Here is a 144,179-nt window from a genome sequence, read left to right on the forward strand (position 1 = left end):
GGGGAGTATTGTCATCTTTATTATATTCGCTCGGCCTATCTAAGAGCACTGAATGTCTTTCCAATTATTTAAATCTGACTTTATTTTTGTGGCAAGTGTTTCGTAATTTTTCTCATATAATTCCTGACTATTCTTTGGTAGATGGATTCCCAAATACTTTATACTCTCAACATTTGTTTGGAATGGAATTTCTCTTTGTATCTCTTGCTGTTGCATTTTGTTTCTCCTTTACTTCTCAAAGAGTTCAGTATGTGATTTTTAAGCTTACTTTCCATTTCAATTCCTGATTTTGTACTGAGACTTCAACATAAATGCTTATGTTCCCGAAAAGACCTTAACCTTTCAGTTTCTTAATGTATTTAAATCCAATAACCTTTTTCACTCTATCTCAAACTACTCACAGAAATGGTCACACTCCTGATCTTGCCAATACTCACAACTATTTCATTTCCAGTATCAAGAATTTTAAAATTCCTTTATCAGACCATAACTTCCTTAACACTCCTAAAACTATTCTTCAGTCTAATTTCTTCTTCTTCTAATTTCTATCTTTTAGTACTTTTCTGGGTGATCATCTCTCTTCTGGCTTGGCTTTGCTCCCTTCTCACTCTCTTTCAGTTAAGTAGTTCAACTTCATTCTTCTTTTGCTCTAATTCTTTGCCTCTTGTTCTCATGCTGGATTACTTTCCTCTTCCACCCACTTACCCCTCTACATGTGGTACTTAATGGAGTTGGAAGAAGTCTTGCAATCCTCATGATTCGATCCACTTCATGCAATTTAATCTCAACTGGACTCTCAATGAAGCAAGACAATTGTTGTCTCCTCTCTGGGTTTTCATAATATTATTCTTTCTCCTGGTTCTTCCCTTATCTATTTCATCACTGCTTCTGTTTCCTTTGCCAGATCATCATCTTCCCCAGGGGTTTTTCTAAAGTGTAGATTTGACAGTGCTTTCCTCTACTTAACAAATCCTAGGGGCTTCCTACTACTTCTAGGATAAAACACGAAATTCTCTGCTTGCTGTTTAAAGCCCTTTATAGCTGGACCCCTTCTACTCTTCTAGATTTATTACACATTACTTCACTTTGTACACTATATGAAGTGGTCAAATCAGTCTTTTAACATCCCTTGTATAATCAGGGATGTTGTAGAGGGAATTCCTATATCAGGTTTAAAATTAGATTAAATGATCTCTAAATTCACCCTGCCTCCCATCTCCATTGGCTGCTGCTTATGTCTGCCCTCTCTGCTCACTTCACCTTCTAGGAATCTGTAATTTCCTTCAAAGTTCTGTTAAAATAATGCTTTCTTCATGAAGTGTTTCCTGATCCTCTTTTCCCTGAAGCTAGAGATCAGTAACTTCCCTCAAAATTATTTTGTATTGAATCTATTTTGAACACATACTTGAACACATCTCTCCTTGCTGAATTGTAAGCTTCTCATGGTCAATGACTCACATTTGCTTTTGTATTTCTAGCATCTTGCATAGATCTGATACATAATAGATGTTTAATTAATGTATGTTGATTTTCTCCTCCTTCATTCCTATTTCTGGAACACCTACCTTGAATTAGTCTTGTTCAATCATTTCACTGATATCTTACCTCATTTGGAATTTACTTTACATTTTATAAATGAGGAAATAGAGGCAGAGTTAAGGAATTTGTTCAATGTCACACAGTGTTTGAGACCTGATTTGAACTCAGGACTTCTTTACTCCAGGCTTGGCTCTCTATCCACTGTGTTACCGCTAGCCTTGAGTTAATACTAGTAATAAAAACATTACCCTTCCCTAAGGTTTTTGGTTTCCTAGTCCCTAGGAGTGATTTATAAGTTCCTAGCTGTAGTATCATTTGTCCCTATGGAAATCAGAAGAAGTGAATATTAGTTATCTGTTTTGACAAATTTCAGAAAATCCTCTGTCATGTTTCAGATGTAATTGAGAGAAAGCAGAATATATGTTCAAGTAGTTCAATCAGATAAGTATCTAACTGCTTCTTTATCTCTCAGCAATCTCTGTGCCCTCATTAAATGATTTTCTAGCTTGGCCATGTAGTTAACTTCAAATATCTTATCCAACTGCCTCTGTCTCCCTTTTCATTCCCAGAGATAAAGACTTAAAGTTGGGAAGCATTATATGATTATAAGAAAGAACAGAGGAAGAGTTGTTAAGGAAAGATCTCAACTTTTTATTGCTTTCACTTTCATTGCTATCAGAAATTTCCTATGAAAATTGGATGCGGATTGAACACTGGAGATGAGTATTTGGATTTATTACACAAATATCCACTTCCTACAACAAATCTTATCTGGTTGGAGCCACCTGGCAGTTGCCAAGAAAGATCCATTCTCCCTCCCAATTGCTAAATGGAATTCAAAAATAGAGCAGACTTCAACAATGAGATGATTCAAACCAGTTCCAATTCTTCAGTAATGAAGCGAGCCATCTACATCCAGAGAGAGGACTATGGGAAATGAGTGAAGAACACAACATAGCATTTCCACTCTTTCTGTTATTGTTTGCTTGCATCTCAAGTTTTTTCTTTTTTTTCTAGATCCTATTCTTCTTGTGCAGCAAGATAACTGTTTAAATATGTATATATAGGATTTAACATCTACTTTAACATATTTAACATGTATTGGACTACCTGCCATCTAGGGGAGGAGGTGGAGGGAAGGAGGGGAAAATTTCAGTGTTGAAAAATTATCCATGCATGTTTTGTAAATAAAAAATCTATAATAATAATAAGAAAAAGGAAAAGAAAAGTAGATCAGATTTGAAATATCAAAAATAGTTCATTTTGAGATAGACAACAAATCACTGTTTATTAATTATCTCTAGCAGTCCTAACTCAGTGTTTTACTATGATATGGAAGAGATCACAAGTTTTCAAAGAGTATGAATTGCAAAGTTTAGCAGGTTCTATCAAGCTGGAAAGGCTTCAAGGCCAGGCTAGGTGATCAACTCTATCTTCTAATTGCTAGTCAAAGGACTAACCTGGCTCAAAACAGAGGGGCTTATCACAAAGTACCCAGTCACCAGCTAGAATATTTTCAGCTTCAGTCCGAGGAGTGCACTTGACTCATAGACTATTCTTACTCTGTTGTTTCAGATTTGATATTGGTGCAAAATGAAACACTTGTAGGTTATTCAACAGTTAACAAAAAAAGGTTTACTTAACTATAGCATAGAAAGGATATTTAACAAGGATCTTGCAGCACTTAATTTGAATACATATAGCATCCCTTGTTTCCATATGAAATTGCATCTAGTCAGCAGGACAGGATGTGGTGACTCAGAGTCCTGGGACATTTATCAGGCCTGCAGGGCTCAGCTCTTTATGGGTGGGCTTTTTTCATACACATGGATCAGGCTTTTATGCATTTCAATTACTAGAAAACCCTGTCAAAATGGCTAGAAGCTACCAAGAAGCTATGCTAGGGGAGTTGCAGCTTAAGTCTTGGTCCCTGTGCTAATTAAATCCTGGGCATGATTCCATCACCTGTTTAGGAAAAACTTAAAGTGCACAGAGGAAGGGTTTGGGATATCGATCCCACGACACATTGCAGCTTATTAAGACAATACACTAAGGTGGAATTTAACTAGGAGAATGACACGTGGAATCATAAAATGTTGAGAATGGAAGCCACCTGCAAAATCCATGAAAATAAGTATTGAAAATCCCCAAAGCAAGGATTTACATGTCATAGCACTAAAAGCAAAAAGCAAATGTTATATTTCTTAATTAAGAAAATCTTAGCCATAGTACAAAAGATAGGGGAAAATTATTAAAATTGGTGATATGTTTGCTCAGGAAGGATAACAACAACAGTACAACTACACTGATGGAAGAGAGATAGAAAATAGAGAAATTCTCAGAAAGTGAATGCTTTCTTTAAAAAATGTCCTGGAGAGACTGATCCTCAATAAATTTCCACTGGCTTAACAAATAATGAAGAAAAAGAGGCAAGAATCTTGGTATAGAGAAATAGGCCTGGGAATTAGAGATACTAGACGAGGTCAAATGCTATCTGTGCCATTTGGTGCCCCTTCACTTTTGGACATTGGTTTTTTCACCTATAATGCAAAGGGGGTGGGATGGATAATTTTAAAAGTTATTTCTAATTCTGACATTCTATTAAATAATGGAATCATGGAGTCTGAAAGGAGCTTTGAAGTCATTTAGTTCAACCTCAACCCAATATAGGAATCCTCTCCATAACATTCTTGACAGGTGGACAAGGATAGTCTCTGCCTAAATATTTCCAGTGATGGGAAACTTATCACTTCAAACCTATGGTGACTCTTTGATGACTGTTGACCTTTTATCAAAAGTCAACTTAACATTTTATTAGAAAGAGTTGTTCTTTAGGTAATGGCAACTCTCCCAGATGAGGAATTCTTTTCCTTTTTCTGTTGATATGATGCCCAGATTCCTCTGGTTTTCCTGGAATTTCTGTGAAGGATTCCAGATGTCCCAGAAACCATCCTCAAATGTCATGATTTGCAGAAAATGACTGCATGGAAAATTCATTTCCTAGGGACATAGGAAAAAACTACCTTTCAGTGACTCAAATTACTTACAAATAACTGAACCAACAAGTTCATAAAGAAAACATTACCAATGCTTAATCTTTTAAGAACTGTTTTTCTAGCTTGTGATAGCTCAGGATGTTCCCCTTCTCTAATTTCTTTTCCTCTTAAGCTCATTGATACTTTTACTAGAAGACAGGAAAGGGAAAAGGAAGAATGGAAAAACACATCCGGCTATTCTGTTGTCTACAAGCAGCTCTTAGTTATGTTGAGTCAGGGGATGGAGAGGAAGATTTTTCTCCATATGATCCATTCATTTATTCTTGCTGGTCCTCTCATTACACACACACACACACACACACACACACACACACACACACACACACACACCCTATACTACCACCATCACCACCACCACCACCAATCCTACATTTGAGCATTTGTCCCTGTATCTCATCTTTTTCTGTGACTCAAATTACTCTAATGCCTTGACATTCTGGCAGACATTGCAGAATCACAAATTTAGAACTAGAAAAAGCCTTATGTATCATTGAACCCAACTTCCTTTTTTTTAAATTATTAATTTTATAATTATAACTTTTTTGATAGTACATATGCATGAATAATTTTTTACCACATTATCCCTTGCACTCACTTCTGTTCCAAATTTTCCCCTCCTTCCCTCCACTCCCTCCCCTAGATGGCAGGCTTTCCCATATCCAACTTCCTTTTTTATAAGTGAGGAAACTGATATTCAGAAAATTCAAATAAATCTCCCAAGGCCACAAAGATAATGACAGAACCAGAAATTAAACTGAGATCCTCTGACCTTGAATTTGGTGTTCTTTCCTCTGTACCCACTATTGAGCCCGATGTACAGGAGAGACAAGTTGCTCCTTTTTAATTGTAAAAAGCAGGCTCTTTAAATGGGTTTCCTGATGGTATGCTCAATAAGAACAAACTTCTCTACTTTCAAGGACATTATTGATAAATGATGACTTTGAATTACATTTCCTATGTCTTAAAGGGCAAGAACTCACTGGTGGTGGGCTGCAAACCAGGCTTTAAGTGCACCTGGAGGTCAGTCAGGAATTTTTTCTAAGCACACACATCATAGCATAGACTAATAGATGTGAATCAAGTTAAGGAAAAGGAGCATGCAGGCAGAGGAGATCCTTAGAAATCCACCCTTGATAAAAGATCCAAGTGCTCTCAAAGCCTTTTAAAAAGCAATTAATACATACAAGGAGGTCAGGAGAAAAATGCTTGTTAAGTCTCATAGGTCTAGCAGCAAGGCTGCCAACTGTTTGCCCTCTGGCCCTCACACTAATGAAGTGTAGGTGGCTCTGTGCATCCATGAAACCCAAGATGGGCCAAAAGCACAAAATCAGCATAAATCATGTTGTGCAAAAACAGGTGCCAGTCACTTGGAACGGGCTGATAAAGGGAAAGATGTTCTGATCATTTCAAAGAATCTTTTCTAATATAGGGAGAGGAGAAAGAGAGGTCAGGGAATCTTTCAGCCAGAATTAATTTCACTGGGTCAGAGGGCATAGTCTGAGAGAAGCCAATCTTAGAATCCTAGAATCTCAAAAGAGAAACAGTCTTCAGAGGCAACCTTATCTACTCTCTGCCTAACAAGAATCCTTTCCTATGGCATTCCCAACAATTAGTCATCTAGTTTCCACTTGAATTCTTCCAGTGATGGGGGACTCCTCCCATGCAGCCCAATCTATTTTGGAAAGATGCCAACTGTTTTTTTTTGTCTTTTCCTGCAGAGTTTAAGTTTTAATGAACAAAAAAAAGGTATGGGATGGATGGAAGGAATGGGATGAGATGGAGCCAAAGGGAAATGTCTCATTCCTCTTCTGTTTTCTCCATTGTTAGCTGTAACAAAATCCCTCATGTGACTTTCGAAGGGTTGTGTGTTTGGTTAATGGAGAACTGAGGATGGTGAGAAGTAAATTAATCAATTCATTTATTAAGCACCTGCTATGTGCTAGTCCTTATGCTAAGTGCTTTATAGATATTATTTTATTTGATTCCCATAATAACCTAGCAGGTAGATACTATAATTGTTCCCATTTTACAGTTGAGAAAACAGGCAAACAGAGGTTAAATGACTTGCCCAGGATCACACCGCTACTAAATGTCTAAGCCTGAATTTGAACTCAGGTTTTCCTGATTCCAGGTCAAACACTCTATATACTATAATACCCAGTTGTCTTTAGCTGGATAGGAGAGAATGACACTATTTTATTGCATCAGGAATGAAAAAAGAGAAATCCAGAAGTAAGAAATAGTAGTAGTATACAAAGAATAAGTTCGTAGAATAGAATCATATAATTTTTAAAACTGGAAGAATACTTAGATATTATACAGTTCTGCATTGAAAAAAGAAAAAAGGATGATGAGATCTGGTCTACAGTAATAAATTTCCCTTGAAGTTTACATCTGTAGGAGGCCCTATTTCTTCCCAGCTTCTCATACTCTATCTAATTCCTTTCCCATCCCACCTGACCACTACACTCCCAGGTTAAACTATAGGAAGTACTACTGGTGACTTGGAAGTAGGAAAGATTCTACTCTCCAAAACCTAGAAGATCAGGTGGGGAAAAGGAATGGAATACTCAATTTGATTGTAGAGGGAGAAGATTATTTATGCTAATCCAAGCTATAATTCTAGAAACATTGCTGTACATCCTAACCCAATGCCTTGCCCACTGTGAGCCATTAAAATATTTTGTTTAAATAATCATAATTCATATTTATCGAGTGTTTAAAGTCTGCAAAGGAATTTTACATATGTTATTCCATTTGTTTTGAAAAAAAGCGTTGATTCTGGCTTCATTTGATCACTTACAATTGTTAGTTAAGCCATAGTCCATTTATGTCAGTGTATTCCTAAACTATAGAACTGGCTTTCAAAACATGTCATGTTAGCCATTTGGCTTAGTCATTTAGAAACCAAGAAGCTTCATAGTAACTGGGGACTAACCAAAGTGTTACCAGCTTAACACAGAAAGTCTAATTCCAAACTTTTAGTTATATAAATATTTGTGAGGTAGCATAGTATGGTGGATAGAGTTGGCCTTTAAGTAAAGAAGACTTAGTTTTAAATCCCACTTTTAACATATACTGACTATGAGCCAGGGTTTCAATGCTTGCCCTCAAAAACTCCCCAAGACTACAATGCAGAACAGGTGTCATTACATATTGATAAATAGAGTTTCCATGGTGGAAAGTCCTGGAACTATACAGATGAAATCTCAGATTCAGTTCAAAAATTATATATTTATAGATTTATTATTTTGCTCATTTATGTGTTCAACTTTTATTCTTATTTTGGGAATAAAGCAAAAAGTATAAGAACAAGTGAAATGAATTTATTAAGACTTTGACCAATTCTATTAAATATGTGTACTTTTGTGGTTTTACTGGCAGCTCCACTTGCCCAGGAGTACACTTTAAGAAGAAATAGAATTTACTTTGGCAGAAAGTGAATTCAACAGGATTACATTAAGAGTTACTATTAGGCTCCTGTGATAGAATTTAAGGCAAAGGAATAAAGGGCAAATTTTGTCTTGGAATTTTCCAACAAATGTAACTTTGTAGAGGGAATGCATAAAGTAAAGTCTGTAATGAAGAAAACAATATTATTCTATAGGGAATCTGCCTCGTACCTTGGGAAGGAATTTTATATCCTCTCTAGAGGTAGCCAATGTTGACCAAGGATGGTAAAAAGGGCTTTATGATACAGCTCACTATTGGATAATGTGGTATCCAATGGAATTATAAACTCCTTGAAGGCAGGGATTTGATTGTGCTTTGTTTTTGTGTATCTATCATCTAGAACATAATAGATGTTTAATAAATGCTGATTGAATTTAATCCCTTCCTTACTTAGATTTATTTTTTCAAGTAATACAGTATTTTTCCCTCTAGGAATTTACTCTCTCTCTAGTTCCTAGAGCCTCCTTCTAGTCTTGCCTCATCTGCATTGCTAGTCTGTCCTACTTCTGTCCCCAAACTTAAGCTTATAGCATCATTTACTGAACTTCCTTAGATGAAAAGAATCTTATCTAGGCCTCCAGTCCATCTTCTTTGGTTTTATGACTCACTGACAGTCATCTACTCTCACAGCTGTTCATTGGAGGCCTTTTTTGATTCCTGAGTATCCTCTTTCCAAATCAGTTACCCTGAACAGCCTCAACCAGCACAAGATGGATTTCCTCTAGTTCTAAGTCTTTCTTCTTTTCTCCCCACTCTAGGTTTTTTGTATTTTTCTAAATTCTAGGGATATTAACACATGCAAACAAGACAATTCCTGCCTTCAAGAAGCTTACATTCCAATGGAGGAAGATAATATATAAAGAATAACTGAAAGGAAGCAGAGGGTTGAGGGTTGGGAGGAGTCTTTCTGAGTGAAAGGCAAGCTTGCTAGAGAAGTCCAGAGAGTGAGTTGAGCCAGAAATAAAGTGAGCATGGAAAGGGACCCTTATGAAATGGTGGCTAGGAACCTACCTCAATCTGCTCTCCCCATTATTTCTCTGTGTGAAAAATGGTAGCATGTTTCTTCATGACTTCTTTAGCATTGTGTTGATCAGAGTACCTAAATTTTCCAAGGTTGCTTGTCTTTACAATATTGTTATTACTGTATAGATTGTTCTTCTAGTTTTGCTCACTTCACTTTGCATGAGTTCATTCAAGACTTCCCAAGTTTTTCTGAAACTATCCCCTTCACCATTTCTTATAGCAAAACAGTATTTTCTTGCAGGATCCATCAGTTTATCATGTGTTCTTATCTCTTTAAGAGTGTTAAGCTCTTCTTGTTCTTGTTCTTGTTCTCTTCCTCTTCCTTCTCCTCTTCCTCTTGCTCTTCTTCATCCCTCTTCCTCCTCCTCCTGCTCCATATTTCAATAAATCTTACTCATGGGAACATGATCTCCCATCAGCTGTTTTGCTGGAATATTATGCCTTGTCTTGGATAATGTGAAATCTCATCATCATGAAGACTAATTCAGCTTTGTTACTCAACATTTTTTGGAATATTTACTTTGTCTCTCCTCTCTGATTAGAGAGTTGGAGGGTGGAGCAATAAACTCCTCTCCAAGCCTCCCTTTATATTCCAGCTAATTCTTCATTTGCTATAAGTTGATGCAAAATATCATAAATCCACTCAGACTCCTCTGTCTTCCAGTCTTTCAGCTTCCTTGTTTACTGTCTTCCCCCATTTTTCTTTTTTATTCATATTCCCAGTGCTTAGCACAATAATAAATGTTTATTGACAGTTGATATGGTAAAAATGGATTTAGCCAGACAATTATGATTACTGTGTACAGTATTTCTACTCATTACCAAAAATTATTAGAAAGAATAAAGTCAAATAAATATTTAAAAAACTAAAATATCTCTGGGTATACATCTATTCTTGGAGACAGATGAGCCATAAATAGTCCATAGGCACAATCCAAAAAGTTTAACAACATTCCAATAGTTCCTTCCCCTAGAAATGAACAATATCCCCAAATGCTATAGACTAGAAAAATCAGAGTCCAATAAGTTGAGGGAACTTGTGATTCACCTGTGGCCTTCTTTTTATGATATAAACCTACAATTTGGATTCAGACACAGAGCCCTCCTCTATTTTCCATTGCTGGCTGCTCTGCTCTCCTCACTACTCTGCTTGGTTACTGGGTCCTACCTGCCCAAAAGCAACTCATCCTCTTAACAGAAAATTGTTGGTAGGGACAAGACAGACTATCTTCATTTCCATCCTGCCTTGTATTTATACTTATGTCCTTGAAAATTTCATTACATTTTCCCTCTTTGTTGCCACATCCTAGGATTTCATTTCTGAGGGTTTTTTTCCATAATGATAAAGCTTCGTGGATATGGATCATTCTCAGAAGTTTTGAGAGGACAATAAATTCAAATCACAGAGTCTTCGCTCATAAACCTAAGTATAAATATAATGAGGCATAAATGCTTTAACTACAAATTGGTGGATATGGAATGGACTTGAATAAAGAGAAAATGGAGAGATTCTCCCCAATGAGTCATATTACCACAGAGAATCTTTTCTTCTGGGAGTTCCAGAAAATAATGCATACTATCTTTTCATAGGGGGCTCACTCTTAAATAGCTATCTCACCAGGAGAGGTTATACTTGTATTTGTAACTTTAAAAGCCTTTATCAAATTTGAGTGCCTCCATTTAAAAAACCCCACAAACTTCTACGGGACAGTTTGGCTCCATAGTGTCATCTTCATAGATAAAGATTCTTCATGTGGAAATAAGGGCACCTGCTTTTTCTAGATCCCTGGTCATCTGCTAGTGAGTCAGTGCTCTTTGTCCAGTCCCTCTTCCAGTGCCTACATGGTGGTTATCCTTTTCTTGTAATTCCATTAAATGTTTTTGCTTTCCATTTAGTGTGTCTTCTTAATCCTACATCTGAGGGGGCTTATGAACTTTGGTTTCTGAAATGTGGATCCATAAAATACTTTAAATCCAGTAGTAGATAGTTTCCAAGAAATTCACCTGTGATTTGTTGAGGTCCTTTCGGATACTATATCTGTATTTCACAGAAACTAGGAAATTCATATCAAGTTAATTGATTATTTTAGACCTCTAGCCTCCATTTGCCAGAGTATTTTCAATGGTAACTCAACATATTCTCCTATTTTCTTCTGCTATAAAGATCTGGCAATGACTAATAAATATTTTAGGAAGAGGACAAACTTCCTTCAGGAGAAGAAAGCAGAGAAAAAATAGTATACCTTAAGGTCTTTATCCAATCCTCCACAGATTAGTGGTTGAATTTCTGGCAACATTAAGGTGGTCTTGTTCCACTCTATAGCAGTGAGGAAACAACAGCTAACTCCATCCATCTGTGAAATGGGAATTAATAATAGCACTTATTTCAAAGCACTGTTGTGAGGACAGAGTGAGATAATATATGAAAAGTGCTTTGTAAATATTTGCAAAAAACATTACAGGGTGATCTGGTCTCCTTTATCTAAATATCATGAAATGTTTTCTTTTCCTCCTCATTAAACCCATATCTTCCTTTTCCTCCTTACTCCATTCCTTTTGACAATGCCTGAAATGGCAGCTCCTTTCAAACTTAGATTATTAAAGTCACCCAAATCTGATAGGATTCAACCGCTCAGTTCTGGATGGCCCCAGGGCCTTGGACAACTCATTCTACAGCCAGATCAACCCAATATTTGGGGAATGGATGATGAAACACAGCTATTACACATCAAGAAAAAAAAAACTGGCTTAACTTGCAAGTTTTATGCCCTGAATGAGTCTTCTGATTTATCTTCTGCTTACATAAATAAGGTTGTATCAGAAGTATTCAGAATAAAAGTCCATCCAGTCACAAAGCACAGGCAGAACTAGCTGTGAGACCATGGGAAGTGGTTATATCTTTCAGGTTCACAGTTGGTGTAATTATAGAAGGAGGGACTTATTTTAAATTATCTTTAAAATTCTTGCAAACTCTAAAATTCTATGAATCTCTTATTATGTGAAGGTTAAAAAATGAATAAAACATGAACTATTTTAGGTGAAAATGTTTTTGTTTAGAATTTTCATAGCATGAACCCACACTTAACACTGTATAACAAGATAAGATGAAAATGGGTCCAAGATTTAGGCATAAAAAAACGAGATCATAAATAAATTAGAGGAACATAGGATAGTTTACCTCTCAGACTTGTAGAGGAGGAAGGAATTTGTGACCAAAGGAGAACTAGAGATCATTATTTGATTGATCACAAAATAGAAAATTTTGATTACATCAAATTAAAAGGCCTTTGTACAAACAAAACAAATGCAAACAAGATTAGAAGGAAAGCAACAAACTGGGAAAACAGTTTTACAGTTAAAGGTTCTGATAAAGGCCTCATTTCCAAAATATATAGAGAATTGACTCTAATTTATAAAAAATCAAGCCATTCTCCAATTGATAGATGATCAAAGGATTTGAGCAGACAATTTTCAGATGATGAAATTGAAACTATTTCTACTCATATGAAAGAATGTTCCAAATCACTATTGATCAGAGAAATGCAAATTAAGACAACTTTGAGATACTGCTACACACCTGTCAGATTGGCTAAGATGACAGGAACAAATAATGATGAATGTTGGAGGGAATGTGGGAAAACTGGGACACTGATGCATTATTGGTGGAGTTGTGAATGAATCCAACCATTCTCGAGAGCAATCTGGAATTATGCCCCAAAAGTTATCAAACTATGTATACCCTTTGATCCATCAGTGCTACTATTGGACTTCTATCCAAAAGAGATACTAGAGAAGGGAAAGGGACCTGTATGTGCCAAAATGTTTGTGGCAGCCCTTTTTGTAGTGGCTCGAAACTGGAACATGAATGGATGCCCATCAGTTGGAGAATGGTTGGGTAAATTATGGTATATGAATGTTATGGACTATTATTGTTCTGTAAGAAATGACCAACAGGATGAATACAGGCTTGGAGAGACTTACATGAACTGATGCTGAGTGAAAGGAGCAGAACCAGGAGATCATTATACACTTCAACAATGATACTGTATGAGGATGTATTCTGATGGAAGAGGATATCTTTAACAAAGAGAAGATTTAATTTAGTTCCAATTGATGGACAGAATCAGCTACACCCAGAGAAGGAACACTGGGAAATGAATGTAAACTGTTTACATTCTTGTTTTTCTTCCCAGGTTATTTTTTACCTTCTGAATCCAATTCTTCCTGTGCAACAAGAGAACTGTTCGGTTCTGCACACATATTATATTTAGGATATACTGTAACATATTTAACATGTATAAGACTACCTGCCATCTAGAGGAGGGAGTGGCGGGAGGGAAGGGAAAAGTCGGAACAGAAGTGAGTGTAAGGGATAATGTAGTAAAAAATTACCCATGCATATGTACTGTCAATAAAACATTATAATAATAATAAAAAAGAAAGTCCAAAAAAAAAAAGAATTTTCCTGCACGAACAAGCACCATCTAGGTTAATGTTTTAAATTTTTTTGTGTGTGGTATATATATCTGCATTTGATTTTGCCTTCACATCCGTTTCTTACAGAAAAAGAGACAGCATAGTCTTAAGAAAAGACTCAAGAAAATGAATTTCTGGTGTGCTCAATCTCCTTCTGTGTCATTTCTTTGCGTGACATCATGGAAAGGGGCAGGAATTTTGAACAAGAAGCCTTGGATTTGGGATAACTTAAACTCCATTTCTATCTGTGTGACTGTGAGTAAGTCACTCTATCCTATACAAACACAAATGACTTCTTTTAAAAATATGATCATACCTGCACTACTTTTTCATGGAGATATTAAAAAACACATTGTAAACATGGTATATCTTTGTAAAATCCCAAAGTAATAAAACCTTGAAATTGGTAGGAACCTTAGGGATTGAGGAGTTATAACTTCAATTGTCATATAGGAATTCCTTCAATAGCTTCCCTGACAGATAATTTTTCATCCTTTACTGCAGTGGGTTTCAGGGGTTTTTTGCTCACAACTCTGTATTCTTTGCCATGAGGATCTGAGGCAAATTGCATATTGCACTTAGATTAGCCACACCAGTTGTACATGAATAAAATGATTAGGTGGTGTAGTGAATAGGTCTGGGCCAGGAGCCAAGAAGATCTGAGTTCAAATTTAGCCTCAGATGCTTATTAGCTCTGTGACTTTGGACATATTTAACTTTTCTGTCTGCCTCAGTTTTCTCAACTGTGAAATCGGTAAAATAGAGCAACAATCTCCCAAGGTTGTTTCAAGGATTGAATGAGATAACATCTATAATGCACTTGCATAAAATAAATGCTTAATAAAATTTTTTCATTCCTTCCCTTCACTGAAAAGAACCATTTTGTGGAATGCTTTGAGAGTTCAAGTTCTGACATGTTTTAAAGTTAATTTGTATATGTAAAAATATAATGCATTCATTTTTCAAATACTACCATATCATAGTATGTTTTCTAGAAAAGTAAAATATATGTTAGACAAAAAAATCCATGCATTTTCTTTTCTCAATGACAAAATAACCTCCAAAATGTCACAGCATATCTTGTGATGCTCTGTTATAGTCATTTACTCTCAATTTTTATTTTCTATTTACTTTCTCTATTTACTTTCAATCACAGGGAACTCATGTGACAATTATTATAATTTGAAACAGATTGTACTGTTAGAAAGTTCTATTGGGCCAAAATTCATACCTTTATGTTGTTGTTCTTTATGTCTGACCGGGATTTTCTTGGCAAAAGTACTAAAATAGTTTGTCATTTCTTTCTGCATCTCATTTTACAGATGAAGAAAGTGAGGCAAAGAAAGCTAAGTGATCTGCTCAGGGTCACATTGCTAGTGTTTGAAGCCAGATTTGAACTCATGATTCTTCCTGATGAATCTTCATGATTCCAAGTCCAGCAATCTGTCCATTGCATCACCTACTTAGCCTTTGCTCCTTTAAAGCCTCCCACAATTAATTTTACTACTATTATCTGGAAAACAGACAAATAAGTTAAAGTTTTTCTATATGACAGGCTTCAAATACTTGAAGACCATTGTCATGTCCGCTTTAGTATTCCTATCTCTAGGCTAAACGATCTCAATTTCCTGAACTCTTCCTCATTTAATCCATCCTGTTGTTTTCCTTGGGGTGGACTCTGATTTGTTAGTGTTTCTCCCAAAATGAACCATCCAGAACTGACAGAATATATTCAAAGTGATTTGATTAGGGCAGAGTACATAAGGAGTACATAACTTTACTTTTTCTGCTCATAGTTCTTTTAATAATACAAGGTGACATTGGATTGAGAGGCAGCTGTATTATGGTGGATAGAGAAATTAATTTCTGAGTCAATTCAAGTTCAATCATTCATCTAACTACATTATCTTCAAAAGTCTATTTTCCTTTCTTTTCTATTAGGAATCATAAGAGACTTTGAAAAGTGCTTTATTGAATAAAGATATATTATATACATTATATATATCTATAGCATTCCCTTGACCTTTGAATCTAAGAGCTTTATTTAAAAAAAAAAGGAAATTAGGTTAGTTCAGTGTAACTTGTTCTTAGTGGATCCATTCTGTCTCTATCTGTTGGGGGAATATTGTTTAGAAAGACAAGACTAATACAGCTTAAAAAATAGATAATAATAATAAGTATAGAATCATAGGATTTAGAGGTGAAAGTCACCTTAAAAATTGCCTATCTTTTCTTAGATGAGGAAGTTGAGGTTAAATGACTTTCTGGAGGTCACATAGCTAGTTAAATGAAAGAACTGGATTTCAAAGGCAGGTCCTCTATGTCTGCATTCACTGCTTTTTCTGCTAATTCATATTTTCCTTTCCAGGTTAGACATACCATGTTTCCTTCAACTATTATTGAATACCTACCATAAGCACATTTAGTTTATGTTAAACGCTATAGAAACTACAAAATCAAGTCCCAGATTCTTACAATCTAGCTGGAGAGATAAAATGAATGCATATGGAAAAAAAGAGAAAACAATGGGGCAGTATAAATCAAGGCTTAGATGATATGATCCATAGAGGCCTTAAGCACAATAGAAATTCAGAAATAAAGTAATCACTCAAGATTTAAAGAATACAGATTGAGGTTTAATGGGAGGCATGGGATTTGATCTTGGAGAAAGTTAAATTTAAATAGATGGAAGGGAGGGGAGAACAGAGAAGTCCTAAACAGAGCCAATAAAGAAATTAGAATTAACAGAAATTAGTGATAAGAGATATCAAGACAGCATCTTATCCCACACAATGCAACATCTTTGTGTAATATAGATTAGTCATGCTGTATGAAATATTGCTTGGGTATCAAAGCTTTAATTAAGCCCTTTTGAGTACTCTTCATGGAACAAATTTGATTATAAGAATTTGTGCCTTTCATTATCCTCTACTGTCCCTTTCTGAAAGTAAGACATGTTGGGAAAGCACGGCCAATTAAAAGGAAGCCAGGCTCATATGTCAGCATTTCTCTTCCCTGGGAGTTTCTAAACACCCAAGTAAAGCAAAGTTTCCCCTGCAGAGCCAAAATAGCTTAGGTTTCCGGTATAAACTCAGAAGATTCTCATTATGAAATTTGTTCCCAATTTTTTTTGTATTTCATATTGGAATGTTGATATTAAGCAACTGCCTTCTCCACAAAAATATACAGGGCATCTTTTAACACAATATCTCTTTTATTTCGCTTGGCGTGGTAAAAAGCGAACTGTGCAAAACAGGCAATTTAGAACTTGTGAACTGAATCTTGGTTGAGGCTATTTGAATTGGAAAAACCAGCTTATTACTATTTCCCATCTTCTTCTAGTAGAAGCTTGACTGCTCACATGGCTTGAGTGAGATGGGAGTCATGAACTTTGTTCCTTTTGGTGAGACAGAAGACCACCAAGATTTATTTCCTGCCATACAATTGCTTCCCAAGGTCTTTTATGCCTTACAATTTGTTCTATCTCCATACATTTTCTACCTCTGGTACTGTCATCTGGATTCTGGCAGAACCTTGGGCCTTGTTAACTGTCCTGCTTTAGTACTCTTATACTCTTTGGGCCTTTCTGTTCATCCTGTAGCTGAACTTTCTTTTAAATGTATCATCTCCTCAATTATAGCATAAGTTCTTAGAAAGTACAGAGATCATCCTGAGTTTCAGTGTGTTTATCTCCAGCACTAAGCACAATGGCTTTTCATATAGTAAGAATTTAATAATAAATACCTTTTCACTAACCTGTTCATAGAAAAGGGACCTAAACAATAGGTTTATTCATCACTCTTATTGTCTTTCCTTAATGTCTCTTTATGGCATGTGTCCAAATGACCCTGGATTCTTGAAGGCTATGACAGTAGAGCATACGATCAGATAGGTCTTTTTAATTTGAAAAGCCTTGGGGCATGAGCCTAGCAATTGGCTAAAGTATGAAAAGGCCATTATTGAACTGGCAGCAGAGGGAGGAATTTTTCAGCCATAACAACTTCAAAAAATATCTAAGTTGTCAAGGATCTGACGACTTTATCATTGGTGGGAAACTATACACTGATGAGGCTGCCGATCCCTGAAGAATTGATGTATTTTTTTCAAGGATTGTAGTAGCAAAATGTTCTTTTCTTGTAAGATAAGGGCGCCCTCAAGTGGTAAGTCCTTTCTTGTCATTCTAAACAAGAAGAATTTTGTCTTTTCTGGGGGTATTTGGAGAAAAAGGGTTTGTTGTGGTTGTAGGTTGGAATTTGGGGGAAATAGACACCATTGCTTAGCAACATCTTTGGTTTTGGAGGCATATGTGTGTGTGTGTGTGTGTGTGTGTGTGTGTGTGTGTGTGTGTGTGTGCTTAATATAATAAGTCAACAGAGTCCTATCTAGCTTACTTGACCTTGATAACTAAGCTGGAGATTCATTCCTGGTTCAGTCTTTCAGCCCCTACTACTATAGAATGAAGAAAATCAATTAACCCCCAATCATTGAGGTCAAGGAGATTGATTCATGGCTTATCTGTCTGCTTCATTTACCACAGGAAAAGGAGAGCTTCCTCACAGAATTAGTGACCTCAGCAGAGATGACATTTCTTCATAAGTATAAATTAATGAGGAAAGATGGATACTTATCTCTGGAACTCCTCCATGCAGTGTGAAGAAGGTAAGATGATGATCTGTGCTACATTATGTGGCAAAGGATGCTGATTTCAGTAATCTTAATTCATTTTGTTTTCCTCCCACAATATGATACATAGCTAGTGGTCCACTTTCACTAGAATGTAGAATACTTATATAGTCTCTCTTTATAGGGAGAAGTATGAAAAAGGTAGAATATATAGCTTGGGAGACCTACTTTGGAAGATTTTGAATGACTGGCCAGGAAATTTCCATTTTATCATATAGGATACTGAGAATTACAGGAGTAATGTCAGCATAAAAATCTATTAATTTCAACAGCAAGATCATACGATGACCAATTCTGATGGATGTGACTCTCTTCAACAGTGAGATGTTACAGGCCAGATCCAATGGACTTGTGATGAAGAGAGCCATCTGCATCCAGAGAGAGGACTGTGGGAACAGAGGATCACAACATACCATTTTCACTTCTTTTGTTGTTGTTTGCTTGCATTTTGTTTTCTTTCTCATTTGCTTTCTTTTTTATCTGATTTTTCTTGTGCAACATGATAATTGTGGAAATACGTATAGAAGAATTGAACATGTTTAATATATATTGAATTATTTGCCATTTAGGGGAGGGGGTGGAGGAAAGGAAGGAAAAATTTGGAACATAAGGTTTTGCAAGGGTTAATGTTTAAAATTATCTATGTATTTGTTTTGAAAAGAAAAAGTTTTAACAAAAAAAAGTTTAAAAAGAAGTTAATTGCCAATTACAAAAAGAATAGATTAGAGGAAGAAAATCTGGGAGAATAGAATTTATGAGGCTTTTGCAATAGTCCATAGGGAGAGATGATGAGGGTCTGAAGTAAGGTGGTAACAGTGAGAGAGGAGACCATAGATTAACTAAGTTTGATTCCCAATGAGGTAGAATTGACAGGATTTGGCAGCTGATTAGATGTGGTGAGTTAACGATGCAGGAGGTCAAAGATGACTCTGAAGTTCCAAGCTTATGATACCCGTAGGATAAAGATAGCATTTATCACATACAATAGTATATTATTGGTGAAGCCAAGAATGAATCACAAATTTAGTCCTGCTCAAACCACTGCCTTAACACTTGGTTTATCTGCTGAGTATATTATCTAGATGCACGTTTGAGTAATAACAATTCTTGTGTTTGGGTGTTTAGAACAAGAGTCAGAAAGCCTGGCTTTACTGTTTTTCCAATGTCTTGAAAATTGGGAGTATTTCATTTCAATGGCCATAGTAATGTTGTCATAGTGCTTTTGGTAAGATTGATTCAGTGCCTTGTTTAATGTACCAGGGAAGGATCCCTTTGCTTCTTGGTTAAATGTCATTCTTGTTTCTTCAGGATAAGAATAAAGAACAGTTGGATTATTTTACAGGAGCTACAGGTGTATAAAAAAACAGAAGTCTGGATTTTTTCATTCAATAATTAGCTAAGGAATGACTGTTTGACTCTGAAATGGAGGTTAGAGAACTCAGGGAATGTTTGGGGTAGTTGGAAGTGTGCCTGTCTCCATGTGTTTGAAGGTTTAAAATTTCCTAACAATTAGGGCTGCACAGAAGTGGAATAGCCGGCCTTTGAAAGCTAGAAGCTCCAGTAGAAATCTTCAAAAGAATTCTGGAAAACTTGATACTAAGATGAAACATGAATTCTCCTTATTGTCCCCCAAAGACACTTGGCAGAGTACTACCTATATAGTATAATTAAAGAAACAGCAAGGTCGACTCTGTAAGAATTAAAACTGATAATGGAAACTGCCACAAGAGGGTGCCCCCGGACAGTCAGTTATTTCTTAGTCCAAGATCTGAAACCAGTTCTCTCATGTCAGTTTAGATCTTGTCTTCTTCATTCATTCTAATCTTTAGTTTCCCCATGTCCAAGAGCCTACTGTTAAATTCTGGTAATGGAAAATCCCCAGCATTTAGTGCTGTATCTCTACGCAACAGGTACAAAATAAAGTCTTGATTACTTCTTCATTAAATACTCACCAAAATTGCAAGTGTATTTGATCCTTCCAGTCAAAGATCTTTTAGGGAGAGGGAAAGAGGGAGCTGATTTAATAAAACTTAGAAATTTAAATCATCAATATTAATTTGAGGTTAGATTTGTAAGTTTCACAGATTTCCAAGCATCAAGAGCAGAAGAAACAGATTAAATGATCAGAGGGCTTGCTACTTTCTAGTTTGAAAAATGTTTGTTCATATGAACTTTTGCCAATTGTTTGGCAATTGTTAACTTGTTAGAAACTTTATTTCAGAAAATTTCTGGCTTTTTTCAGTTTTTAACCCCCTTCTACTCTGCTCTATGGATTTGTCTGTTGTTTACAAATTTTCCTTCATCCTAAATTTCTTCCTCTCATATGCCTCATGTCTTCTGCCAAATGATGAAACCCAACTTAGAAATAAACATTTAGAAATAACATGTACGTTCTTGATTCCTGGCCCCCTAAGCAAGATTATAAAGAAAACCAGAAAGCAAAACCCAGTCTTTACTTCCCTTTCTGCACATTTTCTCCTCCTTTTGGACTGTTCCACTTCTCATCACTTCTCGAGTAATGCTGCAGAGGAAATAGACTAATTCATACTATGGTGTTAATGAGTTGCTCCCTCTAAAAGACATTTTTTAAAAGTAGAGTTAATGAGAATGGAAGAGAAGACAATGAATAAATCAAAGAAATGTAAATTTAATATTTAAATGTATTTTAAATATCAAGCACTCTCATGGAAAAATAATGCACAGAACTGAACCATTGCTGCTCAATTGAAATCAAAATGGTGAATCAATTTAGTCTGGACCAGCAGGAGGTAAAAATAGATACTCTGTTCAAACCTGAGGCAGCATTGTGGAAGGAGAGATGTTGGGTGACTGAACTACATCTCTGACTATGTTTTTCTGAGTACTTCCTTTCTCCCACACTAACCCTGCCACTAGATATGATTCATGGCCTTTCTTGGCCACTTCATGTTTTTCACATGTTCTTCTGAGCTTACCACTGGATACTGTGAAAGTGAGAGGTTTTTTGGCTGGTGGCCCTGGAGGTCTGGTTTATGGTCATCTGTGGCACTGAAATGAGGTTCTGAACTTGATCCTTCTAGTCAAAGGTCTTTTGGGGACAAGGGAGAGTTGATTTGATAAAACTTAGAGATTTAAATCATTAATATGAATTTGATGTTAAATTTGTCAATTCAGCAGATTTCTAAGCATCAAGAGCAGAAGAAAGAGATTAAAAAGTAGCGGAAGCAGCTACTCTAGTTTGAAAAATGTTGGTTCATATGAACTTTTGCCAATTGTTTGGGCAATTGCTGACTTGTTAGAAACTTAATTTCAGAAAATTTGTAACCTTATTCAGTTCTCAACCTCCTTCTATTTTGCTCTATGAACTTGTCTATTGTTTACAAACTCCCTTTCATCCTAAATTTCTTCCTCTTATGTGCCCAGGAAAGTGGGATCTGGGTAAGCAGAAGTTGGAGAATAAGTTGTAAGCAGAGGCTCAAACTTTCCCTTGTTCTACTTATTTATATCCCTTAATCTACAGACTCCATATCCTGCTCTACCAAGGAAGCAACTGTGGATCCATAGATAGCACTGACAGGGATAAACCAGGTGAACTGGTTGTTGAGTGATGATGGCAGAGGGAAGTTTTGAAAAATGGCAGTGAATATGATGGTTCCTCGTTATATATGTCAAAAGTGTGAAGTCAGCCTGCTTAAATATGTAATTTTGGTTATATGAAGAAAACTGATTTCACATAGATATAGTTGGAAAAGGGACAAGTATTTTAATAAGCAAATAATATTTTAGTATTCTTTTTTTTTAATTAAGTGCCTAGTTGCATCTGGAGAATGTTTGGTATTTATATGAAAACCATATAGTAACATATTGCTGAACTAAATGTTTCTTGGGAAAATAGTTCTCACTAAACATTCATACTTAGGTTAATATTATTGACTTTCTGAGAAATACTCAAAAGAGGGTGAATGAACTAAGTTTGTAAGTGTATTAAGGTGAGAAAAAATTATACTAAGACTGTTTCATTGACATCTGCAACTCCTTTCAATGTAAGCAAAATAATATTTAAAGATTGCTCATTTAAAGATTTCTAATTGCTCCCTAACAGCTTTGTACTGGCTAGAATGAATAGTGCAGAAGGCATGTATCTATGTTGATGTAGGAAATGGGATAAGGAGAGAGCATTAATAACTCTTTCTACATTCTTTGGAGGGTGAGCTACTTCCATACTCAAATAAAAAACAAAGCTCATTCAGCATATGGCAAAATGGTGTAATGGAAACGGTGTATTGGCTTGAGAATCAAAAGACCTGGTTTGCAGCATGGCTCTGCCAAACATCTGTGTGGCCTAGGGCAAGTGACTTCAATTCTGTTTCATCATCTAGAAAATGAAGGAATTGGGCTGTTTCTTCCTAACAATTAGGGTTGCACAGAAGTGGAATAGCCAGCCTCCAGAAACTAGAAGCTCCCATAGAAATCTTCAAAAGAATTTTGGAAAACTTGATACTAAAGTTGAAGCATAAATTCTCGTGATCAGTTCCCTTGTTATCAGATCTCTTCTATGAATCTATGACCCAGAAGGGACAGGGGCCTGGTATAGGGATTATCCAAATAAATATGTTCCTTTTCTCCTAATATAATCTTGGTTTCTCAGTGCTGGATGCTGCATCTCCTCCTTATTCTGGATGGATGAAGATATGGATTGGTTCATGGGTAGGATCTCCATAGAAGAGATTGGGCTATCCAATGTGGACTTGCCTCCAATCACACCCTGAGTTACACATCTTTAGTTTAAACTTTTTATCCCAGTTAAAATTCAAGGCTCTTTGGGAATGTTTGCTTTTGGAAGATAATAGTAATGACAGCTTACATTTATTTGGAAAGAAACTGAAGTGATTCAGTAATATAGGGAATTCCCAGGTAAGGAAATTTTGATAATAATAGTGGGTCTGTACACCTTAAAACTGAATTAGTGAGAGAGAGCTGTGCTACTCTTTAAAGTCTTGTAAATACTACAGCTCTGAAAAACCTTTTAAACTTGAAATAGCCACCTTTTCTTCATTTCATACCCTGAGATTCCAAGAAGGCAAGAGGAAGCTGTGGGTCTCAGTCTTTTATTGGCTATGCCAAGAAGCTTTAAAAGATAACAGAGAAAGAACCCAAAGAGCGGGAAAATGATGTAAGGCTGAGATGACATGATTGGGAAGAAGAAGCAACGAGAGAGATGGATAAAGGAGCCATTGACTCCAAAGAGCCTGTATAAAACTTGAGCTCATTATTCCTGGCAACAAAATTGGGATTCTGTTGAGGCAAACCAGTATGGTGGAAAGAGTAAGGGATTTAGAGTCGGAGTGGATTCAGATTTTGCCTCTTATATGGTAGTCATAGCTGTGTGATCTTAGGTAATTCATTTAACTCTTCTGGGACTAAATTTATTTATCTATGAAATGATAGAGTTGAGCTAGATGGACTCTAAGACCCCTTTCAGTTTTAAATCTACAATCCTGTTATTCCTTGTGTACCAGGAGACAAGCCGCTTAGTCTCTCTGATGGTGCTGTGATTCTTCTATAAAGTGAGGGGGTTGGATTAAATGACTTCTGAACTCTCTCCAGTTCTAACATATTCTTCTGTACTCAGTTATTCCTGCTTTTCTGCTGTTCCCCCAGGGATTTTCCTATTTCCTGTATGACACCTCATACTCAGGATTATCCCCAGGTGCTCCAGAAAGAGACCCCACAAAAGTCAACAAAGGAAAGGATGCTCTTAACATTTTTCTCTTGTACAGTATGTTCTAAATATCAGTTTTTCAGGAGCATTGTAGGGTTGCTAGAGGACATTTTGCTTCTCACATCTCACCAAGTTGAAGGACAAAAAGGACAGGGTTAAATCATATATTTAAGCAGCATAAAGAAGAGGAATAACATAGCAGCAAATGAGTTTCTGGAAAGCAGATCTAAGCCAATTTTCTGGTTACAATATAGTCAAATATAGTTTCCTGTGGTTTCTTCTCCTTTAGCTAGTAGAACCAGAAAATGGCTTCACTTAAGAAAAAGTCAATTCAGCAAAAAAAATGTACTCTCCTAATGAGTCCTGGTGCCTTCTTGTGTTATGTTTGAGGCACCAGGGCCCCTCAAGGGGGAAGGATGGCTACAGCAGTCTCTGATTTTCCTATTTCTACAAAGCTTAGAGGATTCTGGTAAAGGGAATGAACAGCTGAGTTACCCTAGAGCTTTAACCCACAGCAGGGGGCTTCTCCATGGGCTCCAACATGGAGCTGGCCTCTTGGGTGGGCTTGTGGATACATGCTTGCTAATCTGAATTGGCCATCTGGGAAAACTCATCACTGTGTGGGTGGCTTTGCAGCCCATCCTAGAATCTAGCAGAGAAACAATTGTGAAGTTAGAAGATAATGAAGCTTTCTAATGAAGCTGAGGACTGAGGGTGGCAGTCTGCTGAGAGATAAATAGCCTCCCCTTCAAGCCTAGGTGTACCCCACTTTTAACTTGGATGAATTTTCTTTGTTCAATATTATCCTGAGTGCTTGACTAGATCTTGAAGCCCCTAAATAGTATTAAATTCCTCAATCAAACAGAAGTATTTTTTTTAGGACCGAGAAAAAACCAGACCTTGCTCATTCCTGAAAGATCTAAATATTGATTAATGGCCTGTAAATATTATTTTCTGATAAGTCTAAAAACTTAATTTTTGTGAGAAACCTTGGATTATTCTATAAACTCCTTGAGGGAAAGGTTAATTTCATTTCTGTCTTTATATTTAGTACTTAACACAGTGCTTGGTACATAATATGAATGAATGAAAAAATATGTTTGCTTCTCAGTACTTAGCATTTACTATGTACAAAGAACTATGTTGGGATACAAAAAAGAAAATTAAGTTGTTTCTTCTCACATTATAATAGAAACAACACATATACAAGATTTCAGTTGCAAATCATTAGGATGCATCAGCAAATGCTATCCTCTATAATGTCATTTGTTCTGGTGAAATCATATAATAATGAAAAAAATAGTAGTTATATAGTACTTATTATGTGACAATCAGTGGGCTAGGCTTTTTACATTGGCATTTGATCTGAGCCTTAAAGGGTGCTGCAGGTTCTAAGAAGTTAAGATCAAGGAGTCAGCTAAGGAGTAGCAAACGATAGAACAATAATGCAGAGGACCTACCCTGTTCTGTGAGTTATGTGGATTGTAAAGGTTTGGAATTTGGGGATGGGGAAGACTACGAAAGGATTGTCATAAAAAAAAGATTTTTTTTCTTATTTGATGAAAATTCTCAACCCTGTGGTTAAATATAAGTATAAGGATGGAGTATTCTATGGGTCTCTGGGGAGATGAGAGTTCATTATAAAGGAAATGAGAGTTGTCTTGATTGTTTATGGACTGAAATTGAAGTCTTTTGTGTTTTGCATTTTTTGTCGATATTATCTTTAGTGTTTGACTAGACCTAAATAATACTACATTTCTCAACCAAACAGAAGTGTGTTCAAGAACCAAAGGAAAAAACAAAACAAAACAAAAAAACAAACCCTAACAACAACAACAACAAAAACTGCTTTTCCTGTAAGATCTAAACATGAATTACAATAAATGTTTCTAGGAGAAACCAGGAGCAGTGACAAAATCTACTGAATTCTAATGCACCTAGGGAAAACTTTGGCTGAAGGAAATGACATATTATGCCATTATGCTAATCAGAAGTCCAGACCTTTAACATCTTCATCTTCCTTTTAGTATTTTCCACAACTCACTTTTGTTATTCTTGTTCAGTCTTTTTTTCAATTGTATTTGATTGTCTTGTGACCCCATTTGGAGTTTTCTTGGCAGAATTACTGAAGTACTTTACCATCCTCTTCCATTTCATTTAATGGATGGGGAAACTGAGGCAAACAGGGTTAAGTGACTTTCCTAGAGTCACATAACAGTAAGTGTCTAACTTACTATACTAACTTACTACTTACTAACTACTGAACTCAGGAAGATGAATATTTTTATCTGCTGTGCCACCTGTCTCTTGTATTGTATCAATTAATATGTATTTTTTAATCCGTTAGGTTTCTATTTTCTTGAGGGCACATACCTCTTTGTATCCTCTATACCACCTAGAATAGGGACTTGCACCTCGAAGACCCCAGTAGATATTGGTTAAAAGAATGAATGAATAACATGTACTTACTCTGGTACTGATAATTTTATATCTCTTTTTCTTTTTTCTTTTTCTTTAAAAATCCACTTTCACTTTAGCTAAATTGAGCAATCATTGATTATCAAGTAAGATATAATTTTGGGAGAAATATACTTTAGTAGTTTCATATTTAGAAATGGTGATAATTGATGACAAATGAGGAGCCTGCCATGATACTAGGCATCCTGATTCTACACAATCCAGACAGCTTTTACAGCACAGAAACTGGCTAGAGACCATGCTGTTTTTGAAGCATTTGAAAAATAAATTGGACCTGATTTCAGGAAGAGGAATAGCAGTTTTCTTAAGGGAAATAATAATAAATCCTCTCACTTTGGCAGGTATTAGTCAAATACCTTTGGAGAATTCACTAATTAACTTCTCTAATTTACCCAAGGATCACTATCCAACTCTTCGAAAGAAAACCAAATACTTAAAGCTTCCCTAAAGATTATTCAAAACTATCCCATTTATATGTTGGAGATTTTCCAATTCTGTTGTTGAGATTAATGTTAGAATCCTAAAAAGTTACATGTGAGCTATTCAATTCCTTTGTTACAAATCAAGAAATGGAGGCCCCAAGAGGGGAAGTATCTCTAAGAAGGTAGGGAAGACAAAGCAGCCCATCCTATTTTCCAAGGGAAGTCAGAGACAAACACTGTGGTAAGACAACCTGAAGTTAGTGAATGCAGGTTTGAATCTTAATTCTGCTATTTGCTAATTGTATATGACCTTAGGCAAGATATCTAACTTCTCTGGGTTTCAATCTCCTGACCTATAAAATGAAGGAAGTGAATTTCAACTATCTCAAATTTTATGTTTCTGTGGTGCTCTCTTAAAAAATATTCCTATTGATTATCTTTTGATTTGCATCATCCACATTGCCCATATAGCCCTCTTTTTCTCTGCCTTGAGTGCCACCTCTTATAGCAACAAAAAAAATTTAAAAGAAGAAAAAAATAGTTTTGCAACAGTTAGATAATAAAACTATATCATTCAAATGCAATATTCCATATGCAATGGAGACGTGCATATGCAATATGCATGTTCCATACCCATAATTCTTCACTTATTAAAGAAACAAAGGAGGTATCTTCTTATATACCTCAATGAACACCTAGGTTGTACAGTGGATACAGTGCTAGGTCTGGATTCAGGAAAACCTGAGTTCAAATTTAGTCTCAGACACTTAACACTTCTTAACTGTGTGACCCTAGGCAAGTCACTTAACCCCAATTGCCTCAGGGGAAAAAAGATATCACTCATGATATCATTGGTCCTCTTTGAAAACAAAAGACAAATAACATTATAATTTTATAGTATTCAGTTTGGACCATTAATTGTTGTCTTTATTTCCATTATATTTTTTGTAGTCAATGTGCATGTTGTTTTCCTGATTATACTTACTTTATTTTGCAACAGTTCACATGTCTTCTCTAAATCTTCATCCTCATGATATCTTAGAGCATAGCACTGTTTCATTGTCTTAATGGGCAACAATCTGTTTAGCCATTCCCCAGTTGGTGAGCATTTACTTTGTTTCTAATTTTTGCTATTATTAAAATATTTTGTAATATATGGAGCCTTTATTTTTTATTCTCTCTCTATTTTTTTTTTTCATTGATCTCCTGGGGAAGATGCTTAGTGGGATCTTTTGGTTAAAAGGTTAATATTTTAGTCATTTTCCAAATTATTTTTCAAAGTTGTTGAACCAGTTCACCACTCCACCAACAATGTATTCATTTGCCTGATATTCTACAATCCCTCCACACAGTCTATTCTTATCTTTATCCTTGCAAATTTTCTGGGGGTTAAGTGAAACTTCAAAACTGTTTTGATTCACATTTTGCTTATTATTTTCTACCTTCAAACTGTTGTTTCCACCATGGTTTTCTTTTGTATTTATTTAGTCTAGTCCCATTGGCCTTCTCCACTTCCCCTTCTTACATATCATTTCCACTTTCTCATATGGCCCATTGAGTTGCTAAAAAAGCTTAGAATCTTAGTGTAGCAATGCATCTAAAAAAATAGAATGATAGCAAAATGTATTTATTTCACATTTATTTATGTTTCTCCTTCCAGCTTCATTTATGAATATTCTTGGAATGATCTGATTTAATTATGTCTCATGACAAACTTTTTGCTGACTAGCTTTCTTAACCACTGCTTTTTGTTGATTTGTGGGCCAATACCATTTACAATCCTCTGTCATTTTTCTCTGTAATGTTTTGCAAATGAGCTTGTTCTCTAGAGTTGTGCATGCTCCCTTTGTGCATGCCACTTTTTTTCAGATTGGCATGGAGATCAAATATTTTCTGGCTGAAGCAATTTCTGAGCTCTCCCAGCCTCCTCATTAGTGAAGTATTTTATATTCATTAAACTCTCCTAAGAAATGGTGACTGAGTCAATGTTTTTACTTTTATCCATTTTCCTTTTGTTCACATCTTTGTATAATTAGATTGGGATGGAGCTCAAATAATTCCATGAAATGATTTCTCATCTTTGTCATTTCTTCAGATTTGTTGATTTTGACCTTTGATTTAAAACCAGCTGATCACCAGACTAGTGATTCTGAAATGACACACATGGGTAATCAGCTCTTTTTATTAAGAAATACAATTATTAGGGTGTTGATGTTGCTTGTGTAGCCTATGTGTGAACCCATAGGTCTATGTAGATGAGGTTCCAAATATCTTGAGGACCTTCTGTGCTCATTCTTCTCACAAAGAGATTGTTTCTGGCCAGGAGGGGACTAGTCACTCTGTTCCCAGAAAAAAAAGTTATCAGACTAGAATGATATCTTTTTGCCTCTTCTTAAACTGTGTTGGTCTGTGGCAGTGGAAAGTGGGAACCAACTCTACCAATTTGTGAGAGCCAATTATTAAATTTTCAGTGAGCATTTATACCTTGGAAACTGGAAAATTACAGAAAATGACTTGATTTATTGTTTGGTTGTCTCTCTGGACTTAAGGAAATGTAAATAATAAAGATTAAACTTAGAAATATGTCCAGTGCACAATGGAGACTGGGGCCTGAAGTTAGGAAGACCTATCAATCAATCAATCAACATTTATTAAGCTTTTACTATGTGGCAGGCACTGTGTAAGTGCTGGGGATACAAAAAGAGGCAAAAGATAGTTCATGTTCTCAAAGAGCTCATAATCTAATGGGGAAGACAATAGGCAAACAAATATACACTAAGTGAGCTACATATAAGATAAATAGGGATTAATTAATAGAGTTGAGAGAGTTTTTAAAAAAGCTTGTTGTAAAAGAGAGGATTTGAACTGGATTCTAGTTGTTGTCCCTTGTTTTTGAAGAGACATCACTATTAGTATGTCTGATTATGACAGATCAGACCAATATGATCCTGGAATGCTCTGGATTGGATTGCAGGTTGGATACAAATAATCTTTGACATTTGGTATGGATTCTCTAATTTTGCCATCTTGCATTTCTTCTGAGCTAATTCAATTCTTCTTTGCTCATAGAACACAGCACCTTCTCTGATGAGGGCATGCCATGCTTGGCAGTCCTGTGCCATACAATCAATTCTAACATTCTTGAGATCTTCAGTGTGTCTTTATATCACATTTTCTGACCACCTTGTGATTTCTTGTGCTTTGTGAAGAGTGTAGCCAGCCCAATGGAACTGCACGCTCTGCAGTAGAGTTTGAATAGTTGGTAGTTTAGTTCAAGAAAGGACCTTAGTGTCTGGTATCTTATCCGACCGGGTGATCTTCAGAATCTTTCTAAAATAATTTAAATGGAAGTGATTCAGTTTTCTGGCATAGTACTGGTATACTGTCCAGGTTTCCCAGATATATAACAATGAGATCGATCTGTAGACCTTCAGTTTGGTACTCAGTCTAATACCTCTCCTCTCTCACATATCACTGAGCTAGCTCTGGCAATGTGTGTCTCAAGCTCATTATCAATGAATACATCCCTGGAAAGTATCCTGCCATGTATAGTGCTGTATCCACAGCATTCAAAATTTCACCATTTGCTGTAACTAATGATTCCACATATGGATGATGTGCTGGCTGATGGTGTACCTGTGTCTTCTTGGTGTTAATTATTAGGACAAAGTTAGCACAAGCATCATGAAGCTCATGTAGGTTTTGCATTCAAAATTAATCTAGTAAAGAAGCTCATATGCTTTCCCAAAGGAGCAAATGACAGATTCATGACAATGTGATTGCCACTTGCAGGAACATTCCATACCATTATCATCAATGCCTTTGCTCCCACCATGATGAGGTCAAAGAAAAATTTTATGAGGAATCAGAGATCTTTATCATCATGTGCCAAAAGAGAATAAGCTTGTTATGACATTAGAGTAAGCTGATTACCAGATATGGCAGGGAGTACTTGGGAGGAATGGAATTGGAAAAAGCAACAGTAATAGTCACTTACTACGAAAGACTTGTTCATCTCATGACCAACAATGTATTCTGCTTACCTAAACACAACAGTATTTCATGGATTGTATCCTTGCAGCAAACATTGGCATGTAATAGACTGTGATTGCAAGAAGAGACAGACAACATGAGAATGTGTGCTGCAGAGTGCTGGACTGATCATAGACTTATCCTCTCCAAGCTGAATATTTTCATTCAATAAAGGTGGCCCCAAGGCAAAAAGACAAATGGAAGAATTAATGTCAACAAATTAGAGCATTTTTTTTGAGAAGGAACAGTTTGTTGTTATGTTGGAGGGTAAGTTGTTGGAGGGTAAGTTAAACCAACAAATAGTTGTCAACTGTGGAACAGAAAAGGAGTGGGCAGCTTTCAGAGATGTAGTGTACAGCACTGCATTTGTTCATCTGGGTCAGAATACATGCAAACATTAAGATTTGTTTGATGAAAATATTGGGGAAATTTAGTATTAGTGTTAAATAAATACTTGTGAATGATAAGTGCTTATAGGCTTACTATAGAGACTGCTGAGGAGGTAAGCTCTTTTAATTAAGGGAATAAATGAATGAATAAATAAAGAAAGCACTTATTAAGTACTTACTATGTGTAAATAGATAATAGAAAGGTAAGACAGTTCCTGCTGTCACGAAGGTCATATTCTGATAGAAAAGATAATAATACAATTTCTTTTTTTTTTTTCATTTCAGGAAACATACCATATTCATTTAAGCCATATCCTTAGCACCCAGCATGGATGCTCAGTAAACATGTTATTAATAATAGCTCACATTACATAGTGCTTAAAGTGCTTTATATACACTTATTATTTGATTAATATAACAAATACCTGTATATATGAAAAACTTGAACCAATTCTAAATAGTGTTAAATAATTTAAAATTTCTCCTTTGTGCTTTTATTTTTTATTTCTGATTTCTCAGTGGGCAAATTATTACTCTTTCCAAAGCAGCCAAGCAGATGAGAAGACCTTTTGGTTGGAGTAGCTATTTCTGAGCTCTGAAACTTATTACCATCCAGCTGCACCTTTCCCTCACTGTGACCAAATCAATCTTTTAACAAGCCTACATCAAACATTTAGCTCTGAGTGTTAGGAAGAGACAAAGAAGTGAATATACTCATCTGTCTTCAGTGAATTGACATCTGTTGTTGTTCACTTGTTTAGTCACATCTGGCTCTTCAAGACCACATGGACCACAGCATGCCACACCCTTTGGTCCTTCACTATCTCTTGAAGTCTATCCATGTTGATGTTCATTGTTTCCATGATACTATCTTTCCATCTCATCTTCTGCCATCCCCTTTTCCTCTTGCCTTCAATCTTTCCTAACGTCATCATCTTTTCCAATTAGTTACATCTTCTCATTATATGGCCAAAGTATTTAAGCTTCAGCTTCAATATTTGATCTTCCAGTTTATAATCTGAATTAACTACTTTATGTATTAACTGATTTGATTCCTCACTGTCCAAGGGACTCTCAAAAGTCTTTTCTGGTATGACCTGTCTCATCTACTATTCTTCTAGGCTAAGTAGCTAAGTAGAATAATGAATAAAGTACTAGATAAAGCCAGATGGTCATTTAGGTTGTTTTTCAATCATGTTTGACTTTTTGTGATCCTCATTTGGGGATTTCTTGGAAGAGATACTAAAGTGGTTTGCCATTTTCTTCTCTAGCTCATTTTATAGATGAGGAACTGAGGTAAACAGGGTTAAGTGATTTGCCCAGAGTCATACAGCTAATAAGTATCTGAGGCCAGATTTGAACTGTGCCCAACACTCTATCCACTGTACTACCTAGCTGCCTTGACTTTACCTCCCCTGTCCATTCCCCACTCACATTCAGATAAAGAATCCATTGAACATTTGGGAAAGTTTTATTTTAGATGCAATCTTTCCAAGTCAGTATCAAGAATAATTAATGAAACAGTACCTTTAAGGTACCAAATTTGTCGTTTTAACAGCAATTTTTAAAATTTGGGGAAATATGCCAAGGGTTGACATTTTGTCAATATCCTTATTGCTTTTGTGGAAAAGGATAAAGATGAATACTGTGAATTTTGGGGAAGCATTTCCCCAGATAAAGCAACCACCTCAGAAGCCAATGAATAGACTTATGGAGACATGTTACTGAGGACTCCCAGGGTATTCTTTATTTCCCTTCCTCCTGCTAACAAGAGGGTGAGCCAGACTGATACTATCTTTTTTTTTTTTTCCCCTGAAACAATTGGGGTTAAGTGACTTGCCCAGGGTCACACAGCTAGGACGTATTAAGTGTCTAAGACATTGTAGAGTTGAACTCAGATCCTCCTGACTTCTGGTCTGCTGCTCTATCCACTGCGCCACCTAGCTGCCCTGGACTGATAAAGTCTCCCCTCTATTAGAAATTACTAACCACAGAGAAATTCATTTTCTCAGAGGAGCAAATCTGATCTTTATTAATTATTGGGATGCTCAGGCTTTCACACTCTGAGGCTCCCTCCTCTTTTCCTTTCCAACCTTGTAATGCTACTGATTGCTTTCAGCAAGCCTAAAAAGCTATTAAAAACTCAATCTATATCTTAATAAATTGAAGTTGCTACCAGCAGGTATAGTCTTTCTTAGCAAGAAAATAATAAATTTCAATCAGTCAGGCAACCAGCATTTATTAAGTATCTACTATCCCCTAGATGATTTTCTAAACATTAGATATCCAAAGAAAGGTCAAAGACAAACCTGTTCTCAAGAAGACAGAATGAGATTGTTGTTTTCTCAACTGCAAGTGGTTATATTTGGGAGAAAACACTTGGCAATCCCTTGGACAAAATGCACAAATGTTGTAGGTTCGGCGTTATTTACTGAGATGGTTAAATATGCTGATGTTAACATGTTTGCAGGTTAGACAGGGTTCTTCAGCACTCAGGAGGACATCATGTCTTTCAAATTTAGACTGCTGAGACAATGCAGGGCTGGAACTTGAGAAAGTTTCAGGATGAAGCAGAATGGGTCCAGAATGAAGGACAGTGGAGGGGGCAGTTGTGGAGAAGGTCTAGATACCAACCCTATTCCTGTCTGCTCCCCCATTCCCCTTCACTGGATCTATTTAACCTTCTTACTCAGTTGCTGCAAGTTAATGAGAACAAGGATCTGGGGTAGATGTCTGTGTAGAAGAGAACCTCCAAGCTTTAATTTAATCCCCACTATGAGCAAAATGCCAAGAGGAAGGTATACATATACTAGATCATCTGTTTGGGCTTCATATTCCTTAGCTGTAAAATGGGAATAATATAATACCTGCATAACCTTATTGTGATGCTGTTTAGTTCAAGTAAAATAAAGTATATGAAAGCCCTCTGAAATTATAAAGGGCTATATGGTCAATAAGGGATGCAACTATAAACTGTATTAATAGTACAATATTCTGCACTGGTCACACTACATCTGTATTCAGTGAATGGAGTACACATTATAATGACAGTTTTTAAAATTTCTTTTTTGTGAATTATCATTATTCAGGGCTAAGAGCCACTGTTTTGCAAGTTTTGGTTGACTAAAAGCCTACCTTTTGTTAATATAGACCTCACTTGACCAAAATTTGCCTCATGGAATAATAATATTAAGAGAAGTTCAAAATATTTTTTAGTTGAAAAGTTTCTGAGATAATTGAAACTTGTCCCATGGAATATGAACATTTCCTTAAGCCCTTATATTTTCCTCAGATAAGAAACCAGAGGAAGAATTTCAACTGTATTTGACTCCTTGAAAACATATAAAATTTCCCACTCGATTTAGCCTATTTATGAATCTTCTAAATGTATTTTAATCTATAATGTGACTTTTTTACCTAAGATGTGTTTCCTTAGGTAATGTATGAAATTTTAGTTCTTTTAAACTTCTATGACATTTAAGGAAGTATGGTAGTATGAATCTGCCTCTTAATTTTATAGCCTAAGAGGAATGAATGAGATATTCATATGTATAATATGTAACAATTATTTCTCTGTCCTTCTGACATAATTTTGCTATAAGAAGACTTATTAGAATACAAATGGTTATTCAAGTTTGTTTGTTTTTCTGTAAGGCCTAGACCTATGCTTGAGCCTAATAAAACTTAGGGTTTTGTCTTTTAATTATATATTTGGCAGCAGTATAGAGAGGAGATATTTCTCTCATAACAGCATTTTGGAGTAATTTATCTAGTTCAAGGTACTGCATTAAAAAAAAATAATTGGCAAACTGTAGTATGTTCAGAGAAGAGTGTTAGAAGAATGGCCTAGTTTGTGTTCTTTGAGATCATTCAGACCCAAGATTTAGTCCAACCCTCTCATTATACAAATGATAAAACTGATATCCTAAGAAGTTTAAAGATTTAATCAACACTAAACAACTTGGGGCAGAACATGGGTATTGAAACCTGGCCTCTGATTTCTAAATACAGTGTGTTCCCACTAGAAGATGATTTCTTTTTTTTTTTTTTTTTTTTATTCATTTTTCCAAATTATCCCCTCCCTCCCTCCACTCCTCCCCCCCATGGCAGGTAATCCCATACATTTTACATGTGTTACAATATAACCTAGATACAATATATATGTGTAAATACCTTTTTCTTGTTGCACATTAATTATTAGCTTCCGAAGGTATAAGTAACCTGGGTAGATAGACAGTAGTGCTAACAATTTACATTCGCTTCCCAGTGTTCCTTCTCTGGGTGTAGTTGTTTCTGTCCATCATTGATCAACTGGAAGTGAGTTGGATCTTCTTTATGTTGAAGATTTCCACTTCCATCAGAATACATCCTCATACAGTATTGTTGTTGAAGTGTATAGTGATCTAGAAGATGATTTCTAAGGTGTTTTCCAACTTTGGGATTCTGTTTTGACATATTGTGTCATTTAGTGGGTACGATTCTCACTATCAGAAATGCCATCCCATCTACACCCTTTCTCTTTCCTTAATTAAATTGTGGCCATCGGTTCTCAGTGCACCTGTTCTTTATAAATACTTCCTTCACCAGGTCAGACCAGAGATGTCTACCTACCTTGAAGGCCCATAGTTCTTTCACTCAGTTGGTTTATTAGAGAATTGATATTGCCTTGTATCGTTGAGGCCTTCCACTAAGACCACTTAACCTCTCAGCAGTTAGTGGTTAGGCAGGATGCTGCCTTTCCATTCCTTGATCACTCTGCCTGGTAGGAAATGCCTTGTTTCAGAAGGGGAGGAAGGTGCATGAAGACTAGAAAGGTAGGTAGGGGCCATGCTGCTAAGTTTCCTAGCAAGCAAATTCTACCAACTTGGTACCTTTTTTATAAGTTCTAAAGAGTTTCCTGGAAAAATGAAAAGTTAAGTGATTTCCCCAGAATCTCCTACTCAATAAAATAGAGAGCTATTATAAAATATCTATCATATAAGTAAGATAGATTATCTATCTTATAGATTTATCTAAGATAAATCTATATCTCTATGCATATATGGTCTATATGTCTATACATACCTATCTTATTTGCACATAATTGTTTTCATGGTGTCTCCTCCATTTTAATGTGAGCTCCTTCAGGACAGCGCTTCATCCAGCCATTAACACAATGCCTGGAGTATGTAACTTAACATGTATTTGCTTACTCGGTAGGGAGTTTGCTATAATAATGAAGTTATTGCCGACTTAAAAAACAAAAACAACTTTTACAGGGGTTTGTTTTATCAAACTTGGTGAAAAGTGTAATACCTGAGGGCCAGGGATCATCTCCCCCACCAAATGTTAAGGTTATGCGCACGACTGATGCCCAAGAAATAACTTTTTAGAACGGATATACTTTATGAGGTGCGGGCCTTTGAGCAGAGGCCCTTCAGGGCTACCTCCGGGGAAGGCCCCAGCAACTCTCTCCTCAGCAGAGGCTATTTCAGGTCTGAAGTCCACAGTCCGGATCTCCACAGGGGACTCTCCACTGCCGGGAGGCCTGATAAAGTAGAACAGCTGCAGCTCAAAATTCTCCTTCATTTCCCCTTTCCTCCGCCCACTGCCCGGGCCCGGCCTGGTGCAGGGAGGGGGCGGCGCCCCTCGGCTCGGCCCGGTCGGGCCCGCGCTGCGCGGTCTGAGCCCGTGGGGAGGGGCCCGAGCCGCTCAGGTAGCCCGGGCTGCGGTTCGCGATTGGAATGTGCCCGGGGCGTGAGGGCACTTCCTGGCGGGATGAAGGGGCTCCCCGCTGGCCTACTTCCAGTTCTCGCCGCTCTCCTGGGGCTCTTCTGGAGGCGCCAGGCATTTGGAGGTACCGGCTGCTCACCTCGCCTGCCCTCGGCCTCTCTGGGCGCCCTAGTTGCGCCGGGCAGGCCGGGAGCGGGGCGGACGCGGCGGGCAGGTGGGAGGGTGCGCAGGGAATCTGAAGGGCAGGCGGGGCCGGGGAGGACGGGCTGGGCCCGGGGCCACCTCCGTCCCGCCTGTCCCGCGGAAGCGTTGCAAGGGGAAGATCCCAGAGGGCATCTAGCTAACTCTGAGGCCATATTGGTAACTTGAGGACCCCGGACTCTTGCATGGCTAAGCCCGCGGGCTCGCGGCGCACGGGGAAGAGCAGGAAGGAGGCCCGCGCCGCAACTACACCAAAAACCTCCCCTCCCCGAGTCCTCGGGACTGGGATGGGGGTCCGAAGGGGCGGTTACAAAGGGGACTAAATAATTGCATTTTTAAAGCAATCTGCCAGCCATAGATAGTTTCTTGCGCATCCCAAAGCCTGGAGAGCAACACCCTGAACCTCTTCTTAGCATTAGCGATTAAGACTTTTTCTGTTCACCTCTTCTCCATTTTACACCTGAGGAACTTGAGAACTCACACAGGTGGTGTGACCCGTGGTGGAGCTGGAGTTTCATTGATCCTTTGTCTCCAGTGTCTCCCATTGTATCGGACTGACTTGCATCTGGTCAGATTTGTTTTCTCCCCAAACTCTGGGCGTTCGAATGGGGGCTGTGGCTTCAGATTCATCCGAAGGGGAGGCAGGGTATGATGCCGTCACTTGTGCTTTCTTCGAGTTCCTCTTTGGCTTCCTCTTCCATATAGAAACATTGAACTTGGGAAAACTTTATGGGACTCATGTAGCATGTCGAATTTTTGCCATAAATAAAGGACCTAATTCCTTTTTGGCCATTGCCCTGAGTTCTTCTTGCTCATCCTTTACTTCATATCAAAATTTCTCTCCCCACAGTTCAATTTAACTACTGTGAAATGCTACATTATTTAAACTAGGATTCTTGTTTCTCCACTACCTCAGTTTTGAAATTCAGGGTGTGCAATATGAAGAGGTTTTGGAAGTTTTAAGAGGAATTATATATGTAAGGCCTAGTATCATTTTTGTGTTAATTCTGGTCAATTTAATTTAAGGTGTAGACATAACTACAGTAACCATGAACCTTGTCCAGTTCACTGTGTTAAAGATTAGTAATTTAATTGGGTAAACATCTCTCTTTAACTATAGAGGTGTGTATCTAAAAAAGGAATACCCAGAATTTAACCTGTTAATGAGCCTTTCTGAAATTAATCATGATGGTCTTTGTTTAACATACTAACTGTGGATTATAGTGGAAGTCTTTACAAGTTGGTAGCTCCTTCCAGAGGGTTTCTTTCCTTTAGTAAGAATTCAGGATCACCTATCTGCCATCACACTGAAGCATTCCAGAGGAGATTCTCTGCTCCATTATTTTTGTAAGAATGTGAAACGTGTTCTGTCATGTGCTTAGAGGTAGCATGGCATAATAGAATTTCCAAGGCAAATTCTTGAAAAAGTTGTTTAAGATTGCTACTTCCATTTTCTCTCCTCAAATTTTTGCAGTATGGCTCTAAACTTATCACTTAGTGAAACTGCTTTCTCCAAAATTGATCTCCATTGATCAGATGTCCTTTTCTCAATCCGTTGGCCATTATCTCTTCCTAGATACTCTTTGGGTTCTTCTTAATTCTGATTCATCTGTTGTTTTTTTTTTTTTTTCTCACTGTGTTTTGGTGGCTTATCATCATGCTTCTAATTGTAGATATTGTTCAAGGTTCTGTCCTGACCTTCTCCCTCTTTAGATTCTCATGGTAACCTCATCAGCTCCCCAGAGTTCAACTAGCACCTCTTTGCAGATGACTCCAGATCTAGATCCAGCCTCATTCTCTCCTTAGAACGTCAGTGTCACATCACCAGTTGGTATTTCAAATTGATAACCAAGAGACCTTAAACTCAACCCTTCTAAAATTATACTCATCATTTTCTTTCTCCCTAAACTCTCCTATTTTCCAAACTTCCCTATTTCTCCTGAAGGCACCACCATCCTTTCCGTGTCTCAGGTCCACTATCTTATTATTACATAGACTTTTCTATTATATAGACTTTTCATACTCTCTTACCCCATATATCCAGTCAGTTGTGAAATCTTGACATTTCTATCTTCACAGCATCTCTTACATCCAATCTCTTTTCTAAACTCCTGCAGTTATACCCTTAATTCAGGCCCTCATCGCTTTCTCACCTAGACTATTATTACAACATCTTCCTAATTGGTCTCCTATCTCAAGTCTCTTCCCACATCTATTCACCCAACACAATGAAGTCAAAATAATTTTCTTTAATTGTTCATGTGACTCCCTCACTCAGCCAACTGCAGTGGTTTTCTATTGCCTCCAGGATAAAATATTATTACAGTATTAGTTTCTCTAGCCCATACCCTTTCCCCTCCTAACATTTTAAAGGCTTGGAGATGGGGAAAAAATAAAACTTTGCATTAGTATTTCTAAATAAATTCGTTGCTGGTAAATATTTACTTTTAAAAAACCTGAATGTACCATGTGCAGAGAATGAAGCTGTCTAGAAAGCACACATACATAAATTCTCTAGCATTGGGGAAATAAAAAGGGATTTTTTTTTACTTTGATGGTGAGAATCCCAAACAAGAGTAAATTATAGTAAAATAAGTGCATTTTATTTCAGAGAAGAATCTAAATTAATTTATCCACTAACCTTCTTTAGAGAGAAAAATAAATCAACTTAAGGAGATAATCAAAAATTGACATGATTAAAAATTAGATATAAATGGGTGACTCAAAACTTTATTATCTTACAAAAACAGTGGAGTTAACTATTTACAACCATACTAAGTACACAGTATTTTGTGGGAGAAGGTTTAGGATTAGAAATTAGAGGAGTTTTGTGTTTACTTTTCTATCTTCATTAGACATTACTTCCTTTCCCACACTCTTTGAGTCCAGCCAGATTTATCTTCTTGCTGTTTTTCATTCAGGACACTTTCATCTCTGTGCTACTGGTAAACCTTGGAAGGTTTTACCTCCCTACTTCTACCATTCATCCTTTTCTTCCCATCTCAAACACCATCTTCTACATGAAACCTTTTCTAATCTCCCCAAATTTTGATATCTTCCCACCAATGTTATCTTATATTGAATTTCTTTTTGGGTTCACAATACATACATATATATATACATATATATATATATATGTATATATATAAAGTTAAAGATACATACATATGTATGTATCTTTAACTTTATATTTCTGTTTTCTAAACAGTATTTTTATGTGATCTATTTTAGTATATAAGCATATTGTAATTAGGGATTTTCCTTCTTTTTATCTTTATCTTCAATACCTAGCATAGTGCTTGGCACACAAGTGTTTAATAGATATTTGTTAATTGATTGAATATTGGATTTGGTGTCAGAAGACCTGGGTTTAAATCCTTCCTCAATACTTACTACAAGTATGACTTTGGGTAAGTCTCTCTTTCTGAGTATCATCTATAAAATGAGTGGCTTGGACCAGAGGACTTCTAATTTCACTTTCAGTTCTAAATGATCCTTTTCTCAAAACTAAATAATGTAGATTTAAAATTGACTTTGTGTATTAGATGTATAATTACTTGTTTGATTTTTGTTGCTTTGTTTTATAGTTCTCCCTTCCTTTCCCTTTCCTTTTCCCTTCCACTTTCTTTCCCCTTCCGTTTTGTTTTGGAAGTATATCTTTACCTGCACAAGGACTTAAAAGATCATTTTAGTTCAGGGATTCTTAACATTTTTTGGTCATGGATCTCTTTGGCAATCTGAGAAACCCATGAATCCTTTCTCAGAGTGTTCTTAAATGCATAAAGTGAAATTCAAAGAATCACATAGCAAACCAAACATATTGAGATAGGGTTGATCAAAATATTAAGAGAATAGATTACCCATAACATGGGGATATTATGAACCTCTGATTCTTTGATTTCAGAGATGAAGAAATAGAGATTCAGAGAGATCAGATTACTTTCCTGAGGTACTCATGAAGTTATTGTCCAAGGTAGAATTTGAATCTAAATACTGTGATTCCAGAGCCCAAGATCTTTTTGCTTTAACACTTGTCTCCCTTTTTCTTCCATTACTTTAACTCCTCAGATTTCATCCTTCTCTCTTATACCAACCTTGACTATTTGTGGTAATATATACACATTACATAATATATACCATATATATGTATGTATATAAGAAATCTTCCTTTTACTTATGTTTACAGCTCTTCTTTCCTCCTCAATCTTTTTTTAAATTAAATTTTATCTTACCTCACTTGTGTTGAAAGAAAGGAGTTGGGCCCAGTGGGGCCAACTAGCCTGGGGTCAGCATCAGTCAAGATGAGATATATTTGTGAGGTCATTAGGAAGGTTTCTGTTGTCACCAAAATAAGTCTGATTCAGAGGGGAATCTGGTTGTACCTGGTTAGGTTAGAAGCAGGTGAGTGCCACGGCCAACATCTGATAATCGGTCTATGAGGACAAGCAACGTGACATGATTGAGGCTGAAGACCCAATTAGTGTTCTTTCACGTTGCCCACCAGGTGAACACTTAAATATATAATATAGGTGTAGAGGATTTACTAGAGTAAAATATTCCCCAGAATTTGGATTAAAATACCTTGCATTCATAATTCTGAGAGCACAAATGGAACATTGAAGATATAAGGGGTTTTGTTGGCATATGTCAATTATATAATTTATGTTATATATTCATTATATACTTGTGCATATATAATATATAAATTATATAATTATATACATATAAATATATAATCATGTAATGTATAATATAAGTTATATAATTACATATTATTATTGCAATTTGATAATTGGACTGAAAATCACTTTATATGTGCAAGGCAGTTAGAAAAAAAACTGCTGAATTTAGAGTCAGGAAGACTTGGATTAAAATCTGATCTCTTACATTTACTATTTGCCATCCCACCACTGTGTGTTGGGCAACTCCCTAGATTTTATGTACTAAATTATAGATGTGTCGCGTATCCTGTTATTTGACGGATTTCTTGCTCTGCAGTTCCTCACTCTAGGGATTAATCACTCCATTGATCCCCTGCTTATGTTCATGCTGTTGCCTTGATAAACCAAATGGAAAAGACTCTTGTGAACTAAGCTTATGATTCTTAGTGAGTGTGGGACAACACTTCTCCAATAAGACACATTTTAATTTACTATTAAAAGCTACCTTTTGTCTAATATTGAAGATTCTATCACATGTGGTTTTTTCATGTGTATAAAGCCTGGACTTTGTAAAAGTGAATAATTTTTGTATTATCTGTCTAATCATCTCTTATACTAGACTTTTCAGGGCATTTGATAGTCGTGGGTCTCTTTTGGTTATTGTTGACATTATCATTGGTCTGGTAAGTTGAGTATCTGAACATTGGGCTAAACTTGTCCAGTCAGTCAGTTATGTCCAGCTCTCTTAGTATGTCTGCCAGCCCCTTGTATCCTGCCTCTTCAAGTCTACCTCACTCCCTGTTTGTTACTGCCATATCCATCTCAATCCTTGCAGTTTTCTTTCTTTCTTTCTTTCTTTTTTTTTCTTTCAGTCTTTCCTGGCACCTCAAACATCCCTCCAACTACAATAATCCCAATAACTATGCCCACCCTTTTAAACTTTCTGCCCTAATTGTAACCATATTAGGAATCCTAATAGCCCCAGAACTTAACCTGCTAACAAATAAAATACCAAACAAATCCTTAATCCATACACACAGTTCTCAAATTGGTCCGAGCAGCCCTGAAAGTCCTGAGATCCTTTCAGTGGGTCCAATAAGTTAAAAACTATTTCCATAATAATCAAAACATTAGGGGCCTATTAAAATTCTTCTCCCTCTTCCATTTACCTTAAGCTGAATTTTCTTTATGTGTGTGTGTGTGTGTACACAGGTTTCTTGGAGGGCTTCAGGAGGCAGCCTTCCTTTCAGTTCAGTGTAATAATCACCTCAAATGCAGCCAGGAGTTAAAGTCCAAATACTTTATTGTTTCCTTATAAGTCCTGTCTCCTTCCTTGGGCCGGGTTAGCTTTCTTAAAGGCCTATTTCCCTCCTTGGTTCCTGCTGCCAGTCCTTTGTCTCTGCCAGCTTCAGCCTCTAGCTCCTTCTGAATCTCCAACCAGCACAAAGGTGGAAGTTGGAATGAATCTGACTCCACCTCCGAGGGGCTTTGTGGGCTTCTGTGTCTGGCCCTGAGAGCTTCTTGCTTATTTGCCTCATACTGAGTATACGCCAATCATTATGTCACTAGGAAACCATTATTTGTTGTAGGATTAAATCAGTGCTAAACTAGATTTAACCATTGTCTCCTCAATTCCACTTAGTACCTTGTTTCAAGTTCTGGCCCATAACATCTCCTTTTAGGGTCAGATCAATTATACTGAACCATGCTAAATTAGATAATTATTGTCTCTATCAATTCCACTGTCTTAGTACCTTGTAAGAATCATAACATACACATATACATATAGATGTCTAAATGACATGTTACAGCAGACTGAATGTAGCAGATATGAGAATCCAGCTGTCTTGTTAAGTAGATGTTAAAAAGATTTGCAAAAATATGAGAACTAATGTCACTGTTATTAAATTTTTGTTTTAGAAAATAAATGGTTTACTATTGTTATATTAAATGATTTAATAAAGAAATATTTTTTAAAGTTTTAATTTCTAATCCAGTTAATATTGATGAGGTGTAATCCATGTTAAAACAAAAGCTCTTTAGAGTCCTCAATCATTTTAAAGAATCTATAAGGGGTAGCTAGATGGTGAAGCAGATAGAGCACTGCCCCTGAAGTCAGAAAAATTTGAGTTCAAATCTGGCCTTAGACACTTAATATTTCCTAGCTGTGTGACCCTGGGCAAGTCACTTAATCCCAACTACCTCAGCCAAAAAAAAAAAAAAAGTCTATAAAAGAAGGGGCAGCACAATGCATAGAGCACTGGCCCTGGAGTCAGGAGGTCCTGAGTTCAAATTCAGCCTCAGACACTAGTTGTATGGCAAGTCACTTAAAACTGATTACCTCAAAAAAAAAAAAAAGTATATATTTTCTGATTTTTTAAGATTGTAAAGGGTGTCCTGAGACCAAAAAGTTTAAGAACTACTGGACTAGAATGTCAGAACTTAAAGGAACAAACCTCTGTCTAACCCTGTCATTTTCCAGAGGAAGAAACAAAGACATGTTCAAGTATTATATTAAGTCATTAAATGGCACAGCAGACTAGTGCAAAGTGATTGCACAGCCAGATGGCTTGGAGGCTGATAATTATTGCTGTGGAGGGTACCTGTTTGCATCAAAACAGGGAGGCATCTGCAGAATGCATGGCTCCAGTGCATCCCTGTCCTGCCAGTGCCAGCATCTATAGTTTATAAAATCTAGGGAGTTGCCCAACACACAGTGGTGGGGTGACTTACACAGTAAATGTAAGAGACCAGATTTTCATCCAACTTGCTCCAGTGAATGTGGTGGTAGGCAGGGCTCAGACTGTATAGTTTCTCTCGGGAAGTTTAACTCCAGGTGACTGGGCACAGCATTAGGAGCCAAACCTAGAAATCTTTTTGCTTCATCAGCCAACAGGTATGCCCGTCTGTGTCAGTTGGACATTGGGAGTGGGAGGGAGGAAGGGAGAAAAGAGAAAAAGTGGTGGGGTGAGGAAGAGTTGAGTTAGCAGAGAATCTCAATGAAAGGGCTTTTGATTTTATCAATATATTGCTTTAATTCCATGATCAGGACCTTATTTCATGAGGGACAGAGGTGTAACATATTCAATCAGTGGTAATTGATTCTAAGAAAGGTAATAATACTTTAAGGGACAGTTACATAGTAATAAGTATGAGTAAATCAGAAACCTCTCTGGGCAGCCAAAATTTAGATAATTAATAAAAAATAAGTTAATAAAAGTTAATTAATTAATAAAAACATCTTTAACAGACTGAGAGGGAGAGATAAGCTGCTTATAAGTCACTAACAAGTAACTGCACCCACCAAGTCAGGGGAAATGGAAGTGGAGGTTGGGGAACTGAAGGAGAGGGACCCAGAATTGTGTTGTTTAGTGATGTCTGTTTTTTTTTTTTTTTTTTTGTTAAGGAATTATTTGCCATTTCCTCTCCCAGATCATTCTATAGGTGAGAAAACTGAGATAATCAGGATTCAGTGACTTGCCCAGGATAAGCATCTGAGTCTGCATTTGAACTCAGGAGTTGCTGACTAGTGCTCTATCCACTGGGCCATCTAGTTGCCTAGTTGCAGAGAATGTGGTAAAAACCTGAAAGGGGGATGGATGGGAAAGGTTGTTAGTTCTTTCTTTCTCTGGAATCTTTTCTAGTTTAAGATCTAGATAGAGGGATAACTTAGTTAAGTATGGACTTTAAAAAATCCCTTGTCTACATTTATAACAGGGCTTCTTAAACTTTTTCTATTCACAACTCCTTTTCACCCAACAAATGCTTACGTGACTCTGGGCATATAGGTATATAAAATAGGTGTCTAAATCAAATATTTACTGATAATAAGTCATAGTTTCACCATCCCCACATTCAGTTATAAGATCCCAAGGCACAGTTTAAGATCCTTGATCTAAAGAAGGATAAGATGCAACTATTCTGTTGCCTTCATAGTTTCTATTTTTTTTTCAGGTATGCTATACAAAGTAAGGATATTCCATAGATTTTGAATGAAAGCTTATATGAGAAATAAGGGATCTTCCTCAGAGAAAAAGAACATTGGGAAAGTGCTGGGGCTTGTTTGTAATGTGTGAAAAGAGGAAGGGATACTAGATCTAGCATTGGAAAGGACTTAGAAGATATCTACCATCCACCTGATTTCCAGCACAGAAAACAGACTTGTCTAAGGTGATTTAAGTGCCAATGGCAAAGTCAGGGTCTGAACCCATTTCCTCTTACTCAAAAGCTAGTGCTCTTAATTGTTTACATCTGGGTTTGAAGGTTTGAGAGACAAATACCTCTGACCTTCTGGAGACAGGAGAAAGAAGATGGTCAACAGGACTGTGACTTTGAATTTGCAGAAGCTGGGCTAAGTTGGTTGAAACTTCAAGATTTTTTCCCATTCTCTTTTTTTTCACTGGAAACCTTGTTGTTAGTGGGGCTGCTTCTCAGCCATTGTTTATTTTTGTTTTTAATCTAATAGTGTTTGCTTTGCTCTTAATGAGTTTACATTATTTCCAGGAAAGCAACATATATATCAAAATATATACAATTTTGACTCTACCCAGAGAGTTCCTCTGAATTCCCTGTCTTCTGTTCTTGATATATAAATTCCTGCCATTTCTCCTCCAATCTTTTTTTTTTTAAAGATCACTCACTTTTTATGTGTTTGTCTTGAATGTTATATAACAATCCTAGCAAAGAAGTAGTCTTGGATTGGACAGGACAGATTTTCCCAGGAAATAAATCGAACCTGATTTATTCTGGTAGAACTTAACTACCCTAGCATACCCTCAAGGATGAGAGCAGCTGTATATTGTTTATGTCTGTGATGTGTCTGCAGAGAGCTGGTAGATGGAGGGAGAAGTTTGCCCTGTCATGTTTAGGCAGCTCTTTCTTCCCAACTCTTGCCTGTTGGAGACCTGGATAACAGCCACAGTGCAGCCATCCAACAAATATTCCCAGCGTCCAGTCAAGGTCAAATGTTTGCTTGGCTCATTACTCTTCAGTTCAGACATGAGAAGTTAGAGGACTAAATAAATTCTCTTGTTGAATGCTGTTGAAAACTGCCAATATATTAGAGAAGCGGATCTTATAGGCAGATGTCTGTTAATTTTCACCCCCAGAACTCTTTGAATATAATAAGGATAGTGTGGTGAGCAAAATGCAATAAAGAGAAGCTGAGGAAAATCCTTGGGGAAAAATGCACTTAACTGTTAATAAAACAGCTCAGACTGGCTCCCTCAGTAAGGATAATGGCCCCTAGAGAAGAAGGAACCCTCTTGAATAAGGTATATCCAAAAAGGAGCCTTGTTGGGCCTGAAGAAATGATGATAGATTGTAGGGTTGCAGCAGGAACATTATGATTGGCTGTACTGAGAAAAGTGGGATGACATTTAGGTAAGGCTAATGGCTCCCTCTCTAACAATTAAGAAATGTTAATTATTTTATGGAGGCTCATCTGTATCCTGTAGTCTTTGCTAGGGGACCATTAACTAACAGATGTGCTCTCTCCCTGGAAAAGATAAAAATTCCCTTAGCTACACAAAAACAGGAAAGAATAAACCATATCTTTTGGAAGTAATTTTGTGGGTCTAAACAAATGGATATCCATGAAGTATCCAAGGGAATACCAGCATGAAAGATAACAACCTTTCTTTTAAACCAGGATTTCCTAAACTTTTTCCAATCATGACCCTGTTTCACCTAAGAAATTTTTGTACGACCCCGAGGGTATATAAAGTAGATAAACAAATTAAACATTTACTGATAATAAATCATAATTTCATGATTTCCACATTCAGTTATATGAACACACATGGGATTGAGACTCACAGTTTAAGAAGCTTTGTTTTAAACTAAACTCACTTTTAGCTAAGTCATCTGAATTCCTGAGCTCTCCTTAAGCCAATTGCATTTCTAAGCAAAACTCAAACCAGGTAAATGCAGACCCAATTATAAAATGAATATAAAATAAAATCAGTTACATTGTGGTATCAATATAGTAGAAATTAATTCAGAGGTAATTATACTTTTTGTATTTTCACAATAGGGAGCTGAAGTTTTATTGATAGAAACAATTCCTAGATGAACATATTCCCTCTACCTATGTAACATTTTCTTTACAACTTTACAACTTGAGGCAGGATTTGAATTCAGATCTTCCTGATTCCGGGTCCAGCACTTTTCCCACAGTTCTGCTTGCCTGTCTTGTAACAAAAACAAATTTCTGTGATATTTAAAAAGAGAATCATAATTTCTGGGTAATTTGATTATTGTATTAATAATGTAAGCATTTTAATAAAAGGGACAATAGTGTTCATGAATGTCAAAGGCAATCATGGAGGCAGATTCAACTTATATGCCCTTTGGGAGAGAAGTGTTCCCTGAGGCTGGCAATTAGCTCTTATTAGTTATATTCTTATTGTTTGTTCTTTGTTCTTGAGATGGGGAGGTGCTGCAATGACATGCAAGTGATTGGATTTCAGTGAGGATGAACTGTGCAAAGTCACCAATCTCACTTTTTCCTCCAAAGCCATCTGGGTCTAGTGAATCTGGATGCAAGGGGAGACTTGGGCCTTTTAAAATTAAGTTTAAATTGTTTTAAGTTAAGGTCTTTAAGAGTGTCAGTTTGACTGAAACTACACCATTCTGTGATTAAGACTAGGTAACAACTGAGGCAGAAAATGATATCTTTTACCCAGTCCCCCCCCAAAAAAAAAAATTCAATCTGGGAGGGGAAGATCCTCAGGGTTTTGGGTCAAAACAGAGACAATTGCTATTTACACTTACTTTGAGTTAATCTGGACCCAACTGGGGTTGGTAGGGACCTATTAATTAAAGAGAACCAGAGGGATGTGGGTTTAAGACACAGTCAGTAGCTGTTAGGGTCCTTACAAGGTGCTAAGTCACTGGAAAGAATAGATACAAGTGATTTGATCCTACAAGGAGATGTTATGGGCCAGAACTTGAAACAAGGTACTGAGTGGAATTGAGGAGACAATGATTAAGTCTAATTTAGCATTGATTTAATCCTACAACAAATAATGGTTTCCTAATGAGGAAATGATTGGTGTATACTCAATGTGCACCATATAAGCAAGAAACTCTCAGGGCCAAGGACACAGAAACCCACAATCCCACACTCTTGGAGGCGGAGTCTGATTCATCCCCACATCTACCTTCCTGCTGGCTGGAGCTTTTGGATTCAGAGGAAGCTAGAGACTGAAGCTGGTTGGAGACATTCTGACAGGAAAAGATTCAAGACTTTGAAAGACACAATATAGGATCCGGACTTTAACTCCTGGCTGCATTAACTCCTGGAACTAAAGCCAAGGCTGCCTCTTTAGAAGCTTCCCAAGAAACCTGCCCCCAAGAAAATGATTTCAATTTAGAGACAACAGAACATTACATTTTGGCGCCCAACGTGGGGCAAAGATTTTTGCTTATCCTGCCTCTGGTTGATTCTGAGCCCTTCAGGGAGCTAGTCCAGACTTTACAAGTAGCCAGACCAACATTTATCTGGTAAATCCCAAAGGATTGAGAGGTTTCAGCCATGAAAAAAAAATTACATTTCTTTGGGCAGAGAACTCACAGATAAAGGTATGAAACTATATGAAGGAAGGAAGGAAGGAAAAGAAGGAAGAAGGGAGGAAAGAAAGGGAAGAAGGGAAGGTAGGAAGAAGGCAAAGAAGGAAGGAAGGAAGGCATTGCCAAGATGACCAGTTCTAGTTGGATCCCCACCTGGACAGCTCTATAGCAACAACAATTAATGAGAGAATGATTATTACAATGAGGGACTGAGAGTAACAACACATCAAGGAGACACTATCCCTTTACCTAGACTATTACCTGTCTTGGGAAATGTATTCAAAGAATTTATCCCCATCAAACCTGAGTAGAACACAATGGCTTCCCCACTTAGGTGGAGTTTGAATAAGATTAAGAAAGTTAATCCAATATCTTTATTAGTGAAGTCCTTTAAGAGACAGAACTTTTGACAGGACTTTAGAAAGGGGGGGGGGAAACTCTGAATCTCTCCAAATCAGTGGCTGTTAGTAATCATCTCTCTCATTTCTAAATTGAGATATTACAGGGTCTCTTCAATCACACAAAAGAAATGTATTTAACAATCCATATAGGAAAAAACTACATGACTAAAAGATGCATGTTGTCTAGATTAAGTCTGGGTTAGGCTTGCTTGGTTCATTCCAAGAAATTGGTTTATGAAAATAGTTTAGTCTTAATTGTCATCATTATGGTCATAATGGCATAAAATAATAATTGGCATTAAAAAAGCATTATATAACAGACACTCTATAGAATTACCAGAAAAAGTGCCTATTATAAAAGTGCAATGAGCACATAAACACATGGCCCAAAGGCATTTTTAAAAAACAAAACAACTACTTTAAAATCCCCCCCCCTTTTTATTTGTCATGCTCTCCCCTCCCCCTATGTACATTTGGAGGGGTAAAATTTTTAGAAATAAAATCAAATGTAAAAACTCCTCCCCCCCCACTATTTCCAAATCTGTACATTATGTAAAGCATTTGTGTCTCTTATCATTAGAAAGCATTTGAGAAAAGTTTAGGAATGTTGGATGAGGTTAAGATCCAGTAACTTGCTCTCAGATTCCATTTGGATGATGCTTGGTTTCATAAGCAGCTACATTTCTACTTTTGTTCCATACAGATGCAAAGATAGAAATTATAAAACAAAACAAAAAACAGGTTAAAATCTATTAATAGCACAGTGTTTGTGTGTTCCAAATTTCATGTCAGGAAGTCATCTTCATGAGTTCAGGTAGGGTCTTTGACAGTGCTTGAGTGATGCTGGACAAATCACTTAAAGCTGCCTCAATTTCCTCATCTGTAAAATGAACTGGAGAAGGAAATGACAAATCACTTAAGTGTCCTTGCCAAGAAAACCCTGAATGGGATCACAAAGAGTTAGACATGGCTGAAAATTAGTTAACTAGACAATCACAAATATATATGTGTGTATACAGATATATCTATATTCAGATGATATTAATGGTATTCATGAGCTATATTAAATGGAACAAACAAAAAAGCATTTCTTCATTTCTTCTCACATCCTAATAGAAGGAAGATAATATTTTAGAATGGTTCAGGGGTATGAGGGAATCCCCAAAAGTCCAGAGACCTTAGGATCTGGGCGGGGTGGGTAAAAAAAAGCCAGGCAGATGGTAAAATCTTGTTGGTCTTAATGGTACTGGCAGGATTGTAGTTGGTAATTCCTTTCTCATCTAACCAGTGAATAGTTAGGTCTACCCCAACAGCTTGTGGGGATGGATGGGACTGAGTCTACACCTGTAGGGATAGGGTCAGAAACAGCGAGGCTTAGGGAGAAAGGTGGGGAGGGAAAGGGGATGGCTCTTTGGGGGTTCCAGGGCAGTGGGCTGGGGCTGAATGGAGCTTTTCTTCAGCAGCATTGCCCTGTGGAGTAATGAAATACATATTGAACTTAGAGTACCTGTCCTGCTGGATACCTTTATCCTCTTCTTTTAACTTCTCTTCCTGTGCAACTTAGACTCTCTTATTCTTTGCTTCTTCTTTCCCTTCCTTTACCTCTCTCTTCTCCCCCCCTTTCCCCCTTCTTTCTTCCCTTTCTTCACCTTCCTTTCCCTGCTCCTTTTTTTTCTTTCTGCTTTTTTCTGTCTCTGTTTCTCTGTTTTTTCTCTTCCCAACTTCACCCGAGGCTCAGTTGCCAATTTAAAAATTGTCTACATTGACGGCTATGTTTTTAGATCAAGGTTTCAACCTGAGGTTCAAAGATGGCCTTTTGCATTGTTTTATGCATTACTTGGCTGAATGACTGAAACAAACAAACAAAAAAAATGAGAGAGAACCTAAAATCTGTTGGGTTAAAAATGTTGTATCTTCGTAGGCTTAGAGGGACCCCAGAGACCATCTAGCTCATCCATTACTACATTCTTATCTTTAGCCTTTTCGTTGTTTTGATTTTGAATTTTGCTTTAATGAATCTATGATCTACCTGTATAGAGAATTAATTTTAAAAATCACATCAGTAACCAGTTGCTTCCTGTCAAAGACAGAGCAGTTTCATTATTTTGTGTTGCTTGATGCTTTCTGTGTTCTTTCCAGATCTTTTCTTAAAAAACAGGATTCATGTAATAAAAGCATGACATTTCTGAATGTCATACTTATTTGGTTATGTGATTGAATCTGGTGTTAGACCTCTGGTATACATTTGACTGTAACTGTGTGACCCCAGGCAAATCATTTTTAATCTCTCTTTACCTTAATTTTTTTAACTGTTGAATAATAAAGGGTAATAGCACCTACCTCCTAGAGTTGTGAGAATCAAAATGTTTCTAAAGCACTTAGCACACAGTGCCTTGCACTGAGGTGCTTTATAAATGCTTTCCCCTAAATGCCTTTCTCCCAAAGTTAAGCTTTATAATGTGGATTTCCAAAATTATTGTTCATTGGGTTGTTGAGAAATTTATTTTCTGCAAGACCAAAGGACTGAGTCCAAACTGGTGTAATCTGTTTTAATCTGATAGTTTAGTTAAACTATCATGAGGCTGTGAATTTTTCTTGCTTCCAATTTAGGCTATATTTGAGTTATAGCAGTGAGGTCAAATGTAGGAAAACATATTGGTATTATTAATCAGCATACGTAGTTATTTTAGGGAGTGGATCTTCTGATGGAGAAAACACTTTTTGATTTCAAAATTGTGACCATCATCATACTGACTTATCAAATATAATGTGAGGGAAAGATTGTAGGAATTTCAGGAGGTTGGTACTTCATTTCACTATAAATGTTTTTAGAGCTTTTATAGGAAATTTTTTAGGATTTAAAAAAATATGTTTTTATAAAGTGGGGAATAATTGTTTGACTTCTCTTTTCATTCTCTCCCCTATCTCCCTTCTCTTCTTGTGCTAGACAGAGAGAAATCATGAAATCTGAATTGTTGAGGATCTCAGGGAAATCTGCTCTGAATCCTGAATAGTAGTATTTTCTACATCCCTATATGATCACCCAAGTTCCACTTGAAGACTTTTAGTGATGAGCATACTTTCTCATGTAGTCCATTTCACCTTTGGATAGCTCTAGTTGTTGGGAAAATTTCCCTTAAATTAAGCCAAAATCCATCTCTCTGCAACTTCCACCCATTACTGGTGGTTCTGCCTTTTCAGGTCCATTATTCTAAAACAAAACAGAACAAAACAAAACAAAAACATTCTTTAGCTAATGGATTTTTTTTTTTTTTTTTTTTTTTTACTAAAATGTGGTATCGAGAATTAAGCATAAGATTCCAGATGTAGTTTGGACCAGGACAGAGTCTTGAAACACTAACCTACCTCCTCTTCTATCCATTATTCTTCTGTTAATGTAGTTGAGATCACATTAATTTTTTTTTGGGGGGGGGCTTTCTTTTACTTTTTATGTCAAGTAATCTAGTATATTTTCATTCAGTGCAAAGAAGGCGAGAAAGAAGATCAGGAGGGGAAAATTATATTTCTGGGCCTAACAAATCTTTTAGCCTATCTCAGTCTCACGTATCTGATTTGTAAAAGAAGGAGAAGGGAGATTCCTTCCAGCTCTAAATTCCTTGAGAAGAAGTGAAAGGGTGATATAGGGCAGCATGTTCTTATATTTGTTGCTCTAATACAATGTATTGTCACTGAGAGGGTTCCAAAGCTGAAGTCAGGAAGACCTACCTTCAGATTCCAGCTCACAGAAGGTATGACTAATAAGTGACCCTGAGGAACTCATTGATCCTCTTTGTTCTTCAGTTTCCTCATCTGTAAAATTAGTGGGATGGACTAAATGGCCTCAAAAGTCCTGCTCTAACTCTATGAACCTGTAATCCAGGTAAAGCAGGATTGTTGTTTGTTTGTTTGTTTTTTAATTAAATGTATATATATTTCTACATGCAAAAAAAAAAAAAGAGAAAAAACATTTTCGTATACAAAACATAACAAGTGAGACAATTATATATTTTTTAAAAATTCTATACACACACACATATATAATCTTTTGGGGGGTGAGAGAAATACAAGTTGTCTCAAAAGTCTTATTGCTGTTTTAAATTATTAAAGTTATAATTTTATTAACTCTTTTGGGACAGCCTGTATAATAAATTCAATATATTCTTTTTTTTTGGTAAAGCAAATTTAAATTATTAAAAAAATCTGCTTTTCTGTATTATTAATATTTTTAGAAATTGTGTTTCAATATGAACACAGATATTTTTAAAATAAATTTTAAAGTCAATCTTTTTTTTTTTTTGTAGCATCTTTTTTTGGTGAAAGCTTTGTGGAACTGAACGGCATAGAAACTTCTCTGGACTTATCCCTTCACTTAAAATTTCAGACCAGTAAACCACATGGATTACTTTTTCTAGCAGCTGGAAAAGATGATTATTGTGCAGTGGAACTCATTTCAGGAAACCTACGGGTGCATTTATTTAAAATATTTATATTTGGGTATATAGTATATATAACATGATGAATATATTATGTATAATAAATCTCTTTATTTATGTATATGTAAATTAAAATGAGTACATTATATATAAGTAGCTGCATTTATTATATGACAATGAATAAATGTTACATAATATTTATATTTCTATATGATATTAATATATACTATAGATAATATTTCTATATGACAATAATCCAATTGCAACTAATATTACAAATAATTACAATTAATATTACTACAGATAGTAAAATTTATATTTATTCTCTATAAAAATAAACATAATATGTATAATAAAATTTTGCATTTTTGTATGTATAACATGGGACAGCTAGGTGACACAGTGATAGAGTTCTGAAATCAAAATTTGAGTTCAAATATGGTCTCAGACCTTTACTTGGTGTAAGATCCTGGGTAAGTCACTTACCCCAGTTTATTTCAATAAGCTGTAAAAGGAGAAGGAAATGGCAAACTACTCCAGTATCTTTGACAAGAAAACCTCAAATGGGGTCACAAAGAGCTGGACATGACTGAAATAACTCACCAAGAATAACAAATGTGTATTTGTGTGTATATGTATGTGTACATATATATACACAATACATATACATAATATAATATGTATATTATATAATATAAACATAATATAAATATACATGTGCATAAGAGCATGTATATAATAAACATATTTATATGTACTCATAAATAGGGGAGACTGTAGGGTGCTTAACATAACTTTTAAAAGAGGAAAAAATCATGGAATAAAGAAAAAAAAGGTTCAATATTTATTATTCTAATGGGCATAGAGAGAGCTAGGTGACATAGTATATATAAGCTAAACTTAGCACCAGGAAGATCTGAGTTCAGATCCAACCTTAGTCACTTACTTTGTGACTGATCAAATCGCTAAGTCACTTAACCACTTCCCATCACAGTTCCTCATCTGTAAAAACACCTAACTCCCAAGGTTCTTGGGAGAAAAAAAAAGAGAGAGAGAATGTTTGTAAAGCCCTTTGGGAAACTTTAAAGCATTATAATAAATGCTTGTTGTTGTTATTTACTGGCTTTAATATTGATACCATCATCCATCTTTGTCAGCCTACTTCAGTAGTTCTAACCTTAAAATTTGGTTTTTCCTTACTTATCTTTTAGATTATAAAAATGGAAAAGTTATAGTTAGCATCCAGTTTTTTTACACTGCTTCTGTAAAGAGCCCCTGTATGCTCAATGCTCTGCTATAAATATAAATAGATATATTAATTTTTATTAAATAGTAATATTATTATTAAAATGATAAATATAAATAATTATAAATAAATGAATAAAATAATTACAAATATTAAAGACAGAGAGATATGATTGGCTAATTCTAATCTCCCTTTTTCCAGGTGAGAATGAATTTGGGTGCAGGTGAATTAGTGCTACATTCTCAACAAAAATCATACCTGGATGACTTGGCTTGGCACGTGGTTGAATTACATCATGCTGGTGATACTGTTACATTGATTGTTGACAAACTCCATAGGACCAGTGGTATAATATCAGGGAAGATACAGGGATTGACTGTTCAACAAGGAATATATGTTGGAGGGAGTGGCGGTCTTGATGTTCCTTACTTGGAAGAAGGACACTCTAATTTCCGAGGCTGTATGGAGGATGTGATATTTAACCAGCATGAGATTCTCAACAACCTAAGGTCCTACCCTGGGTTTAAGAAAGTTCATGAAGTATCCTTGGGATGTAGCGATGAATTCTTTGCAGGTGAAAATGAAGCTGTCAATTTTTTTAGCTCCAAATCTTATGTTGCTTTCCCAGGGTGTAATAGCAAGGGAGAAGGACTCTGGGAATTCACTTTTCAGATTGGAACTGGCCAGGGTCTGCTTCTGTATCAGTCTGGAAGATCAGGAGACTTTATTGCTCTGGAAATAGAAGCTGGAGTCATTCAGGTACATGTGGGAAGGAATCAAACTAAAACTAAGTTTCCTTCCCTTAGTTTAATCAGCAGCAACCAGTGGCACTTTGTTCAACTGCACTCCACTAAGAGGCATTTCAACTTGCTGGTTGATGAAGAGAGAGTTAAAATGTCCCTGCCTCTGGACATCAGGGCATTTGAATGTAAAGGTCCACTCTTTGTGGGAGGTGTTGATAATAATGTCCGGGCAGAAATGAAGAAGTTAGAGTTTACCTCTCTTTCTAGGAAGTCTGCCAGAGGCGGCTCCTTTAAAGGCTGCTTAAGAGGCTTGAAGGTTAACTTGGAAAAACTATCACTAAAGAATGCCCTTGTTTCCAAAGATATTTCAGCTGGATGTAATACTAAAAACAGTGATGTTTCAAGAATTCCTGTCACAACGACTGAAAAAATGGCACTTTGGACAAGAGCTCCCTCTCCTAGCAGTTTTCCTGAAAGTTTCAAATCTTCCCTTCAGGAGGACAGCAGCAATTTCTTGGTTTTAAATAACTTGATAGTTCAGGAAGGTGGACGTGCTCCGATTGAAAGTAAACATATTAGGATGAATTTAGAATTTAAAGAATTAGAAATTCATCATTCCCATGTTCTGTTTCAAATTAAGGAAAAACCTATCCATGGAGATTTAAGATTAAATGTTGTCCCTGAATCCCAGGTAAAGGCAACTTTTACAATGTTAGATTTGTGGCAAGAAAAGGTTTTGTACATCCATGATGGCTCAGAGAGTACCAGAGATCACTTTGTATTCTCTGTCTCTGTCAGCAAAGAGAAGGAAATTCCTCTTCATTTTCAAATAAATGATCAGTATGTGTTTAATATTACTATCTCTCCAGTAAATGACCCCCCAGAGCTTTTCCTTCCAGAAGGAAATTTGCTGCTTCTATTGGAGAACTCTAAGAAACGACTGACGTCTAATATGATAGAGGTGTTGGATCCAGATACCAACCCACTGGACCTGACTTTTTCAGTACTTGGAAACTTCAATGTTGATACTGGTTATTTAGAAAACTCTCAGCATCCTGGAAAAATAATTAATATATTTACAAATGAGGATTTACAACATGGAAGAATTTTCTATGTGCATCATGGGCTCCAGAATTCTCGTGTTGTTCTGCGAGCAAGTGATGGGGAGTTGGTTAGTAATACAATTGTATTACGGGTCAAAACCATCCCTTGGGATTATGAAGTGGTAAATAACACTGGTGTGGCTGTTCTACAGGGCAACATGGTTATGATTACCCGGAACAACTTGTCAGTGCAGATTAATGCTGGGGAGCAGGGGATGGAGATACGCTATGACATTATCCAACCTCCTCTTTTTGGTCAGATTCAAAGACGAAGTTCCAGTGGGGAATGGAAGTTTGTCAACACTTTTTCTCAACGTTCCATTGATAGAGATAGGGTGAGGTATTGCAGTACATTTAAAGAATCACAACTGGAAAATGTCACTGATCAATTTACATTTAAAATTAGCATTGAAAATAAAGTCAGTGAAGAATTGATATTTCCCATAGCCATACAGTGGCTGAAGTATAAATTAGTGAAAAATAGTCCCCTAGATGTTGATACAGTGGATAAAAAAATATTGACTTCAGGTCACTTAATGGTTAAGATGGAGAATATGAAGTTACTTGATAGTGATCTTCATTTTAAATTACTCTCCCTGCCTAAGAAAGGAAAATTGCTGCTTGGTAGCAACATTTTAAAACTAAACTCCACCTTCACCCAAAAAAATATTTTAGATAATGAAGTTGCTTACAAACTATTTGAGAAGTCACAGGAAAACACACAGGATTCATTCAAATTTTTGATTTTTACCAAGTATGTAGAATCACAAATTTATATCTTCACAATAAATATCAAATCAGATCATGTTATTTTAACCAACAAAGGATTTTCTGTAACTGAAGGGGAAGGGAAGCTAATCACCCAAACAGAATTATTTGTGCAAGCTTTGAGGAACCAGATTTTCCATTATAAAATCACCAAGAGCCCTCAACATGGGAAGCTGAAACTTATTAATTTTTCAGATTCACTAGAAAGTAACGATAACATTACTACTTTCACCAATCAGGATATTATTGGTGAACGTTTGATGTATGTCCATGATGACTCTGAGACTGAGTATGATGAATTCATTGTTACAGCATCTGCCAAAGAACCAGGAGATGAGGAAACCAGGTTAGGTCTTGAAATCAAAGTAAATATTTCTGTGAAACTGAAGAATGATGAGAAGCCTGTGCGTGTGGTGGATAAAGTATTTCATGTGGTAAGAAATGGTCAGCGCTTATTGACCTTGATGGATCTTTGTTACCATGACCCTGATTCAGATTTTAATGATAGACAGTTGCTGTATACCAGGCGGGGTATTCCAAATGGAGATCTGGTATTAGCTAGTGATCCCAGTCAAAAGCTCTACCAGTTTAAACAAGAAGACCTAGAGGAAGGACGGGTGCTCTTCAGGCACCATGGGGCAGATCGTGCCCGATTTGTGCTGTTTGTCACAGATGGCACTCACTATACGTTCTCCCTTCTGGAGGTCAGTGCTTCAGAGCCCTACCTGCAGATAGCCAACAACACAGGATTGCTTGTGCTAAAAGGAAGAGAAAGTGCGCTCACCACTGCTAACCTTAGTGTTAGCACGAATCAGGATGTTAGAAGCGATTCAGAGATCAAGTATGAGATCTTTTTGCTTCCTCAGCATGGCAGAGTCTTGGTGAAAAACCGGCCATCGACTTCATTTTCCCAACACGACTTGAAGCAAGGGCATGTGATTTATAAGCATTATAACAACAGTGTTCTTGCTGATAAGTTCAACTTGACTGCAAAAGTTAAAGACACACACCTGGATGTTGGGATTCATATCCAGGTATACTTGGAAAGCCACCAGCATCCTCCCAAAATTGTTCACAGCAAGAGCCTTCTAGTTGAAGAAGGCAAATCAGTGGAACTCAGCAGAGGAAACCTTCAGGTATGTTTAGAGTACATAGATTGACTCAGGGACCTATAACACCAATCATAATCAGTCTTCCCTAACCACTGGGACTGGTCTCTTATGCCTGTGAAAGATATTTATATACTAACTCCATTTAACTCTTGCCCTGAAATTATGACCTTTAGTAAGGGGAGAGTGTCATGTAGGTGTCTGATGAGAAAGTTCCAAGTTTTTGTTTGGGGAATCTTCCCATTATTGGAAAGAGAAGTTTTCTTAGAAGGAATGGAGTCCTTATTTGGGTACCATAATTCATTTTATCTCAAGATATATAAATGTAATAACTTTATCTTTAAACACTTAGATCAATTTAAAAAAGTAGAATTATTCTAAAACTCCTAAAAATAGTTAAATAACATAGGTAGTCACAAAATGTGGTGTACAGAGTTCTTAAGATTGATAAATTTGGGATTTTCCATAGCATCAGAGCAAAGGATATCAGAGATGAAAGTCCTCTACTTCACAAAGGAATTCCCATTTCTTGCAGTTTATATTTGAGACCTAGCCAGTACATCCCTGTTGATCATAGCTAAAAGGTTATATAAGAAGTTATAAAAGCTCCTTATAGCTATAAATTTGTAAGAACTATGATTTATAAAAGAGAATGATGAAATTATTCAGTTATTTATCTCCTCTAAATCCCTGGGTTCAAATCCCATTCCTAAGAATGACTGCTTGTGCACTTCAAGCTTGGTTAACTCAAGCTCCATGGGTTTCATTTTTACCATCTAGAAAATGAGAGGATATAAATTGTGTTAGAGGCTTCTGAGGTCTCTTCCCCCCTAACTCTAACACTATAATCCTCTGCATACAAGCTTTATTTTAAGTGGGGAATAGAGAATTCCAATACAGAAGTTGATTGAATCATAAGTTTGGAATAAGTGGATGCAACACCAAGGAATTTTTGCCAGTCCTTTCAAATTTTTTTAAAACTTCTATTAGTGATGTTTACATAACCACCACCAGGGGTCTCACGTGGATCATTATGGTAGAACCCAGTCTGTTATTACCTAAGAAGCAAGTTTTACTTTCATATTAAATAGAAAAAATAAATTAACAAGTTTTTAATAAATATTTATTGAAATGGAATAAAAATAATGATTTGATACTAATAGATTAATAATAAAATATTATTAAAACTAATAATAAATAAATAATAAAAAAGACTGTTTTTTAGGGAATAACAGAATCATAGATTTTTTTTTCTTTACAGCTAAATTCAATTCATGCAACATATATTAAGTATCTAATTTGTTTCAGATACTATGTTAAGTACTGGGGATGAGGCAAAAGACAATTTCTGCCCTCAAGAAGCTTATAGTTTAATGGGAGAGTTAAGATGCAAGCAAAAATATACAAAGCAAGCGATGTACAGGATAAATAAAAAATAATTAAAAGAGGAAAAGCAGTGGAGGGAACTGAAGAGGGATTAGGGAAGGCTTCCTTTAGAAAGTGGGATTATAGTTGGGAATGAAAGAAAACCAAGTGAGTCAGTATCTGGAATGGGAGAGGGGAGATTGTTCCAGGAATGGTGGACAATCAGAAAATGAGAAGAACCTGAAGAAGGAATATCTCATTTGTGGAACAGCCAGGAGGCCAGTGTCACAGCGGGAGTAACGGATAAGAACAGAAGGATAGGAGGGTGCTAGGTTATGAAAGACTTTGAATGCCCGCCAGAGCATTTTGTATTTGCTTTTGGAGGCAATAGGGAGCCACAGGAGTTTATCGAGTAGGGGAATGATGTTACTTATGCATTCAGAGCTTACAATTTGTGCCATGGATTTCCTATAAAAAGAATCATCAGAGCTTTCTCTGTTTTTTCCTTTTGAGATAATTGAGAAGTTTAGGGGCAATTTTGTGAATATGGTTTCCTGCTGTAGTGCACTGGGCTTTGAATAGATTAGATTAGATCCTCTGCAAATGTTCTTGACTGACTGCATTGTAACATTCATGCATATTGACCATATGATCATTTAAAACTGGAGAGGAGCTCTCTGAAACCATATAGTTTAACCCTCTTAAAAAAAAAGTGGATTAAGAAACTGAGACCCAAGAAAGTTGGGCCCAAATCACACAGATAGAAAGTAGTAAAACTGGGATGGGTGCATAGTTAAAGAATCTGCTTTCTGTCTCCATTTTAATGTGATTCTTTTCTCTGTGTCTGTTTTTGCATCTATGTCCTTCAGGTTGTACATGAAAATAATTCTCCCACAGAGCTAGTGTTCATCGTTAAGAACCCTCCAGTCCATGGACAGCTCCGAAAATTTGTCTCAAAAGATAACTTGGATGCTGCTGAGAATTCTCCTTCATCGTTTACACAGCAGGATATTGATGATGGTCGCATCCATTATGAGCAGACAGCTTCTGACCAAGAGCAAGATTGCTTTTTGCTGGATGTTACAAATGGTGTCCAAGCCATCAGTGGAATAGAAATCTTGGTGGAGATCCTCCCTAGGCTGATTCCTTTGGTCATTCAGAACTTCACGGTACTAGAAGGTGGCTCTAGAGCCCTTCTGGAGGATTTCCTTAAAATCCCAAACCACCATTTTGTGGGAGTCGATTGTGAATTTGTCCTAGTTGAATCACCAAAGCATGGTTATATTGAAAATTCTCATTTTCCAAAAGTAAAACTAATGAAATTTACCAGAAAGCAGGTAAGGACCATCTGGGATTGCTTCTGTCCATGTTAGGGGTGAGAGAAAAAAATGTTTATATAATGTATCATTTAAGAAAGGATTAAGATAATTCTTTGTTGTGACTATTTTTTACATTGAAGTCCTAAATGAGGGAGAAATTTGTATCTAGGACTAGGTGCACAAAGAGTGGGCTCCCTGAAACTCCTAGAATTTGATTAGGTCCTGAAACAATGAGTGGGATACAGATTATATTGAAAAGAAAAGTGCCATTATATTGGGAAACAAGGTTTGTTTTTGTTTTTTCCCTACTAAGCATATCCGTTCTTTAAAAGTTAGCTACTTTAGCTGACTTTGATAGACTTTTTGTCAGCCTTTCGAATTCTAAGCACAAATCATTGAAGTTTTATGTTTGAACCTGGATTTTTTTTTAAATCAATGACAACAATTAGCATATTTACAGATGACACACATTTGGATTTTGATGGAGTGGGACAGTGAACCCAAAATATCAATATGTAACTTTCCTAGATATACATTTATAAAACAATAGAGAGAAGCAATGTTGACTCAAAAAACAGTCAAAAGAAAGTTCCAGAGAAAATACAGCTTCAAAAGAGATTTTAGTATGAAATCAATCCTGAAAGCATGCTCAATGGAAATAAGATATGAATGAGTATGAAAACAGAACAGATTAGCTAAATGTTTATATAAGATATATATGCAGATAGATGCCAATGTCCATTATATGTTATATAAATGCATTATTTAATGTATTCATATTAACTTTATAATCCATTTATAATTATTATGTTAATATGTAAATATAATTAGCATTATATATTATTGTGCATGTGTATTTTTTTTTTTTACTCTGGACTTGGCATTAAGGAATTTCTCATGTTGAAACTTTCTCCTCTGATGAGAATCAGTAATAGCATTTCAAGTTAGAGTCTTGGAGAGTAACTATTAAAAGATTAGGTAGCCTGCCTATAATTATATACCAACAGTATGTCACACATAGGATTTGAACCTGGATATTTCTGGTTGTAGGACTGATTCTTTCCACATAATGTCATGCTGCCTTCCAAGATAAAATTTATCAGAAATAAAAATCTTAAGCTGGATATTTTAGTTCTAAATATCAGTTGCACAAATACAGGATGTAGAAGACTTTGGTAGCTGTGACATAACAGACTAAATATTAAGTAATAACCTGCTGTGAATGTTTTTTAAAAGGGTGTTAATGAAACATTTAAAAAATATACAGAAGAAATAAAAATGGAATTCAAAAGGAACACAGATGAGCCAGAAGAGTGTTGTTACTGCCACATTGCATTTAATGTAGATTTCTGATTTCATGTGCAGTGGTCATTTATCACTACGTGATCATTTATCAGTGTTACATGTGATTTTTGATCAAAGATGTACTAATCTCACTATATCCTGGGCATCTAAAGCAAAGGTATCCAATACAGGCACTGGAGAACTATATTTAAATGTAATGCGTTTAAAAACAATAACAACAAAAATACATACATTGCAACATAGATCATAATAATTTGTGATTTTCTAAGTCAATATATGGCCTGTAGGGATATATTTCTATTTGAGTTTGACACTACTAATTTAGAGCATTCTTTATGAGTCTTTGTGCCCCCTTGAAGAATAACATCAGCATCTGTAGCATTTCTCAAAGAAGTCAGACACAGGGATGAGAGAATTTGAGAAATGTGACATGATAAATAGTGGAAAAATTGAAGATAAGAGAAGAATTGTGAGAGATGTAACAGATGCAATATCAGGCTTATATCAAAGAGGGAATAGAATTACTTGGAAGTGCTTTAGAGAGTAATCCTAGTACCAATATGTAACTGTTAAAAAGAGATTTTATGTTTGTTTTCAGCTCCAAATTCTCACCATATATATATATAAAATTTCTTTATATTCTTTTATACATACACACACATATATGTGTGTATATATATATGTATCTTTAAATATATCCTTTACCCATTAAGAAGGCAAGAAATGTATGTGAAATAGTATAAAACCCATTTCTATATTAGCTGGATTCTGGGTAAAAAAAAGGAAAGAAAAAAATACTCTTCAGTCTTCACTGAGTCTTGTCAGTTCTCTATCTGGAGGTAGATTGAATTTTTCATCATGTGTCCTTTGAACTTTAGATAGATCATTGTATTCATCAGAGTTACTAAGTCTTTCACAGGAGATTATATTTACAATATTATTGTTATGATATGATGTGCTCCCTTGGTTCTGCTTACTTTGCTTTGTAACAGTTCATATAAGCTTTCCCAGGTTTTTTTGAAATCATTCATAAGGGGAGAAAATTTCAACATATTTTGTTGTTATCATATCAGTTGTTGTCATATCGTTGTGGTCCCCTTTGAGGTTTTCTTGACAAAGATACTGGAGTAGTTCAACATTTCCTTCTCTAACATTTTATAGATGAGGAAACTGATGAAAATGGGGTTAAGTGACTTGCCTAGGACCACACAGCTAGTAAGTGGCTGAAGCTGGATTTGAACTCGGGGAAGATGAGTCTTCCTGACTATGGCTTGGCCCTCTATGTATTGTGTCATCACAATTAATTAATTAATCAATCAATTGATTAACTAACAAACAAATAAATAAGCCCTTTCTAGCAGTTAACAATTATCCAAAATGGAATAAGCTACATCCCAAAGCAGTGAGTTCTCTCTCAGGTTGTTTCATGAAGCTTTTGCTGAAAGGGGAAGGGAAAAGGAATAAATAGTTATATAGAACCTACTATGTGCTAAGCACTGTGAGAAGCACTTTACAAATATAATTTCATTTGATTATCACAATAATACTGCTGTTGTCCTCAAACTGAAGGAAATAGAATAAATAAAAATTTCAGTGGTTCTTTTTTTTTTTACAATTGATCAAACTGAGGCAAACAGAGGATAAATAAAAATTTCAGTGGGTAAGGAGGGATCCTAGGGAAACTGAGTAGTGGAGGTAGAAAAAGGAATAAAAATGGTGTTGAAGAAACATTTTAAAAACACAGAGGAAATAAAAATGGAGGGGGGGCATAGAACACAGATAATCAGGGCAATGGTACCACATTATGTTTAATATATATTAAAAGAAAAGTTCTCCATGGACTAGGTTTGTAGTTTTGTGTACAGTTTTCCCTTTCTAGACTTGTGTATGAAAATGTTCAGGTTAGTTAATGAATTTCTAGTTCATGAGGAAACAATTAGAAGGAAAGGTTAGACTAAATGACCTCTAAAGGAGGAAGGACTTCCCTTCCTATTCCAAGGCTCTGCAATTCTAATCTAACCTCATTTGCCAAAGACATTAAAGTCCACAGAGACATGGCTTGCCCAGAGTCATACAACTAGCTTTTAGCAGACTTGGGGTACATCCCTCCAGATTCTCTCCCCAGCTCTCGTTCTGCTATACCACATTTCTTAGTGCCTTTGTTATTTATTTATTTGTTTGTTTTTGGTGGAGAAAAGGCTGTTCTTATGTTTTTCCGTATGAATGGAGCTCAGTGTTATTTCAAAAAACACAAAATATCCTGTTATTATAAATTAAACTTAATTTAGATTATCCTGGTGGGGACGAAAGGGTTTCTATCTTTGGGAGAGAAACAAAAAAAAATAATCAAACCGGGTTCTCCTAGGCTGCAGTTTATTTAACTTTGAAAAAATTAATGATCCCATAAATAGTTGGTTTATTTATTTTTTTTGTCTTAGGTGAAAAAAGAACTAATTTATTATGTTCATGATGGGAGTGAAGAATTACTTGACAGTTTTACAGTCCTTGTGAATAATATAGAATTTGGGAAACAGAGTTTGCCCCAAACTCTCTTTGTGATGGTTCAGCCAGTGAATGATGAGGCTCCAGTCATAGTAGCAAATAAAATATTGCGGGTAAGTATACCTTGCTTTTGATTTTTTAATATAAACATTAAGGCTCCTAATTTAGTTTTCTTTGTAAACATTTATTAATAGTGAATATGATAACTTGGGAATGTGTATAATTATCATAAAAATATTATCATCTGCAAATATTTCCTCAGGGCCTAATATCTGTGGAGACACATAGCTAGGCACTGTGAGACAGGGAGAAAAGCAGAAGACATAGTACTTATTATCAAGAGGATGCCAGTCTAATAAAGTGACAGATTACAACAGAAGAGAAAGTTAAGTGATTGATAAAGAAAATGTATGTTTCACTGCAAGTATTTGAAGGCCAGGAAAGACTGTCCTTTGCCTGACTGGGTGGTCTGAGCAAGCTTCATGGATGAAGTGAGATTTGAGCTTTGCGTTGAAGGATGCAAAGAATTTAGAGAGAGAAAAGGAATAATTATTAGGCAGGAAAATGAGGGGCAGCGAGGTGGTTAGAGGGCTGGGCCTGGAATCAGGAAGACCTGAGTACTAATATGCCCTTAGTCTCTTGTGAGCAGTATGACCCAAGTCACTTAATTCTGTTTGCCTGGGTCTCCTTACCTGAGCTGGAAAATACAATAGCAAATCATTCCATTATCTTTGCCACGAAAACCCCAAATGGTGTCATGGAGAATAGGACATGACTGAAACAATACAGCAACAAAGGGAAGAAATGAAAATTATATTTAGGGATAAAAAGTAGTAAATCAATCTGACTGATACAGTTTTTTATAAGATACAGGTTTTTATAAGAAGTTATGAGAAAAAAACATTGAAAAGGGCAGTTGGGACCAGATTGTTGAAGAATAGAGAACTTGTAATAAGATCACTCTCTACAGGGATGTCTCTCAAAGCATGAATTACTCTGATTTTCCCCCAAAGGCTCAAGGCTGTCCCTGGGGGTTGACTTGTTCTTGAAGTTCAGGAAGACTGAAAAGCTGTATCTCCCTTAATGAAGTTTCCCATTGGCTTTTTATTGTATTAGCATGATTTCCTGATTTCCTAAAAGCATAAAACTCCCATAAAGCCCTTGAGACACATCTAGGTGTCACCCTGCCTTGCTGATTATACGTCTTTCCAGATGGAAGCAAACGGGACTCCATTTACAAAAGTTAAGCACTGTAGTATCCCTATTGAATATTCTTTGTGTATTTTGACTAAGTCAACTTCTTTTTGTTAGAATTGTTGAATGACTTAATGAATGTCTTCTTTTATTTTAACTGCAAATTAAACTGACAAGTACTAAGTCAGACCTGCCCAAGGGATTTTAGAGCTCATCAAACTTAGAACTCTTACTTTTTGAAACAGATAAATCAACATCCCCAAAACTCTACAATAACTCTGAGCAGACAGAGAACTAAACCTAGCATGTGCTGTAGCTTGTGAAAGCTGGTTATTAAAATTTTAGTATGCATAATTGCCTAGTGCTACAACTCATGGCTTGAGTTATTGTTTTATTGATCACCTAGAATTTAAAATGTGATGGAGAAAGTGTTAATAAAGCAGATTAAACTGATCATGCCTACATTTCTCTCCCCCCCAACAATTTCTTAAGATTTACCAGCACACCTCTGATTAGAACTCAGAGCCAGTTACTCCTCATCCACCATTCTTTCTGCCATATCTTACTGCTCAAGGAATTTGGATTTTTTCCCTATGATCAATAGGCACAATATTTAGCTTCTTCATGTCAAGTAGTTGTTTTTCTGACATAGGAATCTATAAATTCTACCCATCTCTCTGAGAAATAGTTAGAATGATGACTAGCCCTTTGGGAGAAATGTATAGGGCAATTGCCCTGAAATCTGGAGAACCTGGCTTTAAATATGATATTTACTAGCTGTGTGATCCTGGGCAAATAAATCACTTAACCCTTATTACTTCAAAGTACCCACCCTTTCATCCAAAAAAACCTAAACCTACCCCCTAATCCTTTTTATAGTTGAGGGTCCCAGGTCAATTATATCTTGATTTTCATTAACTGTTAACTGAAATTGAGCATTTCCTCCAACCATTTAAAAACATTTTTCTAAGAAGGGGCCCATAGACTTTATTGGATCTCTAGAGGATTCACATAAAGGCTAAGAACCTTGTTTTATAGTTTGTCTCATGTGGGCTAAGAAGCTTTCAGCTTTTCTTACTGTTCTCTTACTAATGTCCTCCTCCTTTCCTTTCTTTCTGCATTCTCTTCTTTCTCTTTCCACCTTCTTCACTCTGCTCTCTTTGTCCTTGTCCTCCTGAGAGAAGGCCATTTCCTTCAGTACTTTTTTTACAGACAAGCTCCATTATCCATTTATTTTCTTTAAAATTGCATGTACAGAACTTTAGTTTCTGCAGTTTGCCCTAAGAGTTGTCTTTGACAGAAATAAAAGGTAGCCTTGTGTGTTCCATGATCAACTCTTGTCAAAAGCTATGAAGATACCCCCAGTTTTCTCTTAGAATTCGTTGGATCTTGCACAATATATAGTTCGTGTGGGCAGATGAGTCTGGAATGCGTATTTTCCTTTATGGCACAGATAAGTCAGCTCCTATGAATGTATGAACATTGTTTTGTCAGTTACCTGCTGGTAAAATGTTAAATCTCCCATATGGTTTAGCAAGCTGTCTTCCCAGCTCCCTGTCCACGTGGGATTGAAGATTATGAGCTGGGCAATTGAACCCCCTAACCAGGAAGGTTAAAAGCTCTTAGAAATAATAGACTGCATCTCAGTTAGCTTTTGGAGTGGCACTTTTAAATGATTTGAGCTAATGCATACGTCCAATAACACAACCAATCAATATTTGACTGCATTTAGCAGAGTTAAGTATAGATCTTAAAAGGAGTAGAAAAGGACATGTAGTGGGTCTTGAACAGGTTTGCAGCAAAGTTTGGGCTTTGCTCTGTGTTTTTCCTTAAATTAGGGATAGGGAAAGGGATCAGACCTGTGATTCCATTGCTTATAGGGCTTTCTTGGTAAGTAAACCCCCACTATCAATGGTAGTCAGCATCATTTCTACAACTTAGAGAGGGTTGCTTAGTGCTGGGGTGTCAGATATGTCATCAGGCCAGCACCTAAACAGATTAAAATGTAATTGGGACATAGTTAACAAAATAAAAATACAGTATAAAATTTGTTATTGTTTAGTTCTCTTTTAATTTGCCTGACTCTTTGTAACCCCCATTTGTGAAAACCTCAAGTGAACATTACCTATGTTGTATTGAATTTTTATTTTATTTTTTAAACATTTCCTGGATACATTTTTCTCTGATTTGGAGACCACTCACAAGTAACAAGGCAATGAGTTTGCCACCTGGCCACCTCTGCTCTTTTGTCATTCAGTCTGTTTATTTAAGTATAATGTGCATGTTTCTAATTTGTAAACTTATCGTGTAATAATTTCATAGCATTGCAGTATAGCAGACAAAATGTTGAATTTAGAGTCAGGATAATAATAGCTGTATGACTTTAGGCAAATCATACAATCTCTCTGAGACTCAGTTTCCTTATCCATAAAATAAAGGGCTCAAAAAGAGTAATCTGTAAGATATCCCTTCACACTTTAAATCTAGGATTCATGTTTGTATCTTACCCCTTATATATTGTAATTTGTCTCCCCCAGTACATAGCAGATTCTCTGCACAGAGGAGGTGGTTAATTAATATTGGAATGAAGGGATCATGCTTTCAAGTCTTTTTTAATATATAGAGGAAGGGCAATGAAGCAGCTCAAGTCATAGGGTCTCATTTGCAGGGAAGAATGAAGCTGGATCATCTGCTTTAAGAGAGGTGGGGGCTTGAGGAAGGAAGGACAGCTTTTGAGTCTGAATGTTGGAGATGAAGGGAGATCCATATTTTGAGTAGGGGTTGGGAAGATGACCTACTTATAAGTCTCCCTCTAACAACATGATTCTCTCATTTTGGGTTGGAAAAAAAGCTGGATAATGCTTATTTCATGTTGACTTTCAGCTGGTCTCAGATAAATTAATCAAACTTGTCATAAGCTTGCTTCTAGAACCACTTGGAGATTTTAAGTGAGAAGATGATGGATTACCTCTCTCTCCTGAAGCCAAGTAACACTTTGTTCCTCTCTTTTAGTACTTACTGTATTTTCCTTCTTTTGGGGGAAGGTAGCACGGTGGAACTTTAGAAACACTAGACTTGGAATCAGGAAAGAATCGATTTTAGAATCTGCTCTTTGCCATTTACTAGTACATAGCCATGGTTTTATCCATTCCAGATCTCATTTTTCCCATCTTTATAGATGAAGGCAAGATGGGGCTAATAATACCTAAATTACTTTATAGATCTTTTGTAGGAGTCAAGTGGGAAGATAGATGCAAAAAATTTTGCATCCTTAGAGCAGCACCATATAAATATCAGTTCTCGCTGATATTGTTGTTCTCTCTTTCTTACCTTCTTTGATGGCATTCAGCAAGAAATGTTCCTGTGATGAATTGCTATCCTGCAATATTATCTTCTTTTTAATATTCTATGGATTATTTCATTTCATGTTAGGTAAAATTACTGCAGTGGGGTGGTGGATAGAGTCTAGGGCCTGGAGTCAGAAAGCCTGAGTTCTTCCTGGTTCAAATCTGGCCTGTGTGACTCTAGGCAAGTCACTTAACTGCCTCAGTTTCCTCATCTGTAAAATGATCTGGAGAAGGAAATGGCAAGCCCATCCAGCATTTTTGCCAAGAAAACTCCAAATGCGGTCACAAATACAATGGTGGAATAAATTAAAATTCCATTCTACTAAAATTCTCTTGTGTTAAAGCTTTGGAATTCTTTTACAAAGTGAATCGTTTTGTACCCTAGCCTCTATGTAAGATATATGGTCTAGATTTTTTTTGGGGGGGGGTGAGAATCCAGGGAAAGATTTATCTGAAATATATGAGGTGAAATGACTATCTCTTTAAATGATTTTTTTGAACTAAGAATGTTTTTTCCTGTATTTGATGGTATTCTGTAGCTCTCTAGTTATGTGTCCCATGCATGGAATTAGTAAACTTTTAGGTCAGGATCTAGATGAATAGAAGTCATACTAATTTGTCTTCTGTATCTCCCATTCATATTACCCTTTTGGGAATGGAACTGGTATATGTATAATTTTGGAAAGGTGCTAACATTGAGTTAATAGGAAACACTATGGAATTTAACAATTCATGAAGAATCTATTAATTATCTACTATGTACTGGGGACTCATCCCCTACCATAATCCCTACCATCAAGGCACTTATATTCTACCAAGAAAAAAACAGTGGGTCTAGATAATATTAATTGTGGAATGCTTTTTTACTCTTCATTTTGCTTCTGTGTTATTTCCCTTTTGGATATCATCATGCTTTCTGTATTACAAGATGCTTTTTTATCATTTCATGTTATCCCTCTCCCACCCTAAGTTCCAGATGGAGTCAGGGTTGATGCAGGTCAAGAGTTTTTAATAAATTAATATCCATAATACTGATTGAAAGTTTTTGGTTTGAGATGAAGATGGGGAGGCAGTTGAGAAATTTTCCTGAAAAACTTGGGCAAGCCACCACTAAAAACTATTTTACACTTGACTTGATTTGAACAGTTATCTCTCATTAAATCTTTCAAGGAATCTTTTTAGGATCATTGTAGACTTCTTGTTAGAGGGGAACCCTTGAGGTATCATATTGCTCACGTGCTTTTTTGTGGTCATACAGTAATAACTATAGTGATATCTTCCATTCTTTACACTCTTTGAATTTTGTCATTGTAAAGTGGTAAATTGCTACAAAATATTATTCACTAAATCCTGCTCTTTCTTTTTTATACCATCACCAACTTCTGAATGCATAAACATCAATTATTCTCATAAAAATTTTGTGTATGAGATGGGAGTAACAATATTGCTAGTGGCTATTGCTATTTTGACAATTGCTTTTTTCCCCATAATTCCATAATTTTCATAATTTCCATGATTTTCCCAATCATTTGATTTCTTTTCCTCCTATTCAGTTAATACAAGAACAAAATCCCTGATACATGCAGAACATGTTGTTTCTTATTATAATTGATTTTCATTACAATTTCTATTTTAAAACATGGATTTGTCTTCCCGATGTCATGGTTGTTTTTGAGAATGAAGGACAAATAGCAGCAACAACAACAATTTTAAGGCTCAGCATAGGTTTTGTTTTGACCAGGGGAAATATGAAAACAGATTTTAGGCAGTCTTCTTGATGCCTTAATAAATTGTGGATTCTGTATAGTTAATCTCCATATCAAGGACGTACATATTTAGAAAAATAGGTTCTTTTTTAAATGTTTCATACTTCTATTTCTTGTCTAAAGCAACGAATAAGCATAATGGAAAAATCTATGGATTCAGAGTCCAGAAAACGTGAATTCAAATCCTGCCTTTGATATATTCTAGATGTTTGACCCTGGACAAATCTCAATTTCCCAAGGTAGTTCTCCAAGGCTCTTAGTTGCAGAGAAGGTAGAAAGATGCATTTATGGAGATAATTTCATCATTTGGAAATTCCTTCTATTTGTGAAATTAGAAACCAGGCTCCATAACATCTCATCCCGTATCTCTGTCATATCTTTTCAGAGATACTGAATGTATGAATGAAAGATTGCATTCCTCTCCAGGCTATATTCTGGGACTTTCTTATATCGTGCCTTAACCCTCTGTCCTAAAGCCTCCTTCCACATCTGGAATTCAGACATTGGAAATCAGTCATTTAATCTTCTAAATCTTCTCCCATGAAAATGTAAGCTACTTGAGGGAAAAGGGAGGAATGAAAATTTAATGTTTTCTATGTGCCAGTCCCCATGTTCTGTATTAGGAGCTTAAATATAATAATAATAAATATTATATAATAATATATAATACATGTAATAATGTGTATAATAACAAAAATAAATATAAGGGCAGTTCCATGCCCTTAAAAATTTTGCATTGCAATGGAGAAGTGACCCATTTAGGGGTGGGAGAGAGAATTTTGGTGTGGAGTGCTAGGGATGAAATGGGGAGAGCTGATTGACATGCTTTTTCCAGAAGCAGTGGTAGTAGGAAGTAGAATTGGCAGGAGGGAGGGATAGTATGTTATAGGATAGATGACAATGTGGACCATATGAATAGGTGGATGAAATGGAAATTTGTTTTAATTGGAACCTCATCAGTTTTATCAATTAGCTTATCCTGAGGGCTAACGTTACCAAGACAGTACACTAGAGAGGCTCTTTCTCCATCTTTCCAACAGAAAAGTTCCTCTAACTATGTTTTATTTCCTTTGAGCACTGGATTTGGAGGTAGAGCCCCTGAGTTCAAGTCTTGCCACTTGGTATCTTGGGGAAGGCACTTAACTGGCTATTCTATAAAAAAAGAATATTAGACTAAGTGACCTCTGGAGTCTCTTTACACAATCTAAGATACCATGAAATATAGCTAGAGGTAAAGACTTGGGATTATCACAGAAGAAAGAACATTTTATTTTTTTTAAATCTCAGATCATGTTACATATTATTATTGCCATTCATTATCAGGCCTTTTAGCATTTTCTCAAGGAATTTAAGCAATCATGTAATTACTAACCCATCCCTTTCTCACTTATTAATCGTCAGTCGTCATGTGGAGGGGGCCGGAATCTGGCCAAGCTCTATGTCTATCTTACGGAAAGAGTGAAAGCTGGCTACAAGCCCTGGGACTGATTTATGAGCCCTTGGCATAGCTGAGCTGAAGAGACTCAGGTCCCTTGATTTGTAGTTAACATTAGAATAACCAGAATTTAAAAGTACCTTGAAGGACCAAGCTGTGCCAAATTAACACAATGCATTTTTTTAATCCTTAAGACAAAGAAATTAGAGATAGGAAGATGAAAAATTTTAATTCAAAGTAAAATTATGAGTATTAGTGCCTTTGCACTGGCAAGAGAAATTATAGTATTTTTTTTTAATTGTGTAATTTGGCATACCTTGTCCTTCTAGTAAGTTTCTAGCTTATAAAAAAGATTATTTTTCCTCTTCTCCATGCTGAAAGTCTCTTTGAACAGTAGAATTTATGGCTGACAGATGTGTGACTGCATCCATTCCAGCATCCTGGGAAATCATTTACATCTTGATAAACTATTCAGCAGTTGTACAATGAGCCTTCCTTTCCCAGAGTAAATGCTGTACATTTTTATTGGATTGATCTTGTTTATGGATGAAAGTGACAGGATCTATATAAGCTGTCTTTCTGTATCCAAAAGGGGAATATATTTTTTTATTTTGTAAATGTTTCTGATATTAATCCTCTCTTTAATATTTATATGTAGAGTAGAAACTTCTGATTACTTATAAGGAGTGTTGTTCATGAATAAAACCAGCATTTGAGCCAGGAAATATAGTCTAGAAAAAGTACCACCCAAGACAACTATGAGCTTGTTTGGATTGGGAAAATAGATTTGCAGATGTTTTTCTATGAGTGGATGTCCCAATACCTCAATGTATTTGTAAAAATAGAAGGGGAACTTTAAATGTTTTTATTTGTTTTAAATGAAACGTTTAAATCTTAGCAGTGCAGTTAGTACTATCAATGAAAACCTTATGAATGAAGTGTAAAATAAAACAGCTTCCTCAATATAGTTTAGTTAGGTGTTCTTAAATAGCATCTCTCAGTTAATAAGTATTTGTTAAGCACCTACTCTTGCCAAGTACTATGTTAAGCACTAGGAATATGGAAAAAGACAAAAAACATTCATTTTCTGCTCTCAAGGAGTTTACAGTAGAATGGAGGAAGCAGCATAAAAGCATCTCTGTACCAAAAAAAGTAATATTCAAAAGTTATCCACTTTTTTTCAAAGGAATTTTAATATTTTTAAAAGAACTTAACAGAATGGTATTTTTCATGTGTTTGCTACTTGAATAGTTACTTTTGAGTTTCATGGAAGTCTTACTTGATTTTTCTTCTTTTCATTTTTCTGCCTCCCTGGAGTTCCTATAACATGAACATCATAAAAACAGGTAACCTACCTCAAGATATTCTGATATAGTTTGAGCTTCTTTAATACTACAGAAGATCTGACTCATTGATATGAGTTCCTTATCTATCTACTCAGGTCATAAATCCTCTGTGGCTTAGCAAGTGACCTATTGAATAACTGTGTAATCTTAAAAGAAAAGAAGAGAAAGAAAGAAATCTAATGATTCTAGGATTTCTAGGATGAAAAACACATATTCTGTCACTGGGCTCATAGTTAAGATCTTTCCAGATGGGGAAGACCATCTTACCCATCTGCACCGTCCTGGAAAAACCTTTGAGATCACCTTCAAACTATAGTGAGTTATTTAAAAAAAGGCCTGTAGTAGAGGATAAATTGAATTATCTAAATTAAATGAGTTGTGTTTCTGAAGTAATTAGAATGAAAATTAGATATCAGAGAAGGACTTTAGTGGATGATATATTTAACTTCTTAAGTTTTGAAGAGATTAGAATAAAGAACAATAATTTGTGATTCTTTAATTTAGGAGATACAGGTTTTCCTTTTGTTTCAGGGAATTAGTTGTATACTGGGGCAAAAAAAGGTAAAAAAGACAGTATCACAGTGGAATGCTTGCAGTGGAAAACATAGTTCATTTAGTTTTTAAACATGTAAATGAGTTTCTCCTAGTGATTGGAGAAGAGTTGGGAGGATATGGTATTAACAGTTTCCAGAATCCATGTGAGTTCCCAAACAAGTGAGGATAAGATATTTGAATTGAATTTGAAGGGCTTTTTTTTTTTTAGATTTAAAGATAGGGTAAGGAAACTTGGGATTTTGTTAGGTTGAATGCTGTATTTTTTCTCTTTCAAACAACTGTCCTTAATTGAATTGATTAAAATTAAAAATTAAACCACATCCCAGTGATTTGAAGACCCTTTATAAGATACAGAAGTAAGAGTCGGCTTCAAAACAAAGAAATTGTGAGTGTGAGATTTGCCTTGATCCTGTATTTTATGACTGATGAGTCCTTTTAACTTCTCAAAGTCCCAAGCTCACTGTCCTTCTAGATTGTTTTATTTTTAAAATCTTTATTTATTTATTTATTTGTTGCAGAGCAGATGTCCTCCTACATTCTAGAGAGAGCTTCTTCATGGTCCCTGTAACAAAGAGCCCATAGATCTGGTCACTTCCTACCACTTTTACTCCCTCTCCTTCCAGACCTCATCACCACCAAAAAAAAATTAAGGAAGAAGTACTCTAGTATATATTTATTCCAAGTGAATGATAGGTGATGAGCCTTCATTCCATAGCCCAGCAATTAGATTTACTAACAACTGGAACTGACAGTAACCTAAATGCTATTTATATGATTCAGATGATTAGAGTTTGATTTTTGAGGATATGTTTTTGAGAGTCTTGTAGTACAATCTTTTGAAGGTAGAACATGCTCATCTTTTGTTACTTGCATGGACTCCAGGGCCAGGAGAAGTATGTGAGCAGATCTATCCCAGATGAACTCACCTAGAACAACCCAGAAGCTGATGATTCCTTCTTCTCCTTCTCTAATTTTCTGCTTCTGAAACTCATTCCTTTTATTTTATTTCTTCTGACCTTATTTTAAGGAGAAAAAACTTTTAGAAAATAAATTAATGCTATTAAGCTTTGCAAAAAAAATCATTTGAGAAGCAATGTGATTTCTGGAAACTGTCAAAAATCATTCAAATACAATCCTAGTGAAGAAAGTAGGAGATATTGAATAGTGCCATATTTGTTTAGGAAAGAACAAATAGAAGGAAGGAAGGAAGGAGGGAAGAAGGAAAGAAAAAAGGGAGGGAAGAAAGGAAGGAAGGAGGGAAGGAACAAAGGAAAGAGAAAAGGAAGAAGAGAAGGAAAAAAAGAGATAAGAGATAAAGTTATAAGGTTGATTAGGTGCCTGGAGAAATAGTGGACTCTTTTTTTATAAGTCTTCAAGCAGAGGCTGGCTTGTCATATATTCATGAGTTGGATTCCATGGCCTTAAATGGTGATTCTGTGGCATTTGTTATTATTGAAACTCTCTCATGTATATAAAATGTCAGATAAGATACATAATATGATGCTCTGTTTGTAAAGCATATTTTGCATGGTAAAAGTCTCCTGTTTCAAGATAATGTGGTTCTGCCATGAAATTTTAAAGTCATTCATCTGGGGATGGGGAGAAATAGTTTTCCATTTTAAAAATATAATTATGTTTTGATTTATTCCATACAAGATATATGATGCTTTTTTTTAAAGGTCTGGGTGAATTCTGTTACTGAAATAACCCAAAATGATCTCTGTGCAGAAGATATTGATTCCTCACCTGGGGAACTGTTCTACTCCATCACCCTTCCCAGCAATGGTCACTTGGCTCTGAAATCTTTTCCAAATGAAAGCATCCTGAATTTCACCCAAGCTCACATCAATGAAGGCCACCTAGTGTTTGTACACACCGGTATGTAATTAAGGGGGAAGGCAAGAATAATGCTTTAAAAAATACTATTTTAATTTCAAAAGCATTTTTATTGAATGTTTTCCTAACATTTAAAGTTGTCTTTGTCTCAGACTAAAGGCTACTTAAAGCCTTTCTATGATTTGTACTAAGAACTATGCAGTAATTTTTAGTAATGTTACAGATAAATGTTTTAAGGGGGATATAGTTATTTGCAAAATTTGCATTCAAATTTTTAACTTCCACCTCCCCATTTAATTTAAATACTGTGGTGGTGAACAGATGATAGAAAAGAAAGCCTCTTAAGCAAAAATAGTTATTTCCCTACCCTAAGGATTATTTGTATCCACTGGTCTGTAGAAAAAGTCCAACTTGATTTTAGGCAAGCATTTTAAATTAGTTTGAGAAATGAAATAAATAGCACATTCCCCGAATGAAATGAATGATAGGATGGGGAGTGAGGGAAAGTGGATATAGGGGAGGGGAGGAAGAATTAGCAGAATGGGAAGGATTTGAGTCAGATAAGGGTATTTTTTATTAACTCTTTTGAAAATGCAAATTCCTAGAACATTATATCCTCATATTCAGAGATGTGTAAAACAACTTCTAAAGCCCAATGCAAGGGGTGGGCTGTTTTTTACAAAGATTATCTGTCTTTGGGGATGATCTGTGCTACTGTTTCCTTTCATTAACAAAAACAATCAAGAGTCAACTATCTATGCATCCAATCCATTCTATTAACAATTTGCTCTTGTAATACTTGTGGATAACTCAGTTTATGTTTAAAGAACTTACACTATTTTTTTTCTTCTGAAAAATCAAAGAAGATTGGGGTTAAAAAGGGACAAATTTCTCAATTGTCTTTATTAACCCTGAGTTCTACTAACATGACTAACTCAAAGTTTAAAATATGATGCAGGACGCATAGCAGATGCAGCCTGTAATATTTATAATTTCTTAAGATGTCAGCATCCTGGTCTAAGGAGCATTGACCATCCCAGGATTATGCTATGCATATGAGATGTTAAATCCTTAAAAGTTTCTCCCAAATAAGTATCTTGATACAGTTTCCCAATTAAAAACCTTCAGAGAGTTGACTAATATTTCAAGATGTCAATATTCAGTTTAGCTTTTAGCTAGGATACAAGATCATTTTCTATTTTTTATAACAGTTGGAAATAAAGGTAGTAAGAGATTGAGGAAGGTAAAACATGGACTCTAGTCCACTTTGAATGCTATTAGCAACCCTCATGTTCACTCTGAAAATATAATGGATTGGCTCTTAACCACAAATGTCTCTGTTGCTTAGAACAGCTGGCCAGCCCACTAGTGCATCAATCCATTATCTGCCACCCAACAAAAGAATTTTCTTCATTTGCCTCCATAACATTTTATATTTGCAAAGTGCTTTGCCATTAATCTAATTCATTATTCCACATAGCCTCCCAAGTAGGTTGATGAAATCAAGCTTGGGAGCCTAAGTGACTTACTTAGGGATCACACAGAAAGCTTGCATCTGGATGGGGTTGTGTGCCCCCTTAGTTTCCCATCTGTTCCCTTACCACAGGACCACACAGCTTTCATATCCTCCTCCTTTACCTTAATTTTTGTTCTAATTAGCCTGGGCATCATGGTGTTTCTGGTGTCATATTCCAGCATCTGTCTTGCTGAAGTTCTTTCTTTCTTTCTTTCTCTCTTTCCCTTCCTTTCTTTCTTTTTCTTTCTCTCTTTCTTTCTTTCTCTCTTTCTCTTTCTCTTCATTCCTTCCTTCCTTTCTTTTTCTTTCTCCTGTTTCCATTTTGGTTTTGTATTCATAAAATGTCCAGAATGTAAAATGCTAAGGAGGAGTCATTTTAATTTCAAGCTTTATTATATACAACCTTCTGAGCTTCATTGTACATTCTAAATACGTTATTCAGATGAAATACAGTCTTCTCATTTTTATTAGAGAACTTTTAAGTTTATATGGGATTTTTTAATAGGCTATAACCTTTTTTATAAGGCAACAGAATTAACTTGGCTTGATTGGATAATGAGAATTTGAGAGGTCTGTTAGACTAGCGAGTTGCCGTTACGAATAATTTTAATAATCAAATACATGCTTGTGATAAAATTGTAATATCTGGTGATACCTTCTCTCTACTTTTGCCACACAATGACCCAGAGAGCAAGTGAGAAAAAGTAAGAGCACATATGAGACAAAAAAAATTATGGTATTTCCAAGTTTGCTGTTAGATGAGCATTTCTTTTTGTTTTAATTAAAGCTTTTTTATTTTCAAAACATATGCATGGATAATTTTTCAGCATTAATTCTTGCAAAACTTTGTGTTCCAATTTTCCCTTCCCTTCTCCACCCCTTCCCCTAGATGGCAAGTAATCCAATATATGTTAAACCTGATTTAAAAAAAAAAAGTGCTAAATCCTATATATATATATATATATATATATATATATATATATATATGTATATATATATGCATATTTAAATAATTATCTTGCAGCACAAGAAAAATCAAGTCAAACAGGAAAAAATGAGAAAGAAAATAAAATGTAAGCAAACAGCAACAAAAAAGAGTAAAAATGCTATGCTGTGAACCACACTCAGTTCCTAAACTACTCTCTCTGGGTGTAAATGGCTCTCTTCATCACAAGATCATTGGAACTGGTCTGAATCATCTCATTGTTGAAGAGAACTACATCCTAGATGAGTATTTCTTAAAGGATGAAAATAATGTAAACATTTACATTTGTAAATATTCACTTTGAATTGAATTTTGGGAAGACACTGGAAAAGCTCTCCTGGAAGAAGTCTTCAGACACAGTTTTGCTCAGATGTTAATTTATAACATTAGAAAGCTCACTGTTCCCCAGATAGAAGTAAGAGAGATTATCCATCTCCTTTGGTATGTGCATATAGTAGAAACAGCTAAATTGAGACCAATAAACAATTAGAACTGCTGGCAGTCTATAAAATTTTTCCATATAATTCTCCCTCCCTTCTCCCTTTCCCCATTTCTTGCATTCAATAGTTTTTTACTATTTATTTATACCAAAATTTTTTATCTCAGAAGTTCTACTATTTGGCCTTGTGTTTTCAGTTCAGATAATATAAGTTCCTGGAAAATCCATTGGCTTTGGTTTCAGAGGACCTGGGTTCAAATCCTTCCTCAACTGGGTAAATCAGTTGGGACATTTCTTTATCTTTAAAATAATAAATGGATTAGACTTGATGACATCTGAGATACCCTCTAGCTTGCCTAAGATTCTCTGAATCTATTTTAAAAACCTTAATCAGTGCTAGTTCCTTCACTACAAAAGGCTTACATATTCACAGTTACCACAGTATATAAAATATAAGTGTGCATGTATGTAGATTTGCATATTCACATATACATACACATAGATTTATATCTATCTATATACATATGCATACTTTTCACGCCTTTAGTCATGCCTTTTTTTTTAAGTATCATAAAAATAATGTTATAGATTTTATTTAGCTTTGTGTATTCTCTGCCTCCCTCTTTCACCTTTAACAAACAAGAGTTTGATTTTCAGGAGTTTGTTTTTGTTTATTAACTGAAGTGACAAGGATGTTATTTTTCCTTTTTACAGGAGCAATGTCTGGTGGTTTTAGCTTTCAGGTCACTGATGGTTTGAACTTTGCACCCCGACAGATTTTTAGCATCACAGCTCAGGCTCTGGTTCTTAGTCTGGAAACAAACAAAGGACTGGGAGTCTTTCCAGGTAAGACTTTAAATGAAGGGAATTTTTAGGGCAAAGTTTATGCATTCCATTTGATTAGAATGCTCTCCATTTACATAGCCAGAATGTGCTATATTTTGACATGGTGAGAGATGGTGAATTGTACATATGTTTTTCCATGTCTCTGTTTTAAACATAAAGATAGGATGTTTTTTTTCTTTGCAGGAATCTAGACAAAAAAAGTCTTACTGTCCTTTTCCTTCCCCTGCCTGTGCCCCTTCCCCATCTCATTTGAGCATGGCACAGTACCAATTTTAGAGGAGGAATTGGATTCAAATGCTGACTGTACCACTGATTTTCTGTGTGTTCTTGGGCAAGTAGCTTAACCTCCCTGAGATTCAGTATCTTCATCTGTAAAATCTGCCCTTGTGGTTCTTTACCTTTCTAGATCTATGGTCCCATGATCTTTTTAAGTGCCTACTGTATACAGTCCTGTGCTCGGTGCCAGGGCAACTACAAAGATCAAGAAGCTGTGATCTCTGTCCTCAAGAAGCTTAGTCTATATCACAGATCAAGTAGATTAATTGATCTCTAATAGAGATTAGAAGATTTTGTAGAGGAGGAAGCATTTGATTGAGTCTAGAATGGTAAAATGTCAGCAGACACAAATTAGGAGAGAAAGTTAGAAGGGGGCATTACGGCTTAAGGAGGGATGGCAATTAGCAAACACACAGAGGTGGGAAGGTTGAAGAAATGTTCAGGGGATGGCCAGAATCTTAGAGTATATCACAGAGAGTAGTTCATTCATGAACCTATGCTACAGCCACATTGGGGAGGGCCTTGAATGCCGAGCTCAGGCATTCAGACCCTTCATAGCTCTTAGCCCCTTCTTACACTTCCAGCCTTCTCACATCTAACTTTTTTCTGTGTAACTCTGTGGTTGGTTTAGTGACTTGGTCTTCCTGCTGTCCCTTATATCGGTCACTCTTTGTCCAGACTGGGCCATATCATTGGTTCTTCCCCATTTCTTCTCCCACCTTCTGCAAGATTTCCAATTCTCCTTAAAGCTGACACTTTCCTTCTAAGACTATTATCTGGCACATGTTTGTTCATCGTTGTTTGCCCATTTACTCCTCCATTTTCTGTTACCATTAAAAGCAGTTTTTGTTTTGGTTTGGTTTGGTTTTTTGCCCTTCTTTTTATCTCCAGTGCTTAGCACAGTGCCTGGCACAAAGTAGAAGCTTAATAAATGTTTATTAATTTGATTAAAGTGTCTGTACATTGTTCAGTTAGTAGTGTAAAACCTAGACTGGGATAATGGTGTGATCCGAGTTGAGTGTTAGAAAAATTAATCTGCCAGTTGTTTTGATATGAGTTAGAACTGAGAGACTAGAGGAGGGAACACAGCAACAGACTATTTAAAAGGTCTAGGGGAAGGAGGTAGGATTCTAAACTGAGAACTAAGGGCATCTCCCATTCCCTCTGTCTGAATATCCTTTACTTCTTTGACCGCTTAAGAATTTTTCCTCTTGAAATCACATTTTTCCTCCAGTCTTCCCTGACCATATAACAGAAAGAAATTATTCTAATCTTCCTTTAATTTAAATGAGAAACTCACTTCAAATCATAAAGATAACACCAAAATCCACCCAAACTTTTGCACACTTCATATAAAGTAGACTTTTTAAATTTGTGTATTTTTTTAATGTGGCAGTAGAGATAAATAGGGAGAGAACAGATGGGAGGGATGTGGAGAGATAGAATCAACAAGCCTTGGCTACTAATTAAAATGGATGGGGATGGGAGGTGAAGGAGGACTCCAAGGTTGTTAGCCTGGGTGGGTAACCAAGGGAATTATGGTGCCATCAAGAGCAATAATGTATCAGGAATATATCACAATAATGTATCAGCTTTTTGAAAAAGCTGGTTTTAAAAGATTCTACAATTATTTTTAAAAATAATAATGACTCATTTTGGGGGCTGTTAGAGTATCATTTAGTTAAAAACTACTTCAGAGTGGTGAAGTATCTCTATACTGATGACCTGAAAATGACAAACTTAGAAAATCTGGATGTAAAAGTATTCTGAAAGGTTCTTGAACTGAAGAGAAGATTTTAGAAATAACTTATTTATAAGATCGTAGTTCTGAAGGTAGAAGGGACCTCAAAGGTCATCTTGTCTAACTCTGTCGTTTTATGTTTGAAGAAACTGAAATCCAGGGAGATCAAAAAGACTGCTCAAATTTACATAATTAATAAATGGGTTAAATAAGATTTTAGCCCAAGGTCTTTGATTTCAGAATCAGTTCTTTCTACCATGCTGGTTTCTCTAGTCCAGTCTTCTATTTTGCAGATGGAGATTGCAAGTCTCCCAAATTTTTTGGTTTTTGCCTAATGTCATAGATAGGAAAGGACCTGTTCACATTAATTTTAGATGTCTTTATTGGCCATGTTTTTGGACTCTTTCATTCATATTTAAATGTACATGTACTATCTTACATTTAAAGAAAAAGTTACAAGGCCACTATAATTAGAGAGCCAAGCCCTTTGGATTTCTATTACTCATTCATAAAAATAAACACGAAAAAGAAAAAAATGACAAATTCTTCCCTCATCACTGATTATCCTGAAGCTGGCTAGTGTTTCATAGTTTCTTCATTTAGCCTAAAACATTACCATGTCCTTTATCTGAATGTGCTTTACTTCTCTGACCTTTTATGAATTCTTCTCTTGAAATCACATTTTTCCTTCATCTTCCCTGACATATAAGAGAAAGAAATTATTCTAATCCTCCTTTAATTTAAATGAGAAACTCACTCCAAATCATAAAGATATCCCCAAAATCCACCAAACTTTTACACATGATCACATACTACTTCATATAAAGTAGACCTTTTTAATTTGTGTTTTTTAAAAAAATACTTTAACCACAACACTTCTTCCAAGCTGAGAATCAGTTTAGTGATAGAATAGTAGTCTTTTGCAGACTAGTACCTACAGTAGTCTCTCATTAAGGTTCTGATCCTCATGGTCTATGGTCATTTCCCCATTATATTTAAAGCCATAGCTAATGGATGAAGATTATCTTCCCAGAAGTATAGTGAGTATAGACCAAAACTTGGGTTTTTATAGGAAGAAATAATCAGTCTGCTAGATTGGTTTGTGTGAGGTAAGATAGAGTAGTTAATTCACTATCAAATAAATTAAGATAATAGTTTTAGAGCTGGTAGGAACTTTCATTTACTCCAACCTCTTCATTTTATAGCTAAGAAAATTGAATCCCAGAGAGCTGAAATAATAAGAGGCAAAGGCAGGATTTGAATTCAAATCCTGCCTTTGCCTCTTATTAAACTCATTAAACCATCCTCTTGACTTTCACATTTGTTTGCTCATTTTAGAATGCAAATTCCATGAAGATGGGAACTGTGGCTGTTAATCAGTGACATGCACAGGAAATAAGATAAATTCTTATCTTTGTTCCACTGGTTACATACCTCCCCAGCCTGAGCTGTAGTTTTGTCTTTTCCTTGTCTCAGGGAAATATCAGCATAGTTTGTCGGTACAAATCTGAGTCAGAGAAATTTGCTAACAACTCCCTTCTGTTCTTTTAATTATCTGTCAAGTCTTCCTTCACGTCTCTTTTAGCCTTTCCATGGTAACTCCCACTGTGCCAAGTAGCTTGAAAGAATTTCTATCGATAGCTTAGAAAGTCTTGGAAGCATTTCTGTAGTCCGTGAAATGATGTTTTGGGTTTAAACTTGTATAAAAATTTTAAACATATGGATTCAAGCCTATAAGTTAAAAAGTTTAAAATTTATACAAGTTTTAAACCCATATAGGGTTTAGGTTTCCCAATGGATAGAACATTGAGCCAGTCAGAAAAACTTGAGTTTAAGTATGGCTACATACTTGTACAAATTACTTAATCTGTCTGCCTCAGTTTTCCTCGAGTGTAAAATGGGAATAATAATAGCACCTACTTCCTGTGATTGTTATGAGGAGCAAATGAGATAATATTTTTAAAGTGCTTAGTATAGCACTCTGCACATAGTAAACACTTAGTAAAATTTTGTTTTCCTTCCCTTTCTCTTTTAGAATCCTGTTTGAGATTTTGTGAATTTGAAAACAAAAACAAAAAAACACAAATTTTGCAGGTGAAAGTGATTGTCCCAAGTTGTCTTTGTTTTTTGGGATTTTTAAAGGCTAATTCTCTATGTTCAAGACTTGTCTCTAGTTTTTTTTTTTTTTTTCCTAGACCAGGGTTGGGGGTGGGGGTTAGGAATAAGAGTGAACTTTTATTGGTTTCTCACCTTGAAGAGTAGTATGGACTATGCATTTTTCTTTATTTCCATTGATAGCAAGTTAGAACATCGTATGGCCTTAAGGCCTAAGTTTCATTTGGGTCCAAATTGTGCAAAAAGTCTTGGTAACAGATTAACCTGGAGAGTTTGGTGAGAATGATGTCACTGGAATATGAGGAAGGAAGAAAACCAGCATTTAATAAGTGCTTGTTATATGCCAGGCATTGGGCAGTGTACTTTACAGATATTTTATTTGATCCTCACAATAATCCTGAGAGGTTAGTACTATTATTAGTGTCCCCCCCTTTTTTTTTAAGTTTTAGGAAACTAAAGGAGACATTTCAAATGACTTGCCCCGATCATACAGTGAGTGTCTGACAGTAGATTTTGACTCCAAGCTCATCAATCTATCTCCAAGATCAAAATTCCATGGATTTCAATGCAAATGACTCTCCATTCTACTTGTCCAGCATTAATCTCTCTTCCAAACTCCAGTATAGCATGTCCATTTACCCACCAGATGGAACCAGATGTCTTATAGACATCTTAAACTCAACAAATCCTAAATTGAACTCATCATCTTTCTCTTCAAACCTTCCCCTCTTCCTAAATTCCCTATAATTGTCAAGAGTACCACCAACCTTGGGGGGGGGGCAGTTGAGTGTCCCAGTGGATGGAGTTCTGGGCTTGGAATTGGGATGACTTAAATTCAAATACAACCTCACACACTTGACAAGTTACTTAACTGTGCCTCTAATTTTTTACCTATAAAATGGGGATAATAATAGCATCTACTTCCTAGGGTGGTTATGAGGATAAAAATAAAATAATTTTAGATTTCTTTGCAAACCTTAAAGCATTATATAAATGCTAACTGTTGTTATTAGCAATCATTACTAGTTAACTCTGCATTTCTTACTCATTTGGTACACTAAGTGCATCTAGTCATTCCCAGGCAATGATAGTGGTGAGACAGAATACCTGCTGAAATGTCATTTACCCTATTAGAATACATATTGGTGTACACATGTATTATGAATACATATTGGTTGTCATGATAATAGATATTTACAAAATAGTATTCTTCATCATTAATCCTCTGGAAGGATGGTTGGTCATTGTATTGGTCACAGGTCTTAAGTCTTTCCAAGTTAGCAGGTACTTTGAAAAGATTTCCAAGAGGGAATGGGGCATAGTAGCTAAACAGACCTGGAAGGGATTGTTCTTGTTGACTGATTATGTCCAGGTAGAGTCCTTGTAGTCTCAGGTACTCAGGTAAATGAGCACATTGCTTAGGATATCCCAGCCAGTATGTGGCAGCCGTAGGTCTTCTTAGCAAACCTTCCTGATCACTGACTCTATACTTTGCTTTTTCTCAGTGTTTTACCCCGCAGAAAGGGGGCTCTCCGGTCATTCACCCACCTGATGTGGATACGAGCTTAGGTTAAAAAGGACCCTTAATGTGGTCTTAGGAGGCAAGAGAGGGAGAAAAGTGAGCATGTTACAAAGGAATAAGTGAAGAAGAAACAACAGGTTAATTGAGTTTTAAGCATTGCAGAGTGCTATACAATTTTATTTGTTCCTCACTAGAACCCCATGAGATAAGTATTATTATTATCCCTATTTTACAGAGAAGGAGATTGGAGCTGTGTACTTGTGAAGTAGGTTGTCCAGAGTCTAATGGCCTATGGCTAATGTGGTCATGGTGGGATTTGAACCATCTGTCCTGAGTCCAGTGCTCCATCCACTACACCCCTTGCTTCTTTACCACCTGCCTTTAAGTCAGGATTCTGTGATCACTGGCATGGACACTCTTTGAGAACAAGGGGTGGGAGGGCTCAGAAGAACTTGGTAGCCACTTGTTTTAGTATGGATTATCCTCTCTTCCCAACATTTGGCAAATACTGTGTTTTAAGAATCCTGGCAGTTTATATTATGGCTCTTTACACAGACATGTACAAAATGCAGAGCACTGACATAGCAAAAGACACCCGAGTAAACAAATTCTCTAGAAAAGGGGTTCTTAATATGGTACTCTTTAGGATTTAGGAGGGCTGTGAATTTGAATGGGAAAAAAATTTATCCTTATTTCCTCTAATCTTAAGAAAAATAGAATTTCTTTTAGTAATTTAAAAGCATTTTCTTGAGAAAAGGTCCAAAGGCTTTATCTAACTGCCAAAGGGATCTATGACACAATCCCCCCTCCTCTTTTTCTCTCTTTCTTTCTCTCTCTCTCTTTTCTCTCTCTGTTTTTCCGTTTCTCTGTGTGTGTTTATATATATATATATATACATATATATAAAGAGAAATATAGATAGATATTTAGAACCTCTTGTCTAGGCTAGAGCTTTGACTGAACAGAGGTCTCACCCTGTTAAGGCCTCCAAGGAATGTTTGCAGGATATGGCATTAAGAACAGTCAATCAACAAGTATTTTCAGATCACCTAGTATGTACACAGCTCCCACAAAAGATCTTTTTTTAAAAAAATAGTTTTTTTATTTTCAAAATATGTGCAAAGATAGTTCTCAATATTCACCTGAGTAAAACCTTGAGCTCCACATTTTTCTCCCTCCTTTCTGTCTACCCCCTCGCCTAGACAGCAAGTAATTCAGTATAAAGGCATTATTCTTACAAAAGAAGAAAGTGACTAAAATCTTGGCTGTCTGTTAAGAGAGAGATGAATTCCCCTTACATCCCATCTATCTTGCAATGTTCTAGATTCCATTCACTATCCATTTAGCCATCAACTGAGAGGCTAGAGGGCAGGTTCCAGCCACCTTGGGCCTAGTATCAGGAAGACCTGCCATCTAGCCATGTTGGGGACCTGCAGGAGTGGCTTCAGCAGGTTCTGGAGACCCCTAGTTCCTTTTTTCACTTCACATTTGCCCCAAATGGCTTTGAAGTTTTAAGGAAGGACAAAGAAAGGTGCTTCCAGTGACAGGGTCACCCCGCAGTTTGGACATACTAAGACTGTCTTCCAGATATTCTTCAGGGAAAGTATTACTTGTTCTAGGTGGTGGTTTTGTTTGTCAGAATCCAGATCCTATTGGAACCAGGCTCAGATATCCTCTTCTCTCCAAATTGCTACAGTCAGGACAGGAGAAAAAAACCAAACAAACAAAAAAACCAAAAAACAAAACAAAACAAACAAACAACAACAAAAAAAAACTTGACATTTCCCCCGTTGATTTCTCTTTTATCCTTGATTTCTACCTGTAGCACACTGCGTTGGTGTTCTGGTTGGTATGGACAAGGCAAAAAAAAAAATTAAATTTTAATTTAATTAAATTTCAGAAAGATGGCTATGTAGTTAGAGCTCTTGGGGAGCCTGAGATCTGTTTCCACTTCAGACATCTTACAGGTGGTGTGATGTGGGGCAAGTCATTTAACATCTCTTTGCTTCAAATTCTGTAGAATGAGAATAATAATAGCACCCACCTCCAGGGCTTTTGTGAGGATCAAATGGGATGATATTTGTAAGGTGCTTGGAACTTAATAGGTGCCTATTTAAATACCTGTTTCCTTCCCTTGCATTGGATGGGAGATGAAGAAGGGAGAATAAGAAACAAGTAAAAGGATTTCTTTTTAGTTAAAAAAAAAAAGACTGAAAAAATTAATCTGAATTTTAAAGGGAGGGTTCAATTTAAGAGAAAAACTTTTTTTAAAAGTACAGTTATAATTTTTGAAAATAAAAATCAGAGCTATTTTAGTTTCTTTAGCTTGATGAATAACATGATTGACTATTCAATAAATGTTCACATAACATAAAGTAATTCCTTGAGGGTACACCATAATGAAACATGCTGCACATGTCCGCGTCAGCTCCATAGCTTAGGGAACTGGTTTAGAAACCCCTGCCAGGAAACGTAGGGAGTTCTGCTTTTACAGGCTGCTACAGGCAGCTTGGGGATGGGGGATGGGAGAGGCTGTGCCCTCTTCGAGGTTATTGGCAACAGCTGCTGCCTCCCCTGCCCTGCAGATCAATTGTCCTGACTTAATGATTGTGGTAACAATTAGTGTGATAGGGAGACAGAGGGGAAAACAGAAGTGGGTTGATTCTTTTGGTGTCCTTCCTTCTGTGTAATTCCTAGGACTGGAATAATGACTTGAGTGGATGTTTAGGAAGCATAGAATTCAGACCTGGTTTTGACTTTGTGAAACTTGGCTTTGGGGCACGGAGCCACGTGGTCCTGCCCTGCCTCCCGCCTGCCTCCTCAGGGCACCCTTTTCTAATTCTTGCCCCCATCCATTCTGAAGGCCTGCAGATGGCAGTGGATTCCAGGGTTTAAGCAGTAGGAGGCAGATTGAACTAGTGTGAAGGTTTTAACCAGCAGAGAGCAGGGGTATTTCTAAGCCTGTGATATTACCAGCCCTCATTCCTGGCCTCCATCCCCTGAATTTAACTCTCCATCTAGCAAAATCCCCATCCCCATTTAACTCCCTCAAAAATGCCATTTTTAAAGGAGGACTAAGAAATGTTTAGAAGGCTCCAGCCCCCATCTAGCCTGTAGCATAACAGCCACTGTCCTGTTTTAGGCTCTTAAATTTGTGGTTAGATTTAAGCCTCCCTACCTAAAGGGAAACACTTGCTCCCTTGAGTTAAAGCGGCTGTAATGAAATAGATGAACCTAGGCTATCATTTAAAAGCTTTGTTAATGGCATAAAGATTAGTCAACAGGTGTTTATAGAGCATCTACTGTCTATACAATTCCCATAAGGGACATTATTCCCATAAGGAAGAAAGTGGCTAAAACTTTGAGCTGTTTGTTGAAAGGTGTGAATTCCAGTTACTAAGTAAGGTACAGAAAGGATGGCGGTGTCCCTTTACTGATGAAATCACAACTCCTTGAAATACTGGAGTAGAGATGCCTTCTTCAGAGAGGCAAAAGGATATTTTTCCTGATTCTGAGAATAAGAGAATGGTAGAGATCATCCAGTATGGGCTTTTTATAGGGAACCCTAACATGGCTGGGCTTACTTTGTCTACATTTTTATCTTGGTTTATCTCTTAGGCTCCACCAAGCCCATTACATCTCATGTCCTGAAAGCTGTGACCAATGATGGGGACGATGTGGGAAACCGAACAGTCACTTTCACAGTTCTGAGCTCCCCAAAACTTGGGAGGCTCCTTAGACTAGACAGTGACACACAGGATGTTTCTGCATTTACACAACAGGCGGTAAGTACCCTGATTCTGATGTGACCCTACTCTGATGGAAGCTGGGGAGTAGGACTCAGCCATTGTTCCCTTTTCCTCCTTCCCATGCTTTTAGAATTCACTAGGTGCAACCTCTTTGCCATCTGTAGTGATGATGATCTTAAAACCAGAAGACTTCCTATGGCACGAAATGGTTAAAATGAGAGTTTGAGGTCTGTTTTTAGTGGCAATAGGAAGGCAGGTGGTTTGGCATTATTTAAAAACAAACCAACATGGATGGTTAAGTATGGGAGAGAGCATGTGTCACGGTTGAGATACAGTTCATAGCCAGATTTTTTACCCAATTTAAACAAACTTCCCTTGAAGAAATCTTTTTACTTCTCTGAGCTACCATTTTCTTCTTCTTCATCATCACCATCATCATCATTGCATTCATCATCATTCTAGCTACTATAACAATTATAATTTTAAATGTTTGATGTTATATATTTTTATTTATAATTTTAAGTTTAGTTATAATTTTAAGAACAGTTAATTATTATATTAGCTAAATTTCATATAGCTCTTGAAGGATTGCAAAGTGCTTTACAAATATTATCCTATTTCATCCTCACAACAGCTCTGGGAAGTTGCTGTTATTATCCCCATTTTGTTGATGAGGAAATTGAGACACGTAGAGTTTAAATGCTTTGTCCAGGGTCACACAGTGTCTTTGGCTGGATTTGAAATCAGATCTTTCTGCTTAAAAAGGAATTGTTTTACCAATAATAATTGGTACCATTGCACCATGGTAAAAGGTAGAGTTTCTTCTGAGGTCCACTCTAGTTCTAAGATTCTATGATTCTAAGAAGAATGCTTTAAAAAGGGGAAAAGAGATTTAATTGGTTTTCCAGCCACATTGGGAACCTGTATGACTAGACAGATTATGCTTTCATGTGATTTTATTGTTGGGCATTCTTATGTGAAATCTGAAGGGTTTATATCATACATAGAGAAGCATTGTGATCTGGTAGAAGGACTTCTGGGCTATGGGTCATGAGACCCAGGTTCGAATTCTGATTTTAACAGGTCTTAGCTCTGTGACTATGAATAAGTCGTGTGATTTATTTATAATTCAGCTTCTTCATCTGTAAGGCGGCTAAGTGAATAGAGTGCTGGGCTTGGAGTGAGGAAGACTGACTTTCCTGAGTTCAAATCTGGCCCCTCAGAGATTACTAGCTGTGTGACCTGAACAAGTCATTTGACCCTGTCTGCTTCAATTTCCTCATCTGTAAAATGAGGTGGAAAAAATAAATAGCAAAGTACCTCAGTACTTATGTTCCCAAAAACACACAAATGAAGTCATAGGAAATCAGGCAAAACTGAAATGAATGTAAAACGAGATTAATAATGCTCACACTGCCCACTCTGCAGGGTTCTTGTGAGAAAAACATTTTGGAAACCTTAGAGCTATATATAAACATGAGTGATTGTTGTGATTAAAAAGATAACTCTGAATTTTAAGGGGAAATATATTTTTTCCTTTCTTGATGTGTTTACTTTTCAATTCTGAAATGTTCTCACTGTTGACCTGTGAATTGAATAAACGGCAGAAGGAAAAGATGCAAATTAAATGCTATTTGAGTGAATGTGAAGTTAAACAAAAGTAATAGATTTTTACTGTCTGCCCACCTTTGACCTTGGAGTGGCCCCTGCTCAGGCTGATGTGGCAGAATTCAGTTTGTCTTTGGCTTTCCCATTGCCTTTGTTGGCAATGTATTTAGGGAGCAGGTCATATGGTTGGCAGAGGCACCAAGTGTGAGACTGAGATGAGGAAGTATCAGTTCTGCACTCCCAAAGAGAAATGAGTGTTGTAATACAAACCACATTATGTCATGAGATTAAGGGGATATCAGCCACTCACAATGGAAGCACAGCCTTGGTTGCTTTGGCTTTATTCTAGTTGATGCTTCAAATGCAATAAAAAACAAAAACATTCACATATATTGGATTACTTGCCATCTAGGAGAGGGGTGGGGGAAAGGGGGGAAAATTTGGAACACAAAGTTTTGCAAGGGTCAATGTTGGAAAATTATACATGCATATGTTTTGAAAATAAAAATAAAGGAAATGAAGCTAGAAAAAACAAACATAATGTATAGAGCAGCTTGCAATTTACAAAGCATTTTCCCATCCATTATCTCAGTCCTTACAACAAACAGCTTTGTGAGGGAGTCATCCCCATTTTACATATGAAATAGATGAATCTCACAGGAGTTATATTACTTGCTCAGGGTAGTTATGGTAGAACCATGATCTGAACCCATGTCATTTGTCTACAAGTCCCAAGTCCAATGCACTTCTCTCCCTGCACTTCATCTAAGAGACTTAGGTAAAAATGCAATACTTGGAGAAGACATTCCTCCCCACCACTAATAAGAACAATAATGACTGAAATGGGTTATTGATGCCCACTGTTGGGGGTCCCAGGTCACATATATCCAGATTTTTCCAGGAAGTCTTGTTGGCTCTAGGAAAATGCAAGGCATTGGTGAGTAGGGAAAAATGGACCCCCCTTGTTGTTCAGTTTTTCATTTGTGCCTGACTCTTTGTGACTCCATTTGGGATTTTCTTGGCAAAGATACTGAAGTGGTTTGCCATTTCCTTCTCCAGCTCATTTTACAATAAAGAAACTGAGGCAAACACAGTTAATGGATTTGCCCAGTAAATGAGTCCCCTAGGCTGCTTAAAGATTTCAGAAGGAACTTGAGCCTTAATCTAAACAGTAAGGATTTATTCCACACCTGCGTGCCATTTTGCTGTACTGGCTGGGGTAATGGGTAGTGGTAGAGAGAATATATAAATATCTTGTTTATATAGTGCTTTCAGGTTTACAAAACACTGTACAGATATTATTTCATTTGATTCTCACAACAAATGAGATGTAAGTGCTATTCCTCCTCTCATAGATGAGGAAACGGGAGGCAGACAGAGGTTAGTGATTTGCACTTGAAGTGTCTAGGATTGTAATTGAGCTCAGGTTTTCTTTGACTTCAGGTTCAATGTTTTGTCACTGAAACATCAGCTGCCTCTCAGTACAAGAATTGAAATGTATCTTAGAATTTATAGGAACATTAGATTTTAAATTTACAGTTGGAAGGAACCTTCTTCAAACCCCTTGAGAAAACTGAGGCACAGAAAAATTTTAGTCACAAATAATAAGCAGGTGAACTTCCGTCTGAAGTAATACAGTATGTCAGATGAGTGGTCCATTAGGCTTTAGTTGAATATTTTTACTAATGATAAACTCATTACCTTCCAAGACAACCCATAGTCTTTTTGGATTTTTCTACATATTAGGAACTTTTCATGAGAAAAATCCTTCCTAAATTATAAAGTACTGTAAAATGTTAGTTATCATTTTTGTTATTATTATTATTATTATTATATGTTATTATTATTAGGATCCATTATTAATATATATGTTATTATTATTAGGATCCAAATGGATCCTGGACAAGAATGTCTTCTATAACATACCATGTCAGGTCATCCAGCTTTTGATATCTTTTGCTTCCTGAGATAACTCATTCTGCTTTTGAATAGCTGCAGTTGTTAGAAAGTTTTTTCTGACATTAAACTTAAATCCACTCCTCTGAAACTTCCTCTTCCTACTTCTGCCTTTTGGGACCAAGCAGAACAAGGCTAATCTCTATTTCATATGAATACCTTCAGGTCCTTTAAGACATCTATCCTGTTTCTAGTAAGTGTAATCATTCTCTAGACTAAACATCTCCAATTCTGAAGTATTGGCTCTATCCTTAATTTGTATCAGGAAGAAAAGCCTGATATGCATAAAATAATTAAAAAACAATCAGTTGGTAAACATTTATTAAGTCTCTGCTATGGACCAGGCACTGTGCTAAATACTAAAGATACAAAGAGAGAGAAAAGAAAGTTTCTGCCCTTGAAGTTTACAACGTAATGAAGGAACAAACAAATAGATATGTGCAAACAAATCATATTCAGGACAGATGGGAGGAAAGCAGAGCACAGAATAGCATATAGTCATTTGAAAATTTGTGCAGTACAAATGCTGTTTGAGTGCTATAGAGAAGGGGTAGATCATTGACATCTACCTTTTTCAGGAAGGCTTCTTTGGGACACAGAAAAAGAGCTGCTCTGAGTGCACTTATGTGAATTCCTCAAGTGGCCAGGTGGCCAAATGGATGCTGGAAGACTGATGCTAGGAGAGTTTGAGCTCTTACCTAGAAGTAACTGGTAGCACAATGGATGGAGTGCTAGACCTGGAATCAGGAGGACATAATTTCAAATGTGGTCATGAACATTTCCTAGCTGTTTAATTCTAGGCAAGTCACTTAATTTCTATTAACTCAATTTCATCTGTAAAACGAAGATAATAATATCACCTGTCTCCTGGGGTTTTTGTGAAAATTAAATGAGTTAATTAATATTTGCAAAGCACTAAACACAGTGCCTGGCGCATAGTAAGCTCCATATTGCTGTTATTGTTATCTCATGGGCTTGTCACTCACCTACTATGCTGTCAAGGCTAAATTAATAAATCATTAGTTTTTAAATATCACAGAGTATTTTGAAGAACATCTTGTATCAAGTGCATTAAGTATATTAAGTGCTGCCATAATACTTTATTGGGGTAAATGGAAATGTAATGACCTATTTTTGTATTGTTTTATTAAAAATAATAATCATTCCCCAAAATAATTATGTGGTGAGGTCTTGATGAAGAGGTTTTGTAATGTCACAAAAGTCATTCAATCTACAAGTCCATTGAGTGTATTAAGTGCTGAGTCATAATACTTTATTGGAGTGAATGGAAATGTAATGACCTATTTTTGTATTGTTTTATTAAAAAAAATAATAATCATTCCCCAGAATAATTATGTGGTAAGGTCTTGATGATGATATCATAAAAGTCATTCATTCTACAGACATTGATCAAACATCAATCATGTGCTGGGAATACAGAAACAAAAATGAAGCTATTCTTGTCTCTCTAAGTGCTTGCAGTCTCTTGGAGAAGATAGTACACACATATATAAACATGCACATGATATATATGAGGTAAATGCTGAGAGAAAGATACTGGTATCTGAAGGGATAAAGAAAGATTTAAACTGTGGGTCACAACCCCGTATGGAGTCATGTAACTGAATGTGGGGATGGTGACAGATTTGTAGAACAGAAAAGGTATTAAACATTGCACAAGATTTAATTCTTTATGTAAAATTAAACAAGCGCATCCATTTCATTAGTATGCAAATTTGCTTTCGTCTTTAATGAATGGTAAAATTATATGTAAGTCAGAGTTGTTTGAAAATTAATTTCTTTATGATTTATTATTGGTAAATTTTTTATTTGCTTATCTATTTTATATAATGATAGGCCTGAGTTTGCCTAAAAATTTCTTGGACCAAAAGGGGACACGAGTGGAAAAAACTTAAGAAGCCCTGACATGGAAGACAGCACTTGTAGAAACTGAGATTCTAAGGGAAATAAGGAGGGGAGGACATTCCTAGCCGAGGGAGACCGAGTGTAGAAACATGGAAAGGGGAGATGCCCGTATTGTATATGGGGAACAAACACTAGAGGACACTTTCTAATTAAGAGGTTTATGGATGGTGGTATGGTAGCTAGGGGAAAAAAGTTTAAGAGATATTAATTGAACCTGTTATGATACTCATAATTACTGAATACAGGCTGGAAGAAGGTAGTCTAGGAAAGACTTAATTAGACAGTCAGCTCAGCTTAGCCTGAAGTATAGAAGGAGCTGATACAGTGGAGGAAGCAAATTGATTCATCTGTAAGAGCCTTCCTCCCCCATTCCCATGATCCTCTTTTGACCTTTGTTTTTTGTTTTTTGTTTTCCTGTTTTTAGTTAATTTATCTTCTTTTAACTTCTCCAGCAGAGAAAAGAGACAGAGATAAGGGGGAGTCAAGGCTGGCAGGGTTAGCAGTATCTAGCGTACAGTGTTCCTTATTGTTGCCAATCTTTCTGTCCAATTCCTCCTTTCCGGCTTGCCCTGATATGTGCTCTTCAGCTTAAGTCCTACTAGGAAGCAGGCCTGGGGTATAAATTAGCCAGTAACTATAGAACTAACTTGTTTCTTCCTTTCATTACCTTGTGGTTTGTGGCCCTGAAAATGACTCTTAGCATGTCCCATCAGATCAGAGGCATTCCAGGTTACGTTTTTATGATGTGTCTCAGGATTTCATGGCTCCATGTATCTGCAAGGACACCTGCAGACTCCCTCCTTACTCTTCTCACAGTCATCAGGCCTTTGCTAAGTGTCAGACTTTCACGTGCACATACACATATACCACACACAAACACAGATACTCTTTGCTCTCTGATACCTGCGAGTGATATTTTATATCTGGTGTAAAGAAACATATACTAATAATACATTTTTTCTTGTATCTTCCTAGTCATAGCTGTTAACTTTATTAATTCTCTTAATAAGTTCATATTTATTTTAAAGTTTCCTTCCTGTTACCTTCTCATTTATTTCCTTACCTCCCATCTTGCATCTTCCCCTTCTATCCCTTTCCTCTGATTTATTTTGCCTTCTCCCCCTTTCTTCTTTTCTTTCCTCTTTCTTTCTCTCCATCCTCTTCAAGTCTCTTCTTCCTTCTCTCTTTCCCCTTCTCTCCTTTTTTTCCTGCCTCTTTCCTTTTTCTTTCCCTCTTTTCTCTCCCTTTTCTCCCTTTCATTTTCCTAGTCTCTTTTCTTTTTTCCTTTCCCCTTTTCTTTTTTCTTCCTAACCTCTTTCTTTTTTCCTTTTTTTCTTTCCTTTCCCTCCTCTCCCTGTCATCTCCTAGTCTCTTCTCCTTTTTCTCCTTTTCTTCTCTCCTAGCATCTTTCCCCATTCTTTTTTTCTCTTTCCTCCTTTTTTCCATCTTTTTTCCTTTCATCTTCTCCTAGCCCCTCTTGCCTTCTCACTCCCTTAATCCTCTCTTCTGGATAAACTGGATGATGAGAGATTAGATCTGGATAGCTAAATTTAAGAATTGTCTGCATAAAGGAGATTAAAAAGACCAAAAATCACCAACAGAGAGAGAGAGAGTGAGAACAGTCCAGTACTGAACCTTGGGGGACATCCATGCTTAAAGGAGTGGAAGGTAAGACATGGATGATGAGCCAGGAAGAAGAGACTGAAAAGAAAAGTCACATACATGTAGATGAGGAAAGAAGAGAAAACAGAGTTATGGAAACCAAAGGAATACAAAGTCATCAGGGGGTGGGGGTGCCCCATAGTGTGAAAAGCTGCAAAAAGATCAGAAAGAGAGAGAGAGAAAAAAAAAAAAAAGATCGTGGGATTGAGAAATGAAGAAGTCATGCCCTGATGGCCTCTCAGAGGACATTTTTCAGTAAATAGTAGGAAGTAGAGGCAATTCTGATATTATGTAAGTCCCTTCCAGCACTTAATTATTTTTTTTGGCCCTAAAAGTAAGGTTTTAATTATGGGAATAAATAATAGAGATGGCTAACAGTGCAAATGATGTTTGAGGAAAATTGTGAAAATATTTCCTCTAGAAATCCCCCAAAATTTTAAAGTTGTAGGAGAAAAGAATTATTGGGAGGCAAGGTACAAAGAATGTCAAGAGAGATAAACTACAAAGTACATGTTAACAAAGAAGACATTTAAGTTTAATTTTAATAATATGGTAATGTATATTATATAGTTTCTGTGTTTGAATATACAGTGTATTTGTCAGCAAAGTGGATTTCTTTTAACTATTGTGTTTCGGGTGGATAATTAGTCTCTTCCTCTTTCCTCCCTTCCCATTCTCCTCCTTTGTTCCCTTGTCTCCTTTTTGCCAGCAGATGGAAATGCTAATCTTTTCCTGATGTCTGTGGTTTCGTGGCCTGTGTCAAATAATGCTGTAGTTGCCACCCACTTTTTAACTTTATCCCTTTTTAAAGTCATCCCCTTTACAGTGTCTGCTACAGGCACCCTCTGTAAGCTGGATAATATTTTAGCAGTGAAAGAAATAGTAGAGTCGGTTCTTTAGTAATGTTGATCATGATAAAGGTGCCCAGAACATTTTGGCTTAAATTAATCAAAAAGTAAGTAGTAAATACCTATTAACTGCTCAATCTCCCTCACTGATGAAGCAAAAATAGCACCCATGAAAGAAATGGTGAGCAATCAGTTGCTATTTGGGGGTAGTGTTCACTATAATTGTGAAAGGAGTTAAGATAAAGCAGTACTAAGTTGCTTTGTTAATTTTTTTCCTCTTATTACAGATTATTATTTGTTATTATAGTTGAAACCATAAGAAATCCACTAAGCATTTGCCTCATAATTCATAGAAAAATATTCATAGATTTGAAGATGAGAGCAACTGAAACTCAGTTTCTTAGACAATTGACTTGTAATAATTACACTTAATTGTAATAATTACACTTAAGCATCGCTCAGTAGTCTTGAATTCTACAACTCAAAGCTTGATGAGACAAAATTAATGACTACAACATATACAGAAATAGATGGGTCCAGTCACCTGTACAAAAACTTTGTCCTCCTGGAAATTATGTATTGTTATTATATGAATAGATATCTAATGATAGTCCAGACATAGAATCCTACAGTGTTTAAGCTGGAAGTATATCTTATCCAGTACTTCTATGTTTATAGATGAAGAACTAGTATCTGAAAGGATAAAGCAATTTGTCCAATGTTATATTGTGAGTGAGTGAAACAGAATTAGGGCTAAAATTCAAGTCTCCTAATATCCATTCTGGTGATCTTCATTCTTAGCTATGAGAGACTCCCTTTCTTACTTTCTTATTAAAAGACTTTATTAGAGTTAGAGGGGACTTTGGAGGGGCAATTAGTCCAACACCATCATTTCACAGATGGAGAAACTGAGGCTCAGGGATGGATGGTGATGTATAGGTGATGATCCCTGAGGTAATATAATATAATAATGGAGCCAGGAGTTCTGACTCCAAATTTAATATTCTTTCTTCTCCAACCCCATACCTATCTGAAACCAAGGTTCAGAAAATATTGCCAATTAAAGTTGTGTTTTACAGCAATGCCAATGCAAAAAAAAATGGAGAGTGACATTTTTTTCCTAGTTTGACGTGATTTTTCTTATGCGGTAAAATAATTGTATAATTATCTATTGGATTTAACATACATTTCTACCATATTTAACATATATTGGACTACTTTCCATCTCGGGGAGAGGGTAGTGGAAAGGGGGAAAATTGGAACACAAGGTTTTGCAAGGGTTAATATTAAAGAATTATCCATGCATATATTTTGAAAAATAAAAATAATTTTTTTTTTAAATAAAGAGAGAAAGAAACCAATATGGAGGGTCAGGAGATAGTCTTGTCATATCACTAAGCCTACTGCTTACTCCCTTTGGAAATGTATTGGCTTCCACTGTCTCCATGGTAACTCTCCAGTTTGGGAACTACTGGCACAAACACATTGCCCTTGCCCCCCATTGCTCATTGCATTTGGTATTCTAGTGAAATCTGGCCTGACCCTGTATAACCTCTGTTTGTTCTTTGTGATTAGGATTTGATCTATGCTCTCTCCCTAGGAGGGCTCTTCCCTGTTAATTCCCCTTAATCCCTGGCCCACATAAGCTCTCAGAGGTGGGGGCCCTCTTAGCCAGTGATTGATAACTTTATTTCACACCCTCCCCATACACACACATGCACTCACACCCAGATAAACTCTTTCCTCCCCCATGGCAGCAGCAGAGCTCCTGAGTCTCCCATGATGCTGTGGCCAGAGCAGACCTGAGTACCAGCCACACTTTGGGGAACATGTGTAGGGTCTCATGAAGGACTGAGTAGTTCTGGAGTTAATGGGGGTAGTTGTTTTCTCTAGTGGCAACACAACTTGCTCTTGGGATCCTTTCACTAGAAAGGAAGACTACCTTCTGGGGTTTCTGTCATGCAGAAATTTTAAGGAATTTTAATAATTTTTAACAATAAATTTAAAAAGATAAATGCAGATGATTCTCACAGCCCAATCCAAGGTAGCTTTTGTCTCTCTGGCAAGGATGCTCCACCCATGGGACCAGTTGTTGTCTAATGGGAAATACTCCTTATTGGACAATGTGGAGGATTTTCTGTAGAATTTCATGAGGTTTATGAAGCACACCAGCCTGAAGTTACCACTCTTTATTCATAGGCAGCTAGGTGGCTCAGTGGCTAGAGGGCTGGGCCTGGAGGCAGGGAGACCTGAGTTACTAGCTGTGTGATCCTAGGCAAGTCAGATAACTAATCTGTCAGCCTTTATCCCGGGAGAAGGAAATGGCAAATCACTCCAGTATCTTTGTCAAGAAAACCCCTCCAACAGCGTGATCCATGGGATCACAAAGAGTTAGATGTGACTAAATGAACAAGGTACGGCATGGGGGAGAGACAGCTCAGAACCAGGAAGGCCTGAGTCCTAAACTTTTGTGATGATGGGCTAAGTCACAGTTAATCTCCAAGTGCCGCCAGATGATTCTCTCAGGCCCCATTGTAAAGTCAGTACCATGTGCTTTGGTTGAGGGAGTTTCTTATATCAATAAAGTCACAAATTCCATTAAAAAACAACTACAAGCTATACAAGGAGCCAGACACCATGGTAGATTATCTCTGCTCTTTCTGGATCCTAAGCCAGGTCTTGGTATAGGATTCCCCCTGCCCGAATGGATCCCTTTTTGAAGGGGCAGGCTGTGGTGAAGTAGCCCAGATAAAGATAGCCAAGAACCTATCTGAGGCTATGCAGTAGTGAACCTTCGAAAGAATCCCAGCATATAGCGCTCGCTCCAGCATTCGCCCTTAGTGTCTATGAGTAGCTCAGTCACCTCAGTCCTGCTACCCAGCCATCCACAAACTGACCAGTCACGAGAATGTCCTCTTTCCATCCAAACTCAGACTTACCATTGTTTGTTCCTGACTCTTAAAATTAACCATCCTCACCTTAAACAACCTTGTGTTGTCAGTCCCAGTTTTGTGGGACTTGGGCAGACCTCAACCAACTTTTTTGTTCTTTACTTTAACTGAAATTAAGCGCCTGATTGTGGCAGGATCAGTGTTTTCCTGACTCAGTTTCCCTTACTCCTTTTCCCCATCCCTGATTCTTCCCAGTTTCCTTGAAGCAGCTTCCTGATGTGAGAACTTAAGATCTCAGCGCTATATCGTCAGTGCCTTTTAGACTTGGTAGATGTCTGAGTTATCAAGTCTTAATGACATACTAACCAGACATATTTCCAGTTAGATATAAGACAGGCTTCATTCAGAGAAACTAAGTCATTCTTGCTATTCTTTTTTTATGGTGATGTTTTTTTTTTATAATAGCTTTTTATTTAAAAAATACATATAAAGATAGTTTTCAACATTCACCCTCCAAAATCTTGTGTTCCAAATTTTTGTCCCTCCCCTAGACAGCAAGTAATATATAGGCTTGTATTTTTGCTGTATCGCCTTGCTGTGTTTAGACAAGTATACCCCCTTGTCTAGTGACTCAAGATTGCCTTATTTCAACCCAATTTCAAATCTGAATGAAAAGTTCCAGCTAGACCTATAGGAACCTGTATGTGCCTAGTGATGGTTGAAATGTTCCTGGATGCTCACTTTAGTTCTGATTAATAACCCAGGAGACCAGTCTCCTGTATATTTAAGATAGGGAATATTGAAAAATACTCAGCCCATCTGGAGCCTGCCTCCTTCTATCCTGCCTAGGATCTCTATGGACCCACTGGGTGGTGTTCATGGTAAACTTAAGTTCAGGCTACACATTTCTCCTAGCACCACTTAAAGCACTTCATGGAAGATTATCTAGCCACCTTGCCTTATATCCCCAGATGTAAACTCATAGAGGGCCCTTGATACATTTAGGAATGGGGAAGAAAAACTGAGGATGGAAACCCATTTGAGAATACATGTGTTGGGTAGATATGAAAACACATCTCAGCAGGATTCTGCAGTGGGTAACTGAGCCAAATGCAAGACCAGAGCTGTCATATTATGATTCTGACTCATGTGGTCCACAACATTCTAAGCGCACTCCAAAATTAGGTTCAAATGTAATTAAGAAATATTTAACAAAATAAATGCAAATACAATTTGTCATTCTTTTTTTAGTCATATCCAACTTTTTGTGGCTATGTATGGGATTTTGTTGGTAAAGATATTGAGTGGTTTGCCATTTCCTTCTCCAGGGGGTTAAATTAAATAGTGTAATCTTAATAATAGTGATCCCATATGTCTGGAGTCAGATTTGAACTCAGGCCTTGTAGACTCCAGGCTCCGTACTTTATCCACTGCCTCAAAAATACAATAAAATATAAATAAAATTAGGTTTTAAATCTAAGTTAATATATGGCCCACAAGGATCCCTATATACAGATATAAAAATTAATGACCTTTTTTTCTCTTTGACTACTGGGCTAGACTATGCTTTTAGTGCTGTAAAGAAGAGATGTTTATTCCCCATCTGTGCAATTTTGTTATTAACTATGTCCCTGGGCACCTATTACAGCTGACTGGATTTACTCATTGGCTAGGCCAGAGATTGCAAGAGTTTCTGAAAAGGAATTGGTAGAAAGCATTCGCTGACCCTCTGGATTTCCCACCAGAACTCCAATACTGTTTGTCAGGAAGAGTGAGAAGTTGGACCTTTGCATGACAATACACCCATGAAAGCACACACTGTATATATTCCTTTCTCTTGATATTTATTCTACTATACGAGTTGGCAGGGATGCCACAGTTCACTTTTCCCTGCCTATCACCCACTACATACTATACTACTACAAATTAGATATCTTAGGTGCTCCTCTCCCTATTTAATGTAGAATTCTATGAAAATAATGTGGATTTATTATTATTTCCAATATGGAAATATGTTTTACATGACTTCATATGTATAATCAATATTATGTTGCTTGCCTTCTCAAGAGATAGGATATGGATAAAATGGAGGAAGACATTTCAGAGCTTATTTTTATTTATTTATTTTTTGGCTGGGGCAATTGGGGTTAAGTGACTTGCTCAGGGTCACACAGCTAGGAAGTGTTAAGTGTCTGAGACCAGATTTGAACTTAGGTCCTCCTGACTTCAGGGCTAGTGCTCTATCCACTATGCCACCTAGCTGCCCCACAGAGTTTAATTTTTTAAAAAATAAATGTTAAAAAAAAATTTAATTGGGAAATATTTAATGAAATAAAGAAAAATATATTTTAAAACAAATAATGTAATTTGCCTTTTAAACCCCAAATTATGCCTTTTTATATGAACAATATAAATCCCATTGCCATTATTTCTCTGTATTTACTCAACTCATCACATTCCCTGTGGTGACTTTGTATCTGAGTGAGCTGAAAGCTGCCCAGACCAACTTATAGAACATTTACAGGCAACCAAAAGTCCCCAAAAGGGAGGTCAACTAGCAGAGTCCTGAGGGGATTTTGTCTGATTCTAGTTTCATAGCCTGGGGACCAATAAGGTTTTCCTGGTGAAAAGTCAGTCAACAAGTATTTTTCAAGCTCTTTTGTGCCAGGCACTATCAATACAAAGAAAGACAAAGCATGACCCACTATCAAGGATCTCATTTTCTAATAATCAACATTTATTAAGCACCTACTATGTTCCAGACATTACAGGGAGATAAATAAATAAATCTATATTTGTGTGTGTGTGTAAACTGAAAGTAATCAATCTCAGAGGGAAGGAGGGTAGAGTAGATGATGGGAAAGATCTGCAGGATGTAGGTTTGAGCTAAGTCCTGAAGCAAGGCAGAAGGTGAAGACAAGGAGGAAGAAAAGGTAACAGGTAGCTTTTCCATCACTGATGATGAGTCCTGTGGTCCTTACTCTGTACCTACTCAATATCCCTCCCTTTAGTCTTCACTACCCCAACCCCGATCTATGGAATCCTTCTCTGCCCAATAATTGAATATGATTAAGAAGAATATATGTTTAAGAGGAATCTAAATATAGGGATGCATTAGAGTGTCTCCAGTACCATCTGTACCTAACACAGGCAGACTTAAACAGTCCTGAGGAGAGGATATGACAACCCACATATAACTTTCTGGAATTGGTAGCAGCTTTCCACCAAGGTTATCCCACTAAGCCATGACCTTGAACTCTGTGGATTTCTTCAAAGGAGAAGGAATGGTATTGATCCAAAGCTGAAGATCAAGAATAGGGTTCAGCAAGATTTTGCAAAAGTGAATATTGGAACCTATTTTTGCATGTATTTGGAAAAAGCAACTATTTTTTAAAAAGAATAGGTTTCAATGAGCATATTATTACTATAAAAGAATCTGAATTAGGGAAACAACATGGAATAAAACAACTTGTCAGTGCTGCTTAATGTTTCCCTTTTTCATATGTTTGCCCAGATTCCATGCTGACTTCCTGTCTGGTTTCATTACTGATCCAAATTTTCCTGATTCCTCTCCAGCCCCCTTTGGATTTCATTTAGTCAATGAACTATGGCTAGACCTAGCATGGTTTTAACTTTATTCCCTTAGATAGGTTTGTTGCCATTTATAAATTTTTATTTCTACTGCTATTTTTTGGTATCACCTCTATTTCTCATTTTAGTCTTCCTATAACAAAGAATTTTTAAAAGGGGGAAAAAAAGCAAATTTAGCAAAACTAACCAAGAAAAAGTTTTCTATTGCATTTAGTGTTCCATGCCCATGAGTACCCATTTTTGCAAAGAATCATGGGGATCCAAAGAGATCATAAAAAAGGGGAAAGGACCCACATGTACAAAAATTTTTATAGCAGCTTTCTTTGTGGCAGCAAAGAACTGGAAGTTGAGTGAATGCCCCTAAATTAGGAAATGACTAGACAAATTGTGATATATGAATATAATGGAATACCATTGTTCTATGAGAAATGATGAGCAGGCTGATTTCAGAAAAATCTGGAAAGATTTATATGTACTGATGCTAAATAAAGTAAGCAGAAGCAGGAGAACATTGTACACAGTAATAGCAACATTATGTGATGATTAGCTTTGATAGCCTTAGCTCTATTTAGCAACACAATGATGGAAGACAATTCCAAAACTTTTTTTCCCCCCCTGAGGCTGGGGTTAAGTGACTTGCCCAGGGTCACACAGCTAGGAAGTGTTAAGTGTCTGAGACCAGATTTGAACTCGGGTCCTCCTGAATTCAAGGCCAGTGCTCTATCTACTTCGCCACCTAGCTGCCCCAATTACAAAACATTTGTGATGAAAAATGCTATCTACATGCAGAGAGAAAAAAATGGAATCTGAATGCAGATTAAAATATACTATTTTCACTTTTTTTTTCTTATGGTTTTTACTTTTTCTTCTATTTCTTCTTTCACAATATGACTAATATGGAAATGTTTTTAACATGATTGTGCATAACCTAAAAAAAAAAAAAAAAGAAATGTCAACATCTTAGAAGGCACATACAGTAAACACTTAAATGACTTATTTATAAGTAAAATTAAATTTAAAATAATTAATATAAAATATATCTATAAAAATTAATGAAAATAATTAATAACATAATATTTATCAGTAAAATTAATTATAAAATAAAATTCATTAATAAGATATTTATTGATAAAATTTTAAGATTTATTTTAAAATTAATATTTAATAAAATGTTATTAATAAATAAAAATAAGCAGGGGGATGAGAGAGGAGGGCCTTCTCTCTTTTCTTTAAACTTATGCTAGTGTATTCAGTTTCCCAGCAGTCAGTTTGTTTTAGTGTTATTCTTTCCATTAATACTGTTGTAATCTATGAGTTTTCCTGGCTCTGCTTACTTTATTTATCAGTTCTTATAAGTCTTCCCATCCTTCTCTATATCCAGATTTACTTTTTTTTACTGTACTTTGGGATTTTTCCCTAATAGATCTCTTCCCTTAGAACCTGTCAATTGTCTTTAAATACTGGAAATCAGTAAAGTTAATTATTTTAATTATAATTATATTAATTTAATTATAAATGCTTTTTTAAACATAACCCCTCAAAAGTTTCTTGAGGGGACAATTATATAGTTATTGTTTTTTTTTCTTTGTATCCGCACTTCTAGTACATTGGATGGCATGTGGTAAGGACTTAATAAAGGCCTATGGAATTAATAAATATTAAACTTATATGAAATAAATATAAGTTTATTATAAATAATTTCCTATTAAAATCAATTTTCAATTTTTTGCACTACCATATCATTTTAAAATAAAGTATTATAATTGTCATGTTACATGCACAAATGAGAAAATCTTTAAAATTTGTGCTAAAAAATTGTATACTAAAGAACTGAGAATTCCATGCACAGAGAATGAGTAAAATGATCAGACTACAAAAATGAAATTTGAGCTTTTCAAAAGGGATATATATTTTATTATTTAGAAATAATGAATGAGTCAAAAAAGATTTCAATTCATAGCATCTCAAATCACTTCCATGTGTAGGACTAGATTAATTGATTTCCTTCCCCCTTCCTCTCCCTACCCACTGTAATTGCTGGACTCATTTAGATTGTATTGAGCAGTTAAAAATGAAGTGTTCTGGTTTTGTGGTTGATGATGCCTGGCTCTTTTTTCTTTTCCATAAAGTAGAAATTTCATTACATTTATTGTTCATGTATTCCCTCCTTTCTTTTCTTTTGTTAATATGTCACTTTACAATACTAAAAGTGAAAAAAGTATGCAACATTTATTTTCCATTGCAATTTAAAACTGAAGAATTATTCAAGCTTGCAGGAAATTAGTCTGCAGATTTTCAAAGCTTGGGTAGAGTAATGAAGAAAGTAAATTACCAAAATTTGGAAAGGAATCAGTTTAGTCAGAGTTAATATAGAGTATAATGAGATCATTAAATCCTTTGTGTTTTAATTGTATGAATTAGAATCCAGAAAATGATCCTTTTATTTTGACTGGTTCTTCCCTATTTTGAGAGTACTTATCAGCGGATGGGTACAGTAGGGGTTGAATCCTATTTCAGTTCATTCTTTCAACAAATATAGTTTACCTTTAAAATTCATTGCTTGTGAGTTATAGACCATATGCAGAAACTAGGCTATTTATGAGCAGATGGATATTTGCAAGTGGGTTGGCTGTTTGAAACCATTACTACTCTGCCTTCTGTTTTTCAAGCACGTTGGTAGCAGGAAGTGTCATGGAAGCCTAGATTCAGAGCTAGGAAGAGTCTTAGAGTTCTAGGCAACTTCTTCATTTTACAGATGAGGAAACTGAGGCTCAGATAGGTTAACTAACTTGTCCAAAGCCACGTTGCAGGTAAGCAATTTGAATTTGAGCTCAGCTCTTAATGCTTCCAACTCCAGCATTCTATCACTGTGCCATGCAATCTCCAAATAACTTATAGTGGATTTCATTATTTTGTTTATTTATATCAGGGCTTCTTAAACTTTTTCCATTTGTGACTCTTTTTAGCTCAAGAAATTTTTATGTGATCCTGGGTGTGTAGATAAAATAGCCATATTTTATATAAATCATAATTTCATAAACCCCAAATTCAATGACAAAATCCCATATAGGGTTGTGACCCACAGTTTGAGCAACAAGGATTTATGTCACTATTACTTGAGAATTCTTTAAAATGTTTTGGCTTTTCAGTTGACTTTTAATATTTCATTGAAGAAATCATAAATATATATTTGGAAGGAACCTCAAATACCATTTAGCATGCTTCCTTTCCCCTATTCCCCACTCCAACTTATACATATTAGTAACAACATTTTCTGTTAATTGTAGCAAACATAGTTCAATTCACCTTGATGCTTCATTGATTTAATATTCATCAGTGTTAGAAATTTATATGACTCTCCATATTAATCAGATACATAGAATTCCTAGTGAGACTCTGGATATATCCCTTTTTATTCCTTTTTTTTTTTTTCCCACTGAGGCTGGGGTTAAATGACTTGCCCAGGGTCACACAGCTAGGAAGTGTTAAGTGTCTGAGACCAGATTTGAACTCGGGTCCTCCTGAACTCAGGGCTGGTGCTCTATCCACTGCGCCACCTAGCTGCCCCTCCCTTTTTATTCTTTAAACTTTTTTTCAAGTAACAATCATTTATTTTCTCTCTATCCAACTTCACAGCTATCCCAGGCCCTCCAGTGAAAAAAAAACAAAACTCTTGTAATATTATACGCATAGTCACCAAATCTCCACATTGGCCCTATCCGAAAAATATGTTTAATTTTGCATCCTGCATCTACCAGGTTTGTTAGGAGATAGGTAGCATGTTTCATCTCTGACTCCTTATGATGATTGTTGATTGTTGCAGTGATCAGAGTTCTTAAGTCTATCACAGTTGTTTGTCTTTATATTTTTACTGCTATTAGACAAATTGTTCTCTAGATTCTGTTTATTTTACTCTCTTAACAGTTCATATCAGTCTTACAGGTTTTTCTGAAATCATCCTTTTTGTTATTTCTTACAGTACCTCACTAAGTTCCTGTACCATGATTTATTTAACCTTTCCCTTAATTAATGAATACCCACTTGCTTTCCAATTCTTTGCCAAAAACTGCTGCTACAAAGAATTTTCTGCATATGAGTCCATTTTCTCTTTCTTTGATCTCTTTAGGGTATAGATGATATTGATACAAGTGGTATTGATGGGTCAAAAGGAGTATGAAGTAAAGTAACTTTTAGAACATAGTTCTAAACTTTTCTAGAATGACTTCGAATTCACATCTCCACCATGAGGGCATAAATGTTTCTATTTTCCCATATCCCCTTCAACATCTGTCATGTTCCATTTTTGGATCAGCTTTGTCACTCTGAGTCTCAATGACTCATCTGGAATCACATTGAAAGGACATTTGAACCCAGAACTTCCAGAGTCCAAATCTAGTATTATAATCACTACATCTCAACTAACCCTTCTTTTTTTTAATTTTTTAAAATTAATTTTACAATTATAATTTTTTGACAGTACATATGCATGGGTAATTTTTTACAACATTATCCCTTGTACTCACTTCTGTTCCGAATTTTCCCCTCCTTCCCTCTACCCCCTCCCCTAGATGACAGGCAATCCCATACATGTTAAATGTGTTATAGTATATCCTAGATACAATATATGTGTGCAGAACCTAATTTCTTGTTGCATAGGAAGAATTGGATTCAGAAGGTAAAAATAACCTGGGAAGAAAGACAATAGTGCAAACAGTTTACACTCAATTCCCAGTATTCCTTCTCTGAGTGTAGCTAATTCTGTCCATCATTGATCAACTGGAACTGAATTAGATCTTCTCTATGTTGAAGGTATCCACTTCAGTCAGAATACATCTTCATACAGTATCGTTTCAACTAACCCTTCTGATGATTCTTCTAGGTTCATAGGTGCTTCATTTGCATCTGCCATATTCCATGCTCACTTAAAAAAAAATTTGATAATAAGCTGAGTATGCACTGGGCTAGGTCCTGAGGAAAATAGACAGATGAATAAGAAATAGTCAGTGCCCTAAAGGAACTTTAATCCAGTAATATTTTCCCTAAGAAAGGAAAGAGAATTAGCTTACTTTTGGCTTAAGATAAAAATAACTGGAAAGGCTGGGGCCCAGAGAAATAGAGTCTCCAGTCCCCTTCATAATTCTAACTTTGCATTCAAAGACTAGTGGAATCCATAGTCTTTATATAGCCTCTGTAACACATCCGATGTAACATTTTATAGGCAAGAATGGAACCAGACCGGGCCTTGATCTCACAGATCTGAACCTTTTAGTTACTAAGAAATAATTATAAATTATATACCTGTTCAGATATAATCACTGCTCTGGCAGGAAGATTCTGCAAAGGTATCCATTGATATATTTAATTGCTAAATCCAGTAGGCTTTCTTCAGTCCTCATCTTCCTTGACCTCTCTTCAGCCTCTACAATTGTTGACAACTGTCCCTCCCAGAATACTCTCCTTTCTTTTGACCAATGTGGGATTTCTCTCTCCTGCTTCTCTTTTCTCTTTTTATACCATTTGTCAGTATCCTTTATCAGTTCATCATTTGTTTTCTACCCCTTCAGAGGACATTCCTCAAACCTTAGGTCTGGACCTTCTTTTTTCTCTCTATACTCTTTTCTATGATGATTCTATTTGATCCTGTGGATTAATTTGTCACTTCTATATTTAGTATTATAAATTTTGCAAACCTGATAGGTGTGAAGTGAAAATTCAGAGTTGTTTTAGATTGTAAGAAAACACAAATCATAAACAAGCATATGAAAGTGTGATACACACTTCTGAAAGCAGCTTATGTATATCTTTTGATCATTTATCTATTTGGGAATGGCTCTTTTGAAACATTCTTTCCTTCATAAGTTCAAATTCTTTATAAAGCAAGGGTTCTTAAGCTGGGGTCCTTGGATAAATTTTAGTGGGTCTAAACTTGCAGAGGAAAAAAATTGTATCTTTATTTTCCTGGAGCTCTTGGATAAATTTTAGTGGGTCTGTGAACTTGCATGGGGAAAAAATTACATCTTTATTTTCATTAACTTTTAATCTTTTAACAGAAATTTTAGCATTTCTATCCATTCTGAATTTCCACATATATATATATATATGTATGTATATTCTGAGAAGATCTGTAGGCTTTAGATTGCAAAAAGGCTTATGACACAAAAAAAGTTTAACAATCTCTGATATAGAGGTTGGAAAGCCTTTATATATATTTACAGGGAGTGGTTATATATATTATGTTATATTATGACACACAAAAAAATTTAAGAACCTCTGATGTAGAGATTGGAAAGTCTATATATTTTTACAGGGAGTTGTTATATATATTATATTACATTAATAATAGCTCTTTGCCTCCATTGACATAAATATCAAAGACCAACCAATATCCAAAATAATTCCTTTCTCTTGCTAGTAAACTATATCCCTTCTGCTTTGAGAAAGCTAGGTTTACTTTACTATTCAAAAATACAATCCCTACAGGAACTTCAGATTTAAGGGACTTTCTTCTAAAGAGAAGCAGACCACCATCCTCATCACCCCCACTCCACCACAGTCAATTCCATTGGTTTCATATTACCTCCAGAAGCTAATATAAAATCCTTTGTATGGCTCCTTCCTACCTTTACAGTCTTAATACTCTATAACCTCTGTATTCTGAGTTCTAGTGACATTGGACTTCCTATTCTTCCTCAAGCAAGATATTTCATCTCTCCCTTCCAAGCATTTTCACTCATTGTCTCTCCTACTGGAATTCTCTCCCTTCTGGATTCCTTGGCTTCTTTCAAGTGCCAGTTAAAATATTATTTTCTGTAAGAAGCTTTTCCTAATCCTTCTTAATGCTAGTGCCTTCTCTCTGTTGATTATTCTAACATATACCAAATATCTTGTTTATACAAAGTTTTTTTTTTCCATGCTGTCTATCATTTTTACTGTGAGCTGCTCAAGGGTAGGGATTTTTGTTTGCCTTTCTCAGTATTTGTAGTGCTTAGCATAATTACTCATACACAGTAGATATTTAATAAATAAATGCTTGTTGAATTGACTTCCTTATGTTTGGGGTGGGGAAGGAGATAAGATTTTCATTAGTGCCTAATATACACCAGACACAAATATCTCATTTAACCATTGTTTGTAATCCCTGGGACAGCTTCTTAACTCTCCCTAAATCCCAACCCATAATAGGAACTATTATGTAAACTTGTTTTTACATATTTAAGGTGGATCTAGATATTGGGACTCCCTCCTAATGGGTCATCTACCTAAGAATCTGAAGGTAGTAACCGGAATGATTTTATAAAAATTCCAGTTACTAACTAGTAAAATTATTTCCTGATGAAGTTGTATTGCTCCACATGTTTTTATTAGAGATTTCCTCTCTCAGGAATCAAGCTAGTTCTCCAGCTTGACATCCATACTTTGTTGTAATTTTCTCCTTTTGGAGTTTTTTATCAATCCAGGGAAGAGGCAAATGCTTATCCCTGAGATCTTTTGAGGAAATTTACAAAATCAAAAACCTGAAAAAGCTTTAAATGACATAATAGAGACCCTTATTATGTCTTTTTAGGGCTAATGCATCTTCAAAAAAAAATCAGCATTCTGCTTGATAAGGATTTTCTGCACGTGGGCTATGATATGAAGTGAAGTGTATTTTACAGCTTAGTACTGTAACTGGATCACACCTTGCCTCGTATAACTTTTGTGTTAGTCACTAAAAAACCCCAAATGTGTGTTTAATTAATTTATTTGTTGTTGTTTAATTGCGTTCAACTCCCTCTGACCCCATTTTGGATTTTCTCAGCAAGGATAGTGAGTTGACTTGTCATTTCCTTCTCCAACTCATTTTATAGATAAAGAAACAGAGATAACTTGTTATATGACTTGCCCAGGGTCACACAATTAGTAAGTATGTGAGACTAGATTTGAACTCATAACTCATACTGATTCCATAACAGCACTCTACCCACTATGCTGTCTCACTGTTTGTACATACCACTAACTAAAAACATCAGAATGCATAGGAACATTAGATTTTAGCTCTTGAGCCAGAAGGGACTCTAAAAGTCACCTATTCCAACTCCCTAATTTTATAAATTTTACCTACAGAAGGCTGGATCAGAGCTAAAACACCCTAAAATATTGTAATCTAGACCCAAGAAGCTATAATAATTCTCTTTACTCTTAACAGTATTTAATTTTAAGATCAGAGGACTTTAATATTAGAAAGGATTTTAGAATTCATCTGATCCAGCTTTCATGTTTTTAAGATCTGGCTTATCTGAGCCAGATAAGTAAGATTACTTACTTAAGGACCTAGAAATAGTTAATAGAAAAGCTTGGATTTGAATTCATGTCCTCTGACTCCAGAACCATGTTGGCATTTCAGATGATGTTACTTAATCCAAACAATAGATTTGGATTACATATGATGGGGATATTTTTTCAAGACATTGTACTTTATCAGATAATCTCTGAGAAACAAAATAGCAGCATATACTGATATTGAGACACATTAGACATTCATTTTTGCATGATTTTTGTTTATGTCTAGTGTTTAGTACAATAAAGGGCACATAACACAGGACATGAACCCAGCTGGTGCTTAATAAATATTGACTTGATTGATTAGCTGTGAGGTTTTCCAATAGAGTGTTAAATTCCTTGAAGTCAAGGTCTTTTTTCATTGTTGTCTTTGAATCATCAGCACTTAACACAGTGTCATATAACGTGTTTAATAAATGCTTACTGGACTTAATTGAATGGAATTGAACTGAATTGTTCAAAGCATAAATCTAGTTATTGGCAAAAGAAGCATGTCAGGTGTATGATGTAGAAGGGATTCTTGCTCAAGTATGAACTGGACCAAATGGCCCCTGAAGTCCCTCACAACACAGGAGATTTTGCAATAATCAGAGTACAAAAGAAGATTAAGGTGAATAAAATTCATGGAGATCCTTTCTTTCAGTTTTACTATTGTCTTTTGTGTTCTCACCACACTTTTAAAGCCAATAATTGCTTTTTTCTTTAATTTTCAACAGGTTAATGAAGGTCTGATATTATACAAGCATTTGAACAGTGAAATTCAAGTCTGGGATGCAGAAGATTCATTTACGTTCACAGTGTCCTCACCTCCAGCTATTTTAGGACCCCAGGTGTTTCCTATTATAATCTCATATGATATTAATGAGCCTGGCCAGCACAGTCACCTGCTTGCAAACACAGGTATAGTGATTAAAATGTGAGGCTATTTTGTTTTTATGATTAGCTGTGGCCAATATTGTGAGTGGGAAGAAAAAGCATGGCTCAGAATCTCTCCTTTTGGATTTTTAATCACACTAATGATATTAACCTCAATATTTTTGGTGTACGTAGTTAGGGTTCTTTTGTACATTACTATCAAACTCCTTAACTGGGGACTTTGTCCAAACCTGTTTTGTTTTCTTTTGTGAAAAATTTTTAGAAATCATTAGGACTAAATAGGACATTATGTAAACAGCTGTTGCTGAGAGACAATGAATAGCAGGAGTTTTTTTGTTATTAAGTCATTTTTCAGTGGTGTCTGACTCTCCATGACCCCATTTGAGGTTTGCCTGGTAAAAATACTGGCATGTTTGCTATTTCCTTCTCCAGCTCATTTTGCAAATGAGGAAACTGAGGCATTCAGGCTTAAGTGACTTGCTCAGGATTTGAGCTAGTAAATGTCTGAGGCTGGATTTGTATGCATTAAGGTGAGCCTAATTCCAAGACCAGTATTCTATCCACTGTGCCAGTGAATATAGTTATTAGAAAAGAAAAAAAAATTTAGATACCCTTTAAAAAAAATTTTACCCTTTATTGTAAAGATCCAAAAAGCATTTAATGACATACCCTTGACCTAAAATTCCCAAAATAATAATAGGAAAGAAGACATAGAAGCTTTATGCTTTAAAATACATTGCAAAGATTTTTTCATTGGCTCTTCACAACAACTCTGTGAAGTTTTTGTGGATATTAATCTTTTGTTTTATAAATCAGGAAACTGAAAATCCATGGTATTAAAGTCAGACCTGGAACTCGAATCAGTCTAGTGCTTTTTTTTTTTTTTTTTTTTTTTTTTTGCTCAGACATATAACTTCCCTGTGGCAAATCACAGAATAGCTTTTTGTGGCCTTTTCAGTCATATTAGCCTTCAGTTATGCTAGTTCCTACACACAGTACTCCCATCTTCTGCATCCATGCTTTTGGACTAGTTGGTCCCCTTGTCATCCCCCCCAACCTCCAACTCACAGACGCCTTTGCTTCCTTTAAAAACTCACCTCAAACCTCACTTTTTCTACCTTTCCTGTTCCCTCCAGCTTAATGACATCTAAGATTACCTTTCACTTACTCTGAATTTTATCTGCTCATAAAATATATGTATATATATTTATGTATGTATATATGTATACACAATACATGCTATATATACTATGTATATATATACATATATACACATACATACTATATATATCATATATATGTATGTACACACACATAAAAAATCTTCTCCTCTGGTTTTCATTAGAATGTATGCTTCTTGAAAGCAGGGACAGCACACTCAACACTCACACAGTGTCTGCCACATAATACACTTTTAATAAACAATTGCTGATTGATTAGCTTTGGAAATTTGCACTAAATCTCTATTTAGTGTAAGAAGATAGACCAGGAAATTAAAATCCCCTAAACTAAGATTCCTCCACAACAGGCCCACTCATAGTAGTGTGCAAAGAACCTTGAGTTCTCAGCCTGTGGAGCATAGGGTTGATGGATCTGAAGCTGAAAAGGTTTCCCTTATGATCTGGTGGCTTACTTTGCATTTGTCACCAAAAAACCAGCCTAGCCTAATTCAGAGAGGCTCATCCCCAAGTGATTGATTGTGGGAACCACAACAATTCATGCAGGAAAAGCAGCATGGTACAGTGGAATGTTAGCAGGCCTTGGAGTCATATATAATTATATACACACACATATATATATACAAATATATATACAAATTCTGGGCCTGTCACATAGCAGTTATGTGGTCTTGAGGCAGTCTCTTAAGCAAACCAGGCCTCTGTTTCTTCATCAGTAAGATGAAGGGCTTGGCTTGGACTAGGTGACCTCTATGTCTGAACCCTGGAGATTTACTCTAAATCTGTGATCTTATAATCAGCCTTGTTGTTGTGATTGATTTCATGGAGAATACAACTACACTGGGGAAATCAGATCTTCTGAAACTAAAGTGAAAGAAACTCAGCAACAAAACCAGAAAAACTTTTGAAACTGAAGTGCCAATTTGATAGTATGATTTGATCCTCATATTTTAAGTATTTGGATGAATCTAAAATATCAGACAGCAAAGATAATTCAAATGCCTAAGAAACAAAGAAATTCCTTCTTCAGACCATGTCTGAATGGGGAAGTAGTCAATGTATCATATACAAATTTGTTTCAGTAAAATGCTGTTCTTTTCTTCTTATAGGAGCTGTTGTCCAGGAAGGAAGGAAAGTCTTAATTGATAGATCTAAGTTAGATGCATCGAATCTCCTAGTTAAATTACCTGAATCTCAGCGTGCTACATATGAAGTCTGGTACCAGGTTACATCTCTTCCCCACCATGGTACAATTGTAGTTGGAGAGAGAAATATTACCAAAGAAAAACCCTATTTCTCACAGTACATAATTAATAAATATGGCATCACCTATCAACATGATGACTCTGAATCCCTAGCTGATAATTTTACTTTCTCAGTTTGGTTGAATCAGAAGAGTAAATCTGCCACAAAACCGGAGGCCGACTTTCTCGAAGAGGTATTTAATATCACTGTCTCTCCTGTGAATGACCAAGCACCCAAGTTGAAGACAAAAGGACCTTCTCTGAAAGTGCTTCAGGGCAATATGTTTAGATTGGGACCAGACAATCTGCAAGTGGAGGACTTGGACAACTCCCCAGAAGAGATCAGATACACAATCATCAGCAGCCCTACCAATGGCTTTTTAGCAAGAGCTCCCTATCTAGACTTACCCATTCATCAATTTACCCAGGCAGACATTGACAATGGCCAGGTGTGGTTCGTGCAAGATGGAAGTCCAATGTCTGGGGTGTTTTACTTTAGTGTAACAGATGGCAAACACCGTCCACTATACAAACTCTTCCACCTGGAGGTTATACCTATCTCTGTCACACTTGTGAATCTGACTGATCTGCTCCTTCCCCAAGGCCAGACCTCAGTCTCCATCACTAATGTACATCTGTCAGCCATGACCAACGGGAAAAGTACCGAGATTACTTACAAACTAATCCAGCCCCTCCAGCATGGCTGCCTAGTCATGGAAAATGAGCAAGTCACTCATTTCAAACAGGAAGATTTATTTTCTGGAAAACTGTCTTACCACATGACAAATCTCACCGCCTCCCAGGATGAGTTGCAGTTCATGTTGTTTACAACGGAGAATAATCTGACAGACCAGACCCTCCACATCCGAGTACGGCCTTTGCTGCGAGCCGCATCTAGCCTGGAGATTCCCAATAGGATGATTTATCAGTTGAAACGAAAGGACCTGGATGCTACTGAACTTGCTCATTTAACAAAGAGTGTTCCCAGATTTGAAGTCACAGAGCCGCCTGTCCACAGTAGACTTATAAAAAGAGTCAGTCGCCATGCTGAACCAGAAGGAATTGATCTCTTTACCCAAATGGACATTGACCAAGGTATATTGATGCTCGATCCCCATGCTAACATGACTGGAATGGATATGATTAATGATTCATTCACCTTCACGCTCAAGGCAGACCATGTGCAGCCAGCTGTAGGCTACTTTCCCTATACTATCGTGATGTCCGATCCCTTGTTTGTACAAAATGTTACTGCAGAAGTACCATTGGTGGATGCTCTGAGGACATCTCCAGTTTCCCATGAAAAATCTGTGATTTCCATAGGATCCACAGCACAGACTGAAGGCCCCAGGAAGACAAGGAGATTGGGTTCAGATGTCTGGAGAAATCAGAAAGGGGGAGATCTGGAGGCTCCAGTAACCCAGTTTGTCTGGCCAAAGATCGCCACTGAAACCGGCTCAAGGACAGCCAGAGTTCCGCCCAGAGAGAGCAACAATCCCCTCATAGTTATCTTACCCCTTGCTGTCGCCACCTTTCTGTTAATAGTGGCTGTGATGTCACTCTGTATTTGCCTGATGTGCCGCAAAGTGAAAAAAGCTAGCCCCTCTGTCGACCCTCAGACCAGCCCGGAGCCCAGGACTCCCATCCTGAGTCCAGAGAGGAGTTTGACCATCCCCTCGGTCACAGTGACACCCCTTTTAAGAAGCTCCAGCAGCCCGGCACTTAGCCCTTCTCTGGCCCCAACATGTCAGCAGTTGCTTGCCCCAGTGGCTAAGCCAGTGGAAAAAATCTCTCTCTGGGATGCTTGGAGGAATCTGGATCCAGAAATGGTCCAGCACTGCCGAAAGACCAACCCGATGCTTAGGCGCAATCAGTATTGGGTCTAAACAGTATGAAAATTTGCAAAGTGGTGTGAGTTCCCATCATCTGCAAAAAAAATCTGTGGTAGCATCCTTAGCTAGTTTATAATGTTATTTATTTGTGTGTATCTTCTATAAGAGGTTCTGTGTCCCTGAAAAAGAAGGTTACAGTATATTTTCTTTGAAACAGAAAAATCTATTTGTATAAACCCCATATTAAAGATTTCTTTTGTAACTCTTTTGCAATTTCTTATCTGAATTTTTCAGTACTGGTGAAAGTGATTAAATATTTTTCTTCCAAGCAACTCTTCTCTCAAATCAATTCATTTGTCTGTTTGGAAGCTGCAAGAAAATGCAGTGAGTCAGTTGGAAATACAAGAACCTTTTTAGTAAGCCGGAGAATCTATTGAAACTCTGAACCTGTTTCTATGTTATTTTAAAATTTGCTTTGTTTCTTTCAACCTTGAGCTACAACTTTTAGACAGACTGTTCATTTCTTAATGTAATAAATGTCTCTATTTTCATCCATAGTTTGAGAGAGAAGGCCAGCAGGACTGGCTACCCATCTGGGAGATTTTCTACAGACTTTATGTGCACATCTAGAAACATCTGCTAGTTTCTATTACAAACCAGGACTTTATAGCACACTTCACTTTAAGAGTTAAACAAAGTCACAAAATTAAACAAAGTTGAGACTTTTGTGGATTGATTTCACAAAGTTAGCACTGCATTACCTGTGCCTTTGATTGTATGAAATATTTTGTATTGCCAGCATTATTATTTAAGTGGTCTGGTAGAGGGAAGAAATATTCTATTTCAGACTCTCTAAGCCTCAGTTTCTCCCAAAGTAAAATGAGAATAGCAACATGTAGGCCAGAAAATTTTCCTTTGATCTTTTAGATCTGAGGCTTGTTGAATGTATCAGTTTTATATTTTGATCTGTTTTGTGTAAACTGTAGTGAAAAGTTCCCTCCCTTTGTATACACTGTGAAAGATGAATAAACTTATTATTGAGTATATGTGTAAAGCGTACTTTGTAGCATACCACAAAAGGGAGGGGTTGGAAATTCCACAGTAGTATGTTTTAAAACTTGTCTCCAGAATGGTAACCATAAGCAGTTTTTTTTTTTTTTTTTTTTTTTTTGGTGAATTGCATTAAGGTCCCTTAAATTTTTCAGCATACAGATATTTCGAAAGAGTAAGTTGAAGAACTGAGAAGCCCTTTGTTAGCTGGTGGAACACATTAAAAAAAAAAGATACTTGATAGGAATATTTACAGAGATGGGGAGGGGGCCCAAAAATCTCCCTTGACCTACCCAGGTACACTCCATATGGAAATCACTTTTCCCCCTTTTCTTTTCAGCATTTCTGCCTTTACATCCTAGCCAGAGTTATTTAACTCTGTTTTAAACTCTTCCATTTTGAGAGGCAACATGAATAATTTACAAAGTCAATTGGAGAATAACATTATTACAACTTGGTTTTCATGCTTTGTAAGTGAGAAGATGCAGGAAAACTGGAAAATATGGTTGAGAGACATCACACCCAAAGTCTCAGGGAGCCTCAGGGCCTTTCTGTATAAGGCAGAGGATACAAGGGATAAGCAATAAGGCCTCACGTTTCTATTCTCACATAGACTAACAGATGTCATGTCAGCTGCAGTTACCTTTAAAATAGGGGAGTGTGTGCAAATCTTTGATCCAGCAGTGTCTCTACTGGGCTTATATCCCAAACAGATCATGAAGGAGGGAAAGGGGCCCACAAAATGCAAAAATGTTTGTGGCAGCCCTCTGGAAGTGGCAAGAAACTGGAAGCTGAGTAGATGCCCATCAATTGGAGATTGGCTGAATAAATTGTGGTATATGAATGTTATGGAATATTATTGTTCTATAAGAAACAACCAGCAGGATGATTTCAGAAAGGCCTGGAGAGACTTACATGAATTGATGCTGGGTGAAATGAGCAAAACCAGGAGATCATTGTACATGGCAACAAGAAGATTATATAATGATCAATTCTGATGGATGTGGTTCTCTTCAACAAGGAGGTGATTCAGGCCAATTCCAATAGACTTGTCATGGAGACAGCCATGTGCATCCTGAGAGAAAACTTTGGAGACCGAATGTGAATCACAACATGATGTTTTCATCTTTTTTTGTTATTTTCTTGCTTTTTGTTTTCTTTCTCTCCCTTTTTGATCTGATTTTTCTTGCTCAGCATGATAATTGTGGAACTATATATAGAAGAATAGCACATGTTTAATATATATTGAATTACTTGCCATCTAAGGGAGGGAGAAAGAATTTAGAACATAGGTTTTGCAAGAGTGAATGTTGAAAACTATCTTTGCATATATTTTGAAAATAAAAAGCTAAAAAAACATAAAATAAAATGGGGAAGTGGTATTGTCCCCCACCCAGCACACAGAAACCTTCATCTTTGTTTATTAAAGAAGTTCCAAGACAGTTTTACATCTTAATGAGACCTGTGGAGACCTTTAGAAAGTAGAGAAGAGGGTTTTGTTTCCATTTTATTCATTTTATAGAGAGAAATAGAATGGGAATGGCACCAGTTAGTGAGAGGAGAAATAGAGGGAAAGAGAATAATTGACTCTTGGCATTTAGCTACAAATGGAGGATAGAAATTGGTTATCATTTAACAAGTTAGCAGTGTCTAGTGAATCTGTTTTTTTTTTCTTTTCTTTTCTTTTTTTTTAAACTTAGGGACTTGTTGAAGGTAGTTGGAAAGGAACCAGTAGGAAGCAAGGGATTGAAGATTAGAGGCAGAATGATTTTCAGGGCGATCTCCCAAAGAAGAAGAAAGGACAGAAAAGGGCTGGCCTAGGGAAGAGATAAAAAGAGGGACAGTGGGACAGTGGATAGAGTGCTAACTATACCTACAGTCAGGAAAACCTGAGTTTAAATCCAGTCTCCAACATGAATTATAGTGCTCAACTATATAATGGGAATAATAGGACCTAATCCTCCAGATTATTGTTAAGGATTAAATGAGATGATGTTTGTAAAGCACTTGAACTGCTGCCTGGTACATAGTAGGCACTTAATTAATGCTTGCTTCCCCCCCCCCTTTCTCAGAAATGGAATGAAGTAATGGAAGATGTTGTTCAGTCCTTGCAATTATATTCAATTCTTCATGATCCCATTTGAGGTTTTCTTGGCAAAGATACTGGAGTAGTTTGTCATTTCCTTCTTCAGTTCATTCAATAGATGAGGAAATGAGGCAAATGGGGTTAAATGACTTGAGGCACACAATTTATAAATGTTTGAGGCCAGATTTGAATTTAGGAAGAGGATCTCTCACTTCATGTCTGTTGCTTTATCCACTCTGACATCTTTCGGTTTTCTCAGTAAAATGTTTCCAGTTCCTCAACTGAGAAGGAAGAAAGAATGGGTTGTCTTAGAAGTTTAAGGAGAGAAGATTTTAAACAATCTCTTTGGAGAATAGAATAACAAATCAGTTAGGGAAGAGTAAAATTATTTTCTTCCTGTGAGAAGGATTTGCATTCCTTATATCTGATGGCCTGTACCTCCAGAAAGCAATATTTCCAGAGGCAGACAGCTATAAGTTCTTTCAGGAGTGCATCTCTCAGTCATTGCTATGTTTTCTAAATGGTGGCCAACCTTCAAACCCACTGAGTGGGCCTTGTGATACTTTTTTGAAGGGAGCAGAGTTTGGTCAACATATTATACAAATGGGATTTGTATAATGGGAAATTAGGAGTCTGAGGCTCAGGGACACAAAAGACATTATTCAAATACAAAGGAAATATCTAGTTCTTTGTTTCTTTGTTGTAGATTTGACTCACATTAATGGATAGCAATGAACTGAATTCCTATACCATCTTCAGTAATCTACTAGCTATGTGACTCTCAATTTTCTTCTCTAAAATGAGGAAAAGGGTAGAAGCTTTTTTATGAATTCTTTTATTAATTATGGGGTTTAAGAAAGTTTATTTCTGAAGAACTTTGAAAGAGAATCCCCCACTCATTTCCAGATGGTTTCAATTAAAAAACAACATTTGCTTTGGTGCTAGCTCCAACTCATAAAAACAAAAAAAAGGAAGAAAGACTAGTAGTTTGGGCAATCATCTACAGTGTTGAAAAGGGGGTTTTAAAATTCAACTCATTTTACAGTTATTAATTTTAGGGCCTGAAAGCAATGGGAACAACCATAGCTAGTAGATGATCCCATATGTGAAGAACCATTATAGATGGAAGAGGGTTAGTTAGAAAGATTGATACTTCAGAGGAGCTCTTGCATACTTTCCTGACAGAATTACAGATATTGGAGTGAGAAAGGACCTTAAAGAATATCTTGTCCATCCCCTTTCTTGCTTCATTTTGCAAAGGAGGAAACGGAAGCAAAAAAAAAAAAAAAAAAAAGAAGAAGAAGAAGAAGAAGTGGCTTCTTCATGACCACACACCTTGGTGGCTGAGCTGGAAATCAAACCCAGGTCTTTTGACTGTAAATTGTGAGAATGTGAAACTGTATATGTGTAGCGATTGGGGTGGGAGGGATGGGGAGATGAAAGGGAGAGGCACGGCTTTGCTACAGTTAAAAATGGGTGCTTGGGGATTCCTGATCTGCTACTGAGTTTTCAGTTGTGTCATCCTGAATGTGGGGGTTAAACCCATCCTACAGTGAATGATAAATAACATTGTCTGAATTCCCTCAGTGTATGCTTAGTGGTGAAGAGAGCCTTAACCTTAAGCAATTCACTTAATTTCTCTAGAACTCAGTTGTGTAAAATAATAATAATAATAGCGGCACAGTGCATAGGGTGTCAGGCTAGAGTCAGGAAGACTTACTTTTCTGAGTTTCAGATACTTACTAGCTGAATGATCCTGGACAAGTCGCTTAAACCTGTTTGCCTCACTAGAAGCTGGAAGATGAATGGATGTCCATCAATTGGAGAATGGTTGGGTAAACTATGGTATATGAATGTTATGGAATATTATTGTTCTATAAGAAATGACCAACAGGAGAAATACAGAGAGGCTTGGAGAGACTTACATCAACTGATGCTGAGTGAAACGAGCAGAACCAGAAGATCATTATACACTTCAACAATGATACTGTACGAGGATGTATGCTGATGGAAGTGGATTTCTTCAACATAGAGAAGAACTAATCCAATTCCAATTGATTAATGATGGACAGAACCAGCTACATCCAGAAAAGGAACACTGGGAAATGAATGTAAACTGTTATTTTTACCTTCTGAATCCAATTCTTCCTGTGCAACAAAAAATTCGGTTCTACACACATATATTGTATCTAGAATATACTGTAATATATTTAACATATATAAGACTGCTTGCCATCTGGGGGAGGGGGTTGGGGGAGGAAGGGAAAAAATCTGAATAGAAGTAAGTGCAAGGGATAATGTTGTAAAAAATTACCCATGCATATGTACTGTCAAAAAATGTTATAATTATAAAAAAAAAAAAAAAAAACCTGTTTGCCTCAGTTCCTCATCTATAAAATGAATTGCAGAAGGAAATGACAAACTCATCCTAGTATCTTTGCCAAGAAAAACTTTCCAAATGGAGTTGTGAAGAGTTGGATGAGATTGAAACAACTGAATGACAACACAATAATGATAACTAGGATTTATTTAAGGCTTTAAGAATTGCAAAGCATTTTATGGCATCTCAATTGTTCCTCACAATAACCCTGCAAGTCAAATACTGTTATTATTTCCATTTTACAGATAAGGGAACTGAGGCAAAGGTTGGCCCAGGTCACTTCTATGATCCACTAGTTTTAATTGGATGTTCTTTTCTTTTCTTCCTTCTAGACCCTTGTTACTTCTTTGTTACTTGTTTCTTGTAGCTACTTGTTACTATTATTGCAGCAATCTCCAATGGAGCTCCTAGCCTCAATTCAATCCATTCTACACACTCCTGCCAAAATAATTTTCCTTGAGCACAAATGTGACCATATGATTCTCTGACTCTCTCAAGTACAATTTACTTTTTCTTGCATGTAGGATAATGCAAATGTCTCTGTTTAGTTTATAAAGCCTTACAAAATCTGATCTCAAATTAGTGTCTAGTCTCACCTATACTTCCTCCCAAACTGACCCTCTTTCTTTATATCACCCTTTTATTTTCACATTGCAGGTGCCAGCTTTACTGTGCCAGGAAGACCAGGGGCAGCTAGGTAGCATAGTGGATAGAGAACTGAGCTTTGAATCAGATTTACCTTCCTGAATTCAAATCCAGCCTCAGACACTTACTAACAGTGTGATCCTGGACAAGTCACTTCACTCTGTCACAGTTCCTCTTTGGGAAAATGGGCTGGAGAAGGAAATGGCAAACTAATGTATCTTTGTCAAGAAAGCCCTAGATTGGGTCATGAAGAGTTGGACATGACTGAAACAACTGTACAACAAGACCACAAGTTCAAATTGCTAGTTTTCTTCAAAGTTTAGCTCAGTACTGCCTCCTATATGAAGTCTCTCCAGCTGGTAGTATCTCCCCCACAAAATAATAATAATAATAATAATAATAATTGCTATATATTTATTTTATCCATATTTTGTATATGCGTTCTTCCCGGATGGAATGTAAGCTCCTTGAGGAAAGGGATTCATTCTTTTTCTGGAGCCCTAACACATAGAAAAGAGCATAGGAACTGACTGACTATTTCCCACTAAAGTTTTAGTGATGTTTGTCTTTCCCTGAGTTACATCTGTTTTAAAATCAAACTGACTGAAAAGGAAGAGTGGAATCTTAGGCAGGTGACACCCAGGTCAGGAGATAGAAAAAAAAAGTTAATTTAGAGGTGTAGGATCTAAATTTAAAACAGCTCTGCTGCTCATTGCCTAGGTGATCTTGCTCAAGCTATTTAAGTGTTTGATGATACTTTAGTTTCCTCCTCTGTAAAACAGTAGGGTTAGATTAACAAATATTAATGCCCTTTCAGGTAAACAAAGTCAAGCTTGATAGAAATAGAATAGAAAATACCCAGAATGGAGGAGCTTCAAGCTTAATGCTGTCCACATTTCTTCCCATTTGGGATATTCACATCTCCCAGGTGCTCCAAAGGGAACTTTACTCTGCATTAATTGAGATTTGGTTACCTACTCCCCAGCTTCTTAAACTGTGGCTTATGGCCTCATATAGGGTCTTGTAACAATGTGGGGGCTGTGAAATAATGTATTATTAGTAAACATTTGATTTATATACCTATTTTATGTATCTTTATGCTTAGGGTTGCATTTAAATTCCTCAGGTAAAAAGGAGTCACAAATGGAAAAAAAATTTAAAACTCTGAACTCTAGCACCCAGAATTTTTGTCTTTTCTTTCCTTCCACCCTCTTCTTTCCCTTTAGACCTACTCACAAGAAGACTTTCAACTCAAAGTGATAGAGACAGAGAAACAACAAGCCAAAAACATTCCCTTCTCCCCCTCTTTCTTTCTACTCCTTAAAGGACTAAACTTTGAAATTGCTAGTGACTTCTAAAGTTTCAGTCCTCAAGGCTGTTCCATGCCTATTGCCATGCATAAGCTGTTGGGATCATTAAAATAGATTTAGAGTTGCAAAGATCTTTAGACATCAACTACTTTAGTCCCTTCATTGTACAAATGAAGAAAGTAAGGTCCAGAGAAGTTAGGTCATTTGTTCAAGATTATATAGGGAGTAAAACTGCAGAATTGGGATTTGAATTTAGGTCCTCTGATTCCTAAGAGGTTTCCCTGCATTGACCAGTTCTCTCAAGCTTCCTTGAATATATATATGGCTTGAGTAATTCATGCACTTCTAGCAAAACTATCTTCCTTGCCATAGACTTGCCATAAATTGTGCATACAGAGTGGCTTATAGAGTGCTGGGTACATGTAGTAATATAAACATTAGGGGACAGGAGGTCCTGTGGTATCCTGGATCTCCTGGGGGTCCTCATTCCCTGGGCTAAGCTGCAGGCCCAGCCCACTGTACAAACTTGCTTGAAATGTCTTGCAGCTTCTCTGCCCATTAGACCAGATCCCAGAAGTCAAAAATGTGTCAGTGCCATGTTCTACAGCAAGACTACGATTTATTACATTTCCTAATATTTTTAGAAAGACTCAATGGTGTTTAGTCTGACGGAGGCCTGGGCTTTCACAGTAGTGGTTGTGTCAGCAGCCCTGCCATAAACTCCCCAGCTCAGGTTGCAGGAGCTCAGTGGGAAGAATGTACAGTTGATTGAAAGGGTGCATTAAAACTCTAGTCTAGGGAAATTGGGTTTCATTATAGAATGTGAGCAGTGTTAATTTGGCCATTCAAAATGTTTATGTCTATGGAAAGAAAGCCTAGAAGTTCCACATGTGTTATGGGGCCAGGCTAAATTTAGAAAGGCCCTCAATGGGGCCTCTGGAACTTGAAGAATATTATTAGTGAGGGCCATAATGAGGGTGTAGCAAGAGAAATATAGGACAGTCTCAGCACTCATCTTGTACAGAGGCATCAAACAGGTCTCCCTTCCTGCCCCATTACTACCCTCTATTGGGGGTCAGAAACCAGATTTAAATATAGCTAATAAAAAGGAGGCAGCTAAGTGGCTCAGTGGATAGAACCTGGACCTAGAGTCAGGAAAACCTGAATTCATATATAACCTTAGACATTTAGTAGCTGTGATCCTGGCACAAATCATTTAATCTCTGTCTTAATCCAGTGGACAAAGAAATTGAATCTTTATGTACAATTTAGTGGCCCAGTTTTTAATTTGAATTTGATGCCATTAATCTAGTCTAACCCTTATTATCTTCAAAAGAGGCAAAGAAGACATCAGAAAGGAAATTAAGTGACTACTCTTGTTCCTCTAATTTTCTGGATTTTACCCTGTCACTTTCCATCCTGTCTTTTTTGCAGGTGAGAGCAGGAGTTGACTAGAGAGCTTTGTGGAAGAGGATGATCTTCCTTTTTGCTTTAGTGGAGGAGGAATACTGTTCTAGACTCATTTGGGAAATGATTTCAGAGAGTGAGAAAATAATTTTGGAAGCTGTAGACATGCAAGAGTCTCCTCAACATCCTCTGGTTTCCAGCCTCATTAAAGACATCTAGGCTAGAACCTCTTATCTGGGGGGAAGGGAAGAGGTAGAAATCAATATTCTCCAAGGCAACAGCTCAGAAAATCCCTCAGGCCTTGGAAAACAGGGTTCCATTTGTATTTATATCTTAAAGTTTAACAGGGAGTTACATTTTCTTCTTTCTTTCTTTCTTTCCTCAGTCCTTCCCTTCCTCCCTCCCTCCAATTTTCTTTCCTTCCTTCCTTCCTTCCTTCCTTCTTTCTTTCTTTCTTTCCTTCCTCCCTTCCTTCTTTCCTTCCTCCTTCCCTTCCTTCCTTCCTTCCTTCCTTCTTCCCTCTCTCCCTTCCTTCTTTCCTTCTTTCCTTCCTCCCTTCCTCCCTTCCTTCTTTCCTTCCCTTCCTTCCCTTCCTTCCCTTCCTTCCTTCCTTCCTTTCCTCCCTCCCTCCCTTCCTTTCTTCCCTCCCTTCTTCTTTCCCTTCTTCTCCTCCCTCCCTCACTTCCTTTCTTCCCTCCCTCCTTCTTTCCCTTCTTCCTTCCTTCTTCCTTCTTCCTTTATTCCTTCCTTATTCCTTCTGTTATTGTCACACTGACAATGGATCCCACCACAGGTGCTTTTAATGATCTTCAAGAAGGAAAGAAAAAAGGAAACAAATACTATAAGTAAAATACTATAAGCACCAGACATGTACTAAATACTGGGGAAATAAATTAAAGAAAAAAAAAGACATTCCTTACCCTTAAGGAATGTATAATCTAATGGGAGAAGACTATACAAAAGGAAGCTGAAAGGTAGATGGAAGAGCATGAAAAAATGGGGCATGATTTGATTTTGAAATTCTGAAAGTAAGGGACAAGGCTGGGAAGATAATGAAGGCAGACTAGCCTAGGCCTCTTCACAATATGGAGGCTCCGGAGGGTAGATTGAGATAGTTGAACATACCTCAGGGGTGGTAAGATAAGTCAAGATGAGGAAAACCCCAAGTACTCAAGGAAGTTTCCCAATGGGACAGCAGTGGAGGCACATGATTTTTAAATCCCAAAAATCAGGAAGCAGCCTGAGAGGAGAATAAAGGACAAACAATGCTACTATGAGAAGTGTGTCTACTTAAACTGACAGCCTGGCAGCTAGTGTGATTGTATCCATAATTCTCAGAGAGCAATTTGGATGGTTTATTGCTGATTCTCTGTGCTCTCTTTTTATGGCTATATTAATTTTTCTTAGTGTTATTCCACTGATTAAAGATGACTATCAAGTATGATTTCTAAGGCTTCTTGAGGGATAAAAATTATTTCAGAAAAAAATTCAGAAAATTGAAGGCTTAATATCACACAAAGACTCATTTGGAGTATGATTTTGCTAGTGTTGTGGCTAAGAAAATTCATATTCTGATAATAGCAACTGTTATGAAATCGAGAACTATATAATAGGTTATAAAAGATTTAAGATGTCATAGTGAATAGTCTGATAGTGGAAAAAGAAGCCTACTTTCAAAAATGTCTGTGTAAGGTACAGAATTCCATTATATTCTTGATAGAATTGGATCTCAAAGTCAGCATCTTCTCACCCCCATGTCCTTCAAATCATCTCCTCTTTCTAGTTTCCCTACCATCCTCCCAATCACTCAGGCTTGCAATCTTGGAGTTTTCCTCAACTCTTTTCTCACTCCACACATACTTTGTTGTTGTTATTCAATCATTTCAGGAGTGTCTGACTAATGAGCCCATTTGGGGATTTCTTGGCAAAGGTACTGGAATGGATTGACGTTTCCTTCACCTACCCACTTTACAGATGAGGAAACAGAGGCAGAGTTAAAGTGACTTGCCCAGGATCACACAGCTAGTAAGTCTGAAGCCAGATTTGAATTTAGGAAGATGAGTCTACTTGATTCCAACATAAAATCCACTGGGCCATTTAGATGTCCATTAATCAGAAGAATAGACCTCAGCAATCTAAAGATAGGATCTCAAAGTGTTTCTCCAGGATGGGCAAGTGGCTGAGGAGAAGATGATGTCCAGAAAATGAGGGGAGCAGGGAAGAGTTACTTAACTTCCCTTCTGATGTCATCATTTCCTCACCTGAAGACAATAGGGTTAGACTAGATCAATGGCATTAAATTAAAACAGAAAATGGGTCACTAAACTTTACATAAAGAAAGATTCCTGCATTGGCATATTGACTTAAAAAACCACAAATTGGTATTTTCTGTGTTCTCTATTTTTATTTGTTTTGTTAAATATTTTTTGTTCAATCATGTCTGATACAAGTGTCTAAACATGGATTTGAACTCATGAACTCGAATCTTTCTTATTCCAAACTCAGAGATTTATCCACTGTGCCACCTAGTTGCTCCCACAATGCTATCTATTGCCACATCATTTCAATTTTACAGTCTCTCTATTCAGAAGACCAACAATCTAGTCAGGGCCTTCATAGTCCCTCACCTGGGCTACAGCAATGGCCTTCTAAAGAGTCTCCTTTCTTCAAATTTCTCCCCATTCCAATCTATCTTCTGTTGAATAGCCAAAACAATTTCCTTAAAACACAGGTCTGCGCAGTTTAGTCTACCACTCACAGCATCTCTTTATTACAATTCCAGGATCAGATATCAAGCCCCTTGTTTGACATTTAAAGTTCTTTATAACCTGACCCTTCCCCAACATCTGACTTTTCTTACACTTTACTCTTCTCTATACATTTTGCTTTCTGTTTATATTGGCTAACTTGCTGTTTCTACCATTTCACAATCCATCCCTCATCTTGATGCTTTTGGATTGTCTGATTCTTCCTCCTTCCTTCCATCTTTTAGTTTTCCTGACATCCTAAAAATTTAGTTATAATCCCACCTTCTACATGAGGCTCTTCAGACCCCATCTTCACCTGCTCTTTCTCTACATTGTAATTTTATTTATGCTATTTTTGTACTTTATTTATTTTAAACATGCATATTCCTTAGGGGCAGGGACCAGTTTGTTCTTTCTTTGTATCCACAATGCTTAGCACAGTATTCTTACCATAGTCATAATAAGTGCTTAATAAATATTTACCGACTGATAGAGCAGATGAAATCCATGAAATACCTCAAAGATGACATTAATATCACGTAACAAGAAATATGATTTGTTTGTTAGGAATCATGAAGAGTAAATCATTCACACTGAGGGGAAAATGCACACAAATATACAGAAACAAGCATCATATTTGATGATTTTTTTTCTAAAGTTTAGTATGATTGGATCAAGATGTTTTCCTAAAGGAAATTTTGATTATATGTGTGGAAATCATGACAATGTGAATGACTATGCTCTGTGTTTATTAAAAAGGAATCTCATTATAGATGAAGCACAGCATAGTGCACATTCTTGAGGGATTGTACAAATGTAATTTTTTCATGTTCAATTAAGTAAAACAGAAATGATGTATTATAATAAAAGGACCATAATTGTTTAACTGTGCATATTTTTCTATCATAGCATCCCTTTGCAAATCTGTGTTTACATATGTATTGCAAATATTCAAATTTGAATTTTGAATCAGATTTTTCTTTGCAAAGTAAAAAAGGAAGAGTTAAAAATTATGCATGTCTGATTCTTCTGCATATAAAACTTGTTTCTAAATATGCTTGCAATTGGAAGGTCAGAGGTTGAAAGAGGCCTTATAGACCACGTTGTCCAATCCCCTCATTTTATAAGGAAAAAAAAAACCTGAATCATTCGGTAGATCAGGACTTACCCAAGATCACACAAATAGTAAGTATCAGGAAGATTTGAACTGTTCTTTCCATGATACCAAGCTTTCTCCAGCCATCTGTCATTTGTGCCCCAAATTCCCTCATTCCTTTAGGCTTAATGTTCCCTTCATTCATTTCTTTCTGATACAAACTGGAAGTAATCTCAGCAGCTATTTAAGAAATCCTCCTAATTAAAAAAATGTTTTCATAATTTTTCCAATTAATAAGCATTGGTTTTCAGCTCCTACTACTCTGCACCCTCTCCCTCACCATTCACCAACAAGAAAAATAAAACCTTCATAGCAAATATGCATAATAAAGAGAAGCCAATTCCCACATTGGCCACATCCAGGATTGTATATCTCATTCTGCATTTTAAATCCCTCATCTTTCTGGCAGGAGGTAAGTGACAGGCTTTATTTTGATATCTCTAAAAACATGATTTGTCATTTCATAGATCAAAGTTCTAATGCCTCTCAGACTTATTTTAATTTATAATGTTGGTGTAATTATATAAACTTATCTACTGGTTCTACTCATTTTCTTGTATTATTTCATAGACATCTTACAAGTTTCCTCTGAAAATGTCTGGTTGTCATTTCTATGGCATAATATCTCACTATATTCCTTTACTATCATTTGTTTAATCATACTCTAATAATATCCCTCAGATTCTTGTTTTTGTTTGTTTTTTGTTACTGTGAAAAGAGTTGTGATATATACTTTTATATATAGTCTAATTCTAGAACAAATATTCTTTTCACTGAACTGCCTTCATCCACATTCCACTTTGCTTTTTCAAGCACAAACAGTTCCCTCTGCTTTCAGATTATAGACTATTGCAGCTGGAAGGAAGCCTAGAGATCACTGAATTTTTAAAAATCCATTTTACAGAAAAAGAAACTGAATGTCAAAGAGGTCCTTTTGAAGGCCATCCGGAAAGATAAGGTATTAGAACCCAGAATTCCTTATTCCTAGGCCAGATTTGTTTCATTCCACCTTGAGACTAATTTTTATTGTATCCCTTCTCCTTCACCTTAACTACTCTCAAGTTTTTCTTTCTTCTTCCCAAGATAGACACAGTTTGTTCTCCAGCACTGTAAGGATCCTTGTTTTTCACCAACTTTACACCAAATTACAGATGTCTCTGACTTTAGCTTTTCTTGGGTGTTCTCCTGGCTCTGAGAACCAAGGAATTATCTTGGGGCCTCTCTGAGTCTTGGAGCAGAGGAGAAGCAGGAATCTCACTTCTGAGAAGCTGCAGGAAGAGAACGGAGGATGGAGGAACGAGTTTGGGCCATACTTCTCTTCCCCTTGTTTAGAGGGGGAAGCCCCTCCCAAGAATTGCAGAGACAGCAATCTGACCCTTTCTTTCCAACTCACAGTAAATGGAGAATGCATTTATTCTGAAAAGAGTTCCCATCTTTGTGGCTGATGTTGCCATGGCCAATTGCAAACCCAAAGACTCAGATTCAGAAACTCCCTCCCAGGGTATTGTATTGTAATTGAAAGCAGAGCTGGGTTGCACAGCCCTTCCAAGGGTCTGATAGGGAAAATTGAGGGAAACTAGGACAGAGAGGGGAAAAAAGTGATCAGAGCCAGAAAAGACAATGTTTTAGTACTTATAAGAAAAAATAGGGGATGGAGGTTGCTACATGGATAATTTCTACTCAGCTTAACAAAATGGCAGGAAGGGCTCCAGTTCTGGATCCAAAGGCTCTGCACTCAGGGCAAGAAGGTTTAGTTGAAATGGCCTTCTGACTTGTGTTACCAATATTATCTGTTAGCATCTCCCCTTCCCTAGAATGTTACAATGAAAAGAACACAGGACTGAAACCTGAGTTCAAACAATCCCTCAGATACTTGCTAGTGGTATCACCCTAGGTAAGTCACTTAACCTCTCTCAGCCTCAGTTTTTCCATCTGTAAAATGGGCTAATAATAGTATCCACTTCATAATAAAACTCAAGTGAGATAACAAATAGGATGTTTCCAAATCTTAAAGCACTATATAAATACTAGCTACCATTATCATCATCATCATTATTGTTATCTGTTAAATGGAGAAACCTGTCATCATATGCTACAAAGGCCTCTGGTAAAGATTTCTTAAGACATCATTATTGCCTGAGCTCTTACAAGGAAAGTCATCCACATACATTAGATGTATTTTCAGCAGATGAGGAAATGAAGCTTATTTCTTTCTATGGGAATACTCAAAGGATCCAGTAGAGAATGCTTCCACAGATAGAGGAGCAATTTGGATGTATATAAGTCCTGAGTCAATGATTAAATGGCAAATGTTAAACAATCAACTCTGGGGGAAAAAATGGGCACAGGACATACTTTTGAGTTTAAGTTGCATTATTAATATTTTCTCTTGACTTTAAGTCTAGACAATCCACAAAATAATATATCAAACTCTGGTTATTGTATTGACTAATTTCTAAGGTGCAAATGCTCACACTGAAAATTTAACAAATCTCAAGGGCTGATTAGAGATAACTCTAGCATACCCCTGGTCTCAGGGAACTTCCTGAGATACCTAGGGATTAAGTGACTTTTAGCATTGGAAGGAGTAGAGGCCATCACAGATAATAAAATTGACACTCAGAGGGATGAAGTGACTTACCCAGAATCACTCGCAAATACATGTCAGAGGGAGGTTTGGAACCCAGCACTTTCTGAGTCTAAGCCCAGCAATCTATCACACCATGGTAAACCACTCTGATTTACTTGCATGAGACTAATATTTCTGTCTAGCAAGAGGTCTCGGAATGGTGACACAGTGATGACTGGCCTGTCCATCCTAATTTCTGCCTCCTATAGCCCACTAGACCCTTTTGCCTTAGGAAGTCTCATTTACTTAGTTTAAGAAAACACTAAAGCCAATAGCAGCATATGATTCAGACCATGAGGCAGAATTCCAGATGTCGGATCTGTGTTCCAAAGTGTTGATCATTGGTAAAACCAAACCTGGAGTGTGTCCAAGGCTGAAAGATTTACTTCTCAGTTTTTGTTGGGAGGAAGACTTGGATTTTTTCCAGGACTGAAAATGCATTATTTCAGTTCCTGGAAGAAACTACAGATCAGCTGCGGTTTGGGAGCTCACCTCAAAAGACTGAGACCTCTGCCTCCGAATAATAATTAGAATTGCCATAGGTCCTGGGTTTACAACTGGCTTTACCTAAATTTGATCCTCACAACTGCTACAGGCATTATTATCTCCATTTTATAGATGCGAAAACTGAGCCCAAGAGAGATTATATGATTTGGCTACATATTCTACTTACAATTAGCTACTCTGTCTCTGAGGCAGGATTTATACCAAGTCTTCTTGACCCTAAGTACCGCTCCCTATTCATTATCCTATTACTCACACTATCCTCTGAAAAGGGATCTTGGAGTCCTCAGTGAGAAGGCATTGTCCCGCCCATTCATGTACTCATTGATTCATCCATCCCTCTGCTGGTCACTAAGGAAAGCATTTTACATCAAGCCATGAGCCTTGCTTGGTTGCAGTGGTTTCTGTCTAGGATTACACAAAGGAGATATTTTACACTATAGGCAGCACAGTTTATAGAGTGCTGGTCCTGGAGTCAGGAAAACTCATCTTTCTAAGTTCAAATCTAGCCTTAGACACTTAGAGGCTGTGTGGCCCAGGCAAGTCACTTAATTCTGTTTGCCTCAGTTTCCTCATCTGTAAAATGAGCTGGAGAAGGAAATGACAAATACTCCTGTATCTTAGCCATGAGAACCCTAAATGAGATCGTAGAGTTGGACAAAACTACAACTAAACGACATCTGTTGGTAAATTCATGAACTCTACTTTGAACCTGGAGTCCAGCCTGTCATTGAATAAACACTAGGTTGAGCCATAAGCCCCCTCAGGACTTAATTCTCTTTTCACCACCTTTAGGAACCTTTCCTGAGAACACAAATCCCCAAAGTCTCATATTTCTTATTGTTATTGTCTTCATTCTCAAAGAGGACCAATGACATCACTGTAGAATAAATTCATTAAAAGCAGGAACTATGGTTTATACTTCTAAGTGGCCTGGACTGGGTCAGGAACAGAATGGTACTTCAGGCACACTCACTGTGTAATCTGAGTAAGACACTTAGAACATACTTTCCTCATATGTAAATGGGGGAGAATAATAATAGCACCTACCTCACCAGGATTGTTATGAGAATCAAATGAAATTACACTTGAAAATTTGATTTTTAAACCTTAAAGCAACATATAAATGCTAGCTATTATTGTTGCTAATAGGGGTGGTTGCATTCCCCCAGCATGTAATAGAGTGCCCAACACAGTGAATGTTCCATGCACTATTTTGCCTGATTATGGGGCTGTTTTCCTAAGGCCTTCAGCTAGGAGACCCAGGACTTCCTGGCAGGGAGCTCCATGCTGTGCAGAGGGATTTGTCCCAGCCAGGGAAGGTGGAGTACTCCAGCCACAATTTGAAGATCACATCCTGAAAGTGGTGCAGGAGAACCCTCCAAAACAAATATTCCTTCCCTCTCTGCTTTCCCCACCTCTCCATTCCCACCCCTTCGATCTGGTTTAATAGCATGAACAAACATTATTTCTGGCTTACTTAGCAGGTTTAGACTCTACCTACTGTGCTGAGTTGATTTTTTATAATGCTAGGCCCTTCAATCCCAGGTTTGATTCAGTTAGTATTGATTAAGCACCTACTATGTGAAACAACATGATGTAGCAGAGAGTCAGCCTTATAATCAATAATAATAATAGCTAGCACTTATTTATATATATATATATATATATATATATACATATATATATATATGCCAGAAACTGTGCTTTACAAATATTATCTCTTTTAATCCTCAAGAAACCTTGCAAGGTGATGTTATTATCCCCATGTTACTGTTGAGGGTAGATTTGAACTCAGGTCTTCAGAAAGAGCTGAGTTTATTTCCTAATTCTGACACATTTTGGCTCTGTGACCCCAAATGAGTCCTTTAACTTCTCAGTACATCGGGCAATTCTCTTTGCTCACTTTAAAGTACAAAAAAAGTTGTTGATCTGCCTGGGTAGTAGGAATTTCCTCACCAGAAATTCCCCACACCAATTAAATCACAAGTCTAGACAAAAAAACAACAACAAAAAAGCATAAGGGCGGTATGCTAGGAGCTGGGAATGTTAGCTCCTATGCATCTAGGATCTCACTGAGATGAATATTCCTTTCAACAATACAATAAACTCTGGTTGTACTCTATCACTTCTAGGGAAGTACCTACCCATCCTTTAAAGCTCTTAACTACCAAGCGACCTTTCCAGTCTTCTTGTGTATTATTCCTCTCCATGTTTTTAGCCTTCTTGGGAGCCTTAGGTTCATAATATTCCATTTCTGATCTCTGATGAGAGGGAAGCTAGCTGTACAGTGGATGATGAGCTGAGCCTGGAGTGAGGAAAACTCATTTTCCTGAATTCAAATCTAGCCTCAGATACTAGCTGTGTGATTCTAGTTAAGTCATTTATTTTCAGTTTCCCCTTCTATATAATAGAGCTAAAAATAGCACTTACCTCCCAGGATTATCTTGAGGATAAAATGAGAATAATTGTAAAACATTTAGTACAGTGTCTGGCATATAATAAGCATTATGTAAATGTTGTTAATGTCTTTGTGAACCCATGTGGGGTTTTCTAGAAAAAATATTAGAATGGTTACTATTTCTTTCTCCAGCTCACTTTTTACAAATGAGAAAAGTGGGTGATACAATGGAGTTGAGTCAGGGAGACTCATCTTCCTGAATTCAAATCTGGCTTCAGATACGTACTGGCTATGTGATCCTGGGCAAGTCACTTAACCCTGTTTGCCTAAGCTTTCTCATGTGTAAAATGAGCTGGAGAGAAAATGACAAACTACTCCAGTATCTTTGCCAAGAAAACTCCAAACAGGATCACAAAGAGTCAGTTATGACTGAACAAAATGTAATTCCTTACCTGAAATTCATGACGCCTTCCCATATCTTAATTCTACATTGACTAATAATAGAAATGCTGGAGATACAAAGACAAAAATGGAAGATTCCCTGTTTTTAAGGAGCTGGTCAGAGCTTATGGTGATTGAGGTCTCTGGGGTCTAAAAGCTTCCTGAACAACTGGAGGATGGATAAAAGCAGAACTTTATAACTGGTCACTGATATTTTAATGCCTATATAAGATATTACCCTGGTTCCACTTTCTCAAGGTCACTTACACTTATACCTCCTAAGGTTCTCCAGTCATTTTAAGAGGTTGGAGACATTATTTTTTTTCTCCTTCCATTTGTACTCTGAGCTGCACATCCTCCACGAGAGTGATCAATACCTTGGGTGAACATATCTCTTTGTCTAGTGCCTCACTTGATATTAATAACCAGAGAGTCATTGAACAAAGTGAATTCTGTTGTGTTGATTGATTGTATCATTCCCTAGAACACTGCATAAACTGAGATCATCATTACTCAACAATGTTCGGTTATAATAATTACATGAAGAAGAAAAAGAAAGAATGAATAATACTTCTCCAAATTGTGTTATCTAGTTAGATAGGCAGATGATAGAACTAAAATGTACGCATTTATGCATATATATTTTAAGTATGAATGTATAAATATGTTCTAAGTATTAATGTGTGTATATGTTTGTGGATTTGTGTATCTTGTTTAGACACTGTATATAGAAAACAAATTGGGCCCACAATTGAGGAGGAGGAGAAGGAGGAGGGGAAGGAGGAGAACTAAGAGGAAGGAAGGAGAAGAAGAAGAGGGAGGAGGCAGAGGAGGAGGAGATAAAGGAGACTGGGTTTGAAAAATTGCATAATGGTTTTAATGATCCCAAGCTTTTTCCTGAAACAAAGAGCCATGCTTTTAACATCAGCATTCTGTCATATTCCCTAAAGAAATAAAGCTGGAGGTCACTCAAAGGACAATGGGAAGGTACATGATGGACAAGAGTAGATAAATTTTCATGAGAAGTAATATAAAAGATATCATCCGAGAGGGGTATTACCTGAAAGGAGGTGAGCTAGTCTTGTGACAAGGTTGAAGACTAGCCAATAGACAAGACTATAATTTCCGCTGATATTGATGCTACCTGAGGAGATGTAGGAGAAAGCTCCTGCTGTATTTTGTATACCCTTTTCTGGCTCTCTAATTCAATCAAGTATTTGTGATCAAGACATAAGTCTTCCAAGTAGTTTGTCTTTGCTTAATCTGGAAACATATTCCATGATGGGAATAGTCCTTCTCTGGGCCCCATCATACTTAAATCACTGATTATACATATTTATGTTGATTTGATTTGGAAGATCTTATTAATCCGTCACTATACAGATTATAGATATTTTCATAGTGATCTCTTTGAGACAAGATCACCAAGTATTTCAGGAGTATTCAATGAAACCAATTTTGCCAATTCATTTGCCTCTTTGAGAAAAACCTCTTCCATTTATCTGAAACTCCTTATATCTTCTGGTTTCCCTTTTAATGAGAGTGTGAATATCAATATGATTCCTATTCTTTAGTAGCAAATCAGATGATCATTGGTTGTTGGACAAAGAACTTACTTTTTGAATACCAACAGTTAAATTAATGTTTGTAGATGGCCTAAGAACTGTGTTTCTTAGTACACTTTAATCCTTTTTTCAACTACTCTGCTATCATCACTCTGAAAGTACAAGGTTACTGTGAACTCTTCTATATTGTTTCTGTTTCATGGGTTGCTATGGAGAAGTAATTCATCACCCAGTAGACACCTTATTGGTGATAGATAAGTGGGTTCTTGAATAAGTGGGCCCAGCTCATGACTAGGATTATATTTGGAGTCTTTCTAACATTAAATAACCTACTAGAGTTTGTGCTCTACTGACATTCAAAAATTCGGGTTTTCAACCAAAGCTTAGAACACCGTTTTTCATCGGCTGACTTGCCTGCTTTTAACTCCACAAAACAAAAAATCCCTCCCAGTATAAGCTCATCACTTCTAAACTCATAAAATTCTGCTCAGTGAAGTCTTAAGTGACTGTCTTCCTTAGCCTTCTCTCTCCTCTGATTAGAGAGCTGGAGAGTGGATATTGAACTCCTCCCATTGCCTTCCTTTATAAAGGGCAGAAACTGGGCTCTCAGGTTATTCTACTTTGCATCTGCTGCCTTGCTTAGGTTTAACTTCAAGTAACAAGATGCTCCCTTGTTGTCTATCCCTAGTGTCCCTCCCCACCCCATATACCCTTTTCTGCCTCCTTTAGTATGTTGTCTCCTCCTTTAGACTGGAAGCTCACTGAGGGGAAGGGACTTTTAAGAAAAATTAATTGTATCTCCAGTGGTTTAGCTCAAGGTCTTTCATTTCATAGTTGCTTAATAAATGTTGATTGAATTGGGATTGCAATGTATTGGTTATTTCCATACTACAACGAAGCATCAGGATAGGATTTCAGAAGACTATCTGCTCAATAATAATCATATGTTATATAATCAATAAAAATGGTCAACAATAGTCATACATTACAAGAGTCAATTAAATAATGGTTTCCATTTCTATGGAACTTTATGATTACAAAGCACTTTACATACATTTTCTCATTTTATCCTTGTAACAATACTGTCTTTGTAGATTTAGAGTATGATTTTTTAATATGATCATTTCACATATGAAAAAAGTGAGATTGAAGATAAATGACTAGCAGCTAGACTTTATTTAGGGCTTTTATGTTATACTAAATTGTTTCCTTAAGCAGATGGTTCCAAACTCATCCAAGAAGCACATCCTTTTGGGTTTTGTTTCTTATTTATCAATAGATGGTAAAGAGGGTGAGTTGACCTTAGAATAGGAGAAAAAACCAAAATGGATAAAGGAGAAAGAATGCTATCCCAATGCTCACAGAATTAGAAAACTTAGAGATAATTTAGTCCAGCTTCTTTATTTTACTAATCAGAAAATTGAGGTTCAAAGAGGTCCAAATCCAGTGTTCTTTCCATTATAAATTTCTGTCATTTCTGCAAATATTAAGTACTAATTAAGTATTAATTATGGATGACAAAGATTAAAGTGTCAAGGCTACAGAGCATGAGATAGAAAGTGATGGGTTATATCTATTGGAACTCACTCTTTTCATGTAAGTCTTGTTTTATTTTAAATATAACTACATCCTTCAAAAGACAAAGGAAGAAATGAGAGGAAAAGCTATTCTGGAGCTAATTCTAACCAACGAGGAGGAAATAAATGGTTGCTGAAATAGAAATGATGGGAACCTTGGGGGAAAAAGTGACAATTCTATCTTAAAATTAGTGACAGAGAAGGAGAAAGCCAAACATAATCTAACACTCATGCTAGATTTTATACAAAGATTTCAAAATGTTGAAAAAATTTGTATAAAAGGCTAAAAATCCCATGGCCTGAGCAGCTAGGTGGGGCAGTGGACAGAACACCAACCAGCCTTGGAGTCAAGAGAGTGGGATGAATTCAAATCCAGCAGACACTTGATTCTTATTAGCTGTAGCAAATCACTTAACCCTGATTGCTTCACACACACACACACACACACACACACACACACACACACACACACACACACACACACCATATCAACAATCAAAAAAATTCCCTGGTCTAAAATTCTAACAAGTCAGCCCCAGGGGAATAGAGGGCTTTAAAAAATTCTGTAACTACAAACAAAACAATTCCAATAAGGAAGAAAAAGAGAAGCTGGCTAAAGATGGGACTACAATATCAACAAATTTGGAATTTTAAAAATCAGGTTTAAGAGAAATAAAGAATGAATGAATGCAAAAGAATAGCAGTAATGTAAAAATAAAGGAAAGACAGCAAGTGAATGCTTAAGGACAGCAACAACAAAAAACCAAAGACTTTTTTTAAAGGTAGAACAGAATCAAAGATGACAGAATCAGACTGCTAATTGGCCTGTGTTTGGAGAAATATAGGATCTAAAATGTTGCTAGTAATTGTGCTATTTTATTTTTTTCTTGATCAGACTATATTTCAGGAGACCTGTGTTCTAGTCTTAGCTCTTTTTATTTATTAGCTTTATGACTTTAGGTTAGTTCTTTCATGGGTCATAGATTTAGAGTGGAAGGGACAGTTGAAGGTCTAGTCCCCTCATTTTACATATAAAAAATTAATGCTTAGAGAGGTTAATGATTTTCTCAAAAATCACATAATTAATAAATGTCACTGTTCAGCTATAGTCTTCATATTTTTGAAAGCATATTGACAATCTGGAAAGCATCCAAAGGAGGAAAACCAAGATGGTAGCAGGTTTCAACATTGTGCTATAAGAAGGTTAATTAAAGGACTACAGTATTTTAGCCTTAAGCATTTCAGGGGAAGCAAGAAGCCCATCTTCAAAGGTTTGTAGGGTTATAACATGTAAGATTTACCTTTGTTCTGCTTGTCCCCAGAGGGTAGAGCTAGGAACAATGGGGTGAAAGTAAGTGGGGAAGCAGATTTAGATTTGATATAAGAAAAATTCCTAACAATCACAGCTGTCTTGGAAGGGGATGGGCTGCCTTAAGAGGCAATGAGTAAGTTTCTTCTCATTAGAATTCTTCAATTGAAGGCTTGTTGGAGATTTGTGAGGGCTGCTATAGGGGAGGCAGCTTGGGTGAGTACAGGTTAGAAGAGGTGATTTCTGACATTTTTTCCAGCTGAGATTTTGGAGTTGATTCTGTGTTTCAGTCCCTGCTAAGGTAAATGAGTATCATGAATATAATGGGTGCTGGAGAATAAAAGAACCAAATAAATCTGCACACAAATGCATGAATTATAATCATTCAGGGACTGTTTTCAACTTCACTTTTCTTGACATCTCCTATTTCTTGTCAGTCATTTTCAGTCATGTCTGACTCTTTGTGGCTCCATTTGGACTTTTCTTGGCAGAGATACTGGAATGGCTTGCCATTTCCTTCTCTAGTTCATTTTACAAATGAGGAAACTGAGGCAAACAGGATTAAGTTATTTATCCAGTGTCACAAAACTAGTAAGTGTCTGAGGCCAGATTTAAATTCAGGAAGATGTATCTTCCTGGCTCCAGCCCTGTGCCAACTAGCTGTCCATTCCTTATCTCCCCCATATTCCAGACAATTTGAATTCTAGATTCATCTTAGACTAAATCCAGAACTTTCTTGCTTCTGTATCTTTACTTACCCTCTCTTTCAAACCTTTAAAAAGTGTTCTTGGTGGTGAGGTGGTGGGTCACTTGCCCAATGTCATGAGTGTAGTAAAAGACATACTTAAGATTTTAATCTAGGTCAAAGGACTATAGGTCAGAGATTCATGGCTAGAAAGCTAAAATGGACCACAATATCAAAGATCGATAGATGGCTGGAAAGGACCTTAGAGTGCATCTAATTCAAAATGTGCATTTATTTCACAGCTGCAAATTTGAGAAAACTTGTCCAAGGTCACTCAGGGAATATGTATCTGAGGTTGAGATTTGAATTCAGGTCCTAAAGTCAGTGAGTACCCTTTTCATTAATACTAATAAATGCCATCTGGTTTAACCCATTCATTGTTCAATGGTTTTAGAATATGTTTTCCAAACATACATTTATATATATACATATATACACATATACATATACTACAACTAGGTGATACAATTAATAGGGTACTTAATCTTGGGTCAGGAAGATTTCATTGCAAAGTCTTATTAGCTGTGGGACCCTGGGCAAACTTCTTAATTTCTGTGTGACTTAAATTCCCATTCTGTAAAATAGGGAATATCAACTAGGGCAGCTAGGTGGTAAAGTATCTACAGCACTGGCCCTGGAGTCAGGAAGATTCATTTTCCTGAATTCAAAACTGGCTTGGACACTCATTAGTAATCCTGGGCAAGTCACTTGAATCTGTTTGCCTCAGTTTCCTCATCTGTACAATGAGCTGGAGAAGAAAATGACAAGCTACTCTAGTATCTTTGTTAAGAAAACTAAATGAAGTCACAAAGAGTTGGACATAAAGTGAACAACAACAGCAACTACTTTTTGTAGTTGTTATCTTATCAAATGAGATAATAATATAAATGCTTTGAAAACCTTAAAGCGTTATATAAATATAGCTGTTATTATTACATATCTGCACATATTTTTATCCATAAAGCACTATAAAAATGTGAGCTATTATAATTATTCAGGTTAACCTGGAACCAATACCATTTTGCCTCAATGAACTTAATTAACCATAGTTATAAACATTGCCCAAACAGCTCTGGCTTTGACGTGAGTTCCTAAAAAAGAGAGCTTTTGCTAGTTTTGCAGTTAACATGGACAAAGGAACACTTTATGACCTTTCCCTCTGAGGGTCTAGAATATAAATTAATAGTGCTGACCTGGACATTGACTTCTGTCCATCAGAAGTATTAAATGTATTTCCTGGGCTTGGCCCTTGACAGGGCATGTCTACATACTGCATGTGACAGGAGGACAATGGAACTAGGGATCTTCTGGAGGGGGTGAGACTGTCCCTTTCCAGCTTCCTAACTTCTAGAGTCCTGACTCAGAGCTAATCACCAAAAGGACTCAGCTCCTGTTCCTCTCTAGGCAGAGTGGGGTTTCTTGTGGTCTGTCATAATGCCATAAGCAAGACTGAATTCCCAGATCAGTGGTTTCACTCACCGAAGTCTCTGTGGCAGACAGGATGTGATGTGTCCAAAGTGTGAGTCAGTAGTTGCTGATTATTATCTACATTAGTTGAAAGATATGAATGGATAACTCAACTTTGGCCTTTTCCACTGAATGAATATGACTTCCATGTAATACTCACAGGAATGATGATGCATTATACCATTAGCAAGGCTAGCAAAATGACCATCTTTTGTGGTTAAAACTAAGCTGTTTTTAAAGGAGGAAAATGGTAACAAAATCCTGAGTTCTATGTGGAAGGAGGAAAAATGTCTTTAAACAAGATTTTTTTTTACAAGTTTTCTGTATAATCTGGGGCAAATCTTTTTCTTTCTGGACTTCTGTTGGAAGAGGAAAGGTTGGAATAGATTTTAAGTTTCCAAAAGGTCTAAGTTCTACGATCCTATGATTTGCTTCTTTTCTTTGAGTTGGGGAACCTCTCAAGGGCCCT

General features: G+C 36.5%; 1 protein-coding gene across 1 annotated transcript; it reads left to right on the plus strand.

Annotated features, from left to right (window-relative positions):
- Positions 1 to 36,407: 36,407 nt before the first annotated feature.
- On the plus strand, positions 36,408 to 119,335 carry LOC141551022 (chondroitin sulfate proteoglycan 4-like). The gene is made up of 11 exons (XM_074282247.1): positions 36,408 to 36,416; positions 36,662 to 37,088; positions 54,101 to 54,264; positions 55,680 to 59,228; positions 61,436 to 61,903; positions 65,629 to 65,805; positions 77,015 to 77,213; positions 80,826 to 80,957; positions 90,230 to 90,396; positions 113,878 to 114,061; positions 116,325 to 119,335. The coding sequence occupies exons 1-11, from the start codon at positions 36,408 to 36,410 to the stop codon at positions 118,343 to 118,345; spliced, it is 7,497 nt and encodes a 2,498-aa protein (XP_074138348.1). The 3' UTR covers positions 118,346 to 119,335.
- The last annotated feature ends 24,844 nt before the right edge of the window (positions 119,336 to 144,179 follow it).

The sequence above is a fragment of the Sminthopsis crassicaudata genome, chromosome 1 (genome assembly GCF_048593235.1).
Source record: "Sminthopsis crassicaudata isolate SCR6 chromosome 1, ASM4859323v1, whole genome shotgun sequence".
NCBI classification, from domain to species: domain Eukaryota; kingdom Metazoa; phylum Chordata; class Mammalia; order Dasyuromorphia; family Dasyuridae; genus Sminthopsis; species Sminthopsis crassicaudata.

Excerpts from the sequence above, each read along its gene's own strand:
- LOC141551022 (XM_074282247.1), top strand. Across the intron at positions 65,806-77,014 it reads TAGCAAATAAAATATTGCGG|GTCTGGGTGAATTCTGTTAC; the intron begins GTAAGTATACCT and ends TTTTTTTTAAAG. Across the intron at positions 77,214-80,825 it reads CCTAGTGTTTGTACACACCG|GAGCAATGTCTGGTGGTTTT; the intron begins GTATGTAATTAA and ends TCCTTTTTACAG.